Consider the following 144,179-nt stretch of genomic DNA (forward strand, 5'->3'; position numbering starts at 1 on the left):
CAAACTTGCTTGAGAACATCAAGCATTGCCTAAATTTAGGTAAATTCCTTCGTTAAGGCTTCGAAAACAGTATTTTTACTATTTATAGTAATATTTACTTTTCCTTAATAACTTTTAATTTAAAAGTCAGAATAAGGACCCGTCTGTTTTGGGACGTCTCTTAATGACTGTATTTTCAATTTTCGAATTTATTTCAATTTTCTATTTTTGGCAAAAATCACTATTTTGCAACCTAATTACATAATTAGTGCGAATTAGGGTTTCTAGGCATTTTCCTAGCCGCCCTATGTTTTTTTTTTCATTATTTAAACATATTGTAGCCTCCAAGGCAATTTAGTTTTCAAATTTATAAAAATACAGACTTTGTCTATTTCTCTCTAGTAGGTTCTAGAATCCTATCACCGTGTGGATTTAAGGGACTCCTCATGGATTCGAAGTTTTCATTCAGAAGCTAATATGTTTAGTTTCTTTTTTCATTCAAAAAGAAACATGTTTGTTTTTTTATAGCATCCATGATATCACTAAAGGCCATGTGGAGAGAGAAGCAGCAGAGTATATTAGTGGAAATTTCATTGATGTGAGATTTTATATTTATTTAATTACATATTAGTGGAAGATTAATACTAGAGCCACAAACAATTTTACAAAATTCATTACAATTCTTATTTAAAAATAAAATAAAATCGACTATCTCCTTTCCTTTGTTCACCTCACCCTCTCATCTCTTTATGCATATATATCTAGTGACTTACTTGTTTGAAAAATTGTTTATAACTAGCATTACTTTTATTGAAAACTTCATTGAATATGTTTGTTTGTTTGTTTATTTTATTTTATTTTATTGTATTGATGAGTGAATATGTTTGTTAAGAAGCCAAAGTTTGGTAACTTTAGTCACAAATTATCATAAAAAGCTCTTGTCCCTTTTAAATATACCCATTTCGTCTTTTAGATTAAATAATTACAAAATAAAAATATATTTGTTATTATTTAAATTTTTAATGATGTACTATATTTGTACTATATTATTTAAAATTTTAATGATCTAAAATATACTGACTCTTAAATTAAAGAAATAAAATGTTATTGATAAAAATGGAGGGCAACCTTACAATGTGATTTCGAATTCTATTACCAGGAAGATACTAACAATGTTTACTGATACAATTAAAATTTGAAATATAATACTTGTGGACAAAGAAACTTGCACTATACGTCTCGACCAGTTCATAAAAATTAGAGGCATGCATGCATGAAATCTTTGCAACTGAAGTTTCTGTCCACGCGGGGATAAGCTATTTTGCACCAATTAGCACCTTAACCTTGCCACCATCTTCACAACTTGCACGTACGGCATTATGTCGGGCATGTATGTTTTTTCCGCAAAGTATTGACTCTGTGTTGCAAATTTCAACTCTTCTTCATGCCAATCCCTCCCTATATACAATATCTCCGGAAATTGATTTCAAATTTCATGGCACCTACGTACAGCGCTGTTTCAAAGCAATTTCCATGATGATTCAGTGAAGATGTTTCTCTGTATCCCTGAAATGTCCACACCCTTCTTGCACGGGCCGCGTTTCCTTTTTCTATTCCCTTATTTAACCAGGTAATTAGCCCCAGGCATAGTCATATATCTCAAACTCTCTCTACTGTACAGAAGAAAAGATGGCGCTTCTAACTATTGTTCTTCTCAAAGTCACAGTGGTGATAGTTCTTTTCTTTATGTGCATGCCTGCACATGAAGCTAGGACAATTTCCCATGGACAAAACCAAAACATGATGAAATATTATAAGGACAAGTTGATTGGAGCAGTACAGCAAGGTGAAGAAGACCTTCCATATGTGTCCAATCCAACTTCAATGATGAGCCAAAAGGCCTTACTTGTTACTGATCACACTATTGATATCTCTCCTTCGCTTCGCCGAATGCTGAAAATGGGTCCTGTCCCTCCATCTGGGCCAAATCCACCCACCCATATTCCTCCTAAAACAAGTCACAATGCTCCTCCTTTTCCAGGCTCAATGGAGAAGAGTTCTCCGTCTTCCTCTATGCCCAAGGAGAGTACCTCTATCCCTTAGGTTGAAGCAAATGACTCAAATTAAAAGTATGGGGGTTACCAAAGCTTATGCTGCATTGTTTATTGGGCTGTGTGCACATACACATGTATCTACACATTATGTACAACTGGTTTTTCCTTTGTTTACTTATTTATTTTTTAATTTGGTTATTCCTTTAGGTGTTTCTGTGTATGTAATGTACCTCTCATCTTATATTACATTCTTAATCATTTTTAATATGTTTATTCCTTTCAAGACATATTTGATTCTCGCAGGACTCACAGGGCTCCACGCGCGCAATATCTCTACTAACGAGGAAATTACTTGTTTATCAAATATATATATATATATATATATATAGCTAAATAAAAAGAGAAATTACGTGATTAATTATTCAAGATAATTCTTCCAACTTCCAATGTCCAACATATGTGGCGGTGAAAAAGAGAAAAACAAAAAGCATAGAAGAAAAAGATTACTTTAGTACTTCAATGTATTATATTCAACATGACTTAATGTTAGTCTGGTGTCCCATTCAATATTTTAAATTATTAGATCGAAGCTTTGCTCTTACAAATCCTTTAAAACAAATAAAAATAATGCAAAGAGTTCAACTGGTGGTCATATGGTAATAGTATCATATTTGTGATATTTTTGTTTGTGGTTCAAACTTCACTTTTCTCTTTTCAACTATTCACCTATAAAAAATTATGATGATTAATAATCTTTTTTTTTTTTTTTTCTGTTTTTGAGAAGAGATAATTCACAATCATAGTCCAACTATCTTTTTGTTGAAATTTATTAGTTTTAAATTCAATCTGTCCATACTCCATACTAGAAAAAATTGTTTTCCACGTTTCCACCGGCGTCATAGTGACTTGCATATTGTTATAAACAATTATTAGGTTTTGTTTGTAGAAGTTAATTGATCTTGGCTCAAAAAAATTGGACTTTGGTTGGTAATATATGATTCAAAGAACGATACCGTTTTCTTCTCTTTATTTATTTATTTTTTCAAGAAAATAAAAAAAAGTTTTAGTTCTTGAAAAATTTTCCAATGGTCTTCTTTCATGCCTTGTTATGCTTAAAAAATTATTGAAGTAGTAATCTTAATTATTATAGTCTCAAGATTCAGCTATGGCAGAGTTCGATGTTGAAGTGTATAGCAGCCACGAACTTGTGCAATTATTATGTTTGTTATGACTGTGGGCATGCATTGACGAGGCTAGTCCTTTAACTAATTATTTTTTAATTAAAACTTAAAAGAGAAAGAAGAGACTAAAATAAAATTGTATATAAAGTTCGTTCTCTTTATATATAAAATATGGGGGTTACCAAAGCTTAACATGTGTCATGTTGTATGGTTTTGCCGCCTAGTAAGGTTATTTTTTAACATATAAAAAGTGGACAACAAAGTGGGGTATCCATGTAATAGTGTTATAAATAATAATGCCAATACCAATCCCAATGCCACTAACAATAACAATAACAATAAAAATTCCGACAACAGCAACTTTGATTAAAATAAACTTGTTTCTATTTTTTGTAATATAATTTTTCTTCTTGATAGGCCAAAAACGTATTGACCTTCTGTGATGAATTAAGTTGACTAATTAGCCAAATTATTAATTAATTAAATTAACATACAAATTGCGTGGTAGCACAAACAAATCACCAATTAAACTAAGTATGCAACGGAAAATAAATGACACGGTGATTTGTTTACGAATGGGGAAAACCTACACGGCAAAAACCCCACCGGGTGAATTTAAGGTCACTACTCCCGAAATTTCACTATTATTACAACAAGCGGTTACAAGTAAAAGAATCTCAAGTACCTTACCAACCTACAGTTGAACTCCTATCCCAATACCCAATTGGACTTGTTCTGTAGTGACAATTTCTCCTTTCAATGCACGGCTCCTAAGTACTTGACTAACCAATTGCGCGAATCCTAATACTCGACTTACTCCTTTACACGAATTCTAGTACATAACTAACTCCACAGCAACCCTTTGATTGTTGTAGTTGATTTGCAGTAGCTTCACATAGAAACACCAATAAAATCTTCAATGTTGGTGCAAGAGACTTTGCTTGGTCACAAAACCCAAAGGCGTACAAGAAACGTAGCAAGAACTCTTTCTTCTGTAGAAGGAGGCTAGAGTTTCAAAAAGAAAATCTTACAAAGCTCTCTGGGGTTAAGTTTTTCTTTTTCCACCTCCTTTAAATAGGGGCTTAATGGGCTCTCCTATTCCAAATAAGTTTACACAAACCTTGAGCTTTCCTGATCCAATAAGAATTATACAAACCCATTAACAAATAGCCTTTTAGAGTAAAAACGTTGTTGGCTATATTCTGAAACCCATAAACTCAATCGATCTAGACATCTGTCGAGCTTTAATAAATCTCGACAGATCGAGCTTCTATCGAGGAGGTATCGAAACCTGCAGTTTGCACTTTTCTTGAGCAGTTCTTGAGTAACCTTCATGTCTTTAATTTAACCACTTATAATGATCATCTTGAACCTACTTAGATTTACCCAAATACAAGTAAAGTGCGTTTTGTCAAAAGATATGTCAATTACATAAAAATATGTCTCTAACACTTCTTAAAGAGCCCATTCATACTAAAACTTGGTGAGAATAAGCATAATATGTTCTCGTGTTGATTGCACGTTTTCCCCTGAATTATTATTCATTTCGCATCAATCTCCTTCCTGGAATTTAAATAGAGCAATATCCCCCCTTAATTAATAGGTAATTGGCATATGCCCCAAAACTAATAAATTCTAAACATTTTAAGAGAAAATTATTTTTATTTTAAATTTTCAAATTGGTCTCATACTTAAAAGTATCTCATTACCCATGCACAACCAACAGATGCATAGATTTTCCATAGTCTCCTCAAACAACAACCACATACTCATTGACGAATCTACCTTCTAATTATGGTTGTCTGTCAGTTATCAATGAGTTAAAGTTGGCATAATTTTACTAGATTTGTTGAGTAGGTAATTGAATCGGTTAATTTAGAAATTCACTAAGTATGCTGAAGTATTAAACTATACATCACTAGCCTCTTTGCACATGCGTTGCACGTGCTTAGGGGCTTTATTTTTTTTTTAACAGAAAAATTTTCATATATACTAATTTATGGTGGTTGTATTTTTCAATCACCAAAATTTTCAGGGGAGTGATGAGATTTATGGGTTTGTCATATTATGTAAAAATTGTTGCTTAAGAGAACATGAATAGTACATGTATTGATATATCCAACAATAATTACGGTCCTTCTTAATAAAGCTAATTTTTAACAACAACCATAGAAATTGAATTGGATAATTTAAAAATTCACTAAGTATACAGGAGGTGTAAACCATATTCCATCATACTTTCCATCACTCTTTCATATTTTTTGTTCATCTTCATCGATAGCCTTATCTTCTCTTTATGTCATTTCTTCACAAAATAAATGGCCCATAGGTGACTGATGTTGTCGAGTTTTAGTTTGTACACCCTAGATTGGCAAGAAGAAAATTTTCATTTTTTATTTTATTTCATTTCATTTGTTAATTTTAACATGTAAGAGTAATATTAGTGGATTATTTGTGGATTATTTTTCTTTATTGTATTGGTGGGTGATATTCATACCAATTACCGTAACAAAAACAACATATAAAATAACAACAGTTTTAGTAAACATATATATATATATATATATATATGTTTTTTATATTTTCTTGTTTAAACAAAACATTCTAATTGAACTTAGTGAAAATAAAAATAAAAATTGACAAAAATACAAATTACTCCCTTTTAGTTTGGTAAATTTTCATTAATTTGGTAATTTAATTTTCATTTTTGTCACTTTGGTCATATAAGCTTGCACTTACGTACTACTGTTGTTACTCCTTTATCCATAACTCTGTTATTATTAAAAAAATATTTTTTCAATACTAAAAAAAACTAAAAAGAAATTGATTAAATTACATATTTGGTACTTAATGTTTCAAATATGTTAGTTTAGTTCTTAACATTTTGCTATTGTGTAAAAAAATATACAGACGTTGCTAATAGTGATATTAAACTCTTTTTTTCAATTGAGAGCTCCACCATATCAATAACCATGTGTTCTTAATTTATATAAATAAATAAATAACAGGAAAAGACTTGGCTACATAGCTATATGCACTTGGGCCTCCACAGTTTTTTCTGGCATATGCAGGCCTATGTATATCCTTCCTAGGTTTTTGAATTTACAAGTCTCATTTTCTCTACATGCACATAAATTTATGAAGTGTAAATCTCTTGGCCGTAGGATTAGCTACCATCTTGTTCAAGGTATAAACCATAATTGTATTATAATTAATTAGGCATTCTAAATTATAAAAGAAAATTAAAAAAGACTTTTGCATGCACTCTATATTGGACACAGACCAGGCACCTGAAAAAAAAAAAAAAAAAAACAACTTATAATAAGCATTCTGAATTATAATTTATTCCTTTAGGGAAAGGTCCAAATTGCATTGCATTCGGGCATCTAAGTCTTCTGCATTTTGGGCCTTTGAATTAACACAACGTACAAAGATAAATTATTTTTTCTTCAAAATAGCTTAGAATAATACACAATTTGTTTCCTACCATTCGGCTGATTAGTTTTTGATCTGGTCACACACCAAGGTAAAAATATAAAATAAATAAATAAATAAAGGGAAAGAAAGGGTTTACTAGTCATTGATAGACCATATTATTAGGTTTGTTTTTGTAAAAGTTAATTGATATTTGATTAAGAAAATGGACCTTTCATGGTGATATATGGTTCACAAAAAGATACCAATTTATTCATCAAAATCTTCTAAAAAAAATGAATTTATTCATCAAAAGAAAAAAAAATGAATAAAATGATCAATACAGTTTTATATTTGTGGTAAAGTAGTACTAGAGCCCCAAACAATTTTACAAACTTTTTACAAAATTTTATTACAATTATTATTAAAAAATAAAATCTCTTCTTAAAAAATAAAATAAATCAACTATCTCCCTTCCTTCCTAACCTTCACCTCACCCTCTCATTTCTTTATGCATCTCTAGTGACTTGCTTGTTTGTAAAATATGCATCTCTAGTGACTAAAGTTTAGTAACTTTAGTCACAAATTATCATAAAAAGCTCTTGTCCCTTTTAAATATACCCATTTCGTCTTTTAGATTAAATAATTACAAATTAAAAATATATTTGTACTATATTATTTAAATTTTTAATGATCTAAAATATACTGACTCTTAAATTAAAGAAATAAAATGTTATTGATAATAAAGGAGAGCAGCCTTATCATGTAATTTCGAATTCTATTACCAGGAAGATACTAACAATGTTCACTGATACGTTTAAAATTTGAAATATAATACTTGTGGACAAAGAAACTTGCACAATACGTCTCGGCCAGTTCATAAAAATTAGAGGCATGAATACATGAAATCTTTGCAACTGAAGTTTCTGTCCACGCGGGGATAAGCTATTTTGCACCAGTTAGCACCTTAACCTTGCCACCATCTTCACAACTTGCACGTACTGCATTATGTCAGTATGTATGTTTTTCCCGCAAAGTATTGACTCTGTGTTGCAAATTTCAACTCTTCTTCATGCCAATCCCTCCCTATATACAATATCTCCGGAAATTGATTTCAAATTTCATGGCACCTACGCACAGCGCTGTTTCAAAACAATTTCCATGATGATTCAGTGAAGATGTTTCTCTGTATCCCTGAAATGTCCACACCCTTCTTGCACGGGTCGCGTTTCCTTTTTCTATTCCCTTATTTAACCATGTAATTAGCCCCAGGCATAGTCATATATCTCAAACTCTCTCTACTGTACAGAAGAAAAGATGGCGCTTCTAACTATTGTTCTTCTCAAAGTCACAGTGGTGCTAGTTCTTTTCGTTATGTGCATGCCTGCACATGAAGCTAGGACAATTTCCCATGGACAAAACCAAAACATAATGAAAAATTATAAGGACAAGTTGATTGGAGCAGTACAGCAAGGTGAAGAAGCCCCTCCATATGTGTCCAATTCAACATCAATGATGAGCCAAAAGGCCTTATTTGTTACTGATCACACTATTGATGTCTCTCCTTCGCTTCGCCGAATGCTGCAAAGGGGTCCTGTCCGTCCATCTGGGCCAAATCCACCCACCCATATTCCTCCTAAAACAAGTCACAATGCTCCTCATTTTCCAGGCTCAATGGAGAAGAGTTCTCCGTCTTCCTCTATGCCCAAGGAGAGTACCTCCATCCCTTAGGTTGAAGCAAATGACTCAAATTAAAAGTACGGGGGTTACCAAAGCTTATGCTGCATTGTTTATTGGGCTGTGTGCACACACACATGTATCTACACATTATGTACAACTGGTTTTTCCTTTGTATACTTATTTATTTTTTAATTTGGTTATTCCTTTAGGTGTTTCTGTGTATATAATGTAACTCTCATCTTATATTACATTCTTAATCATTTTTAATGTGTTTAATCCTTTCAAGACATTTGATTCTCACAGGGCTCCACGCGCGCAATATCTCTACTAACGAGGAAGTTACTTGTTTATCAAATATATATAAATATACATATATATATATATATATATATTAAATAACTAAATAAAAAAGAGAAATTACATGATTAATTATTCAAGATAATTTTTCCAACTTCCAATGTCCAACATATGTGGGGGTGAAAAAGAGAAAAACAAAAAGGATAGAAGAAGAAGATTACTTTAGACATTTTTGCAGTTTTAATATAAAGGGGTTTTGGGTTGAGTCCTCAATGTATTATATTCAACATGAATAAATGTTAGCCTGGTGTCCCATCCTATATTTTGAATTATTAGATGGAAGCTTTGCTCTTACAAATCCTTCAAAACAAATTAAAATAATGCAAAGAGTTCAACTGATGGTCATATGGTAATGGTATTATTTGTGATATTTATGCATGTGGTTCAAACTTCACTTTTCTCTTTTCAACTATTCAACTATTCACCTATAAAAAATTAAGATGATTAATAATCATTTTTTTTCTTTTTTTGAGAACAGATAATTCACAATCTTAGTCCAGCTATCTTTTTGTTGAAATTTATAAGTTTTAAATTCAATCTGTCCATACTCCATACTAGAAAAAATTGTTTTAATTTCCACGGTTCCACCGGCGTCATAGTGACTTGCATATTCTTATAGAAAATTATTAGGTTTTGTTTGTAGAAGTTAATTGATCTTGGCTCAAAAAAATTGGACTTTGGTTGGTAATATATGATTCAAAGAACGATACCGTTTTCTTCTCTTTATATATATTTTTTAAAAGAAATATAAAAGAGTATTAGTTCTTGAAAAAATTTCCACTGGTCTTCTTTCATGCCTTGTTATGCTCAAAAATTATTGAAGTAGTAATCTTAATTATTAAAGTCTCGAGATTCAGCTATGGCAGAGTTCGATGTTGGAAGTGTATAGCAGCCACGAACTTGTGCAATTATTATGTTTGTTATGACTGTGGGCATTGACGAGGCTAGTCCTTTAACTAATTATTTTTTAATTAAAACTAAAAAGAGAAAGAAGAGACTAAAATAAAATTGTATGTAAAGTTCGTTCTCTTTATATATAAAATTGAGACCTTGTATTTATACAATATCATTTATACAATTTTAAAATTTCTTTTTATCAAGACCTTTTAGTACACAGAAAAGTTCCTTTTTCTGTGTAGATTCTGTAGAAAATAGAAAGAACTTTATATACAATTATATACTAATAAGGTCTCAACTCTCAAGACATTTACTATACAGTTATGTAGTATGACCTAGTAATTTAAAGAAAATGGAAAGGTATACTAAATAAAGAAGACACCATCAATTGGCCTATATATTAGAATGCATTATTTGACCCTAAAAGAAAACACTATCATCAATATGATTAACTGATTGAAACTTATCCTTTTTTTGGTAATCAAATGAATAATTTAATCATATTATAATACATTATTTGACAAGAATGTTGGCCACTAACAAAAGTGTGTTTTTTAGACGTAGAAAGTTAGAAATTTCCATTAAAGAGGTAATGAGGAATATACATTCGACCTTATTGGACCAGACTTTCTCCGAAAGGAAGAGAATCAAATACAATCCAACCCTAGCACCACGTTGCATACATGCAAGTTTTGCCATAACCCTACGTGCACTGACCATAAGGAGGAGAAACTCCAACTGATCATCAACATAAATATATAACCAACTGATTTCCTCTCAACTTTGTAAGCTGGGGCTGCACCAAAATTCACAAGATCATGTTTAGATGGATCAGTGTCGCTTGGGTCTGGTTGGTTCACATGCTTGCTCCAAGTCGCTTGTGCGTGAATGGCAAGCAAACGATTCCCTCTAGTTTTTTTTTTTTTTTGATATATATACACCAATAGTTGGAAGTCGGAATTTTAATTTTGAATATCAATCTTTATTGGAAACACAAAAAATTGTCAATCAATTAAATTATAAGGTTTTGGGCGACTCCCATCATCTTTATATGCCACTATATATGTTAGTTAAATGATACAACTCCTTAATTAAGTAATTTAGCAAATCCTCAACCATTTTTGTTATATTTTTTTTGTTAATTTATAAAGAACATCCGAAAAATTAAGATTTTCAAAGAATGGGTCTCAGTATGGCTTTCGTAATATTATGACCATCCATGGTCCTCCATCTATCAGCTTGTCTTCGACACATTAAGTTGCAAAAGACCTATAAAGTCACGCATGGACTCAAATTTTATATCTAAGTTCCAAAAATAAATAATTATAAAGTTCTTTTCTGTTTTTGTCTTTATTTTGGTTTAATTTTTATAAACTACTTTTTTTTTTAATTGGCACAGATTTTTCTTTAGTTTCTTTGTCCGTATGTGGAGTTGTGGACCAAAGAAATTGTTCTTTAGATTGCAATATTTAATGTTTATGTTATTGAACCTACTCCATGTGCTAATTTGAAAGGTAGGTATATACGGGATATACCTGTTGGAAAGCAATACTGATTTAACCCTTGTCTCCAACTTTTGATTTCTTATATCCTCATAAATTTTAATGTGAACTAGTCAGTCAATCCCTTTATTTCAGTTAGTGCCCAGAATCTAGCTGCGCGTGCTATGTCATGGTGCCTCTAATTTGGAGTGCGCTGGAATAACCATGTTGGACAACTGTGGTAAAACGTTTTCAAAGTGCGCCCATTTATTTGAAATTTTAAAGGGCCCAAGCGTTTTAATCTGAAAGAGTTCTCTTTTCTTTTCTTTTTTTTTTTTAATCTCAACATTCTTATCCATTGCCTGTAACTTTTACTTGAATCATAAACATCACTTCTCCCCCTTTTTTACTATCTACTCATTTAAAAAAAAAAAAAAAATGTTAGATTTGTTTCTTTTAAATTTTTATTTTTGAACTGGCCAGGGCCAAGGCTTAAACCCAATATCTCAATTTCCACTTTATTTTTAGAATAATACTAGAGATACAAACTATTTTACAAATTTTTTTACAAATATTATTGGTAAATGAAAAAGTAATATTAATGGTGGATCTAGATAAAAATCAATAAGAGATTGACCACATCAACATATTGTAAAAATATTGTAAAATAGTTTGTGATTGTATCATTACTCTTATTTTTATAACGAGAACATACTATTTAAGGTGAATCTCATTTTCACGCCCAAAAAATACTTTACATCTACTTTTACTTTTAATGAAAGGAAATTTTGTTTCCAAATACTTTTTTTGGTACAATGTTTCCAAGTACTAATTAACACTAGCAAAGTAGAAATTTTCATAATTTCTGTACTTTTTTAGTACCCTCAGCACCTTAAATAGATCGGATTGTAAATGACTTCTATATATATATGTATCTTCAAAACTCACTGAAAATGTAGAAGAACTGTAGATATAGCAATCAAATTGAAAATGTCATTTTTATCAAAACGTTAAAGGTTCTCTCGATTCTTAGCATAGAAAATGGTTGTCCTAGAAATTTATATTGAACCAAACACAACCAATAGATGAGAAGTTACATTGTTTTTGTGCTTGTTTGTTTTGCAATGATTACTTTGTATAATGTGCATAGCACTTTTGACTAACTCCAATCCATTTCCGAGAATAATGGATAAAATTCAAACGAATATGACATGTCATCAAGACCATCCTTCTTATTTGTTTCGTAGAACTTTCTGTTTTTTCTTTTTTTGGATGAAGTTGTTTTGTAGCACTTATGTGTGTTGTAATGGAAAGGTTTAATATAGTTATCTAGAAACTAACGTGACAATGTATGTATTTGATGGACTTAAACTATCTAATAAATGAATATTTAAAATTGATAATTGATAATAAGGCTGGGTTAAAGTTACACCTGGTGTAACTTTAAGTAATGTTACACCACTCAATAACTTGTTATAAAATTCATATTTTGAAAATCCCACCGTTGAATGATATCAATTTTCATGTCACTTGGATATTATTTACCATTTGATCCACAAAATTATCTTTTATTCATTATTTAAAACTACAAAAACTTAAATTTAAAAAATTGATTGATGACATGGCTATTAATTTTTTATTACCTTAAAATTTTATAAGCATAGAGGATATACAAAAATAATGTAATTAATCTAATGGTAGATTTGTCAAAATTTGCATTTAATTAAAAAATATTAAGTGATGTAATATTGCTTAGAATTACATCAGGTGTAACTTGAACCCAATTCTTGATAATATATCAATTTATAAGTTTTATGTATCCCTAACTAGTATTACTCGTGCTGCAATATGACATGTGATCATAAGTCGTGTTACAATCGATCCCAAGTTCAACAGTTCGAAGATTGGTACCAATAGAGGAGAGGAATTATGACGTCTTAAGGAGCATGCAAATATGCTTAGATCATGGTTTGGTATTGGAGACAGTGATGGTGGATCCTCAGATTTTCTAGGTTTTTAGGGCTGGCTCCACCTCTTATAAGCGTGAAATTTATAACTACTCAAAAGTGAGTATATCTCTGAAAATTTAGTCTCCTTCCAGAAGCTGCTCTCGAAATTCATACATGCATGCTTCTCATTATAAATAACCAACTATATAACCATATGCTAAGCATATTCTTCATCAAAAGTTTCTGAACCATCTTTGCTTTTGGAAAAAAAAAATGTTTCACGCAGCCTTAGTGGTGCTTTTCCTATTGATGAGCATGCCTGCTGCATTTGAGGCTAGGAGAATCCTCCATGGAAAAGAACAAAATCTAACGACCAAAAACCAGTTGTTGTTAGGCTCATTATTGCATATGCAAGGTCAAGTCCCGAAAATCTCAGTGTCCAATCCTTCAAACGCTAACAAAGATGTTTATGTGGTTCCATCTGGGCCCAATCCAGGCACCTATATTCCAAGCTCAACTAAGCCTCCACATCCCTATATGCTGCATGAGGCTTATTATGTCCCTCCACCCATTCCAGGCACACATATCCCAAATTCAACGACAAGTAACATCACCGTAGGCACACCATGGAAGAGTCCTCTCATGTCTCCCTCTAAGTCCAACGGGGGTACCTCCTCCATCCCCTAGACCCGATGAACATTTGTGTGTACACCTCTTCTTTATCTATATACATATATGCGTACTAGTAGATGTTATATATAAGAAGGGAAATTGTTGTTGTACAGACGGAAACACAACCGTACACACAACAAGAAAAATCTTCTTTCCAAAAAACTATTTCAGCTATAATTGTGAAATAATAAAATCCTGTTTTCAAAACATGATTTTAACTGTGTACACCATAAACATTGTGGGCAACTAACACTATTCATATAAGAATTTTGTTAAGTTGCTCGATTAATATGTTGTATGGACTATATATGTAAATGTTTGATGATTTGAATTAGAGTTTATCTTGGATTCTCAGATGATAGTATGTGCTTAATTTGGAAATTTATGTGTACGCAGAATGGTTAGTCATAGAAATGATCAGTTTTAATGAAAGAAACTCCCAAAGCTCACCTAAGAACCTAAGAAAAAAATTCACATAAAGATAAATAAAAATTTATGTGTATGCAATATGGTTAGTTATTTCTTATGACTAAACAATTATCATAGTTATGAGGTCCACATATTCTTATGACTGAAGTTAAGGACAAAGTTTGGCTTCAAAGCAGCTTGGTGCAATCTTTTTCAACATATTACATAGTGATTTATCTAACTATCAATATGTATTATTTAAGCAAGTCAAATGTGTTAGAAAAACACAACTCTAAAGTAATTTAAAACCAAACTTTTTCCTAAAGATAATATGGATATCTATTGCCTAAGAACATTTGCATTTATTATTGCATATGCTATATGTAAGAGAATTTTAGCATTAATCCATCAAACAAGCCCAGTATACGGACTTGCAAACACCAACTATTGCAAAAAAAAATTTACAATAGTGCTACAGTGCACGATAGCTCAATTCTTAAAAAAAACTAATATTTTATTCACTTTATCAATTCCTCTCTCTCTTTCACCGGTTTTTGGGTTTTTTGTTTTTATTTGAGTTTTGAGATATATTATTTTATTATGTAGAAATATTTTTTTAATGTGTTGTATTGTAAAATAAAAGTTTGGATGCCGAGAGTATTGTAAAATTGCATGGTATAATTGATGAAGTAGGTTTTTGGGATGGTAAAATAGGATGTGATAGAATTTTGGAATTTGAATGCTCTAAGAGAGCGATGTTGAATTTCTTAGAACATAAAATGCATGAAAAGCTCAACAAAGGGAATAATGCTAAGTTAAGCTTCAGCTAATCATAGCCCGTATGATTAAGCTGTATGATTTTATATAACCAACAACTGTATTCTAAAATAAGTATCTATTATGAATTCAAAAGTGATATCATGCTATATACTAAAAGTTAGAGCATTAAAAATTGTAGTTGTGCTAAATGGATATTGTACTCAATTACCGCATGTACGATTTTAATATTAATTTTACTATTTAATTATTAACTTTTACTATTAACTTTTTTTTATTTATTAATCTTTGCTTTTTTAATAAAGTAACTCTTTTATTCTCATCATTTTCAAGAACCGTTATCTCTCTATTAGACATAACTTCCATTAAAGACTATAATTTTCCAAAGAAAATAACACATTTTTTGTATTTAACTATACTAGCTTGTAATCCCATATATGTACATAGATGTATTTAAAAATAGACCTAAGAATTTCTAAAATACTCAAAGGTTCTTAATACACTTTTTAGATAGTGCTCCAACACATCCACCCTTTATCTTCAGTCATAGAAGAGAATCTATTATTATTTATCAATTTTAATTACCACTAGTTTAGTAAGACTTCTATTTTCATGAAGACATCATTTGAGATACCAAACACTCAAAAGCTAATAGCTATTAGGAGAAACTACTATTAAGAATTTTTTTTTTTTAAGTGGAGCTAAATTTGGTGTATTATATATTAGAAACAACAATTGTGAGTAAGAAGTTAGTTTCTTGCTAAATAAATTCATAAATATATTATATTATTTTAAGTTTTATACAATAGCTTTAAAAATTATTTGTCAAAATAGTGAAAATACCTAGGGACCAAATGATCTTGTATTCAATGGCCAAAGTAGTAGCAAGTCAAAATTTTGATCTGACCTATTGCGACTTACCTAGGAGGTTACACAATCCAAATTCTTATGCCGCCATCTTACCTCATGAAATATACATAAATAAATAAAGACAAAAAGATTATAAATATGTAAAATTTTAAAAGAACAAATCCCAAAACAATGGTTGATTGTGTGTGTTATTATTGTAGTCATCTTGGCTTTTGCAATTGGCATCAAAATTAAGAAAATTAAAAAGCAATGTTGGTTGCATAATGATGTTGAAAGATGTGTGACATTTTCTCTTTAGCCAACCAAATCTGACTCATCTAAGCACAATTTACTTGCATTGATCAAGATTTACATTTGAATATGTTCTCTACGTTGGCTATTTTGTAAGTGGGTTATTGTAACCTCCTTGATAAGTAAAGATAGAAACTTATTTAAGGATCTTTGGTTGTTGCAAGAGTGCATGTTGTTGCAGTATGTACAGGTTTCATGTGAAAATCCATAAGAATAAGTCTAATGCTATCAAGGATTTTGAGAAAATTTCATAGTAGAGAGCTGGAGTTAATAGTGTTGCTACCGAGAGAGTAAATTTCTCTTTTGCTTGATAGTGCTACTATCTACCTGTGTGTATTATATTTAAAGATTTCCTTCCTCTGTGGGACAGGCTTTTCATTTGACCTTTGTTTAGAAATCAACCTAATTGTTCTCAAATCTTTTTTTTATCCTTTATTGGTCATATCGTTAGAACGTAGTTTGAGATAATAAGATATACATACGATATATCACACCACATCAACGCCCAAATAGTGTTCAAAGATATCAACACAGAAGAAAATTAGTTTCTTATGATCACTAAAAAGGTAGTTCTATGCTTCTTCCAGCACTCATTTTGTATCTTTACACGTAAGATGGCATCCTGTTTCGAAACTGCAACTTTTTAAAAGCTCGGATTTTATAGGTACTGCTTTTTTTCAAATAGTTAATTTAAAATTTTAAAAAAAAAAACTGAATAAAGAAAAAAAAAAACTACACCAAATAGGCACATAATATGATTTATTGTAAAATTTATCATGTAAGAAACATTTGATAAGAAATGATATAAAATTAGTGTTCAAATATCATTTCTAACTGTTAGGATCTTAGTTTGTTAGCATATTTTGCGCCAAATTTTATGTTTTTAATTTCATTGTATCATGTACAATTGTGGGTTACTTTGTAATGGGTTGAAGTCAAGAGCTACAAGTTGGAGCTGTAGTATGCAAAAACTTGTATAAGTGAAATTAAGAGTGTCAGGCAAATTGTCAAGCAAGTTCTTCATTTGAAAATTTATTGAGACAACAATTTTTCCTCTCTCTTTCTTATTAGTTTGCTCAAGTAAAATTGTCAAAACTTGAGAGAATTTTATTATTGGAGCAGTTCCAAAATCTTTAAGAGGCTTTGGAGTGGCCAAAAGGAGACTTGGTCATGAGATTGACAACTTAATTCACAAATTTTAATAACTAATATGAAGAAAATATTCAAGAAATCAAGTATTGATAAGAGCCTGAAGGGTCTTGTAAATGATTTATACTGTAACTATTCTTATTTAATGAATATTGTTTAATACCATAGGCCTTAACAAATTGTTTGCCATGTTTTTAGGGTTTTATTTCTGTAAACTCTTCCTGTGTTCTTGTGGGTATGATTGTTGTTTGGAATTTGTTGTTTTGATTATGTGTCTTCTCCTTTTTTTTATAAACGTTTTGATTATGTATCATACATATATATGTTAATTGGCTAAATTTTTATATTTTTTATAACGTGTTAATTGGCTAATTATATTAACAATTGACCTTAATTTAATAATTAGTTTAAAATTGACATAAGCCGTAAATCAGGTGTAAGAATATTTGTGATACCGCAGAGATAGTGGCATCTTTTTTGAAGAATATAGAAATCGGCATAAAAAAGCACTAAGAAACCAATCCATATCTTTGCACCTAGTTTCGGAAAAGACACGGAAGTGAGCCACATATATTCCCTTTATTATTATTATTTTTTTTAATAAAATAATAGGCTGAGGCACACGCATTTCTAGAAGCAGCACAAACTGCCAAATTAGTCGTTAAAATTAAAATATTAACCTCTTTATGGAAAATTTGACAAATCTGATGCCTAAAAGTTAGAAAATATTTTATTATATCCTTCATAATACTCTAAATAGGGCCAGTTAATCTGATACAAAAATTAGATGGTACGGGGTGACGCTTTAACTAATTGCCTATTGAGTATTTATTTGATAATAGTTTAATTAGTTGAAATTAAAAAATTTTACTGAAAATATTATAAATAAAGATAAAAGATAGCTGAAATAGTATAATAAAATCTATAAAAAATACCAAGAATTATAATAAATATGAAATTTATGAATAGTAATAAAAATAAACTGAATGATAAGAAAAATTGGTTTTTTAAATAACGTCAAATGCAAACTTAAGTATTAGCAAAAAAATATTAATTAACTATACTATAAGTATAGGATGATTCATGGCATGAAGGTCAAACATTAATTCTATGCCACACTGCTTGTTATTTTTGGCCTCAAGTAAAAAAGAGCGATGGAGAAACTTGGGAGGTTAAAGGATAAGCGTTCTCTCTCTCTCTCTCTCTCTCTCTCTCTCTCTCTCTCTTTTAATATTAATTTTTGCTTACTAATCAATACTATAGTGAATTAGTGATATGACTTATGATTATCTTCCAGTCACTGACCGTCAAATGAAACATCTATCTTCTGTCAAAGAAGAAAAATGGAAACATCCAATTGTTGACGCTCAAATGCAAAAAGGATATAAAAAATGCTATTTATTGTTGCCCAGTCCCCTTATTATAAATTGTCATACACGTGACTCATGGAATTGTTTTTTTTTTTTTACAATTTTAATTGAAATTATGTTTTAACTGTGTCTCGTACACGCATTTCAACTCTTCTAAAAAAGAAAAGAATGCTAAAGTAAAAGTAGTACCGGAAGGTCTTAAACCTAATATATATGTATTTCAATTTGCACTTTATTTTTTGAGGGAGGATATTATGTGTATGGTTATTGGCCCATTGTTGGGAAGCCCGCGAGCCATAAGTTGGATAAAAGTCCTTTATTAAAGCCAGTTCATGATACTTGGTTGAGATAATTATGAGCTGTTTCATTCTCGGGTATGAAATAACATGGGACCCATTTCGAGGTACCTTGGTAATGCTGGGAGAGGTCGCTACTGAGCAGTATCCAGAGGTTATTGCAAGTTCCCAAACTGAGGCACCAATTTCCAAAGTGGAGCCCCTCCTTGTCAAAAATAATCCTGAAGGACCCCACCTATGTGGAAAATTGTGGAAAGTGATCATTACTAATCCACTCAGAAAGCCTATAAATAGGGGGAAAACGAAGGAGAAGTGATTAGATAGTAGAGGAAAAGAAATGAGAGAATTACAACCAAAGAGTGGAGAAACCAAGAACAATCTTACTCGGGAGGACCAATTAATTGCACATTAGGTACGAGCTTTCGCTTTTGGATTGTAGGATTTCCATATACCCACTGTAGTAAATAGATTGTGAGCCTAGTTAGATAGTGAGCCTATTAGCCGAGTTGTGCCTCCACATTATGCTATTTAAGGTGAAGCCCTTATATAGGCTTATACCCTCCATTTTAAAAGTTAATAGGAAAAAAAATCCATTAAATCTACTATATATATTTATTTATTTATTTAAGATGGTGAATTTATAGTTTTTTACTTCAAACCAAAACAGAATTTTGTTTCCAACTATTTACTTGCAAGGAATTTCGATTACTGCACTTCTATTTCAATACCCTCAGTACCATAAGTAGATCAGATTGTGACAATAACTGGTGCCGAGTGGAACTATACAGATAAACTATATGTTGAAAAAAGTACATGATTAATAATTAGTGATGAATACAAATCTATTTTTTATCCCACTTTTTGTATTTTACCAGGATTAGCTTAATATTATCTAGAAAAAAAAAAATCACAATTCTTTGGAACTTATTGACTTATTGTTATTCACTCAATACTTATCCTAATTTATCCATACTTAATTTTTATTTAGATTTAGCTTTTTTCTCTTTTTATACTTGTGTGTACAGAAGAAAAAAAAAAGTTTTTAGGTAGTTTGTTTTGGCTTCCCCAACAAGCAGTATTGTACAAAAGCAAAATAATTTTTTATTAAATTTACATAAGAGACGTAATTATTAAATTTACATCTCAAAAGATGCAAAAAATAAATGTTTAATTATCAATAATATTAAAAATTAAAAATATGTATATTGTGTAATTGATAATTAAATATAAAATAGACCCTTATACAATTGTCGCTTTAGGCCCAAAACATATTCAACGAACCTTGTGCTATGCTCAAGGACATAGAAAAAAAAAAATTAAGAAGCGCCTTGTCAAGATGGTTTGTTATTATCTTTTATTGCTTATTGGACACGGCGAAATGTGAAGTCTACAGAGGTGGCTAAATAGATGTATAATTCTTATCATCTTCCTTGTAGCCGCGTAGTTCCTTTATGGTGTAAATCTCTAGCAGACTAGCACAATATCGACCAGTAGATTACGTGATTAAAAATTAGAAATATCGACTCCAACATATGAAAAAGAAGATTTAAATACAAAAAGAAATGTGGGAAAGGAAGGTGAGGACTATGTCTTTTGGATTTTTGGCCATTTTAATAAATAGGTAGAAAGATAAGTATTTTTTTTCCTTCAAAACAGAATAAAATAATGCATAATCATAGTCCTATGACTCCTATCCGGTTGAAATATATTAGTCTTTGATCTGGTCACACTTAAAAAAAATAGAGAAGGGTTTCGATCCACTAGCGTCATAGACAGACCATATTAGTATATAGGATATGTTTGTAGAAGTTAATTGATCTTATTGATTAGAAAAAACAAATGGATCTTGCATGGTAATATATAGTACAAATAATTATACCGTTTTATTCATCCAAGAAAGGAAAAACAAATATGATCGATACAATGTTATAGTTCTTGAAAAAGGTTCCATTAATTTTCTTTCATTCCTTGTTATCTTCAAAAAAAAAAAAAAATTAATGAGGTAGTAATCTTGTGGTTTCGAGGGCACCGATTATTTATGCTACACTTCAATGTTGGCACTGCATAAGTGAATACAAAATGTGACAAGGTGATAGGTGCAGCATAAAGTGAGTGGGAAAGATGATTTTATCCCTGTAGGAGCCATATGAAACTTGAGGAGAGACTGTTAGGAACCTAGAGGTTCCTAACAGGAATGTATATGAATTGTAGAGGTATTGAAAGGCATTATAAGGAAATTGACTTAATTTGAGGTAATCATCCTCCATAGAGAAATAGAGATTAAGAGAAACAGAGAGAAATGCACTAATGCACTAAGAAGTTGGTTTATTCTTCAATTGATATCTCATATTGGATTACAATCATGTATTTATAGGAGACTAACTCTAATATCATTAGCCCACATGGCCTTATTCTATTGTAACTATTATTCTCCATATGCATTAATAATTCCAACATGTGTTAAATGTGATTAACATTGGTTCTATTATTTTCCATGTGTATTAATAATTTCAACATGTACTAAATGTGTTTAACATGCTTGGAATTGTAACTAACTAATTAACTAACTAACTAAATCTCAATACAACAATGCTTATAGCATTCCTAACAGAGACACTGATGATGAACATATTAGTGAAGACTTCATTGAAGTTAGAGTTTATTATTATTTAATTAGTTCTATCTTCTTTCATTTATTCTTTTAGTCTTATTTTTCGTTTAGTACTGTGCCAAGTCGGAGCTACTTATTGTCTCTTGAAATAATGATGAACAAATCCTTAAAATAAAGCACTTGTTTCAAGAGTCGTTGTCAAAATTTCTTTTTTGATGGTATTTGTTTTAAAGGTCATTTAGACATTTGAAATAATATTTTTTCTTAAGTTTTATATACCTTTTTCAAGCGTTTTGCCTTTGAGAAAAAACCCACTTTTTTGTTGTATATATGTATATGAACATACTTAAATGAATAATAAAACTAATTTAACAATTAATTCGGAAGCTAGATATTAGTAGCAACTATAATACAAATAACCTGAATTAAGCCTAAAACATTAAGTTCAAGAATTTGTGAAGCAGACAGCGTTTTGATACAGAATAAAACTTTAGCCGCAAACTATCATTAAATGATATCTTCATTTTAAATGTATATATTTTTGTAATTTACTTCAGATTAAATATTACAAGTTTAAAGTGTATTTATGTTATGAGAAATTATTGGTTTACATCATATTATTAGTGTAAATTTTACATTATAAACTAAACAAATGCATACAATATTAATATTGTACACATATGTTTAGTCTATAATATAAATCTTACAGTACTAATATAATATAAATTGAAAATTTTCTTATGTTATATGATATAAAATTTTAAATAATATAGTACCATTTAAAATCTAAGAAAATAAAATTTTAATTTTAAAGTAGAGAGCACCCTTACCACGTACCATCCAAATCTATTAGTAGGAAGATACTAACAACGTTCAAGTATGCTTGAAAGAAACTTACTCTACACGTCCCGGGCAAGCACCTCAGAAAATTGCAGGTAAGCATCATCGATCACAATTCTTGTGTAATTGAGGTTTCGAAATTAATATGCTTCTTATTATTTCAAAGAAAGAAATAAAGAAGCACCTTGGCAAGAACACTAATGGTGTCTTATTATCTTTTACTTCTTATTAGACACGGTGAATGGCAAAGTCCACAGATGTGGCTAGATGTATATTAATCTCATCATCTTCGCTGTAACTGTGTAGTTCCCTCTCTCATTGATGTAAATCTCCCCAAACAATATGTACGAAGTATCAAGTAGATTACGTGATTAAAATTTAGAAATAATGCTTCCAACTTCTGTGGGCATCTATATCTTTTAAATTTTAAATTTGCATTTTGGTCTTTCTAAACTTAGTCCCAGCTATTATTTGGTTGAAATATATTAGTTTTTGATCTGGCCACACACTACTGAAAAAAATAATAAGAAGAAAGAAAGGGTTTACTAGCGTCATAGATAGGCAATATTAGTAGATATTTTTTGTAAAAGCTAATTGACTTTTTATTTTTATTTTTTTAACAAGGCCTTTCATGGTAATATGCAGTTCAAATAATGATACCATTTTATTTATCAATAAAGGAAAAATAAAATGATCGATACCAGTACTATATATAGTCCTTGAAAAAGTTTCCATTAATTTTCTTTCATACCTTGTTATCTTCAAAAAATGATGCAAGTAGTAATCTTATGGTATCAACGTTACATATGTGGCACAAATTGATTTATGCCTGGGACACTACAGAAATAACATGAAATTGTGGGAAGAGAAGCTGCTGTGTATATTACTGGAAATTTTATTGAAGAGTTTTTGTTTATGAAAGTACATGCATATTGAATATTCTGTTATTTCATCTTTTTAAAATATATATATATATATATATATATATGTAACTTTTTTTTTAATATTTTTGCGCCAATGCTTCTTGATTTATTGAAATAATGATGAACAAAGCCTTATCAAGTTAAAATTAGAAGCTCCCACGGATTAATTGTACATGCTCAATATATATGGACATGTTTAAATGATTTTTTTTTTTTTTTCAGAAGATGCTTAAATGAATGATAATCTGAATTTAGGAGTCTAGACCTTTTTCTTTATATCCATTAAATTGAACCATTTGCGACATAAGAAGCCAAATTTTTGGTAACTTTAGTCATAAATTATCACTTAAGAAAAAACTTTATTCTAAATATATCCATTTTATGATTTAGATTAAGAAATTATAATTATTTGTGTTATATTATTTAAAATTTTAAATAATATAATATACTATATTTATACTTTTAAATTAAAGAAATAAAATATTAATGGTAAAATGGAGATCGAGCAACCTTACCATGTAAGTTAATATTACTAGGAAGATACAAACAATGTTCACCTGTATTGAAGATTCATAATTTAATACTTGTCCACAAAGAAACTAGCTTGAACTATACGTTCGACCCACCTCATAAAAAATAAAATAAAATCCAGGCATGCTAGATCATCTTTTTGCAACTAAAATTTCCATCCACTTGGGTTAAGCACAATTGCATTTTTGCTTTGCACCTTGCAAACTTTGACTCTGTTGCAATTTGATACTCTCGTTCTATATACAGCCACTCACACCTTCGGAGTTGTTTCAAAATAACTTCCATGATGATGCTGGAAACGAAGTTTCTCAGTAATCTCTCAAACCTTTCCCTGTTGCATGGTCCGCGTTTTCGTTTCTCCCCTTTCCTCCCTTAATATTATATATATGCATCAATTAACAGCATGACATCTATCTCAAACTCTCTCTACTTAACAGAAAATTATAAGACGTCTAAATATGCTGATCAAAGTCACAGTGGTGCTGGTTCTTTTTTTCATGTGCATGCCTTCAATGGAGGCTAGGACAAAAATAATCCGGCAAGGTGAAGCTCCTCCAAATGTGCCAAAAAAATATTCCGGCAACAACCAGTGGCGATTTCACTTCATCAATATTGTTCACCAAAGAGGCCTTATTTGTCACTAATCCCCCACCCAAGGATGCCTCTACTTTGCTACGCCGGAAGCTCAGGGATTCTCCCGCTTCATCTTCAGCTAATCCGCCCACCTATATCCCTCCTTCAAAGAATCATCATGCTTCTCCTTCGCAAGGCTCAAAGCAGAAAAGTACTCCGTCGTCTTCCTCTATGACTATGCCCAAGGGGAGCACTTCCATCCCTTAATTTAAAGCAAAGGACTCAAATTAAAGGTGGGGGATTAGCAAAGCTTAAGGGACTTATTTATTTATTATTTTATTTTATTTTATTTTTTTCTAGATAGGTGTTCAAAGCTCTTCAAGTATGTAATTATTATTTCATGTGAATGTAACCCCATCCTTGCTTATACTACATTCTTAATCATTTGTTATTATGTTAAAAAAACTAATTTTCTCAACAATAGTTCTGCCCTTTAAATACTCAACTAGTGTATAGCATAAGCATATATACCATGTAATTAAAAACAATCACAATTACAGATATATATATATATATATATATATATAAAAGTTTAAACTATACTTAGGGTAAGAGTTATACATTTTCAAAGTCATAGACGAGTTTTACTCTTTCTCTCTATCTCTCTCTTTCTTTATTTTTTTTATTTTAGTTTTTTTTTAATATACACATGAGTTCACTCTTTTTTTTCTTTTTGGTTTTTGATGGTTTAATTATATTAAACTTTTTTCTCTTTTGCACGGTATTAACTCACATTGAACCAAAAAAAAAAACTGAGATATATAGGACACGTGGTGCAAAATTAGATAACAATTGAGTTCAATTTATAATCTAAATAAATTTTCTCTAAGTTTTGGCTTTCATTATATGTGTGTGTGTGTGTGTGTGTGGCGTACCCAAGATAGGGTTGTTGGACTTAACCTCTATTTGGGCTCACAATTTATTTATTGTATGGGCTTTTGAATTTCCTATAACGGGTGGTCCTATGTTCGGCAGCCCTAATACCCTTGTTCCATATGCTCTCGAAATTGCTCTCCCTATTTTTCCAGGTTTATCACCCTTTTTGTCTCTCTTTTCTCTCCCCAATTGCCAATCCCGTTCTCATATTCCCATCTCTTATTTATAGCCTTAGGTTAGTGGAAGGGTTATGATTGTTCTCATGGTGAGTGGGAGGAGAGGTCCAATACTATTATCTTTAAGTGAGTGCTTACTTGGGAATGAGAGGTGGTGAGAGTGGCATTGAAACTAGTTCCACCATTGGATGAACTGCCCGGCAGCGATACTCCCTAGGTTTCACCAAGTGTACCGAGAATCATCCCATTGGAAAATTGCATTCCCCGAACAAGCGGGATCTTATCTTCGCGGTTGATATTACAACTAGTTTCATAGCATTTTCCAGCTGAGTTAGTGCTGAGGATCATCCGGACCATGTCTGTGTGCTCGATAGAGTATGTGTTCACGCATGATACTTTAGGACTCAAGGCCCAACGAGTTTTGGGCCTTGTACACGTGGCATTATTATGATGGGTTTCACGTGTATTGGGCTTTCAGAGGAATAACATCCCGTACAATATATATGCACCCGTGTATATGCAAGGGGATACACACTAGCATATAATTAAAGCTAATGTGTGTGTGTGTTTAATAATCTAATTGAATCTAGAATTTTCTGTTTTTGCACCCAATATTTCTCTTGCCACAAAAATTAAAACATTAGATGGAACACATGGCATAAAATTAAACTCTAATTAAAATTTAATTTACAATCTAATTGAATTTAGACTCTTTAATTTTTGCACCTAATAATTCACTTAATACAAAATTTTAAAAAAATTAGATGAAACATGTGGCACAAAATTAGACTCCAATTTAAAATTTAATTGAATTTTCTCTCATCTTTGACTATATATATATATATATATAGGTAAAATTTCCCGTCATCAAATAAGAAATCTAGGGTTTGTACCCTGCTTACACACACACACAAAAAAAAAAAAAAAAAAAAAAAAAAAAAAAAAAAAAAAAACTAATATCTTGACTTGACAATAAAGAGTAATTATCATGAAATGAATATTACGAGTTAAAATTTGATCATATTTATATTATAAATAAATAAAGAAATAAAACTACTAATCTTCAAAACAACTGCATATTACTTCAATGCTCATCTGTGCGACTTATAGCTTTAGTATTCATATTACTGTGGAATACGATTTGTCATTGCTGTTCTGCTTCTTTTAATCCATTTTTATTTTTTATTTTTTATTTTTAAATTTCATAAGAAGAAACCTTGTAAAGCATATAAAAAAAGTAGAAAGTTGAAATGGAAGTACCAAGAATTAATTGTGGTTCAGTAGACAAGAGCAAATCTATTCTATGAGCACCCCGTAAGACTAAGAAGGTTAACAACAAAAAGTCTCAACCGAAGAAGCCGCATCTCTGTCATCAATGTTTAGTTTCAGGGCATACCCGTTCAAATTGCTACAAGTGGTTAGCCACTCAACAAAACAATAGTATAATCTCATCTGAAAACCAGAATTAGTTTCCATCCTCTTTTGCTCTTCTTGGAGATCTTCTAAAGGTCCTCATGTTCCTGTCAAACTTGAACAGTTTTAATTCTTCCACCTCACCTGTTCAAGGGTTCATACAAAGGAAAGGTTCTTCCTCCAAAACTAAAGTTTAGAAGGAAAAAGGCTCTAAGTGATTAAATTAGTGTAAATAGAAAATTTAACTAAAATAATCTAATTAAATATAAATATCTATATTTCAAATTACTATTTTCATATCATAACTTTTACAGATGAATAAGAAATATCAAATTCTAAGCAAATTTAATTATAGTATCTATTTATTTATTTATATATTGATTAGTTAAACTTGTAATAATAATAATAATGTTAGAGCAATAAAAATATCACAATATTTTATACAAATTTTGTCATAATTTACCGTATAAAGAGATGTGAGTGGTAGAGATACAATCTCATAATTTTTTTTTTTTATTCACACTTTACTATGTGTCAAATTATATCAAAAAATTGTGTAAGATATTATGACACTACTTTACTCTTAAAAATATATAAAATATTTAGTGCATCCATCAAATGAATGTTACATCACGTTGGGCAGCTGAAAAAAATATCTAAATCTAATGGCTGAAATTTGTTAGCTTTTATTAAAAAAAATTTGAACCTTTCATCATTTCCAAGCTAGCCACGTGAGGGACAAGGAGTCAGGGGCTTAGGAATTGACAATGAGTAAAGAAGACTAAAAAGTAACAAAAACTCTAAAGAAAGAAAGAGAAACACAGTTCAGCCAAAAGAGGAACTTACAGAGCATATTCAACGGAAAAAGAAAGAGAAGAAGAAAAGAAAGAGAAGAAGAAAAGAAAGAAGAAGAAGAAGTAGCAGCAGAAGACGAAGGCATGATCGGCGACTGTGTTGGCAGAAGACGAAGTTACGTGTTACTGTAATTTGTGTGTGTGTGTTTTTTTTTTCTTTTTGCATTTGATATGATGTAGTTTGTGTTTACTGTTTATTTGCTGAGTAAGTGTGGCGTTTGTTTTCAATTTATTTTGGCGCTGACCCTACTTCGTTGTGTTCTTTTTTTTTTTTTGAGAAACTGTTCTTGTTCTTGTTCTTCTTCTTCTTCTTTTTCTTCTTCTTTGGTTCTTCAGGTCAGTGTATTGGCCAAAATTCACCGGCAAGCTGAAACAAAAAAAAACCGTCCGAACCTCAAAAACCAATCACGATTCTCAGAGCCGTACGGTCCGACCACGGTTTGCACGGATTCCTGCTTTTTTCTCTAGAACGGTTCTTGAAGCTAAAAAAACTGCAAAACTCATAGGATCGAGGTTTTTCCGGTCGGACCGTACGGCCCGGTCCGGGTTTCAAAACCTTGATTGGTATTTGTGTACTTTGAATGGCCTATAAAACTAAGTTTTCTAAATTTTGTATCATATGTAACTTAGATGAGCATCTCAATGCACAATTAAGCAAGTAAACTTTGTGGCTTGTGTTTGTGATGAGTACGATTAAGTAATCTCTTATACTTAACACTTATGTCACTCTTTTTAATGAAAATGACTAGAAAATCTTAAGAGAAAAACATAAATAACCATCTCACCACTAAAGCCTGTCAATCATGAATAACATCCGTGTGCTTCAACGTAGAAAAATTGTTATGTTTTTGGGTTTTTATAATTGGATATTTCTTTTTTCTCTCTTATATGCCCATGCATGATATGCTCAAACTTAAAAAAAAAAAATATGCAAAGAAAAATCACAAACAAAAAAAAATTCAAAATTCTTTTAAATATGATTGCAAGCATGTTTCTAGGAGATGTAAGAATTATATGATGTACCTCAAAGGTGATAGTCTCCATCAAGTAGTTATGATTGCGTGTGAGTTAAATTGATTTTCTCATATCTCAAATTGTCATAACATGAGAAATTTATGCACTTTTGCGATGTCTTCATACACAACACGCAAATCCTTTACTACTTTTGATACATGTGCATATACAATGTGATTTGGCCATCACAAGGGATATATGTGTTAATATATACTCACTAAATTGTCTTGACTTATTTTTTAAATATAAAATTGGTTAGACTTGTTTAGTGTGTTTTGGATCTATGAATGTTTTGAATTTTTTTTCATGTTGAGAGATGTTTTTGAAAGCTTAACATGTTGATTGAATCTTTGGTTGAGTAGCTTGCTTGTTTGCATTCATCTCTATGTGTTTTTTCTCTCTTTGAAAAACTACTTTTTATCAAGCTCGAGCTTCTCAATAGATCCTCGACAACTTCTTATCTATCGAGCCTCCTGAACTTCTTTTCTCGACAAATCTTATCACATATTCGATCCATTGAGCTATCTGGAATTTGTCTCGATAGCTTCTCAACAGATTCACGTTCCATCAAGAAAGTCTGGCCAATAGCTTCTCTATAACTTTTTGATCCATCGAGATGATTTTGCCGTCGACAATACCTCGACAGATTCATATTTGTCGAGATTTAGTACTCGACAGATTCTTAATCCATCCAGCTGCGTTTTGTTTAAATACTTGAAGCGTGAAATTAGATGTCACTTTTTCATATCTCTCTTAACAGTTTTTCTTTTTTCTCCATCCAAACACCCTCTTCTCACTCAAACCTCCTACCCATGTGATTTTCGGTCTAATCTGTCTCAAATCACTTAGTATGTTTCTCTAATCTCTCTTTTCTTATGCATTTCACGCATTAAACCTAGGTTTTTAGGGTTTTGCGAAATTTTTGGGGTTTTTGAAAACTTTTGAGATTCTTGTGTAACTTTTGGGTTGGGTGCTGCTTATTTGATGCTATATGATCATGCATTGCATTCCATTTGCATTTTTACAATATGTCACGCATTTTGATGTGTGCTTGAATGTTGAAAATTGTGTGCTTTTAGATTTGGATTGGGTTGAACCCATGATGCAGTTTCTTTTAGCATGTCATATGTTCATGCATTTTTCATGTATACATTCCCTCTCTTTTCTCTTCTTGGTACTCTATTGTGATTGTGTTTATCTGTTTCTCTCTCTCTCTCTCTCTTGGATAGACTGCGCATGGCTCCTAAACGCAAATTTACTCCGTCTCGGAACCCTCTTCGTTCCGAGACATCTTCTTCTAATCCTACCCCCACTCATGTTTAGTTTCATGATGAGAAGGTCCATAAGGACTTCTTGGAGAACTTTTCTATCATTCATCTGGAGCGCCACGTGATTTTATTGGACTTTTCCAATACTGCTCTACCCACTGTCATTCACAGTTAGGAATGGGAATCTCTCTTTAAGATACCAGTGAGTTTTCTTATCGTGATCATATAGGAGTTTTACTCTAATATGCATGATATCGATACCTCTGTGCCTCAATTTGCTACGCATATCAGAGGTACACATATCATAGTCACTCTGGATCTTGTATCATAGATACTACACATTCTGCGGGTAGTGCATCCTGACTACCCCACTTATCAGCGTCTGAGGACTGTGTCTAAAGACGAGTTCATATCTCACTTCTATGAGATACCCGCCATATGGGGTGGTTGTCAAAACACCCCATGCTCTGACTTTGCAAAAGGTCCACAGTTCCTAAACATGGTGATGACATTTGTTCTTTATCCATTGTCTCACTATAACTCTATTACAGAGCCTCGTGCTCGGTTTTTGCTATCCCTCCTTAAGGATCTCTCTATAGACTTTCATTCTCACTTCATTCTTTCTCTCATCGATGTCTATAAAGATACGACGACCCACTATAAGCTCATTTTTCCTTTAGTTATCACGCGGATTCTTCTCCATCTTTCTATCCCTTTTCTTGATTCTCCCTTCTATCCTATCGTGGGAGCCATTAGCATGGCGTCTGTTCAACGGAGCGAGGCCCAGCTTCGATCGAAGCGGCCACAAACCGAGACAATAGATCCTCCAACTTCCTCCAGCTTCCACCACTCCATCCATCTCCACTCCTTTTTCTTCTGCGAGTGGTGTGACTCTTAAGGCCATCATGGCATAGTTTGAGTCCATGGATGCTTGCCTTGATATTCTCAATTCTAAGTTGTGTCAGGTGAACACCCGTATTGACTGTATCACTCGATGGTAGGCTCAGATGGGTGGCTTTGTCGCATCTCCCTCTCCTTCACCCAAGGTTTCGGCGAATGAGGATACTAATGATGGTACTGGTGATGATGATGAGGATGAGGATGACTTGGGTGATGATAAGTTGGTACTGGTGATGATAAGACGACCTCTCAGTGATGACTTACCCTTTGTCATTCGTGACAAAAAAGGGGAGTAGTTTTGGGATGAGAGTAGTCATGTATTTAGGGAGAGAGTTAGCATAGATTTTTTTTTTTTTTGTTAAGGGGAGTGTTTTCATTTTTTTGAGGGATGTAGTGAGGCTTTTATGTGCTTTTCTTTTCTTTATCTTTAGTTACATTATTCTCTTGTATACGGGTCTTGTGACCTTTTAGTTACATACATTATACTTATCTTTTGATATAAATATGATGTATGTTTATTCACCTATCTCTCCATGTGTTGTTTCTTTTTTCTTTTTATACACATATTTCTTTATGTATGAAATCTTTTATTTTTGTTTCACACTAAGATATCTTGATGAGTTTTGTTTAAAGTGTTTCAAAAAGACATGTCGTCAAAATCTATCATGCCATAAACTCTCTTATTGCAAAGTTTTTCAAGAGTTTTTGTTAGGATTAGATTTTATTGTATTCGACAAGTGATTATGAGTTTAGTAATTTATGACTTCTCTCATACTTCATTTATTTGTTGTGGTTTTGTCATGGATTGCCAAGGGGAAAATTGTTAGGACATATGTGGATCTTGTTAGATCATATGTTATGTAAATTGGTTAATCCTTTGACAAAACGCACTTTACTTGTAATTGGGTAGATTTAAGATGAATTTAGTACTTCAAGGAACAAGAGTTCAAGTTAAATATTGAAGCCATGCAAATTTATTCAAGAATCAAGTGAAGAAGTGTTGTTCATTAAAACTCGATAAATATCTCGACAGATAGATATCTATCGAGATTTAATGACGAATCTCGACAACTGCTCAACAAAAATAATATCTATCGAGAATTACAAAATTCAAATTTCCATATCTATTTTCACGTATATCCAAGTGTATTTTTGTAGGGTTTCTTTTCTCACAACTCTAGACATATATAAGGATTATTTTAAAGGCCGTCACATAAGGAATCAGAGCATCCCTTCATGCATTGTGTGACCGGAGACAAAAGTTGACATAGTTCATCATATTCTTTGAAGAAGCTATCTCGTCTTTGCACCAAGAGTTTTGTAATAAGGAGCTTCTTGATCTTCATCATTTGAATGTGTTGAAGAATTTTACAGCCAACATCTTTTTCAAGTTAGTGTGTTAAACACATACTTGGATCAATTGGTTAGTTACGTACTAGGAGTCGTGCATTAAAATGTGAGATTGTCACTACATTACAAGTCCAATTGAGTATTGGGGTAAGAATTCAACTGTAGGTTGGTATAAGGTACTAAGATTCCTTTACTTGTAACCACTTGTTTTGATAATAGTAGATTCTTGGAAGTGGTGACCTTAAATTCACCCAGTGGGATTTTTCCTTGGTGATTTTCCCCATTTGTAAACAAATCATCTGTGTCAAACTCATTTTCCACTGCATTTACTTTAGTTGGTGATTTATTTGTGCTACCACGCTTATTGCATGTAACTGAATCTAATTAATTAACTTAGCTAATTAATTGATTAATTTACCAAAATGGTCAATATATTCTTGGCCTATCAAAGTGAATTATAAATATTTAAATTAGTAATTATTATTTAAATTGTGGACTATGGAGCAATTTATCCTTATCTTTTTTCTTTTTTTTTGGTACGGTACTTTACTTTCAAGAAATCAAGTACTAGGTAATTTTTTTATCATTTTTTTCTTTTGTAAATTATATATTATTAAGTAGATTATAAATATTTAATATAGTAATTATTATTTAGAGTGTGGAATGTGGAGTGATTTATCTTTTTTTTTTTCTTTTTCTTTTTGTATGGTTCTTTATTTTCAAGAAATAAAGTACTGGTAATTTTTTTTTCATTTCTTATTCTTTTCTAAATTTTATATTATTAAGTGGATTATAAATATTTAAGATAGTAATTAGTATTTAGATTGTGGATTGTGAAGTGATATATCTTTTTTTTCTTTTTCTTTTTGTATAGGACTTTACTTTTAAGAAATTAAGTACTGGGTAATTTTTTTTTCACTATTTTTTCTTTTGTAAATTTTATATTATTAAGTGGATTATAAATATTTAAGATAATAATTAGTATTTAGATTGTGGATTGTAGAGTGATTTATATTTATCTTTTTTTTTTTGTATGGTACTTTAATTTTAAGCAATCAAATATTGCGTAAATTTTTTTTTTTACTTTTTTTTTTTTGTAAATTTTATATTGTTAAGTGGAAAATAGAGATTAGTATTTAGAGTGTGCAATGTAGCGTGATTTATTTTTATAATTTATTTTTTCTTTTTCTTTTTGTATGGTACTTTAGTTTCTAGAAATCAAGTACTGGGTAAATTTTTTTTCACTTTTTTTTTGTAAATTTTATATTATTAAGTTGATTATAAATATTTAAGATAGTAATTATTATTTAGATTGTGGTCTGTGGAGTAATTTAAATTTATTTGTTTCATTTTTTTGTATGGTACTTTAATTTCAAGAAATCAAATATGGGGGTTTTTTTTTTTCATTTTTTTGTAAATTTTATACTATTAAGTTAATTATAAATAGTTAAGATATCAAATTGTATTTAGAGTGTAGACTGCAGAGTGATTTATCTTTTCTTTTTCTTTTTCGTTTTGTATGTTACTTTACTTTCAAGAAATTAAGTACTGGATAATTTTTTTTCACTCTTTTTTCTTTTTAAAATTTTATATTATTAAGTGGATTATAAATATTTAAGATAGTAATTAGTATTTAGATTGTGGATTGCGGAGTGATTGATCTTTATTTTTTTTTTATAGTACTTTACTTTCAAGAAATCACGTACTAGGTTAATTTTTTTTCCACTTTTTTTCTTTTGTAAATTTTATATTATTAAGTGGATTATAAATATTTAAGATTGTAATTATTATTTAGATTGTGGACTATGGAGTGATTTATCTTTGTCTTTTTTTATTTTTTTTTTGTATATGGTACTTTAATTTCAAGAAATCAAGTACTGAGAAAAAAATTTTCACTTTTTTTTTTCTTTTGTAAATTTTATATTATTAGGTTATAAATATTTAAGATAGTAATTAGTATTTAGAGTATTTGTAGTAGGTATCTTATTAAAATTAAATAAACGGACCAAATTAAAATAGGTGAAATCTATAACTAAGATTTAAGTGGATATCGTACCCCCAAAAAATATGGGGTATCGTAGAAGGACCCCTTAAAAAAATTACGTCATTAATAATTAGTGATCGAATAAAAATATTGTATCCCACTTTTTGTATTCTACCATGCCAGCTTAATATAACAATATAGGCGACTGCCTCAAGCTATGGCCGAAGGCCCCAAGATGGAAGCAGATCCCCCTCTATAAAGGACTTTCTACTTAGCTAAAAAATAATAGATCTGTCCCAAAATTTTTAATCAATAAAAATAAGTTTTTTTTTTTTAATTTTTAAAAATAGTATATATTATCTAGGGAAACAAAAAAAATTCACACTTATTTGGGACTTATTGACTTATTGTTATCCACTCAATGCTTATCCTAATTTATCCGTATACCTAATGTTATTTAGATTTTGCTTTTCACTCTTTTTATACTTATGTGTACAGGAAAAAAAAAAGTTTTTAATTAGTTAGTGTGGGGGGTAAAAAGATCCTGATGGGAATGTGGGCCTTTTGGGCCGTGTTAAGGAAGGCCGACCTGCTCCTGGGTTTAGAATTTGTTAGTACTATGGGTCGGCCCATACGCCGAGGATCCGAGGATCCAGCCAAGGGTGAACTTACCCTCGGATGAACACCGAAGAACTCGGGATTTCATAGTAAAGATTACGGGATGACACGGTTAAGGCCAATGGTTAAGAGGGGTGAACCCTAGAATGCCCCAGAAGCACCGGTGTTGAAGAAATGTCAAAGATAAAGGCTGCTACCTCCACATTAAAGACCCTGCACCTACCACCCTGGCCGTATTTATGGGGAAGTGACACCTGAACAGTGGAAGAGAAACTTCTGGTTACTATTCAAAGGCACTGAGAAAAGAAATATCTAGGCTAAGGGGGAGGTGAGGCAACACGTGGACAAAGTATTCAAAAGAGTAGTATTTAAAGAGCAATCTAAGACAGAAAAAGGGGACGGACTTTTTGTAACCTAAAAAGAAAAAGAAACAAAGAGAAAGATATAATATAAGAACAACTCTCGGTTTACATCCGAGGAGGCTGATTTACGATATTCCTTGTTGTTTCCAATTACTTGCAATCTTTAGTTTGTCATTAAATCCTCACACGCTTCTAACCTGGGTTTCAAGCCCACACTCTACAAATTCATATTGTTTAAGGCTCATTGGGCCTGAGCCCATAACTGTTCTTGGGACCAGGTGCAATTGTGCACTTACAGTTAGTTTTGTCTTCCCCAACATGTATTGTACAAAAGCAAAATCATTTTTTTATTTAGTCAACTAGTTTTTTATTTTCTCAAAAAAAAAAAAAAAAAAAACTAGTTTTCTAAGTTTCTATCTTTTACACATTGTGTTACTTGTTTTCTAATATTTACAGCAAAACCAAATATGCTGGGCTGGATGAGATTTCAGTAAAATGTAAAAAAATCTCTTTTCATTTATCACATAAGAAACGTAATTATTAAATTTACATCTCAAAAGATGCAAAAAATAAATGTTTAATTATTAATAATATTAAAAATTAAAATATATATTATATAATTAATAATTAAGTATAAAAAAGACCCTTATATAATTGTCGCTTTAGCCTCAAAGTATATTGAGCGAACCTTGTGCTATACTTAAGGACAAAGAAAAATAAAATTAAGAAGCACCTTGGCAAGATTATTACTAATGGTTTGTTTATTATCTTTTATTGCTTATTGGACACTGCGAATGTGAAGTCTACAGAGATGGCTAAATAGATATATAATTCTTATCATCTTCCTTGCAGCCGTGTAGCTCCTTTATGGTGTAAATCTCCAGCACAAAATTGACCAGTGATTAAAATTAATAATATTGACTCCAACATATGAAAAAGAAAATTTAAATACAAAAAGAAAGGTAGGAATGGTAAAAGGAGAGGAAGGAGAGGACTGCATTGCATCTGGGCATTTATGTCTTTTGCATTTTGGCCATTTTAATAAAAAGGTAGAAAGATAAGTATCTTTTTCCTTCAAAACAGATAAAATAATGCATAATCATATTCCTATGACTCCTATCCGGTTGAAATAAATTAGTCTTTGATCTGGTCACACTTAAATAAAATAAATAAATAAATAAATAAATAAATGTTTTCATTAGTGTCATAGATAGTCCATATTAATATATAGGATATGTTTGTAGAAGTTAATTTGTTTTTTTTTTTTGAGAGAGTTTTAGAATTTAACTGATCTTTGATTTAAAAAATGGTGTAGCTTACGTCCAGTGCTCCAGTTCATTGGATGCATTGCAATTGTGACACGTGTCCAAAAAAAATGAACACGTGTCACAATCGGAGTGGCTCTAGGGCATTGAAACATTGGACATAAGCTGCGCCCTTTAAAAAAAACCAAATGGATCTTGCACGGTAATATATAGTACAAATAATCATAACGTTTTATTCATCCAATAAAGGAAAAACAAATATGATCTATACAGTGTTATAGTTCTTGGAAAAGGTTCCATTAATTTTCTTTCATTCCTTGTTATCTTCAAAAAAAAAATTAAAAATTAAGAATTCGTAATCTTGTGGTATCAAGGACACAGATTATTTATGCTACACTTCAATGTTGGCACTGCATGATTGGTGAATACAAATTCCTTGTCACATTTTGGTTGGTGATAGGTGCAGCATAAAGCGAGTGGGATAGAAGATTTTTAGCCATGTGAAACTTGAGGAGAGACACTGATGATGAGTATATTAGTGAAAACTTCATTGAAGTTTAAGAGTTTATTATCATTTAATTAGTTTTATCTTCTTTCATTTTATTCTTTTACTCTTATTTTTTATTTAGTACTGTGCCAAATTGGAGCTACTTATTTTCTCTTCAAATAATGATGAACAAATCCATAAAATAAAGCACTTGTTTCAAGAGTCATTCTCAAATTTCTTTTTCGATGGTATTTGTTTTAAAGGTCATCTAGATCTTTGAAATAATATTTTTTCTTAAGTTTTTCATACTTTTTTCAAGTGTTTTGCCCTTGAAAAAAAACCAACTTTTTTGTTGTATATATGTATATGAGCATACTTAAATGAATAATAAAACTAATTTAACAGTTAATTCGGAAGATAGATATTAGTAGCAACTATAGTACAAATAACCTGAATTAAGCCTAAACCATTGAGTTAAAGAATTTGTGAAGCAGACAGCGTTTTGATACAAAATAAAACTTTAGCCGCAAACTATCATTAAATGATATCTTCATTTTAAATGTATGTATTTTTGTAATTTACTTCAGATTAAATATTACAAGTTTAAAAATGTATTTCTGTTATGAGTAATTATTGGTTTACATCATATTATTAGTGTAAATTTTACATTATAAACTAAACAAATGTGTACAATATTGTAGACATATGTTTAGTCTATAATATAAATCTTACAGTACTAATATAATGTAAATTGAGAACTTTTCTTATGTTATATGATATAAAATTTTAAATAATATAGTACCATTTAAAATCTAAGAAAATAAAATTTTAATTTTAAAGTAGAGAGCACCCTTACCACGTACCATCCAAATCTATTAGTAGGAAGATACTAACAACGTTCAAGTATGCTTGAAATTTGAAATTTTAGACTTGTCGACAAAGAAACTTACTCTACACGTCCCGGGCAAGCACCTCAGAAAATTGCAGGTAAGCATCATCGATCACAATTCTTGTGTAATTGAGGTTTCGAAATTAATATGCTTCTTATAATTTCAAAGAAAGAAATAAAGAAGCACCTTGGCAAGAACACTAATGGTGTCTTATTATCTTTTACTTCTTATTAGACACGGTGAATGGCTCCACAGATGTGGCTAGATGTATATTAATCTTATCATCTTCGTTGTAACCGTGTAGTTCCCTCTCTCATTGATGTAAATCTCCCAAAACAATATGTACGAAGTATCAAGTAGATTACGTGATTAAAATTTAGAAATAATGCTTCCAACTTCTGTGGGCATCTATATCTTTTAAATTTTAAATTTGCATTTTGGCCTTTCTAATGTTAGTCCTAGCTATTATTTGGTTGAAATATATTAGTTTTTGATCTGGCCACATACTACTGAAAAAATAAGTGTTGGTGCAATTACAATGATAATGGAGATAACACAAAAAAGAAACTGAATAATACTTCTGAATTTTATTAATTTAAAAAAAAAAAATTACACAACACTATTTGCGTCCACTTGGATTGTTTCAGAATGGGTCTATTTATAGGCTCAATGGGCCTCACGAAATTACTACCCTTCCTTCACCTCCCTCTTGCACACGTATGGCCCAATATTTGAGACAATTCATGTTAGCCCATTAATCATCACAATTAAAAAGAGCAAAATAGTCTCTCTTCTTTTCAATGTGGGATTAAACATTTTCACTAACTCCTCATCTTCCACATTCACTCTTACATCTTTACATTTATATTATAACATTTATTCACTTTAATTATTTAATATTAAAATGCTCCAACAATAAGATAATAAGGGAGGAAGGGTTTACTAGCGTCATAGATAAGCAATATTAGTAGATATTTTTTGTAAAAGCTCATTGACTTTTTATTTTTATTTTTTTAACAGGGCCTTTCATGGTAATATGTAGTTCAAATAATGATACCATTTTATTCATCAATAAAGGAAAATTAAAATGATCGATACTAGTACTATATATAGTCTTTGAAAAAGTTTCCATTAATTTTCTTTCATAACTTGTTATCTTCAAAAAATTATGCAAGTAGTAATCTTATGGTATCAACGTTACATATGTGGCACAAATTGATTTATGCGTGGGACACTGTAGAAATAACATGAAATTGTGGGAAGAGAAGCTGCTGTGTATATTACTGGAAATTTTATTGAAGGAAGAGTTTATGTTTTTTAAAGTACGTGCATATTGAATATTCTGTTATTTCATTCTTTTAAAATATATATGCAACTTTTTTTTTTTAATAATTTCGCGCCAATGCTTCTTGATTTATTGAAATAATGATGAACAAAGCCTTATCAAGTTAAAATTAGAAGCTCCCACGGATTGTACATGCTCAATATATATGGACATGCTTAAATGATTATTATTTTTTTTGGAAGATGCTTAAATGAATGATAACCTGAATTTAAGAGTCTAGACCTTTTTCTTTATATCCATTAAATTGAATCATTTGCGAAGTAAGAAGCCAAATTTTTGGTAACTTAGATTTAGTCATAAATTATCACTTTAAAAAAAACTTTATTCTAAATATATCCATTTTATGATTTAGATTTAAAAAATTATAATTATTTGTGTTATATTATTTAAAATTTTAAAAATTTTAAATAATATAATATACTGTATTTATACTTTTAAATTAAAGAAATAAAATATTAATGGTAAAATGGAGATCGAGCAACCTTACCATGTAAGTTAATTCTATTACTAGGAAGATACAAACAATGTTCACCTGCATGCATTGAAGATTCATAATTTAATACTTGTCCACAAAGAAACTAGCTTGAACTATACGTTTGACCCACCTCATAAAAATAAAATAAAATCCAGGCATGCTAGATCATCTTTTTGCAACTAAAATTTCCATCCACTTGGGTTAAGCACAATTGCATTTTTGCTTTGCACCTTGCAAACTTTGACTCTGTTGCACTTTGATACTCTCGTTCTATATATAGCCACTCACACCATATACACATCCCTGGGAATTTGATTTCAAGTTGCCTATGACACCTTCAGAGTTGTTTCGGAATAACTTCCATGCATGGTGATTCTGGAAACGAAGTTTCTCAGTAATCTCTCAAACCTCCCTCTATTAACAGCATGACATCTATCTCAAACTCTCTCTACTTAACAAAGAAAATTATAAGACGTCTAAATATGCTGCTCAAAGTCACAGTGGTGCTGGTGCTTTTTTTCATGTGCATGCCTTCAATGGACGCTAGGACAAAAATATTCCGGCAAGGTGAAGCTCCTCCAAATGTGCCCAATAATATTCCGGCAACAACCAGTGGCGATATCACTTCATCAATATTGTTCACCAAAGAGGCCTTATTTGTCACTAATCCCCCACCCAAGGATGCCTCTACTTTGCTACGCCGGAAGCTCAGGGATTCTCCCGCTTCATCTTCAGGTAATCCGCCCACCTATATCCCTCCTTCAAAGAATCATCATGCTTCTCCTTCGCAAGGCTCAAAGCAGAAAAGTACTCCGTCGTCTTCCTCTATGACTATGCCCAAGGGGAGCACTTCCATCCCTTAATTTAAAGCAAAGGACTCAAATTAAAGGTGGGGGATTAGCAAAGCTTAAGGGACTTCTTTATTTATTATTTTATTTTATTTTTTTCTAAATAGGTGTTCAAAGCCCTTCAAGTATGTAATTATTCTTTCATGTGAATGTAACCCCATCCTAGCTTATACTACATTCTTAATCATTTGTTATTATGTTAAAAAAAATAAAAAAAACTAATTTTCTCAACAATAGTTCTTCCCTTTAAATACTCAACTAGTATATAACCCGTGCATATATATAGTACAATTAAAAACAATCACAATTATATATATATATATATATATGTATATATATGTGTATGTATGTATGTATGTATATATATATATATGTGTGTGTGTATATATGTGTGTGTGTGTGTGTGTGTGTAGAGAGGTTCAAATTATACTTAGGGTAAGAGTTATACATTTTCAAAGTCATAGATGAGTTTTACTCTCTCTCTCTCTCTCTTTCTCTCTCTTTTATTATTATTTTTTTAGTTTTTTTTTTTAATATACATATGAGTTTACTCTTTTTTTCTTTTGGGTTTTTGATGATTTAATTATATTATGTTTTTTGTCTTTTGCACAGTATTAACTCACCTAGACCAAAATTTTTAAAAAGAAACTTATATATATATAGGACACATGGTGCAAAATTAGATAACAATTGAAATCCAATTTATAATCTAATTATATTTTCTCTCAGTTTTGGCTTTCATTATATACTTGTGTGTAACCCCATGCATATATATATATATATATGCACGGGGTTACACACTAGCATATAATTAAAGCTAATATGTGTGTGTGTGTGTGTGTGTGTGTGTGTTATAATCTGATTGGATCTAGAATTTTAGATTTTTGCACATAATATTTCTCTTGCCACAACAATTAATAAATTAGATGGTACATATAATGCAAAATTGAACTTTAATAAAATTGAATTTAGAATCTAATTGAATTTAGACTCTTTGATTTTTGCACCTAATAATTCATTTGACACAAAAATTTTAAAATTAGATGAGACACGTGATACAAAACTAGACTTCAATTTAGAATTTAATTGAATTTTCTCTCATCTTTTATATATATATATATATATATATATATATATATATATATATATATAGAGAGAGAGAGAGAGAGAGAGAGAGAGAGAGAGTTTTGTTATTTTATGTTTAGGTATTTATTTTCTTGTTTTTATGTGCTTTTAATTAATGTTAATTATCAAGTCAAATTAGAGTTCTGTAAGCTTTTCTAACTGCCCTAAATTTTTCTAGCCACCTTAAATTTTACGTCCTTCATTTTCCTTTAACTATTTAAATGGATTGTAACCTCCAAATGCAATAGAAATTATTATTAATGAAAATTCAAACTTTGTTTATTGTTTCTCTTTGGTGGATTCTACATCTATCACCTTGTAGATTCAAAAGACTCCTTATGGATTCAAGGTTTACTACTAGAAACTAAGGGCATGTTTGATAAACCGTCTTCCTTTAAGTAGCCAGTCGTAATCCGCAACTTAAGATAATTCTATGTGATACTAGAATTACTCTTGCTAATATACTATAAATGTTCTGTAATTTGTAAAAGTTAATTAAAATTTTTATTAAAAAAATTGATCTTTCATGGTAATATTAGGAGTGGCAATTCGTGTTCGCGTGTCGGGTTCGTGTCGTGTCAACTCATACATATTCGACTATATGGGTCAACACTAACCCGACATGTTTATTAAACGGGTCAAGATTCCTCAACCCTAACACAACTCATTTATTAAACGGGTCAGTCGTGTCGACCTATTTATCTGATTTTATCAAAATGAAGAAAAACATTTATGGAAAAACAAGCAAATAAATATTTTAAATATAAAATTTAGAACTAATGAGTAATTATATCACAAATAATCATTCAAAATTAAAGTATATCTCAATATCATAAATAATCAATCACAATACGTCAAAGAAAATAAACTACAACAACTAATAAGTTTATATACCTATAGTTTGAATGGTATATTGGTAAAATTTCATTTAATTAAACGGGTTAGACGGGTCAAACGGATTAGACGGGTCAAACGGGTTCCATAAGTTGAACCCTAACCCAACCCATTTATCAAACAGGTTCGTCGTGTCAACCCGAATATGACACGAACCCATTAAGCCTCAACCCATAACCTGCTAATTTCGTGTCGTGTCGTGTCGGGTTCGCGGGTCGTGTCCAATCTTGCCACCCTTAGGTAATATAGGGTTCAAATAATGATATCGTTTTATTCATTGAAAAGAGGAAAATTTAAATGATAGATACAATATTATAGAACTTGAAAATGTTTCCATATTAATTTTCATTCATACCTTGTTATCTTGAAAAAGAAAATGATGAAAATAGTAATCTTGTGGTTCCAATATTCTTATATATATGTCACAAATTCATTTATGAGTGGAACACTAGAAATAACTTGAACTTACGGGGAGAGAAGCTGCTGAGTATATTAGTGGAGATTTCACGGAAATGCGTGTTTATATTTATTTAAGTATATATTGAGTATTCTTTTATTTCATTCTTTTAATATGTCTTATTTTGTTTTTAGTTTTCTGTCAAATAGGGGTTTCTTGATGGATGTCCTGAAATAATATGAACAAATCCTTAATTATCAAGTTAGAACAACTATGTTACTAATTATGCAGATACTTTAATTTGAGAAATATATTTTGTTTGCTGTTTGACTGTAGACTTTGATTTAGCTCCCATGGATCGTACATGAAAGGCAAACCTGCTGGTCCAGCATGGCCACCTTTGTCCAAGATCAATATATATGAACATGCTTAAATGACTAATAACTTGAATTTAGGAGTCTATACCATTTTTTTGGTAACTTTAAATATATCCATTTTATGATTTTGATTAAATAATTATAGTTAAAAATATATGTGTTATATTATTCAAAATTTTAAATAATGTAATATACTATATTTACACTTTTAAATTAAAGAAATAAGTTTTTAATGGTAAAATGGAGAGCAACTTAATTACCATGTAATTTCCAAATCTATTATTAGGAAGACACCTTATTTCGAATGCATACATTTTTGCGCATGTGTACCCCTAATGATGACTTGATTGAATGTTGTGCATAACTCTCTGATCTCTCTATCTCATTTGATGCATGTTTATTTTATTTTTAACTCTATTTTTTTTATATAGTTTTAATTGTCAATCTTTATTTGAAGTGAATTTGAAGCAACAATTTTTAATCCATGCATGCTTGTCAATTTTCACCCCGTTTCCCACAAAATCCTCAAATTTTAAAAGTTATATCCAAAAACATCCAGTTTTGTCTCTCAAACTCCTCCTGTTAATTTAACTTAAAACAATTGCATTTTATTTCGAATATATTGGCAAACCCAGTTATAGTGGTCAAAAAGAAAATGACAAAACAAAACAGAATGGTGAGATGTACATGTGTGTACAGTGGACAGACACCTCTAGCACTAAGCAGGCCCAACGTGCCCTCATCTACACCATTTTGTTATGGTTATCATTCCATTGTTCTAGTGGGTACAGTGGGCTGAATGCAAACAAAAACAAATAGTGAGGTGGATTTTGAATTTGGAAACAAAGAGGGGAGACGATATAAGGACTGGAGATAGTCTAAAGGGGGGAAGGGGGGGATAAGAAAAAAGAAGAGGAAGAAAAGAAAAAATAGAGAGAGTGGAGGGAAAACATGGAAACTCCACTCCTGTTTGATTTCACAACTAAGATACATCTGTCATTTTTCATTTACTAAAATCATTTTCACTACATCTCTTTACATCTAATTTTCCAAAGCGTTCAAAAATAAAAACATTGAGAGAGAGATTGAAACATCTTAGGAGGAAATCCAGTCTAAAGGGGGGAGAAATCTTGGCCCACTAAAAAGTCCAATATCCAAGTTCCTGCTGTTAGCCAAGCCCGCACTGTATGCAGCTGGTTCAATATCTCTCTATCAACCATTGCTGGTGGAACATCACATGGTGGGGGGACCATCCTTAGGAGAACGTTGTTGTCACCATCATACATCTCTGTGGAGTCATCACCAAACTCGTCCAAGGAAGTGCTGGGTATATTTTTGACCTTACCATTCTTATCTTTACGAGTCTTTGTTGTTTGAAGTTCTTAGACACCCCATAACGCCTATCCAAAAGGATAGTACATCGTTTTGAACTTAATCTTAAATTTCACCATTTAAAATATTTAGCATTTGGTTTCAAAAAGAATGATATGCATTTACATGTAAAATGAAACTATGGTGCCCAAATCCAAGATTCTCGATAATCTTTGGGTCAGACTCTCAATTTACTTGTTTGGATGGATATGTAATTTCCTACAACGGAAAAGCCTCCAAGAGCCAACCCAACAACCCAAGGGGTGGTTCTTAAGCCCTTTCTATGTTTCTTACCCTCATTTGTGTTTTTTCTGAGAAGGCCTAAGCAATATTGAGCTGAAAAACCTTCTCTCCCTCTTTGGTTGTTCCTCCTTGGTCTCCCATGTCTCTCTCCCAAATGCCCTTACCTCTATTCTTTACCCACTTTCCCTTTTATAATTCTGTCCTAGGGGGGTCCCAATGATGATGTTTAATCCACTTTGTCTTGTGAACCCCACCTCTGTTCAAGATTCCTGATCAAGTGGGACATTTTAAAAATTAGTGATGAATACAAATTTTTTATCCTACTTTTGTGTTCAAGAAGAAGAAGAAGGAGGAGGAGGAGGAGGAAGCACGCCTTGGCAAGAACACTAATGATTTGTTATAATCTTTATTATTGCTTATTGGACACAGTGAATGGGCATGTCCACATAGGTGGCCTGCTAGATGTATAATTCTTATCATCTTCGTTGTAGCCGTGTAGTTCCTATATAGTGTAAATCTCCTTGAACAATATCGACCAGTAGATTACATGATTAAAAATTAGAAATACTGCCTCCAACATATGAAAAGGAAAATTTAAATAAAAAAAGAAAGGTGGGAAAGGTAAAAAGAGAGGAAGGAGAGGGGACTGCATTGCATCTGGGCATCTATGTCTTTTGCATTTTGACTCTTTTAATAAAGACATAAATTTACTTTTGGTCCCTACATTTTGGGATTATTTTTATTTTGGTCCCTACATTTCTATTTCGGTCCTTACTGTTATTCACTTAACGGAAATATCTTATGTGGTAAACGGAGTGCACTATTGACATAGTAAATGCTGATGTGTCCATTAAAATAATATTAAAATAATTTATTTGACTTTTTAAAATGCCATGTCAGCAATTTATTTTTATTTTTTTAAAAACCACATCAGAGAAAATAATTAATGTAAACTTTTGAATTTTAAATTTTTTTAAAGTAATATAAATTAATTAAATTAAAAAAAAATATTCCTTTCATTATTTTTCTTCTTTATTATCTTCTTTCTTCTTCTTCTTTTTCACCAAATATCTTTCTCTCAATTTCTCTGCCTCCCATTCTTTCTTCTTCTTCCTTCTTCTTTCTCCTCCTAGATCATTCTTTGCCTCTTCGTATTTCTTTTCATTTTTTCTTCTTCTTTCTTCTTCTTCTTTCTAACCAAGACTCTAAATTTGAAGATTGAAAGCAAGAACAAGCAAAAGCAAAAAAGCAAACCTAAATTTTGAGGGCAGTGGAGTTTTACCGGCGCAACCATAATCGGTAGTTCCGCTCCAATCTGGTTCGTTCCTGATGCTTTTGTCTATCTCTTTCCTTCAAACTCGACCTCCCAAATTGACTCGCTTATGAGTCGACGGATCGCTCGAGAATAACATATTCCACTCAGTTGACTCGCCCAATTCATAAAGAAAAAAAGTTTAAAAAAAAAAAATCTCTCTCTCTCTCTTTATCTTGAAGAAAAAAAAGGTTACCCTAGAATCGAGGAAAGAGAAGTCTGATTTTCATTTTGATTTTGATGTGGGTCAATTTGATTTTGATGTGGGTTTTCCTTTGTGTTTGGTTTGTGTGTATATATGTGTCAATGCCTTGCAGTTACTTAACCATCCATTGCAGGGATACTCGCACGCGTATGCATGCATATATCTCTCGACGCGAGAATGTGGCAGTGTGTCTTACCTCTGGTGTGTGACTAAAATGTGAGTCAATTTTAAGGAAATTACCAAGGGTAGTGAAGTCACCACCAATCATTGACTATTTTCTAAGGTATGATGGGTCACTTGACTCTATTTGATTTTATTACCGATTCTAGGTTAAGAAAAAAAGACTTTTTTCCTAATATAATGTGGATGGGAAAAAAAATCTTGATTCTTCAGTTCAGAAGTCTAATTACGTGTGGGGAAGATGTTAGGAATCCCACAACGCCTGTTCGAAGATAGTCCTTTGTTTTGGTAAAATCATAATTTAAGGACATTGGCAATTGAAAACAAGCTATTGGCATTAGCTTTCGGGGCTTTGAATGTGTTAGGCTTTGAGGTTTGGTTTTGGAATGGGTGTGGTCTAATAACGCCTTAAAATGTATACTTGTTATATATTTATGTAAACGTTATCTCTTTATTACTATGCTTAATTTGTATAATTAAGTCATGATTTGCATTAGTCCCTATTACTTATTTTTACATAATTTCTTGAATAAGATGTCATTCATTGTGTGTAATTTTCTACTTCAGGATATCATGTAAGAAAGATGAGTTTACAGGAATTTGTGAGAGAATGGAAGCCAAACTAGAATCAAGTGGAGCTAAGGGACCAGGCTTGAATGTCTAAGGAGGTGCAGCTGGAGTGCTTGGATCGTCTACCATGATTGGAAGCTTCAAATAAGGAAAGAAATTAAAGAGGCAAAATTTGAAAAGGAAAAATCTAATCTGAGCACCGATCAGTATTTTGGGCATATCTCTCTCCTAAAAAATCCAATTGACACAAGGCTAAATGAGTTGGAACCGTGACTTAATTATCTACAACTTTCCAGTTTTAAGTTTTTCTAAATTCTCAATTTTTTAAGGCTGAAATTAACTCACACGTTACCGCTGTAAAAGTTTTATTTTCTTAGGACACTTTATGTTAGGGTTTTGAAGGGAGGCTGTGAGAACGAATTTTGGGCAGAGAAAACTTGTATTTTCCTTTCTCTAATGGCAGCCTAAACTCTTGCTAGGGTTAGGGGTTATGTTTCTTCTATACAGTATAAATATTCAATGTGATTCTTTCTAAGATTTTATCAACAACATATTTGATTGCTCAATTAGATTTCTTTTGATGTATTAGTTCTTCTGTGCTTTCAATAAGTTCAATCATGTTTTTCTTATTGTTTAGATGAATTTTTAATAGTTTCAAATAGAAATCAGATTTTAAAGTGAATGGGTTTTTTCTGAAAAACTTTTCTAACCGCATTATTAATCGAGGTTATCATGCGTTATTGAATTGTCTCAGTTCAACCGAATCATAAGTTTTTAATTGTATAAGAACAAGCAATTATGAAATAGATATTTTCTTAGATCACAAAAAATCTCATATCAATATAGGGAAACACCCTGATGCCCTAGTATTTATATTATTGATTTAAATAAGTTTTTATTATTATTCTTGTTAACAGTCACTAAGCAAAATTATTTTTCTTCTTCACTAAAATTATTGTTTAACTATATTGTCTTTGAATTTACCCTGCTCCTTATGGTTCGATCTCGGTATTCTTAGAATTATATTGCTACGATCTCCTGCACTTGGGAGTGAGCAAGCATGGTCCCGATCAATACTTTCCAAGTATGTTTAAAGTCGTTGCTAGATTTCCGCCTTATTTTTGTGGCATAAATTCGGCAATGCTTTGCCTCAAATGCGTCATAGCATGCCAAACACTATTCTTGCCAAGCTTTTGACCCGAGAATGCGGCAATGGGGATGCCCCATTTTCACGGCGAAAATCTGACAGAGTTTCGCATTTTGCTTCTGTGTATACAGTACATACAAACATGCTCACACCGTGGCAAGCCAAATCCCTCCAAAGTGTTAGAACATGTTGATACGTGTCACATACACGGGGAAACCAATGTCACTTAGTGACATGGATCAAGACAATCACACCGTGATGATCATGCACACAGTATAACATGAATAAGCACCAACAGTAATCGCCTTGAGCACATACCTATACTACAAGGTCAAGAGCCCTTATGACTAGAGAACGACGCTCGCATAGCCACGAGAGTCCATCATACAAAGAGCACAATCACCCATACACGCAGGCAGATATATAGGTACACATGCATCATGCACAATGATATCACACAGAGCGAGAAAGTAAACTAGAAATTGCCAACATTCTAAGGGTATGACCCATTAAGGTATAGGAAATGTAAATCAGACATTGCCATATTTAGGGAACGCGGCCTAAGCAAGAAGCAAGAAAATAAAAGGAGGTACATGGAGGGGGACCCTAATATATGCTCTAGAGAAGAGGCTTAGAGAGAGAGAGAGAGAGAGAGAGAGACAGAGAGAGAAGACCGCTCTGGAGGGGCTAGGCACCCTAATCTACTGATCATTGCCCTTTGTGGGCTTGCATCCTCTTACTTGCATTCTTACCCTTTTTGCTCACACCTAGGAGGTCACACCCTTGCTCCAAGTGTCCTTGCTCCGTGCATGTACATACAATAAACAGCGAAGCAAACCAACAAACAAGCAAATGAACAAGTAGAAGGAAAAACATGCTAAAGAAAAGCTAGGAAAAGGTGCCAAATGGGGGCAAACAAACATGTGAAGCACATGAAAAGGCAAGGAAGCATGTTATCAAACAAAAAGTGGTGTCCTAGGAGGACAAGTGTGGGTCTGGATCGAGTTTCTATAGTTCCATTGGATTGAAAAATAGACGACACACAGACTCATGCATGAACATGTAAACAAGTGTGCCAAGATGCAAATAAGCAAAGAAAGCCAAATGGATGGCGCAAAGAAAGCAAGGCAAGCATATCAACATCGCACGGAGCAGAGAAAGGTGCATATCAAGAACACCAACACCACAGAGGTGTATCTCATAAGTGGTCACATCCAAACAAACCCTAGGAGGAACGAATGTAACCACACAAGCACAAATCCATGAAGGGCAGAAAGCATGGAAAAGCCTAGATCTAGAGGGGCTAACATGGAGATAAAGCATAGAAGCAAGCGAGTAAACATCAACATGCAAAATGAAATGATCCAAACCCTTTAATATAGGCCTAGGTGTGCGGATGTAGGCCTAGACCACAGGATCTAGATTTACACTTCACCAAAAGGGCCAAAAAGCAAGAAAGAGAGATATCAAGGGACAAAAAGGGCTAAAGTAGCACATAGCATAGCAACCAACATAGATCTGAGGACACAAGTATGGCACAGAGCACGTAAACACATAGATCTAACCATAAGGATATAGATCTAAACATTAACATGTAGATCTAAGCATCAACATGGCAAAGAACATATAGGCATCTAGATCTAAGCATAAACATGGAATTTAGACATATCCTAGCCCAAGAAGACTAGGCCAACAACATCAAAGCTGTAAATCATGGCAAAGAGCAAGTAGACATGCTAGGAAAACTATAGAAACATGCTAGGAAGCAAGAACATGCTAGGAAAAGCAATAAAAACATATTATTAAGCAAAAAAGAGTTAGGAAAAGCAATAAAGAGAAAGGGGTGTGGATTGTAGCTAAAAAGCTACATCCACACCCCTAAACCTCAAATTCAAGGTTTGGAATCAAGGAGAGGAAGATTGAGTGCAAGAACACTACCTTGAAGATTGTAGAAAAAAGGTAAGAATTTAAGGTGTTTTGATGTGTTTGGGAGATAAATTAGAGAGAGAGCGAGAGAGAGAGAGAGAGAGAGAGACCAAAAACTGCCAAGATTTTTTTTTTTTTTTCTATTTTTGTAAAATGAGGGATTTAGAGGCTTTTATAGTGAAAAAGTGACCCTTCAGCTGTCGGCTCACCTTGTATGGCCGCTAGCCACCTTGCTGACATCAGCAATTCTAGCATTTTCCCAATTCAAATTCAAACTCATATTCGAAGGCCTTCTCTAAATCGAATTGAGCTAACCTTGGTGTCCCTGGAAAGCTCTGGATGTCTAGTTTTCATAACACTAAAGAAATTAAAAATCCAACAGTCGGATCGAAAGTTATGGCATTAGGAAGCATGCTAACTCGCTTTTTACGATTTTCTAGATATCTCAACCGTTTTAACTTTGATTCAAGCCATGAATAGTCGTTGGAAAGGGAATTTGATAATATTCGTAATGGAGTTGGTCCTAATTTGTTTTGACTGTCGGATCAAAATTTGGGTTTTTGGTGTCCCCAAGAGTCAACCTTAGGTCAAACTTGGTCAAAATTGATATAAATCATTGAGTAGCTCGAGTTTGATGTAGAAACATGTAAAATGCTATTTTGGGATAATTTTGGCATAACTTTGACTTTCGGTCAACTTAAGATTGAATAGGGACATTTTGGTCAATTTGACTTGAAATGACACTTCGAGTACTTCGATACTCGAATGGGTTACGCAACGTCAATCTAGATGTTTCCATGGCCCCATAGAGAAAAGATAATATTTTTAGAATTTTCGCAACCCAGAATGCAAATCGAGGGTGAGCAAAATACGGTGTTTACAATAGGGATTGAGTTTGTTTTGTACAATATTTTTTTATGATTTTTCTGTGTCTGATTTTTGGGTTTGTATGATTTTTTTGGGTTTGTGCTCTTTTGTTTTTTTGATGGGTTTGTATGATTTTCAGGGTTTGTTTGATTTTATAGGTTTGTATGATTTTCTGGGTTAATTTGATGTTCTAGATTTGACGTGGCATTTATTTTAAGAGTAAATAGTTTATGTATGTTATTGTTTTCTTTGTGTTGTGCAACTGTGTATTTGTGGGTGTATAATATAAAAATGTGTAAAATTTCCACCGTTTTGTCTAAAAATGATTAACATCAATCAGTGTATAATTGTGCAAATTTACAAGTTTGCTATAATAACCGTGTAAATTTACATCGATATGTACTATTCATTTTCCATTTAGTTTTTTATTCTTCTTTTACATATTTTGAAAATGATGGAAGAAAGTGAATGATAGTTGTTATATATGAAGAAAAGAAAAAAACAATTAACAATAAAAATTAATATTTTAGTGAAATGTAGTATAAAATAAATAATCTAATGTGACGTCAGTGGTGTTTTAAAAAGTGAATATATATAAAATAAATAAATAAGTAAAAGTAGGTTCTTATTTTAAAATATACATAAATTTTTGTACAAGCTAATGCAAATGCTCTAAAAGAAAAGTAAAACTAATTCTGTAACAGGAACTTTTGTTTTTATAGAGAATTTCAATCTATGGCGTCCGCTCTTGATGATAGCTTTTTATCATCAGACCAGAACACCAATCAGTTTTTGGTGTAGGCGGAGATTGAATCTCAGATTTCTTTTACAACCATCAGAGACTTTACCATGATTTGAAAATTTAAAGTAATGTGAGCACTATCACGTAAGTGATTGTAGCTATTTTTAAGATTTTGATTTTGTGAATCGGGTAGGATCTTAAACCCAATATGTACCTCAATTTGCACTTTATTTGATAACGGAGGATATTATGCTATTTGAGGTGAAGCACTTACCCTCCATTTTAAATGTTAATAGGAAAAATAATCCTTTAAATTTTTTATATATTTATGTTTTTTGAATTTGGATGGTGAATTAAACAGTTTTTTACTTAAAACGAAAATCAATTTTGTTTCCAAATATTAACTTGTAAAGTAGAAAATTTGATTTTCTGCACTTCTATTTTCAATACCCTCAATACCTTAAGTAGATAAGATTGGCGACTATAATTGGTGTGTTGTGGAACTATAGATAGTGAAAACGAATTGAAAATGTTTTCATTAAAGAAAAAAAAATTAATTCTAAATCAATATAGAGTTATCTTCCTCTAACTTATCACAGGGTAACTAAAAAGACTATTCATATGTAGGTTTATAATATATGTTCACTCCTCCGTGATGTTAGCATCAGAATTACTCGACACCCATAAATAGTACATAGTAATAACCCCACACAGTATCTCTACTAAATAAGAAATTATGTGATTGATAATTTATGATAAATATAAATCTCTTGTCTCATTTTTCATGTTCTACTTTAGGATGAAGAAAATAAAAACTAAGAAACAACGTGGCAAGAAAACTAATGGTTTGTTATTATCCTCTATTGCTTATTGGACATGCCGTGCACTTCCTTTATGGTGTAAATCTACCCACACAATATCGACCAAGTATAAAGAAAATAATAGCCTATTTCCTTCTAAACAGATTAAAATTAATGCGCAATCTTAGTCCTATCATTTGGTTGAAATACATTAGGTTTTGATCTGGCCACAAACTACCAAAAAAAGAAAGAAAGAAAGGATTTATTAGCGCAAAAATTTCAATTCCACATAAAATTCCATAAATTTTACTATAACTATCCACGTGGTAGACTGTAAGTAGTGAAAAAAGAAAAAAATGGTTGATTTATGTGAAAGTGATAAGCATTTAGTCATAATCCATCACATAAGTTGTAAAGTTTTATGTGAAATTAGAATTATTCTTCCTAGCGTCATAGATATAATATATTTTTTTGTAAAAGTTAATTGATTTTTTATTTAAAAATTTGACATTTCATGGTAATATATGGCTCAAATAATGATACTATTTTATTGATCAAAAAAGGAAGATTTAATTGATCGAAACAGTATATTAAATTCCTTGAAAAAGTTTCCATTAATTTTCATTCATACCTTGTTCTCTTCATAAAAATGATAAAATTAGTAATCTTACGGTACCAATATTGTTATATGTGTCAAATTCATCTATGAGTGGAACACTAGAAATATATAACTTGTACATATAGGGAGAGAAGCTGCTGATTATATTAGTGGACATTTCATGGAAGTAAGAGTTTATATTTATTTTAGTATATATTGAATATTCTTTTATTTCATTCTATTAATATATGTCTCATTTTGCTTTTAGTTTTCTATCAATTAAAAAGACTGAGTTACTAATTATGCAGATACTTTAATATGAGCAATAATTATGTTTGCTATTTGACTGTAGACTTTGATTTAGCTCCCATGGATCGTACATGCAAAGCAAAGTTGCTGTTCCAGCATGGCCACCTTTGTACAACAATATATATGAACATGCTTAAATAACAAATAACCTGAATTTAGGAGTCTATACCAATTTTTTGGTAACTTTACCCACAAATTATCATTAAAAAAATATAATTTTTAAATATATATATATATATCCATTTTATGATTTAGATTAAATAATTATAGATTAAAAATATTTAAAATTTTAAATAATGTAATATTCTATATTTGTAGTTTTAAATTAAAGAAATAAACTTTTAATGTTAAAATGGAGAGCAACCTTACTTACCATGTAATTTCAAATTCTATTACTAGGAAGGTCCTAGCTTGAAATTTAAGTACTTATGGACAAAGAAATTAGCTTGAACTATACGTTCCCGCTACCTCATAAAAAATAAAAAATAAAAAATAAAAAATAAAAATAAAAATACAGGCAAGTAAAGATCATCTTTGCAACTGAAATTTCCGTCCACTTGGGTTAAGCATTGCACCTATAACTTTGCCATTACCTTAATTGGCACCTTGTATTGTATTATGTTACTATGTTTCCGCCACAAACTTTGACTGTGTTGCAACTTGACACTCTTGTTCTATAGCCAGAAACTCACACCATATATACATCCCTCATCCCTGGGAATTTGATTTCAATTTGCATATGACACCTTCAGAGTTTGTTTCAAAATAATTTCCATGATGATTCTTGAGAGTTGAAATGAAGTTTCTCATGTGTATCTCTCAAACCTCCACTGTTAAGAATAGGAATCAAGAAATGAAGTTTGGTAGCTGGATTCGAGGTCAGCTAGGCCTCCCAGAAATTAGGTAAAGAACAGAGAAGGGAAACAGAGAACAAGACATAGAAACAATGGCAATTTTATTATATTCCTCCTTTACAACCAACTCCTCTTTTATACATTGACCCAACCCACATCCTCTAAACCCGTGTCTGTTACTTCCCAACTAAGCCCAACCAACTAAGCCCAACTTCCTAACTAACTTCTAACTAACTGACTTAGCCCAGCCCCTTATTTCCTTAACGTGTACATAACCATCCAATCCACTATACAATATCAATACTAAACTACCAATACAATTGTATTACTACTATATTGTATTACCAATATACCCCACCCAATATATCCCTAACAATACCCTTCCCTTAAAGCACCTTGCCCACAAGGTGAGGGAATTGTTGGTGAAGTAGATATAAGTCTTCCCAAGTAGCATCATCAGTACTTTCCCCTTGCCACTGCACCAAGACCTGAGTGAGAGTTTTGTTCCTCAAATTCAAGGTTTTAGACTGCAAAACAGCCACTGGTTCAGGACTGAAACTACCCTCTACATCCACAGAAGGTAAGGATGGAACCGCGGCCACATGCCTACCTAGCTTCTCCTTAAGGCACGAGACATGGAATGTAGGATGGATTTTTGAATTCGTGGAAGATCCAGCCTATATGCTACCTTGCCCACCTTATGCAAAATTTGAAAGGGGCCATAATATCTAGGTGACAACTTGCCCAAATGCTTCGCTTCATTGACTTCTCGCTTATAAGGCATCAATCCGAGGTATACCCAATCGCCATCGCAAATTCCCTTTCAAATCCGTGTTTATCAGCATTCACCTTCATCCTTTCTTGAGCTGCTACCAAATTCTGCTTCAATAAGTCCATCAGCTGCTTCCTAGTCCTCAATTGTACATCCACACTTTCAACTTTAGTGGTGCCTGGAACATAATCCAATAGCTTGCGGGGAGGATAACCAAACAAGGCTTCAAAGGGAGTCATCTTGGTGGATGTATGAAAATTGGTGTTGAACCAAAATGCAGCCAATGGTAACCAATCCACCCAATGTTGAGGTCGATCACCGCAAATGCTCGCAAATAATGTTCTAGACTCTTGTTGACTACCTCAGCTTGGCCATCAAGATCGAGGGTGATAAGCCGAAGACATAGCCAGCTGCACCCCTTGTAACCTCATCAACTCTTGCCAAAAATGAGAAGTGAAAACAGGGTCCCCGTCACTTACAATTGTAGCTTGCATTCCATGCAATGTAAACACATGTTGTAGGTAGAGGTTAGCTACCTTAGCGCCTGTATAGGGGTGAGACAAGGGAATGAAATGAACAAACTTAGTAAGCCTCGTCCACTACTACTAGAACAACATCTTTGGATCGAGACTTAGGAAGGCATTCAACAAAATCCATGCTTACATCAAGCCAAGGTTTGTCAGGTACAGTAAGGGCCGTAACAAGCCAACATGACAAGTTTCAGCCTTAAGTCTTTGGCATTTGTCACATTCTCTAACATGCCGCTTCACATCGATCTCAAGCCAGGCCAATAGAAGTCTCTCTCGCACCCTGATGTAAGGTCTTGAGGAAGCCCGAATGCCCTCCTAAAGGACTGTCATGGACTTGCCGTAGGACAGCAGAGCCTTCAAAGCTTCACATGACCCAAGGTAAATCTTACCTTTATACAATAACAGCCCGTTCGCACAAAAGATATCCTTTTGGAACCCCCTTCCCCAATTGAAAAGCGTGGAAAATATCTTGGACTTTCTGATCAGAAGCATAGCTGTTCTTAAGATCAGTCAGCCGGGTATGAGAAGGAAAGGAAACCATGCAAAGGATCCCCTCATCAACCTTTGGAACCTCACAGGGAACTTCACAAAGTGATTACCATTATCAAATTCAGGCTTCCTAGACAGTGCATCAGCCACTAAATTGTCTTTGCCCTTCTTGTATTCAACCACAAACACATAACCGAGCAATTTAGCAAACCATTTTTGTTGGGCTGGTGTGCCAATTTTTTGCTCCAACAAATATTTTAAACTCTGTTGATCAGTTTTAACAGTAAAAGGTTTGCACACCAAATAGGCTCTCCACCTCTTAACAGCAATGACCAATGCTAGCAACTCTTTCTCATATGTTGATAAGGCTAAATTCTTACCTTTAAGTGCCTGACTATGGTAAGCAACTGGTCTGTCCTGCTGCATCAGCACTGCACCTATCCCTCTTCCAGGAGCATCACACTCTACCACAAAAGGATGATCAAAGTTTGGTAAAGCCAGCACTAAAGGATTAACCATAGCATCCTTAAGTTGATAAAATGCCAATTCAGCCTCCTTAGACCAACAAAAAGAGTCTTTCTTTAATAGGGCTGTCAAGTGGGGCCAATTTGGCCATACCCCTTGACAAACTTCCTATAATACCCAAAGGAGCCCCAAAAAACCCCTTAGGACTTGACATCCTTAGGAATAGGCCACCGTTGCATTGCAAGAACTTTCCTAGGATCGTGTGAACTCCCTTAGCAGTGATAACATGCCCCACATACTCTACTTCCTTGCATGCAAACATGCACTTTGACCTCTTAGCATATAGCTTGTGAGTAGCTAAATTTTCCAAAACCTTCCTTAGATGGATTATATGATCAGCCAAGGACTTGCTAAAGACTAGTATGTCATCAAAAAATACTAGTACAAATTGCCTAAGGAAAGGTTTGAATACCTTGGTTCATTAATGACTCGAAAGGTTGAGGGAGCATTAGTTAGGCCAAAGGGCATCACCAAAAATTCATAGTGACCCTCATGTGTCCTAAAAGTCGTCTTAGGTATGTCTGCTTCCTTCATCCTATTTTGGTGATAACGAGACCTCAAATCTAACTTGGAGAAAATGGCGCCCCATTCAATTCATCCCAAACTCATCAATGACTAGAATTGGAAATTTGTCCTTGATTGTAATGTTGTTAAGGGCTCTATAATCAATGCACATCCTCCATGAGCCATCACTTTTCTTACCAACAACACAGAGAGGCAAAGGGGCTGCACTGCGTTTCTGATTGAGCCAACAGTACAACAAGTCTCTTACAATCTTCTCAATCTCATTCTTTTGGTAAAAGGGATACCTATATGGCCTTTGGCACACAAGTGTTGAGCTCCTTCTTTGAGCACAATGGCATGTTCATGACCCCTAACAGGAGGTAGTCCTATGGGAGTCTCAAAACATGCTCAAATTCTTGTAATAAGAGTTCCACCTCAAGGAAGCTTCACACCTGCCGCACCCTCGCCTTCGACACTAGCAATTTGTAACAGCAGTCCTTTCCTCACTGCACCTTAAAAAACCTGCTCACAATCCATAATAGAAGATCCTAAGGATGGAGTCAACCCTTTAAGCAAAACATTCTGATTCTCATAGTAGAAACACATTGTCAAAAGTCTAAAATTTCATTGAATCTCCCCTAAAGTGCTTAACCATTGGGTGCCCAACACTGCATCACAACCACCCAATGCTAAAACATGGAATTGAATGGGGAACTTAACTTCTTGAATGTACACTGGCACATTACTACAAAAACCTTGAGTTTTAACCAAGGACCCATTTGCTACCTTCACCTCTAAAACCTTAGAGACATCAACCTTTAATTGAAACTCAGAAACCAAAGAAGCATCTACAAAATTATGGGTACTGCCAGTGTCTATTAGGATTACCAACTCACTTCCATTGACCCTACCTTTTACCCTCATAGTACCAGGTGTAGGAGTTCCTGTGAGTGCATACAAAGTGATCACTACCTCTTCATCCTGACTAACAACCTTAGAAGCAACCTCATTCTCCACATTTCCTTCTAATTCCGTGATTTGTACCCCAGAAGCTAATTCAATTCCCTCTAATAAAAAAAATTTAGCATTCTTACATTTATGACCCAACACCCACTTCTCATCACAATTATAGCAAAGGCCCCTCTTCCTTCTCTCATCCATCTGAGCAGGGGTTAATCTCTTTACAGGTATCTTAGAATTAGATTCTATTACTACATTATCCTTAGGTAAACCCAGAATAGAATTCTTACCTATTTCTTGTTGGAATCTGGTACTCTTCTTGCAACTGAGCACATATTCCTCTTGAATCTTGGCTAATCCGAATGCTTCATTCAAGGTGCGTGGGTTAAGCATCCTCACTGGAAGTCTGATTTCATCTTTCAAGCCACTTAGGAAACAACTAAGCTTGTGCAAAGGAGATAAACCCTTCACCCTATTAGATACGCTTCAAACTCACTTTGCATATTGGCACCGTTGAAGACCGTCTTAATCTTGTTAGCACTTCCATTGGATCATCGTAGGCTGTTGATCCAAACCTCACATGTAGTGCTTGCACTAAGGAATCCCAATTCTCAAACACTCCAGCCTCCTCAGCTTCTTGGAACCACACTAAAGCTTCAATCTCCATATGGAACGAAGCAATGAGCAACTTCTCTACAACTGGAGTCTGGTAATAGCCAAAATATTGGTTGGCTTTGTAGACCCAGCTCGCAGGATCATCCCCTGAAAAGCGTGGAAACTCCAATTTCACGGGTCTGGCAAGTGTTAACGTTGAAGAACCTTGATTCACTAGTACAGATCTCTGAGGTGAATGTAGATGACTCTCTTGAAGGTTCAATTTCTGTAGAATGGCGTTGATATTTTGAATCATGGCGTTGATATTTTGATTCATTTCATTCTTCATGGCGTTGACATTTTGATTCATTTCATTCAAGGTCCTGGTATGGATTCCTTGAATTTTCTGAATTTCTTGGATGTCTTTATTGTGGTGGTCTGAAGTGGTGCGTAAAGAAGCAATAGCTTCATTCACGGTGTTCATGGCGGCGGCTCGAGTCTCGGTCATGGTAGATGCAGGAACGATGCTCTGATACCAAATGTTAAGAATAGGAATCAAGAAATGAAGTTTGGTAGCTGGATTCGAGGTCAGCTAGGCCTCCCAAAAATTAGGTAAAGAACAGAGAAGGGAAACAGAGAACAAGACATAGAAACAATGGCAATTTTATTATATTCCTCCTTTACAACCAACTCCTCTTTTATACATTGACCCAACCCACATCCTCTAAACCCGTGTCTATTACTTCCCAACTAAGCCCAACCAACTAAGCCCAACTTCCTAACTAACTTCTAACTAACTGACTTAGCCCAGCCCCTTATTTCCTTAACGTGTACATAACCATCCAATCCACTATACAATATCAATACTAAACTACCAATACAATTGTATTACTACTATATTGTATTACCAATATACCCCACCCAATATATCCCTAACATCCACATCCTCTTGCACTGTCCGCGTTTTCGTTTCTAGCTCCCCTTATCTCCCTTATTATAAATATGTGATGTTAACACCATAAATGGCATCTATCTCAAAACCTCTCTACTACAGAAAATGGTTAAACGTCAAAATATGGTTCTCAAAGTCACAGTGGTTCTGGCACTTTCTCTCATGTGCATGCCTTCAATGGAGGCTAGGACAATCCCATACGGACAAGACAAGTTGTTTGGAGAAGTAAAGCAAGGTGAAGCTCCTCCACATTTGCCCAATATTTCGGCAGTAACTGGCGATATCCCTTCTCCAATGATCACTCAAAAGGCCTTACTTGTCACTATTGAAGATCACATTGATGCCTCTGCGTTGCTACGCCGACTGCTCTGGGCTCCTCCGGTTACATCTTCACCTAATCCGCCCACCTATATTCCTCCTCCAAAGAATCAGCATGCATCTCCTTCGCTAGGTTCAAAGCAGAAAAGTTCTCAGTCTTCCTCTATGACTATGCCAAAGGGGAGCACTTCCATCCCTTAGTTTAAGCAAAGTTCTCAAATTAAGGGTGCGGGGTTGGCAGGCTTAGGGTTTTCTTTTTTAAATAAATTTTGCCTTTAAATATTTTTATTAATTTTTTTACTATATAATTAAGTACGTAGGTGATCAAAGCTCTTCAATCATCTAATTATTCCTTCACATGTATGTAACCCCCACCCCAACTTAATTATATATACCACATTCCTAATCATTTGTTTGTAAAAATTATTATTTTCTCAATGATAGTTCTTCCCTTTAAATACTCATGACTTTGTAGGCATATTAATACAAAACTAATACTCCGTTTGTTTCAATGTTAAAGTTTCTTGAAAATAAATCAATTTTCACAAAGTATTTATAAAAAAAATCTCATTTCTTATACTTGGTAGAGACCTCAAAAATAAGTTCAAAGCACTTTAAAGAGATGGAGTTTTTTATTGAAAAATGTTAGTAGCAAATAATCTCTTAAAAATAAGTCATGTTTTCAATAGAATTGTTCATTGACTAAAAATAGATTTCTTTTGACCTATTTTTCCTGATATTACTAAATATGGAAAAACATAGAAAACTATTTTCAAATTAAGTTTTTTAATGAAACAAATGGAGCTTAAATACTAATCTACAAAATGATTGCGTATTACTTAAATGCTCATCAACACGTCTCAGCCTTGTATAATTGTGGAATACAACTTGTTTGTTGTTGTTTTGCTTCTTTCAATTCTGGCAGAGTATTACAACCAGCCATTAAACATGAAAGTAAATTAAAATCATATCCAATATGTATATAACTAACCTTAATTAACCTTCTCTCTCTCTCTCTCTCTCTCTCTCTCTCTCTCTCTCTCTATTGTTTATAATTTCATTAGAAGAAGCATTGTAAATCATAAATTGAAGTGGAAATTAAAATGGAGCTCAAGAGGGATTTTGGTTTAGTAGGGTTAACAAATTAAAGGCTGAGAAATTTTGCATGTAGCTTCCGATATTGTTGTATAACTTAGTCTATTGGCGAAACTAAATATTAATTACTACCTTAAATATTTATAATGCACTTGATAATATAAAATTTACTAAAAAATAAAAAGGTCAAATAATAATTTTTTACTCAATACTTGATTTTTGGAAAGTAAAGTATTATACAAAAAGAAAAAGAAAAAAAAAGGATAATGATAAATCACTCCACATTCCACATTCCACAATTTAAATACTAATTACTATCATATATATATATATATATATATATATATATTTATAATCCACTTAATAATATAAAATTTACTAAAGATAAAAAAATATGTGAGAAAAAAAATTTACTCAATACTTGATTCTTGGTAGGTAAAGTATCATATAAAAATAAAATGAAAAAAAAGGATAAAAATTAATCACTCCGCATTCCACATTCTACATTCTAAATACTAATTTCTATCTTATATATTTATAATCCACTTATTAATATAAAATTTACAAAAGAAAAAAAATGAAAAAAAAAATTTACTCAGTACTTAATTTTTTGAAAGTAAAGTACCATACAAAAAAAAAAAAAAAAAGAGAAAGATAAAAGATAAATCATTCCACAGTCCATAATCTAAATATTAATTACAATCTCAAATATTTATAATCCACTTTATAATATAAAATTTACTAAAGAAAAAAAATGTGATTTTTTTTTTTTACTCAATACTTGATTTTTGGAAAGTAAAATACCTTACAAAAAGAAAAAGAAAAAAAAGTTTAAGATAAATCATATTTATAATCCACATTCCACAATCTAAATACTAATTACTATCTTATATATTTATAATCTACTTAATAATATACAATTTACAAATGAAAAAAAAGTTAAAAAAATATTATCTAGTACTTGATTTCTAGAAAGTATAGTACCATACAAAAAAAAAAAATCATATCCAATTTGTATATAACTAACCTTAATTAACCTTCTTTCTTTCTTTCTTTCTCTCTCTTTTCATTGTTTATAATTTCATTAGAAGAAGCTTTGTAAATCATAAATTGAAGTGGAAATTAAAATGGAGCTCAAGAGGGAGTTTGGTTTAGTAGGGTTAACAAATTAAAGGCTAAGAAATTTCGCATGTAGCTTCCGATATTGTTGCATAACTTACTTTATTTATCAATTTAAGTCAATTTCAACGTACATGTAATTGCTTTTATGTTGAATTTAGTTCCATTTGAGTATCCTATAGTTACGGGTAGCTTATTTATCAAATAGGATATAAAATATATAACTTTTAGTATTTTTTATACCAAATATATAACAAAAAGCTAAAATATAACTTATTTTATTAAAAAAAATTTATAAATAAATAATAAAACAGAAACAAAAGGCACAAATAAAAAAAGTTTTGGGGATTTTTAAGTATTGATGATAATCTTCAAGTTTTTGGATTCATGAATTTTTATAATTTTTTTTTCGCATGAGAATTCTTTATGTTTAGTGTCGATAATTTTATTAGTGCATGTGTGCATTCCAACGCATCTATTGATAGTTTTGTTGTGTGCATTTTTTCGAAGGTAGATATCGAATAGGAATCCATGTTTAGCAATTACATAAAGAAAATCTTAATCCAAAAGGTAAACTAAACTCTACATCATACTATGATTAAAACACTATATATATATATATATATTTAATTGTACTAGCTTGTAATCCCAACTATATGTATATATGAATGCATTTAAAAATAAAACAATTTAAAAAATACTCAATATGCTCTTAAAACACTTTTTAGGTAGTGCTCCAACACTCCCTTCTATCTAATCATATAAGAGAATCTATTACTATGTATCTGTAAGGACACAATTCAAATTCCCAAACCACGACTGGGAGGAAATGGGCTTGAAAGGCCTTTCTTCACAATGAATTTGTAGAGGATGGGTTTGTAATCTAGATTTCAAGGATGGCTTAGACAATTACAAAAAGAACGGGCTTTGGGCCCAATGGAACAAAACAAAGAATCGTTTGCAAAGAGTAAGACTAAGAATTCCTCCTCGGACTGTTTCCGAGGATAGTTTATAATAGTATTTCTCAAGTTTGGATACAAATATTGATTATCATACACTTTTTCTTTCTCAAAAAGCCTCCCCCTTTCTTCGTATGCCTTCCCTTCTATTTATACTCCTCTCCTTCTCTTCATCATCTTCCACTTTATGGTTGCAATCCTGATTTTCGGATACTTGTCCCATCCATTCTCCCCTAAAGCCCGCTGGGATTAGGGACCAAGTTCCAAGCTCTATGCTCAGGTCCCATCCTTCCATCTATCCAGTCAGCGTATCAATTACAGAGCTTTTAATGTATGGGCGGTGGTAGCAGCTTTACTTTAGACATTCCACCGCTCTTTCTATTGTCCTACACGTATACTGTGTATCTTCGGCTTAACATTCCGAGGACAAATCTACTCCTTGGACGTTTTGGGACATTTAAATACTCCACGATCATTTTGATGTTTTCGGATTTGGGCTTTTAGCCCAAAAGACTTCGTTGGGCCGTCCTTCATAAATTACTGGGCCCAATACCCCTACAGTATCAATTTTAATTACCTCTAGTTTAGTAAGACTTCAAATTTCATGAAGACATCATTTGAGATGCCAAACACTCAAAAGCTAGAAGCTCTTAGGAGAAACTACTATTAAGATTTTTTTTTTTTTAAAGTGGAGCTATATTTGGTGTATTATATTAGAAATCCCAATTGTGATTTCACACTAAATAAATTGATAAATACTTTTTTTAGTTTAACTTTTACACAATAGTTTTAAAACTACTTAGGGACCAAATGATTTTGTCTTCAATGGCCGGCGATAGTAGCTAGTCAAAATTTTGATCAACTTATTGCGACTTACCTAGGAGGTAACACATTTAATAAATTCTTATGCTGCCATCCTACCTCATAAAAAATACAAAAATAAATATAGACGAAAAAAATTATAGGTATTTAAAAATTTTAAAACTATGAATCCCAAAGCAATGATTGAGAGTGTGTAATTTTTGTGAATAGTTCTAGGACCACAAATTATTCTACAATTTTTTTGCCACAACTCTAACATGGCAGATTGTGAGTGGTTAACTATTACTTACACATAGACCCACCATTTTTTCTTTACTAATCACACCCTGCTCCGTTACAGTTGTGGCAAGAAGTTGTGAAAAATTATGTAGTCCTGGACTTTTCCGATTATTGTAGTCATCTTGGCTTTCCCAAAGCAATAGATTAAAATGCTTTATTGAGCTGTAGTAGCCTCGCTTCATATAACTAGCCATTGTTCAAATTAGTTTGGTTTTGTGTTTTGTTGATCGAGGCTGACGCGTTGGTATTTTAAGAGAAATTAAATTGGTAAGTTTTGGCTAAACAAGCTCTTTGTTGAGCTTATTGCGAATGCTGTACACGGCATGAAGGTCAAACATTCAAGGCCACACCCACACTGCATGTTATCTTTGGCAACTGGGAAAAACGAGTGAAGGAGAAACTTCGGCGGTACAGCAGAAACTTTGTCAGTTTCTATCCAAGGAATAAATGATGTAACATTGTGTTATTGAAATTCTTTAATTTTCATCGTATGTTTAGACTTTAGAGAGTGGGCCCAGTGGGTGATGTGGCGGCTAACTGAAACCGGTAAGTTTTACTAAATTAAATAAGATAGTGATGTGAATTGTTAAACGAATGGTTCTTTTCTAGTCACTGACTTTCAAGTGAAACATCAACCTGCTTTCAAGGGAAAAAGAAAAAAAAAAGTAAAAAAAGAAGAGGAAACTTCCAATCTTTGAGGATTGTTTGATTCATTTGAATGCTAAAGTATCTAAAAAAGTTAGTTATTGTTTCGGCTGAGTTTCCTGTGCACATGTGTGCAACTATCTTGTTAGTTTGGGGCCAGATTTGTCCCCCCCCCCCCCCCCCTAAGGACTGGATTTTCTCCCAAGGTGTTTCAATCTCTCTCTCAATGTTTTTATTTTTGAAGGCTTTGGAAAATTAGATGCAAAGAGATGTAGTGAAAATAATTTTAGTAGATTAAAATGACAGATGTATCTTAGTTGTGAAATCAAACAGAATGGAGTTTCCATGTTTTTCCTCCGCTCTCTCAAGTTTTTCTTTTCTTCCTCTTCTTTTTATCTTGTTCCCCCACCCCCTCCCTCCCTATTAGACTCTCTCTAGTCCTTAGATCGTCTCCCCTCTTTGTTTCCAAATTCAAAATCCACCTCACTATTCGTTTTTGTTTGCATTCACCCCACTGTACCCACTGGAACAATGGAATGACAACCATAACAAAATTATGGAGATGAGGGCGCAGCGGACCTGCTTAGTGCTGAAGGTGTCTATCCACTGTACACACATGTATGTCTCACCATTCTATTTGTTTTGTCATTTTCTTTTTGACCACTATAACTGGGTCTGCCAATATATTTGAAATAAAATGCAATTGTTTTAAGTTAAATTAACAAAAGGATTTTGGGAGACAAAATTGGATGTTTTTGGATATAACTTTTAAAATTTGAGGATTTTGTGGGAAAGGGGGTGAAAATTGACAAGCATGCATAGATTAAAAATTGTTGTTTCAAATTCACATAAAGATTGACAGATAAAACTAAAAAAAAAATAGAGGTAAAAATAAAATAAACATACGTCAAATGAGAGAGAGAGAGATCAGAGAATTATGCACGGCATTCAATCAGTTCATCACTAGGGGATGCATGCGCAAAAATGTATGCATTCGAAATAAGGTGTCTTCCTAGTAGTAGAATTTGAAATTGCATGGTAATTAAGCTGCTCTCCATTTTACCATTAAAAATTTATTTCTTTAATTTAAAAGTTTAAATATAGTATATTAAATTATTTAATCTAAATCATAAAATGGATATATTTAAAGTTACCAAAAAATGGTATAGACTCCTAAATTCATGTTATTAGTCATTTAAGCATGTTCATATATATTGATCTTGGATAAAGGTGGCCATGTTGGACGAGTAAGTTTGCCTTGCATGTACTATCCATGGGAGCAAAATCAAAGTCTACGGTCAAATAGCAAATAAAATATATTTCTCAAATTAAAGTATCCACATAATTAGTAACATAGTTGTTCTAACTTTGTTGGGAAATTTAGACTCCAGTTGATAGAATTAACAAGTTTTAAATCCAATTTGTTAATTAGATTTATTATGCATAAACTTGTTAAAACAAACAAACATCAATATCATGTCAAAATCATATGCAGCGAAAAAATAAATAAGACAAGATATGATAACCTAAAAACACCAATGAAATCAACTAGTTTCACAGTAAAAAACCTAAGGGGAAACCTTCTCGAAAAGTAATTCACTATAGTAAAGAAAAGTTTCAGATCTAGTACAAAACCTTTGTCCCTAGACTCTACAATCCCCGTAGATGAACTCATAACAAAAACCTTCTACCGCTTTAAAACCTCTGAACTCTTCAATATATGAACGCCACCCTTTGATGCATGAATCCCAGTACGTGACTAACCGATTGCACGGATTCCCGTATGTGACTTTAATCACCAACTAGAAATGAAGATGTTGGTTGCAAAATTCTTCACTTCATTAACAATAAAGATCAGAAGCACTTAGTTACAAAACCCTAAGGCCCAAAAGACGCAGTAGCTTCTTTTTGAAAGAATAAGGCTTCGGTCACCTTTTGCATATGTTTTCCTTGTATTCTCTTGTGTGACAGCCTCTAAAATAAGCTTTATATATGTCTAGGGTTGTGAGAAAAGAAACCCTACACAAATACAAAAGCCTGACCCAAAAATTAGATCTGAAAATCTGAATTTTCGTAACCTCGATAGATACCTCGATAGATAGCAGGTGTCGAGCTTCATTAAACCTCGATAGATAGCTATCTGTCGAGCAGGTGTCCAGCAGATGTCTAGTTATCTGTCTAGCTTTAGTAAATACATTTTCTTCACTTGTTTCTTAGTTCAATCTTCATGGTTTTAATACTAAACTTGAACAACATGTTCTTTGAAGTATTAAACACATCTTAGATCTACCCAAATACAAGTAAAGTGCGTTTTGTCAAAGGATTTGCCAACTACATAAAATACGTCATTAACAAACTTGATAATTAAGGATTTGTTCATATTATTTCAGGACATCAATCAAGAAGATCCTATTTGATAGAAAACTAAAAGCAAAATAAGACATATTAAAAGAATGAAATAAAAGAAAATACTCAATATATACTTGAATAAATATAAACACGCACTTCCATGAAATCTCCACTAATATACTCAGCACTTCTCTCCCCATAAGTTCAAGATATTTCTATAGTACTGTTTGTTAGGACATATGTCACTTGTTTAGAACATATGTCATTCTTTTATGTAATTGGCTAATCCTTTGACAAAACGCACTTTACTTGTAATTGGGTAGATTTGGAATGAGTTTTGTGCTTCAAGAAACTGTGTTTCAAGATCAAATGTTGAAGTCATCAAATCTGTCCAAGAAACAAGCTAAGAAGTGCAAGTTCATTAAAACTCGACAGCTAGCATGTGTCGAGGTTTAAAGAGCTGTTACAGACCCGTGACTCGACAGCTTCTTAACAGCATCTCGACACCTCCATCTGTCGAGGTTTAAGAAAAAGAAATTTTAAGTTTTGTTTTGATTCCAATCCGCAGATGTGTCTTTAGGTTTTCTTTTCTTCTAACCCTAAACATATAAAATAATTATTTTAAGGGCCGTTAAAGAGTACACAAGTTGCTCAAGCATTGAGAAATCCTAGTTCAAGCAAATTGTGACTGGAGACAAAATTCTTGCCCTAGTTTATCTCTCTTGTGAAGAAGTTGCTGTGTAATGTGCATTGTAGGGTTTTGTAACCGAGCATCTTCTTGATCTTCATCATGTGGATGAATTGAAGAATTTTGCAGTCAACAATCTTCTCTAGTTGGTGATTGAAATCGCGTATTGGGATCCGCGCAATTGGTTAGTCACGTACTTGGGAGTTGTGCATTGAAAAGAGAAATTGTCATTACAGAATAAGGCCAATTGGGTATAAGGGTAAGGGTTCAACTATAGGTTGGTAAGGTACTTGGGATTCATATACTTGTAACTGCTTGTTGTGATAATATTAGAATTTCGGGAGTGGAGACCTTAAAATTACCCTGTGGGATTTTTGCCGTGTAGGTTTTTTCCATTCGTAAACAAATTACCATGTCATTTATTTTCTGCTGCATACTTAGTTTAATTGGTGATTTGTTTGTACTACCACGCAATTTGCATGTTAATTTAATTAATTAATAACTTGGCTAATTAATCAATTAATCCATCACAAGGGGCCAATATATTTTTGGCCTATCAGTGTTCTACTCATAAATAAATTTGTGACACATATATGAGAATATTGGTACCATAAGATTACTATTTTCATCATTTTTTCAAGATAACAAGGTATGAATGAAAATTAATATGGATACATTTTCAAGGCCTATAATATTGTATCGATCATTTTAATTTTCATCTTTTATATGAATAAAACGGTATCATTATTTGAACCATATATTACCATGAAAAGTCAATTTTTTTAAATAAAAAAATCAATTAACTTTTACAAACAGAACATATATAGTATATTTATGATGCTAGGAATAGTAATTCTAGTATCACATAAAACTATCTTAAGTTGCGAATTACAACTGGCTACTTAGAGGAAGATGGTTTATCAAACATGCCCTTAGTTTCTGGTAATAAATCTTGAATCCATATATAAGGCATATTTTATTTTATTAGGGTTTCTTTTGTCACAACCCTAACCATATATAAGAGATATTTTAAAAGTCATCATACACAAAAACGAAAACCCAGAACTTATACACTTTGTGTGAAGCTACTGTGTTTGTATACCTTAGTGTTTTGTAACCAAGTACTTCCTAATTTTTATTGTTGATAAAATGAAGAATTTGCAGCCAACAACAATCATTCAAGTTACTAGAATTAGTCGTGTACTGGAATTAGTGCGAAGGAGTTAGTCATAGATTGGAAATTTATGTAACAAAAAAAAAAGAATGCTACTACAAGATCAAGTCCAATTAGGTATTGGATTGAAGTTTCAACTTTATGTTAGTATTTTGGGATAGAGCTAGATAGTGGTAAGATTCGTTATACTTGTAACCGCTTGATTATTGATTAATGAATTGTTAGGAGTGGTGACCTTAATTAATCAAGTTGAGTAATTGAATTAATTAACCGAGATCAATCTATCTTAACCCAACACTTTTGTCTCACTTTTGGTGTTCCACTTTAGGACAAAATAAAAATAAAAATTAACAACTCGAAAGAACACTAATGGTTTGTTATTATCCTTTATTGCCTATTGGACACGGCAAATGACAAGTCCAGAGAGGTGGCTAGATGTATAATTCTTATCACCTTCGTTGTAGCCGTGTGGTTCCTTTATGGTTGAGATTGTATTTTCTTTTTAACAATTATCAATCTCAACCATATATAAAAATTGCATCAGGTGCAAGTATTGCACCTGATCTCAATTCCTTCTTATACACGCGTGAACTTTAGAGTGAACTTTAGATAAAAGTTATCATGTCAGTGCTTCCTAACCTTTTTCTCGATGAAACACCCAATATTTAAAGAAAGAAAATTGCAATATTTATTTTATGATCTGTCCCTCCGTAGTGGAAGGGTAACTTATTTAAGACTTTCAATATCTAGAAGGCAGCGAAAAACATCATCTTTATAAATTTCTAACCATTGTCACAAAAGGTTCCGCACTTGTGTTCGGCAACCCATAATTTTGTTTCAGACACCGTAGCATGAGGAAAGAGAAGATTACATAATTAAAAATTAGAAATATTGCTTCCAAATTCCAAGGTCCAAACATATGAAAAAAGACCCCCCAAAAAAAAGAGGGGGGAGGGGGAGAGATAAAATATAAAAAGAGAGGAAGGACAGCATTGCATGCGGGCATCTATGTCTTGCTGCATTTTAGCCCTTTTAATACAAGGTACAAAGATAATAGCCTATTTACTTATAAACAAATTGAAATTAATGCACAATCTTAGTCCTATCATTTGGTTGAAATATATTAGGCTTTGATTTGGCCACAAACTGCCAAAAAAAGAAAGAAAGAAAGGGCTTATTAGCGCAAAAATTTGAACTCCACATAAAATTCCATAAATTTTATTATAACTGTGTGCATGGCAGGCTATAAATAGTGAAAAAAAAGTGGTTGATTTATGTGAAAGTGGTAAGCAGCTAGTTATAATTCACCACATAAGTTGTAAAGTTTTATGTGATATTAGAATTACTCTTTTTAGCATGATAGATATACTATATAAAAGTTGATTGATCTTTTATTAAAAAATTTGACCTTTCATGGTAATATATGGCTCAAATAATGATACTATTTTATTGATCAAAAGAGGAATATTAAAATGATCGATATAGTATATTAAAGTCCTTGAAAAATTTTCCATTAATTTTCATTCATAGCTTGTTATCTTCATCAAAATGATGAAAGTAGTTATCTTATGGTACCAATATTGTTATATGTTTCAAATATATTTATGAGTGGAACACTATAGAAATAACTTGAACATATGGGGAGAGAAGCTGCTGAGTATATATTAGTGGACATATTTCATGGAAGTAAGATTTTAGATTAATTTTAGTGTATATTGAATAATCTTTTATTTCATTCTATTAATATATATCTTATTTTGCCTTTAGTTTTTTGTCAAATAGGAGCTTCTTGATTGATGTCTTGAAATAATATGCACAAATCCTTATCAAGTTAGAACGACTGAGTTACTAACAATGCAGATACTTTAATTAGAACAATAATTATGTTTGCTATTTGACTGTGTAGCGTTTGATTTAGCTCCCATGGATCGTGGCAAGGCAAAGTTGCTGTTCCAGCATGGCCACCTTTGTACAAGCTCAATATATATGAACATGCTTAAATGACAAATAACCTGAATTTAGGAGTTTATACCAATTTTTTGGTAACTTTACCCACAAATTATCATTAAAAAAATATAATTTTTTAATATATCCATTTTATGATTTAAATTAAATAATTATAGATTAAAAATATTTAAAATTTTAAATAATGTAATATACTATATTTGTACTTTTAAATTAAAGAAATAAAATTTTAATGTTCAAATGGAGTGCAACCTTAATTACCATGTAATTTCAAATTCTATTACTAGGAAGGTAATAACTTGAAATTTAAAATTTAAATACTTATCGACAAAGAAACTAGCTTGAACTATACGTTCCCGCTACCTTAAAAAAAATAAAAATAATAAATAAATAAATTAAGGCAAGCAAAGATCATCTTTGCAACTGAAATTTCCGTCCACTTGGGTTAAGCATTGCACCTATAACTTTGCCATTACCTTAATTTCCACCTTGCATTGTATTATGTTAGTATGTTTCCGCCACAAACTTTGACTCTGTGTTGCAACTTGACACTCTTGTTCTATAGCCAGAAACTCACACCATATACACATCCCTCGGAATTTGATTTCAATTTGCATATGACACCTTCAGAGTTTGTTTCAAAATAATTTCCAACATGATTCTTGAGTATTGAGATGCAGTTTCTCATGTGTATCTCTCAAACCTCCACATCCTCTTGCACTGTCCGCGTTTTTGTTTCTAGCTCCCCTTATCTCCCTTATTATAAATATGTGATGTGTTAACACCATATATGGCATCTATCTCAAACCCTCTCTATTACAGAAAATGGTTAAACGTCAAAATATGGTTCTCAAAGTCACAATGGTGCTGGTGCTTTCTCTCATGTGCATGCCTTCAATGGAGGCTAGGACAATCCCATACGGACAAGACAAATTGTTTGGAGAAGTAAAGCAACGTGAAGCTCCTCCACATTTGCCCAATATTCCGGCAGTAACCGGCGATATCCCTTCTCCAATGATCACTCAAAAGGCCTTATATGTCACTATTGATGATCACATTGATGCCTCTCCATTGCTACGCCGACTGCTCAGGGCTCCTCGCGTTTCATCTTCACCTAATCCACCCACCTATATTCCTCCTCCAACGAATCAGCATGCATCTCCTTCGCTAGGTTCAAAGCAGAAAAGAACTCAGTCTTCCTCTATGACTATGCCCAAGGGGACCACTTCCATCCCTTAGTTTAGAGCAAAGTTCTCAAGTTAAGGGTGCGGGGTTGGCAACCTAAGGTTTTTTTTTTTAATAATAATTTTTACCTTTAATTTTTTTTTACTGTATATTTAGGCACGTAGGTGATCAAAGCTTTTCAATCATCTAATTATTCCTTCACATGTATGTACCCCTCACCCCAACTTAATTGTATATACCACATTCCTAATCATTTGTTTGTAAAAATTATTATTTTCTCAATGATGGTTCTTCCCTTTAAATACTCATGACTTTGTAGGTGTATTAATATGAAACTAATACTCCGTTTGTTTGAATGTTAAAGTTTCTTGTAAATAAATCACTTTTCACAAAGCATCTAAAAAAAAAAAAAATCTCATTTCTTGTATTTGGTAGAGACGTTGAAAATAAGTTCAAAACATTTTAATGAGATAGAATTGTTTATTGGAAAAATTTAGTAGCAAATAATCTCTTAAAAATAAGTCATGTTTTCAATAGAATTGTTCGTTGACTAAAAATAGATTTCTTTTGACCTATTTTTTCTAATATTACTAAATATCGAAAAACATAGAAAACTATTTTGAAATTAGGTTTTTTAATGAAACAAATGAAGCTTAAATGCTAATCTACAAAATTATTGCTTATTACTTAATTGCTCATCAACGCGACTCAGCCTTCTATAACTGTGGAATACAACTTGTTCGTTGTTGTTTTGCTTCTTTCAATTCTGGCGGAGTATTGCAACCAGCCATTTAACATGAAAGTTAATTGAAACCATATCCAATATGTATATAACTAACCTTAATTAACCTTCTTTCTTTCTTTCTCTCTTTTTTTATTGTTTATAATTTCATTAGAACTTTCTCAAAAAAAATTTCATTAGATGAAGAATTGTAAATCATAAATTGAAGTGGAAATTAAAATGGAGCTCAAGAGGGATTTTGGTTTAGTAGGGTTAACAAATTAAAGGCTGAGAAAGTTCACATGAAGCTTCCAATATTGTTGTATAACTTAGTTTATTTATCAATTTAAGTAAATTTCAACGTACATGCAATTGCTTTTATGTTGTATTTAGTTTTATTTGAGTATCTTGTAGTTTCCAGTAGCTTATTTATTAAATATGACAAAAAAATATAACATTTAGTATCTTTTATGCTAAATATATAACAAAAAGATAAAATATAACTTATTTTATATAAAAAAAAATCATAAATAAATAATAAAACAGAAACAAAAAGCAAAAAAAAAAAAAAAGTTTTGTGGATTTTTGAGTATTGATGATAATCTTCAAGTTTTTTGGATTCATGAATTTCTATAATATTTTTTTTTTTCGCATGAGAACTCTTTATGTTTAGTGTTGACAATTTTATTAGTGCATGTGTGCATTCCAGAGCATCTATTGATAGTTTTGTTGTGTGCATTTTTTCAAAGGTTGATATCGAATAGGAATCCATGTTTAGGAATTACGTAAAGAAAATCTTCATCCAAAAGGTAAACTAAACTCAGCATCATACTGTGATTAAAATAGTATATGTATTTAATTGTACTAGCTTGTAGCCCCAACTATATGTATGGATGCATTTAAAAATAAAACAATTTCAAAAATAATCAAAATGCTCTTAAAACACTTTTTAGGTAGTGCTCCAACACACCCTTTTATCTAATCATATAAGAGAATCTACAACTATGTATCAATTTTAATAACCTCTAGTTTAGTAAGACTTCTAATTTCATGAAGACATCATTTGAGATGCCAAACACTCAATTTATTAATATATATTTTTTAACTGGAGCTATATTTGGTGTATTATGTTAGAAATACCAATTGTGATTTCACACTAAATAAATTGATAAATACTTTTTTAGTTTAACTTTTACATAATATTTTTAAAAATACTCAAGGACCAAATGATTTTTTTTTCAATGGCCGGCAATAGTAGCTAGTCAAAATTTTGATCATCAACTTATTGTGACTTACCTAGGAGGTAACACATTTAATAAATTCTTATGCTGCCATCCTACCTCATAAAACATACAAAAATAAATATAGACAAAAAAAATTGTAGATATTTAAAAATTTTCAAACTACGAATCCCAAAGCAATGATTGAGGGTGTGTGTTATTATTGTGAGTAGTTCAGGACCCCAAATTATTTCACAACTTTTTCGCTACAACTCTAACATGGCAGATTGTGAATAGTTAACTATTACTTACACATGGATCAATTATTTTTTCTTTACTAATCACACCCTGTTCCATTATAGTTGGTAAGAAATTATGAAAAATTATGTAATCCTAGAATTTTCCAATTATTGTAGTCATCTTGGCTTTCCAAAAGCAATGGTTGGTGACACACCAACTACATACCATCGAATCAACGATACACCCACTACCAAATCGACCCATACCCTGCACTTAATCAACCCAATAGACCCAAGACAGCTTGACTACTCCATACACATCGCCAAATCGACCAATAACCCATGCTTCGAAGGCCAATGACTACAGCCATATCAAGCTTGAGAGAGAGAGGGCCTATGTTCTAGCGTGAAGAAAAAAAAAAAAAAAAAGATTAAAATGATTTATTGAGCTATAGTAGCCTAGCTTCATATAACTAGCCATTATTCAAATTAGTTTGGTTTTGTGTTTTGTTGAGGCTGATGCTTTGGTATTTTAAGAGAAATTAAATTGGTAAGTTCTGGCTCAACAAGCTCTTTTTGAGCTTATTGCGAATGCTGACATGCTGTATACGGCATGAAGGTCAAACATTCTAGGCGACACCTAGACTGCGTGTTATCTTTGGCAACTTGAGAAAAACGAGTGAAGGAGAAACTTGGGCGATAAAGGCATAAGCATTGCTCATTTTTTTAAATTTATTTTTGCGTACTAATCATGTTAAAGCTTTGTCAGTTTCTATCCAAGGAATAAATGATGTAACACCTTGTTATTGAAATTCTTTCATTTGTATCGTATGTTTAGAGAGTGGGGCCAGTGGGTGATGCGGCGGCTAACTGAAGCTGGTAACTTTTACTGAATTAAATAAGATAGTGATGTGAATTGTTAAACTAATGGTTCTTTTCCGGTTACTGACTTTCAAGTGAAACATCAACCTGCTTTCAAAGAAAAAAAAAATGTTAAATATTGTTTCGGTTGAGTTTCATGTGCAGTTGTGCACGTGTGCAACTATATATTTGTGGGTGTATAATATAAAAATGTGTAAAATTTTTACCGTTTTGTCTAAAAATAATTAACATCAGTCAGTGTATAATTATGAAAATTTACAAGTTTACTATAGTAACCGTGTAAATTTACATTGATATACACTATTCATTTTCCATTTAGTTTTTTTTTTTTTTTTTTTTTAATGTATTCATATGTAGATCTATAATATATGTTCACTCCTCCGTGATGTTAGCATCAGAATTACTCGGCACCCATAAATTGTACGTAGTAATAACCACACAAAATCTCTACTAAATAAGAAATTACGTGATTGATAATTTATGATAAATATAAATTTTTTGTCTCACTTTTCGTGTTCTATTTTAGGATAAAGAAAATAAAAATTAAGAAACAACTTGGCAAGAAAACTAATGGTTTGTTATTATCCTGTATTGCTTATTGGACATGCTGAATGGGCAAGTCCATAGAGGTGGCTAGATGTATTATTCTTATCACCTTCGTTGTAGCCGTGCACTGCCATTATGGTGTAAATCTACCCACACAATATCGATCAAGTATCAAGAAGATAATAGCCTATTTCCTTCTAAACAGATTAAAATTAATGCACAATCTTAGTCCTATCATTTGGTTGAAATACATTAGGTTTTGATCTGGCCACAAACTACTAAAATAAAATGAATGAAAGAAAGGATTTATTAGCACAAAAATTTCAGTACCACATAAAATTCCATAAATTTTACTATAAGTATTTGTGTGGCAGACTATAAATAGTGATGAAAAAACATTTAATTTATGTGAAAGTGATAAGCAGCTAGTCATAATCCATCACATAAGTTGTAAAGTTTTATGTGATATTAGAATTTTTCTTCCCAGCGTCATAGATATACTATATTTTTTTTTGTAAAAGTTAATTAATTTTTTATTAAAAAAATTGACATTTCATGGAAATATATGGCTCAAATAATGATACTGTTTTATTGATCAAAAGAGGAAGATTTAATTGATCGACACAGTATATTAAATTCCTTGAAAAAGTTTCCATTAATTTTCATTCATACCTTGTTATCTTCATAAAAATGATAAAATTAGTAATCTTACGGTACCAATATTGCTATATGTGTCAAATTCATTTATGAGTGGAACACGATAGAAATAACTTGAACATATAGGGAGAGAAGCTGCTGAGTATATTAGTGGACATTTCATGGAAGTAAGAGCTTATATTTATTTTATTATATATTGTATATTCTTTTATTTCATTCCATTAATATATGTCTTATTTTGCTTTTAGTTTTCTATCAATTAGAAAGACTGAGTTAGTAATTTTGCTGATACTTTAATTTGAGCAATAATTATGTTTGCTATTTGACTGTAGACTTTGATTTAGCTCCCATGGATCCTACATGCAAGGCAAAGTTGCTGTTCCATCATGGCCACCTTTGTACAAGCTCAATATATATGAACATGCTTAAATGACAAATAACCTGAATTTAGGAGTCTATACCAATTTTTTAGTAACTTTACCCACAAATTATCATTAAATTTTTTTTAAAAAAAATATATCCATTTTATAATTTAGATTAAATAATTATAGATTAAAAATATTTAAAATTCAAAAAAAAATATACTATATTTGTACTTTTAACTTAAAGAAATAAAATTTTAATGTTAAAATGGAGAGCAACCTTAATTACCATGTAATTTCAAATTCTATGACTAGGAAGATCTTGAAAATTGAAATTTAATACTTGTCGACAAAGAAACTAGCTTGAACTATACGTTACCGCTACCTCATAAAAAACAAAAACAAAAAAATTACGGGCATGCAAGATTATCTTTGCAATTGAAATTTCCGTCCGCTTGGGTTAAGCACTTTTGCATTGCACCTATATCTTTGCCATTAGGCCCATTACCTTGGCACCTTGCACAAATTTTGACTGTGTGTTGCAAGTTGACACTCTTGTTCTATACCCAACCATCCACGCCATATACACATCCCTGGGAATGTGAGTTCAAATTGCATATATATGGCACCTTCACTTCAGAGTTGTTTCAGAGTAACTTCTATGATGATTCTATTGAGACGAAGTTTCTCAGTATCTCTCAAACCTCCACACCCTCTTGCACGCTCTGAGTTTCGGCTCTCTAACCTCTTTTCTCCCTTGTATATATATTTAACACCGTACACGTGATGTTAGCACCAGACATTTATCATAGATTCTCTCTACTTACGTACAGAAAATGGTTAAAGGTCTAAGTATGATTCTCAAAGCCACAGCATTTCTGGTAATTTTTCTCATTTGTATGCCTTCAATGGAGGCTGCTAGGACAATCCCACTTGGACAAGAAAAGCAAGGTGAGGCTCCTCCAAATGTGCCCAAAATTCTGGCAACAACTGGCGATATCCCTTCTCCAATGAACGCCCAAATGGCCTCATCTGTCGACACTGATGATCACAGTGATGCCTCTCCTTTTCAACGCCAACTGCTCAGGGCTCCTACCGTTTCATCGACACCTAATCCGCCCGGCTATATTCCTCCTTCAAAGAATATTCAGCATGCACCTCCTTCGCAAGCTTTAAAGCAGAACAGTACTCAGTCTTCCTCTATGACTATGCCCAAGGGGAGCACTTCCACCCCTTAGTTTAAAGCAAAGTATTCAAATTAAAAGTGGGGGATTAGCAAAGCTTGGGACTTTTTTATTAATTAATTTATTTTATCTTTGTAAATAAGTGTTCAAAGGTCTTCAAGTATGTAATAATTTCTTCAAGTGAATGTAACCGCATCCTAGCTTATACTACATTCTTAATCATTTGTTAGGTTAAAAAAACTAATTTTTCCAACAATAGAATTGCCCTTTAAATACTTAATTAGTGTATAGTTCATATATATGCATGATACAATTAAAAATAGTTATACATATTTTATAGAGAGTAAGAGTTATACATTTTTTAAGTCATAAATGAGCTTTACTCTCTCTCTCTCTCTCTCTCTCTCTCTCTCTTATTTTCTTATTGTAGTTTTTTTTTTATATACACATGAATTTACCCTTTTTTTCTTGTTTATTGGGTTTTTGATGATTTAATTATATTAGATTCTTCATCTTTTGTATAATATTAACTCACCTAGAACAAAAACCTTAAAAAAGAAAATAAAAACTAACATAAGACACTTGACGCAAAATTAGACAACAATAATTAAAATCCAATTTAGAATCTAGTTGCATTTACTCCCAGTTTTGGTTTTAATTATATACATAAATTGGTAAAATTTCTTGTCATCAAATAAGAAATTTAGGGTTTAAACCTTGCTTATAAAAAAAAAAACCAATTAATATCTTAAACTGACGATAAAAAACAATTATTATGAAACAAATATTATAAATTAAAATTTTATCATATTTATATATAATAAATAAATTAAACTACCAATTTTCAAAACGACTGCATATTACTTCAGCATTCATATTGCCGTGGAATACGATTTCTCGTTGCTGTTCAGCTTTTTTCAATTAATCTAATTTTGTTTTTTATTTTTGAATTTCATAAGAAGAAACTTTGTAAACCATATAAAGAAGTAGAAAGTTGAAATGGAGGTTCAGAGGGATTGTGGTTCAGCTGGGATTAATAAAGGCTAAGAAATTTCGGATGCAGCTTCCAATCGATTGTGGTATATGTTACTTTATTTATTAATTTAAGCGAATTTCAATGTATATGCATGTAATTTCTTTTCGGTTGATATTTTATGTTTAAATTGAATTTATTATTGATATAATCCTTACGCTCTTTGGATTCAAGGATTTTGTAATGATTCTCAAAAAAACAAAAAATTCTTTTCGATATTACTGTTATTTTGTTTTCACTTGGGAAAACTTTAGGTTTAGCGCTGAGAACTTATTAGTGCATGTGTGCATTCGAAAGTATCTAGTTTTAGTTTAGTTGTGTGCATTCAATTTTTTATTTTTTTTAATCTTAGATAGAAATATAAAAAATTATGCTTAAGTAAATTAGGTTAAAGGAAAGACACACATGCACTTAAATGAGACCAAAGTAAAATTTTATCTCAAATAGAAATAACAATTTGTATATAAAAATTATTTTAAAAAAAACACTACTAACTTTTCTTATTATTGCTAATATTTAATATGATACTTCTTTTAATAGTGAAATATGATACTTCTTTCATATTTGTATACTCAACGTTATCTCCGTTCATTCTAAGGTCTTCAGGAAGGACATGGGGTTGATTATCCTATTTTTGATTAGCCCTTTGGTGGCTTAATGAAATTATTTACCTCAAAAACAAATATATGGACCTTGAGCTAGACTTCTTGCTATTATATACAGTAGGCCCTCAATATTTTTATATATTTTTTTAATAAATAATATAATCCATTTCAACCTCAGTATTTTATATTTTAAATGTTGATAACTTCTAATATCATCGATATTTATATATCTATGATATATAATTAAAAATATGGAGAGATAGAATTGAGAGAGGAAAAAAAGGCTTGTTAGTTTATAATAACATTGAAAATTTAAAATTCTATATACTACAAAAAACGCGGGCTTTAGTTGCGTTTTAAGGTCTATAGCTGCGTTTTTGAAACGTGGCTAAAGCATGGCAAACCCATGGAGGAACGGATGTAACCACACAAGCACAAACCCATGGAGGGCACAAAGCATGGCAAAGCCTAAACCTAGAGAGATTAACATGAAGATAAATCATAGAAGCAAGCAAGCAAACATCGACATGCAAAACAAAATTATCCAAGCCCTTTAAAACAGGCCTAGGTGTGCGGATGTAGGCCTAGACCACAGGATCTAGATCTAAACTTCACCGAAAGGGCCAAAAAGCAAGAAAGAAAGATATCAAGGGACAATAAGGGCTAAAGTAGCACATGACATAACAACGAACATAGATCTGAGCACACAAGCAAGGCACGGAGCACGTGAACAATAGATCTAAGCATAAGGATATAGATCTAAACATTAACATGTAGATCTAAGCATAAACATGGCAAAGAACATATAGGCATCTAGATCTAAGTATAAACATGGCAAGGAACCTAAAAACATGTGGATCTAAGCACAAACATGAAATTTAGACATACCCTAGCCCAAGAAGACTAGGCCAACAACATCAAAGCGGTAAATCATGGCAAAAAGCAAGTAGATATGCTAGGAAAACTATAGAAACATTCTAGGAAGCAAGAACATGCTAGGAAAAACAATAAAAACATATTATAAAGCAAAAAAGAGTTAGGAAAAGCAATAAAGAGAAAGGGGTATGGATTGTAGCTAAAAACCTACATCCACACTCCTAAACCACAAATCCAAGGTTTGGAACCAAGGAGAGGAAGATTGAGTGCAAGAACACTACCTTGAAGATTGTAGAAAAAAGGTAAGAAATTAAGGTGTTTTGATGTGTTTGGGAGAGAAATTAGAGAGAGAGAGAGATAGAGAGAATCGGCACAAAAATTGCCTAGAAATTTTTTTTTTTTTGGGGTGTAAAATGAGGGATCCAGAGGATTTTATAGCAAAAAAGTGACCTTTCAGCTGCCAGCTCACCTTGTATGGCCGCCGGCCACCTTGCTGACATCAGCAATTCTGGCATTTTCCCAGTTCAAATTCAAACTCATATTCGAAGGCCTTTTCAAAATTAGATTGAGCCAACCTTGGTGTCCTGGAAAGCTTTGGATGTCTAGTTTTCATAATACTAAAGAAATTAAAAATCTAATGGTCGGATCAAAAGTTATGGCATTGGGAACCATGCTAACTCACTTTTTATGGTTTTCTAGATATCTCAACTGTTTTAACTTCGATTCAAGCCATGAATAGTCATTGGAAAGGGAATTTGATAATCTTCGTAATGGAGTTTTTGTTTGTCAGATCAAAATTTGGGTTTTCTAGTGTTCCCAAGAGTCAACTTCAAGTCAAACTTGGTCAAAGTTGACGTAAATCATCAAGTAGCTGGAGTTTGATGTAAAAATATGAAAAATATTGTTTTGGGATGATTTGGACCCAATTTGACTTTCAGTTAATCCAAGATTGACCAGGGGCATTTTGGTCAGTTTGATCTGAAATGACACTTCGAGTGCTCCGATACCTGAACAGGTTGCACAACGTCAATCTAGATATTTCCATGGCCCCATAAAGAAAAGATAATACTTTAGAATTTTCGTAACCCAGAACGCAAATTGAGGGCGAGCAAAATACGGTATTTACAATATGGATTGAGTTTGTTTTGTACAATATTTTTTTATGATTTTTCTGTGTCTGATTTTTGGGTTTGTATGATTTTTTTGGGTTTGTGCTCTTGTGTTTTGTTGATGGGTTAGTATGATTTTCTAGGTATGTTTGATTATATGGGTTTGTATAATTTTCTAGGTTAATTTGATTTTCTGGATCTGACGTGGCATATATTTTGAGAGTAAATAGTTTATGTATGTTATTGTGTTCTTTGTGTTTGTGATCTTGTGTCAATGTTTAAATTTAAGTTTGTGTTTTTTATTTTTGATTCAGGGTTTTTGCTATTATGTTCTTGTGTTGATGTTTAAATCTGTGGTTGTGTTCTTGTGTGTTCTTGTTCAAAAGGAATTAGATTTGAATTTATGTATTTTATTGTTTTTAATTTTGTTTTTATTGTTTTTTTATTTTGTTAAAATTGATTAATAATATATATTTTTTTTTATATTTAGAAGTTGACATGAAATTTTTTTAAATGCCAACTAATTTTTTTTATTGGCCACATCAACGTTTAATGTGGCAAAGAAACTTACTATGTAGGAAGATACTAACAACGTTCAAGCGTACCTAAAATTTGAAATTTTAGACTTGTTGACAAAGAAACTTAATTACTCTACACGTCCCGGGCACCTCAGAAAATTTCAAGCAAGCATCGTCACAATTCTTGTGTAATCGAGGTTTCTACGCTTCTTATAGTCCCAGCTGCAAGTTGAATCTAATTTCGAATTCTATTACTAGGAAGATACTAATAATGTTCACCTACATTTGGAATTTGAAATTTAATACTTGTCCACAAAGAAGCTAGCTTGAACTAGCTTGGTATTTGTGTTCGTATGTTTTCGCAACAAACTTTGACTCTGTGTTGCAACTTGACACTCTTGTTCTATAGCCACTCACACCATATACGCATCCATGGGATTTTGATTTCAAATTGCATATGACACCTTCAGAGTTTGTTACAAAATAATTTCCATGATGATTCTTGAGAGTTGAGATGCAGTTTCTCATGTGTATCTCTCAAACCTCCACATCCTCTTGCACTGTCCGCGTTTTCGTTTCTAGCTCCCCTTATCTCCCTTTTATATATATATATATATATATATATATATATATATATATATGATGCTAACACCATATATGGCATCTATCTCAAACCCTCTCTATTACAGAAAATGGTTAAACGTCAAAATATGGTTCTCAAAGTCACAATGGTGCTGGTGCTTTCTCTCATCTTCATGCCTTCAATGGAAGCTAGGACAATCCCATATGGAAGAGACAAGTTGTTTGGAGCAGTAAAGCAAGGTGAAGCTCCTCCACATTTGCCCAATATTCCGGCAGTAACTGGAGATATCCCTTCTCCAATGATCACTCAAAAGGCCTTATCTGTCACTATTGATGATCACATCGATTCCTCTCCGTTGCTACGCCGACTGCTCAGGGCTCCTCCCGTTTCATCTTCAGCTAATCCGCCCACCTATATTCCTCCTCCAAAGAATCAGCATGCATCTCCTTCGCTAGGTTCAAAGCAGAAAAGTACTCAGTCTTCCTCTATGACTATGCCGAAGGGGAGCACTTCCATCCCTTAGTTTAGAGCAAAGTTCTCAAATTAAGGGTGCGAGGTTGGCAAGTTTAGGTTTTTTTTTTTTTTTTTTGATAATTTTTCCCTTTAATTTTTTATTATTATTATTTTTACTTTATAATTTGGTACGTAGGTGATCAAAGCTCTTAGATCATCTAATTATTCCTTCACATGTATGTAACCCCCACCCCAACTTAATTGTGTATAACACTTTCCTAATCATCTGTTTGTACAAATTATTATTTTCTTAATGATAGTTCTTCCATTTAAATACTCATGACTTTGTAGGTGTATTAATACGAAACTAATACTCCGTTTGTTTCAATGTTAAAGTTTCTTAAAAAAAAATCACTTTTCACAAAAAATTTTTTAAAAAAATCTCATTTTTGTATTTGGTAGAGACCTTGAAAATAAGTTCAAAACATTTTAATGAGATAGAGTTGTTTATTGAAAAATTTTAGTAGCAAATAATCTCTTAAAAATAAGTCATGTTTTCAATAGAATTGTTCGTTGACTAAAAGTAGATTTCTTTTGGCCTTTTTTTTTTTTTTTTCTTCCTGATATTACTAAATATCGAAAAACATAGAAAACTATTTTCAAATTAAGTTTTTTAATGAAACAAATGAAGCTTAAATACTAATCTACAAAATGATTGCGTATTACTTAATTGCTCATCAACGCGAAAAACATAGAAAACTATTTTCAAATTAAGTTTTTTAATGAAACAAATGAAGCTTAAATACTAATCTACAAAATGATTGCGTATTACTTAATTGCTCATCAACGCGACTCAGCCTTGTATAACTGTGGAATTCAACTTGTTCGTTGTTGTTTTGCTTCTTTCAATTCTGGCAGAGTATTGCAACCAGCCATTTAACATGAAAGTTAATTGAAACCATATCCAATATGTATATAACTAACCTTAATTAACCTTCTTTCTTTCTCTCTCTCTCTCTCTCTCTCTCTCTCTCTCTCTCTTTATTGTTTATAATTTCATTAGAACTTTCTCAAAAAAAAAAAAAATCATTAGATGAAGCATTGTAAATCATAAATTGAAGTGGAAATTAAAATGGAGCTCAAGAGGGATTTTGGTTTAGTAGGGTTATCAAATTAAAGGCTGAGAAATTTCGCATGTAGCTTCCGATATTGTTGTACAACTTAGTTTATTTATCAATTTAAGTAAATTTCAATGTACATGCAATTGCTTTTATGTTGTATTTAGTTCCATTTGAGTATTCTGTAGTTTCGAGTAGCATATTTATTAAATATGACATAAAGTATATAACTTTTAGTATCTTTTATGCTAAATATATAACAAAAAGCTACAATATAACTTATTTTATAAAAAAAAATTATAAATAAATAATAAAACAGAAACAAAAAGAAAAAAAAAAAAGTTTTGTGGATTTTGAGTATTGATGATAATCTTCAAGTTTTTGGATTCATGAATTTCTATAATAGTTTTTTTTTCGCATGAGAATTCTTTATGTTTAGTGTTGACAATTTTATTAGTGCATGTGTGCATTCCAAAGCATCTATTGATAGTTTTATTGTGTGCATTTGTCGAAGTAGATATGGAATAGGAATCCTCGTTTAGCAATTATGTAAAGAAAATCTTAATCCAAAAGGTAAACTAAACTCTACATCATACTGTGATTAAAATACTATATGTATTTAATTGTACTAGCTTGTAATCTCAACTATATGTATAGATGCATTTAAAAATAAAAAAATTTCAAAAATACTCAAAAAGCTCTTAAAACACTTTTTAGTTAGTGCTCCAACACACCCTTTTATCTAATCATATAAGAGAATCTACTACTATTTATCAATTTTAATAACCTCTAGTTTAGTAAGACTTCTAATTTCATGAAGACATCATTTGAGATGCCATACACTCAAAAGCTAGAAGCTCTTAGGAGAAACTACTATTAATATTTTTTTTTAACTGTTGCTATATTTGGTGTATTATATTAGAAATACCAATTGTGATTTCACACTAAATAAATTGATAAATACTTTTTTAGTTTAACTTTTACACAATAGTTCTAAAAATACTTAAGGACCGAATGACTTTTTCTTCAATGGCCGGCAATAGTAGCTAGTCAAACTTTTTATCAACTACTTATTGCGACTTACCTAGGAGGTAACACATTTAATAAATTCTTATGCTGCCATCCTACCTTATAAAACATACAAAAATAAATATAGACAAAAACAATTGTAGATATTTAAATATTTTAAAACTACAAATTCCAAAGCAATGATTGATGGTGTGTGTTATTATTGTGAGTAGTTCTAGGACCTCAAATTATTCCACAACTTTTTGATACAATTCTAACATGGCTAATTGTGAGTGGTTAACTATTACTTACGCATGGATCCATCATTTTTTCTTTACTAATCACACCCTGCTCCATTACAATTGTAGCAAGAAATTGTGAAAAATTATGCAGTCCTAGACTTTTCCAATTATTGTAGTCATCTTGACTTTCCGAAAGTAATGGTTGGTGACATACCAACTACGTGCCATCGAATCAACGACACACCAACTACCAAATCGACCCATACCCAGCACTTAATCAACCCAATAGACCCAGGACAGCTTGACTACTCCATACACACCGCCAAATCGACCAATAACCCATGCTTAGAAGGCCAATGACTACGGCCATATCAAGCTTGAGAGAGAGGGGGCCTATGTTCTAGTGTGAAGAAAGAAAGGGAATAAAAAAAATAAGATTTATTGAGCTATAGTAGTCTTGCTTCATATAACTAGCCATTGTTCAAATTAGTTTGGTTTTGTGTTTTGTTGAGGCTGATGCGTTAGTATTTTAAGAGAAATTAAATTGGTAAGTTTTGGCTAAACAAGCTCTTTGTTGAGCTTATTACGAATGCTGTACACGGCATGAAGGTCAAACATTTTAGGCCACACCCACACTGCGTGTTATCTTTGGCAACTTGGGAAAAACGAGTGAAGGAGAAACTTGGGCGGTAAAAGCATTAGCATTGCTCCTTTTTTAAAATTTTTTTTGCGTACTAATCATGTTAAAGCTTTGTCAGTTTCTATCCAAGGAATAAATGATGTAACATTGTGTTATTGAAATTCTTTAATTTTCATCGTATGTTTAGACTTTAGAGAGTGGGACCAGTGGGTGATGTGGCGGCTAACTGAAACCGGTAAGTTTTACTGAATTAAATAAGATAGTGATGTGAATTGTTAAACTAATGGTCCTTTTCTGGTCATTAACTTTCAAGTGAAACATCAACCTGCTTTCAAAGAAAGAGGAAACATCCAATCTTTGAGGTTTGAATGCTAAAGTATCTAAAAATGTTAATTATTGTTTCGGCTAAGTGTCATGTGCACATGTGTGCAACTATATATTTGTGGGTGTATAATATAAAAATGTGTAAAATTTTTACCGTTTTGTTTAAAAATAATTAACATTAGTCAGTGTATAATTGTGCAAATTTACAAGTTTGCTGTAATAACCACGTACATTTACATTGACATGCACTATTCATTTTCCATTTAGTTTTTTATTCCGTTTTTACATATTTTGAAGATGAAAGAAGAAAGTGAATGATAGTTGTTATCTACGAAGAGAAAAAAACAATTAACAATAAAAATTAATATTTTAATGAAATGCAGTGTAAAATAGATAATCTGATGTGAGATCAGAGATATTTTAAAAAGTAAATATATCAAATAAATAAATAAGTAAAAGTAGGTTCTTATTTTGAAATATACATAAATTTTTACACAAGCTAATGCTAATGCAAAAGCTCTAAAGGAAAAGTAAAACTAATTCTGTAATAGGAACTTGGGGGAGAAAAAAGGAATGAATAAGAGGCTAATCAATGATCTATAAATCTAAAATATTGTGCGCACTATCACGTAAGTGATTGTAGCTACTTTTAAGATTTTGATTTTGTGAATCGGGTAGGGTCTTAAACTCAATATGTACCTCAATCTGCACTTTATTTGATAACGGAGAATGTTATGCTATTTGAGGTGAAGCACTTACCCTTCATTTTAAATGTTAATAGGAAAAATAATCCTTTAAATCTTCTATATATTTATGTTTTCTGAATTATGATTGTGAATTAAATAGTTTTTTACTTAAAACGAAAATTAATTTTGTTTCCAAATTTTTACTTGCAAAGTAGAAAATTTGATTTTCCGCACTTCTATTTTCAATACCTTCAATACCTTCAGTAGATCAGATTGGCCACTATAATTGGTATGTTGTGGAACTATAGATAGAGGAAACGAATTGAAAATGTTTTCATTAAAGAAAGAAAATTAATTCTAAACCAGTTTGGAGTTATCTTTCTCTAACTTGTCACAGGGTAACTAAAAAGACTATTTATATGTAGATTTATAATATATGCTCACTCCTCCGTGATGTTAGCATCAGAATTACTCAGCACCCATAAATAGTACGTAGTAATAACCCCACACAGTATCTCCACTAAATAAGAAATTGTGTGATTGATAATTTATGATAAATATAAATATTTTGTCTCACTTTTGGTGTTCTAATTTAGGACGAAGAAAATAAAAATTAAGAAACAACTAGGCAAGAAAACTAATGGTTTGTTATTATCCTATTTTGCTTATTGGACACGCAGAATGGGCAAGTCCATAGAGGTGGCTAGATGTATAATTCTTATCACCTTCGTTGTAGCTGTGCACTTCCTTTATGGTGTAAATCTACCCACAAAATATCGACCAAGTATCAAGAAGATTACATGATTAAAAATTAGAAATATTGCTTCCAAATTCCGAGGTCCAAACATATGAAAAAAAAAACCCCCCCAAAAAGGGGTTTTTGGAAGGGGGGGGGGGGGTGGTGGACATAAAAAGAGAGGAAGGAGAGGTTGGACAGCATTGCATGCGGGCATCTATGTCTGGCTGCATTTTGGCCCTTTTAATTCAAGGTACAAAAATAATAGCCTATTTCCTTTTGAACAGATTAAAATTAATGCACAATCTTAGTCCTATCATTTGGTTGAAATATATGAGGTTTGATCTAGCCACAAACTACTAAAAAAAAAATTAAAGAAAGAATGGATTTATTAGCACAAAATTTTCAATAGCACATAAAATTCCATAAATTTTACTATAACTAGCTGTCCATGTGGCATACTATAAGTAGTGAAGAAAAAACAGTTGATTTATGTGAAAGTGATAAGCGACTAGTCATAATCCATCACATAAGTTGTAAAGTTTTATGTGATATTAGAATTATTCTTCCTAGCGTCATAGATATACTATATTTTTTTTGTAAAAGTTAATCGATTTTTTATTAAAAAATTTGACATTTCATGGTAATTTATGGCTCAAATAATGATACTCTTTTATTGATCAAAAGAGGAAGATTTAATTGATCGATACAGTATATTAAAGTCCTCGAAAAAGTTTCCATTAATTTTCATTTATACCTTGGTATCTTCATAAAAATGATAAAATTTGTAATCTTACGGTACCAATATTGTTATATGTGACAAATTCATTTATGAGTGGAACACTATAGAAATAACTTGAACATATAGGGAGAGAATCTGCTGAGTATATTAGTGGACATTTCGTGGAAGTAAGAGTTTATATTTATTTTAGTATATATTGAATATTCTTTTAATTCATTCTATTAGAGCATTCTCATCAGATGTTTAAAAAAAATGCATTTTTTGACATACCAAACACATATTTTATCATTTTGCCACATCATTTTACAATATCACATTTATCAAATGTTTTACCTCTCAATTCTATACATTAAGATAATATTTACAACCAATTACAATAATATATTATCTCTTCCTATCGTCAACAACAACAACACCAGCAACAACGGCACAACCAACACCACTGCCGCAACAATACCGACAACCACCACTGGCACAAACCCACAACCACCAACACCATCTTATTAAAATAAAAAAAAATTAAAAAAACCACAACAACCCAATGGCACAAACACCATAACCACCCAATATTCACCCTCACAACCACCAAATTGTCGCCACAACCACAGTACCACGGCCACAACTAACCCACAAGCCACCACATTTACAAACCTCAAAACCCATCCCAAATGAAACAAACCCACAGCTTAGGCGACGAGATCGGCTTCAGGCGGGAGACATCGGTGACGAGATTGGCTTCAGGCAGCTTCAGGCGAGATCGGTTTTAGCGGCTTAAGGTGGCTTTAGGCGAGAGAGAAGATGAGTGGCTTGAGGTGGCTTTAGGCGAGAGGGAGCTGTGGAGGACGAGTATGGTGAGATCAGTAGGTGGCAGCTCCAGGCGAGATCGGCGGGTGGCGGCTCCAGGCAAGCGTGTATTGATTCTTCTGCGGAGTAAAGTGAGGACGAGAGAGGAAGAGAGTGAGAGAAAAAAATGAAAGTGAGAAAGAAATAGGGAGTAACAGGAGAGATGGAGACCAGAGAGGAGAGAGAGCTATTGCAGACGGAGAGAGAATGCGTTGGGAGGAGAGAAGAAAATAAAATAAGGAAAAGAAGCAAATAAAATTATAACACACTAGTCCGTACCGTCTCAAAGATGAGACGGTATTGCAACTGTGAGTTATAATTTTTGGGATTTGAGATACCTAATAAGAACTGATTTTTGGTGTTTGATATGTCAAATGTGTTATCTTATAGCATTTAACACATTTACAATACCTGCTACAAATGCTCTTAATATATGTCGTATAAGAAAGACTGAGTTACTAATTATGCATATACTTTAATTTGAACAATAATTATGTTTGCTACTTGATTCTAGACTTCAATTTAGCTCCCATGGATCATACAATTAGACATGGCAAAACAAGCGGGTCAGGTCGGGTCAATCAGGTCACAGGGGTCAAAATGGTCATTTTAAGCAGGTTAAAAATGGGTTCGGGTCAATTGGGTTGCAGGTCAAGTCAGTTGACCTGTATTTTTCACATGAATTTTATTTTTTATTTTTATAAAGAAAACAACATGTATTTGCCATTTGGAAAGTTATGCAACAAATTACTTAATATAAATATTTTGAATTCACCACTTACATCAAGAATGTACTCAGTTAAATTTATTAATATTTATTCAATAATTTTAAAATTATACAGATCCTAACATTAATTGCTATCTAAAACAAAATAGCACAAAGATAAGTAAAAAAAATACACAAGTTTTATTTCTACACAATATCAACATTCTAAAATATAAAACAAAATTACAAATGACTTATTGGATAACTCATTTGATAAATAAATTTAATTTTATAATCTATTATCAATTGTGGTTGGCACTCTATTTCAATTTGAGATATACATTAAAGTTTGATTGCTTACATATTTATACATGGTCTCTTTTATGAATACCATATCATTGTTAAGCAACACACATTCTAGGAAATATCATAATTTATTTTAAAAAACCATTTATTTTGGACATAAATTGTTAAAAAATAGGTCTAAGTATTCATAATTTATGCTAATTTGATACTTTGGCTTCACTATTTTCACACTTGTGAATGTTTCTCACACATGTCTATATTTTTAAATCTATGTTTTTAATTCTACTGTAATCAGATTATCTTGGCATGTACTTTGCTATTTGATATCTAAAAATCTTTACTCATTACAAAATACTCAACCATTTATTTTTCAATTAATTTGCATGCAGTTATGTAAATGTATCAATTGTTTCCTTAAAGCTCACAATAAACAATTAAACTAATATTGTCTTAATTTTACTTTTTTTTTTACCCAAAATAAAAAGTTTTACAAAGATGGTTCGGGTCGGGTTAACCTACAAAAAACATGAGTTAGGTCATGGGTCAACCCGTTTTTGCTTCAGGTCAAAAAAATTGGGTTTGGATTAGGTATTTTTTGGGTCGGGTCAGAAAATTCTGACCTGTTTTACCATGTCTATGTACACACAAGGCAAAGTTGTTGTTCCAGCATGACCACCTTTGTACAAGCTCAATATATATGAACATGCTTAAATGACAAATAACTTGAATTTAGGAGTCTATACCAATTTTTTAGTAACTTTACCCACAAATTATCATTAAAAAATATATTTTTTTTAAATATACCCATTTCATAATTTAGCTTAAATAATTATAGATAAAAAAATTTTTAAATTTTTAAAAAATGTAATATACAATATTTGTACTTTTAAATTAAAGAAATAAAATTTTAATGTTAAAATGGAGAGCAACCTTAATTACCATGTAATTTCAAATTCTATTACTAGGAAGATGCTAACTTGAAAATTGAAATTTAATACTTGTTGACAAAGAAACTAGCTTGAACTATACGTTACCGCTACCTCATAAAAAAACAAAAACAAAAAATTTACAGGCATGCAAGATTATCTTTGCAATTGAAATTTCCGTCCGCTTGGGTTAATTACTTACGCATTGCACCTATATCTTTACCATTAGGCCCATTCACTACAAAAAACGGGGTCTAAAGCCGCGTTTCAAAAACGCGGCTATAGACCCCAAAAACGCGGCTATAGCCTATAGCCGCGTTTTCTAGAGCCGCGTTTGTAAACGCGGCCTAAGCGGCGCAGCAACAGCCCCTGTGGGTCTATAGCCGCGTTTTTACAACCGCGGCTAAAGATTGGACCTAAAGCCGCGTTGTTTAACCACGGCTATAGTCTGAGACCTATAGCCGCGTTTTTGAAAACGCGGCTATAGGTTTTTTTAAAAACAAAAAAAAAATTAAAATTTCTGGGTGTTTTTTTTCTCCAAGAAATTCAAAATTCAAACCAAAAATAAAATTCAAAATTAAACGGAAACCCAGAAAATTCAAAATCAAATACAAACCCAAAAATTTCAAAATCAAACACAACATACTCACAATATAAACACACCCAAAAAATTCAAAATCAAACACAACATACTAACAACACAACCACAATTTGCTCCAAAATATAAGAACACAAACCCATGAATCTCCTCTCCTTCAACAAAGCCAACCCAAATCTAACACTAAAACCATTCAAGTACAAGCTCATAAACACAAACCCATTTAAATATAAACACAATATCAGGGACACAATAGCACAAATTCAAAATTTTTAGCATTTTCTCCATTTTCTTACTAACTAAACATAAAATAACAAAAAAAAAAACTAGATCTATAGAAAAATTAGTGACTGAGATGAAGAAAAAAAAGAAGAAGTAGCTGGAAACAAAGAAAAAAAAAAAAGAGTTGTGTTGGAGTGAACAAGGAAAAAAAAATGCCGTGACTTGCAAAAGAAAGGAACAAAAAAAAAGAAAAAGAAAAAAGATGTAGGAACTTCAAAGAAACAAAGAAAAAAAAAAAAAAGAAGAGCTACGTTGGAAAAATGAAGGAAAAAAAAAAAAAAAAAAAAAAAAACCTGAAGACTTAGTGAAGAAGGAAAGAAAAAAAAAAAAAAAGGAAAGAGAGAACCTGAAGCTTAAGAGCGAAGAATGAAGAAAGAAACAAAAAAAAAAAAAAGAGAAGAACTTATATTGAAAGTGTGGGGGTAGGTGAGGCTGTAGGTGGGAAAGGGGGGCACGTGGGAAGGCACGTGGGAAGTTTTTTTTTTTTTTTTTTTTTTGTTTTTTGTGAGCCACGTTTCTGAAAACACAGCCAGAGGGGGACCTATAGCCGCGTTTTTGGAAAACGCGGCTATAGGCCCCCCTCTGTTGCAAACTGCGTCTTTATTTTAAGAAAATTTATTCGGCTGAGGGGGGACCTATAGCCGCGTTTTTAAAAACGCGGCTATAGGTCCCCCTATGGCTGCTTTTTTAAGCGCAGCTCCAAGCCTCTCCTTTAAAAAAAAAATTCATTCAGTTGGGCCAGAGGGGGACCTATAGCCGCGTTTTTAAAAACGCGGCTATAGGTCCCCCTCTGGCTGCGTTTTCAAACGCAGCTCCAGGCCTCACTTTAAAAAAAAATTTATTCGGCTGGAGCTGCGTTTTCAAACGCAGCTAGAGGGGGACCTATAGCCGCGTTTTTCGAAAACGCGGCTATAGATTATGTCTATAGCTGCGTTTCTTAAAAACGCGGCTATAGATCAGCTATAGCTGCTTTTTTTTATAAACGCGGCCAAAAAACGCGGCTATAGCTCGCGTTTTTTGTAGTGATTACCTTGGCACCTTGCACAAATTTTGACTCTGCGTTGCAAGTTGACACTCTTGTTCTATAGCCAACCACTCACACCATACACACATCCCTGGGAATTTGAGTTCAAATTGCATATATATGGCACCTTCACTTCAGAGTTGTTTCAGAGTAACTTCCATGAAGATTCTATTGAGACGAAGTTTCTCAGTATCTCTCAAACCTCCACACCCTCTTGCACGCTCTGAGTTTCGGTTCTCTAACCTCTTTTCTCCCTTGTATATATATTTAACACCGTACACATGATGTTTGCACCAGACATCTATCACAAAGTCTCTCTACTTACGTACAGAAAATGGTTAAACGTCTAAATATGATCCTCAAAGCCACAGCGGTTCTGGGGCTTTTTCTCATTTGCATGCCTTCAATGGAGGCTGCTAGGACAATCCCACATGGACAAGAAAAGCAAGGTGAGGCTCCTCTAAATGTGCCCAATGTTCCGGCAACAACCGGCGATATCCTTTCTCCTATAAACACCCAAATGGCCTCATCTGTCAACACTGATGATCACAGTGATGCCTCTCCTTTTCTACGCCGACTGCTCAGGGCTTCTCCCGTTTCATCGAAACCTAATCCGCCCACCTATATTCCTCCTTCAAAGAAACAGCAAACACCTCCTTCCTCTATGACTATGCCCAAGGGGAGCACTTACACCCCATAGTTTAAAGCAAAGTATTCAAATTAAAAGTGGGGGATTAGCAAAGCTTATGGGACTTTTTTATTTATTAATTTATTTTATTTTTGTAAATAAGTGTTCAAAGCTCTTCAAGTATGTAATTATTTCTTCATGTGAATGTAACCGCATCCGAGCTTATTCTACATTCTTAATCATTCGTCATGTTAAAAAAACTAATTTTTTTCAACAATAGATCTGCCCTTTAAAGACTGAACTAGTGTATAGTTTGTGTATATGCACAGTATAATTAAAAACAATTACACACACACACACACACACACACACATATATATATATATATATATATATAAGTTCAAATTATACATAGGATAAGAGATACATATTTTTTCATGGATGAGTTTTACCCTCTCTTTGTCTCTCTTTGTCTCTTTCTTATTTTCTTATTTTAGTTTTTTTTTTTTATATACACGTGAATTTAGCTTTTTTTTTTATGTTTATTGGGTTATTGATGGTTAATTATAATAGATTCTTCATCTTTTGCATAATATTAACTCACCCAGAACAAAATTAAAAAAAAAAAAAACTTATATAAAACATGTGACGCAAAATTAGACAGTAATTAAAATCCAATTTAGAATCTAGTTGAATTTCCTTTTAGTTTTAACTTTAATTATATATATATATAAATTAGTAAAACTAAAGTCTCTCATTGTCAAATAAGAAATTTAAGGTTTGAATCCTGCTTACAAAATAAAAAAAAATTAATATTTTGATTTGATGATAAAGAGAAATTATCATAAAATGAATATTATAAGTTGAAATTTTATCATATTTATATATGATAAATAAATAAAACTACTAATCTTCAACTGCATATTACTTCAACTTTTATATTACCGTGGAATACGATTTCTCGTTGCTGTTCTGCTGCTTTCAATCCAATTTTGTTTTTTTGTTTTTAAATTTGATAAGAAGAAACTTTGTAAAGCACTTAAAGAAGTAGAAAGTTGAAATGGAGGTCCAGAGGGATTGTGGTTCAGCTGGGAATAATAAAGGCTAAGAAATTTCGGATGCAGCTTCCAATCGATTTTTGTATATGTTACTTTATTTATTAATTTAAGCGAATTTCAATGTATATGCATGTAACTTCTTTTCGGTTGATATTTTATGTTTAATTTGAATTTATTATTGATAGAATCCTTACGCTCTTTGGATTAATGGATTTTTTTAATGATTCTCAAAAAAACAAAAAATACTTTTCGATATTACTTTTATTTTGTTTTCACTTGGGAAAACTTTAGGTTTAGCGCTGGGAAGTTATTAGTGCATGTGTGCATTCGAAAATATCTAGTTTTAGTTTAGTTGTGTGCATTCAATTTTTTTATATTTTAATCTTAGATAGAAATATAAAAAATTATGCTCAAGTAAATTAGGTTAAAGGAAAGACACACATACACTTAAATTAGACCAAAGTAAAATTTTATCTCAAATAGAAATAACAATTTGTATATAAAAATTATTTTTAAAAAAAAACACTACTAACTTTTCTTATTATTGCTAATATTTAATATGATACTTCTTTTAATAGTGAAATATGATACTTCTTTCATATTTGTATACTCAACGTTATCTCCGTTCATTCTAAGGTCTTCAGGAAGGACATGGGGTTGATTATCCTATTTTTGATTAGCCCTTTGGTGGCTTTAATGAAATTATTTACCTTAACAACAAATATATGGACCTTGAGCTAGACTTCTAGCTATTATATACAGTAGCCCCTCAATATTTTCATATTTTTTTAATAAATAATATAATCCATTTCAACCTCAGTATTTTATATTTTAAATGTTGATAACTTCTAATATCATCGATATTTATATATCTATGATATATAATTAAAAATATGGAGAGATAGAATTGAGAGAGGAAAAAAAGGCTTGTTAGTTTATAATAACATTGAAAATTTAAAATTTAAAATTCTATATACTACAAAAAACGCGGGCTTTAGTTGCGTTTTAAGGTCTATAGCTGCGTTTTTGAAACGTGGCTAAAGCATGGCAAACCCATGGAGGAACGGATGTAACCACACAAGCACAAACCCATGGAGGGCACAAAGCATGGCAAAGCCTAAACCTAGAGAGATTAACATGAAGATAAATCATAGAAGCAAGCAAGCAAACTTCGACATGCAAAACAAAATGATCCAAGCCTTTAATACAGGCCTAGGTGTGCGGATGTAGGCCTAGACCACATGATCTAGATCTACACTTCACCAAAAGGGCCAAAAAGCAAGAAAGAAAGATATCAAGGGACAATAAGGGCTAAAGTAGCACATGACATAACAACAAACATAGATCTGAGCACACAAGCAAGGCGCAGAGCATGTGAACAAATAGATCTAAGCATAAGGATATAGATCTAAACATTAACATGTAGATCTAAGCATAAACATGGTAAAGAACATATAGGCATCTAGATCTAAGTATAAACATGGCAAGGAACCTAAAAACATGTGGATCTAAGCACAAACATGAAATTTAGACATACCCTAGCCCAAGAAGACTAGGCCAACAACATCAAAGCGGTAAATCATGGCAAAAAGCAAGTAGATATGCTAGGAAAACTATAGAAACATTCTAGGAAGCAAGAACATGCTAGGAAAAGCAATAAAAACTTATTATTAAGCAAAAAAGAGTTAGGAAAAGCTATAAAGAGAAAGGGATGTGGATTGTAGCTAAAAACCTACATCCACACTCCTAAACCACAAATCCAAGGTTTGGAACCAAGGAGAGGAAGATTGAGTGCAAGAACACTACCTTGAAGATTGTAGAAAAAAGGTAAGAAATTAAGGTGTTTTGATGTGTTTGGGAGAGAAATTAGAGAGAGATAGAGAGAATCGGCACAAAAATTGCCTAGAATTTTTTTTTGGTGTAAAATGAGGGATCCAGAGGATTTTATAGCAAAAAAGTGACCCTTCGGCTGCCGGCTCACCTTGTATGGCCGCCGGCCACCTTGCTGACATCAGCAATTTTGGCATTTTCCTAGTTCAAACTCAAACTCATATTCGAATGCCTTCTCGAAATTAGATTGAGCTAACCTTGGTGTCCCTAGAAAGTTTTAGATGTCTAGTTTTCATAACACTAAAGAAATTAAAAATCTAACGGTCGGATCAAAAGTTATGGCATCGGGAACCATGCTAACTCGCTTTTTACGGTTTTTTAGATATCTCAACTGTTTTAAGTTCGATTCAAGCCATGAATAGCCATTGGAAAGGGAATTTGATAATCTTCGTAATAGAGTTTTTGATTGTCAAATCAAAATTTGGGTTTTCTAGTATCCCCAAGAGTCAACCTCAAGTCAAACTTGATCAAAGTTGACGTAAATCATCAAGTAGCTCGAGTTTGATGTAAAAATATGAAAAATATTTTTTTGGGATGATTTGGACCCAACTTTGACTTTCAGTCAATCTAAGATTGACCAAGGGCATTGTGGTCAATTTGACCTGAAATGACACTTCGAGTGCTCTGATACCCGAATAGGTTGCGTAACGTCAATCTAGATGTTTCCATGGCCCCATAAAGAAAAGGTAATATTTTTAGAATTTTCGTAGCCCAGAACGCAAATCGAGGGCGAGCAAAATACGGTATTTACAATATGGATTGAGTTTGTTTTGTACAATATTTTTTTATGATTTTTCTGTGTCTGATTTTTGGGTTTGTATGATTTTTTTGAGTTTGTGCTCTTGTGTTTTGTTGATGGGTTTGTATGATTTTCTAGGTATGTTTGATTTTATGGGTTTGTATGATTTTCTGGGTTAATTTGATTTTCTGGATCTGACGTGGCATTTATTTTGAGAGTAAATAGTTTATGTATGTTATTGTGTTCTTTGTGTTTGTGATCTTGTGATAATGTTTAAATTTAAGTTTGTGTTTTTTATTTTTGATTCAGGGTTTTTGCTCTTATGTTCTTGTGTTGATGTTTAAATCTGTAGTTATGGTCTTGTGTGTTCTTATTCAAAAGGAATTAGGTTTGAATTTATGTATTTTATTGTTTTTAATTTTTTTTTATTGTTTTTTTATTTTGTTAAAATTGATTAATAATATATTTTTTTATATTTAGAAGTTGACATGAAATTTTTTTAAATGCCAACTAATTTTTTTTATTGGCCACGTCAGCATTTAATATGGCAAAGAAACTTACTATGTAGGAAGATACTAACAACGTTCAAGCGTACCTAAAATTTGAAATTTTAGACTTGTTGACAAAGAAACTTAATTACTCTGGACGTCCCGGGCACCTCAGATAATTTCATGCAAGCATCGTCACAATTCTTGTGTAATCGAGGTTTCTACGCTTCCTATAGTCCCAGCTGCAAGTTGAATCTAATTTCGAATTCTATTACTAGGAAGATACTAACAATGTTCACCTACATTTGGAATTTGAAATTTAATACTTGTCCACAAAGAAGCTAGCTTGAACTAGCTTGGTATTTATGTTCGTATGTTTTTGCAAGAAACTTTGACTCTGTGTTGCAACTTGACACTCTTGTTCTATAGCCACTCACACCATATACGCATCCATGGGATTTTGATTTCAAATTGCATATGACACCTTCAGAATTTGTTACAAAATCATTTCCATGATGATTCTTGAGAGTTGAGATGCAGTTTCTCATGTGTATCTCTCAAACCTCCACATCCTCTTGCACTGTCCGCGTTTTCGTTTCTAGCTCCCCTTATCTCCCTTATTATATATATATATATATATATATATATATATATATATATATATATATATATATATATATATATGATGCTAACACCATATAGGGCATCTATCTCAAACCCTCTCTACTACAGAAAATGGTTAAACGTCAAAAAATGGTTCTCAAAGTCACAATGGTGCTGGTGCTTTCTCTCATCTTCATGCCTTCAATGGAAGCTAGGACAATCCCATATGGAAGAGACAAGTTGTTTGGAGCAGTAAAGCAAGGTGAAGCTCCTCCACATTTGCCCAATATTCCGGCAGTAACTGGAGATATCCCTTCTCCAATGATCACTCAAAAGGCCTTATCTGTCACTATTGATGATCACATCGATTCCTCTCCGTTGCTACGCCGACTGCTCAGGGCTCCTCCCGTTTCATCTTCAGCTAATCCGCCCACCTATATTCCTCCTCCAAAGAATCAGCATGCATCTCCTTCGCTAGGTTCAAAGCAGAAAAGCACTCAGTCTTCCTCTATGACTATGCCCAAGGGGAGCACTTCCATCCCTTAGTTTAGAGCAAAGTTCTCAAATTAAGCGTGCAAGGTTGGCAAGTTTAGGTTTTTTTTTTTTTTTGATAATTTTTCCCTTTAATTTTTTATTATTATTATTTTTACTTTATAATTTGCTACGTAGGTGATCAAAGCTCTTAGATCATCTAATTATTCCTTCACATGTATGTAACCCCTACCCCAACTTAATTGTGTATAACACATTCCTAATCATCTGTTTGTACAAATTATTATTTTCTTAATGATAGTTCTTCCCTTTAAATACTCATGACTTTGTAGGTGTATTAGTATGAAACTAATGCTCCGTTTGTTTCAATGTTAAAGTTTCTTGAAAATAAATCACTTTTCACAAAGAATTAAAAAAAAAAAACCTCATTTTTGTATTTAGTAGAGACCTTGAAAATAAGTTCAAAATATTTTAATGAGATAGAGTTGTTTATTGAAAAATTTTAGTAACAAATAATCTCTTAAAAATAAGTCATGTTTTCAATAGAATTGTTCGTTGACTAAAAATGGATTTCTTTTGACCTTTTTTTTTTCTTCTGACCTTTTTTTTTCTTCCTGATAATACTAAATATCGAAAAACATAGAAAACTATTTTCAAATTAAGTTTTTTAATGAAGCTTAAATACTAATCTACAAAATGATTGCGTGTTACTTAATTGCTCATCAACGCGACTCAGCCTTGTATAACTGTGGAATTCAACTTGTTCGTTGTTTTGCTTCTTTCAATTCTGGCAGAGTATTGCAACCAGCCATTTAACATGAAAGTTAATTGAAACCATATCCAATATGTATATAACTAACCTTAATTAACCTTCTTTCTCTCTCTCTCTCTCTCTTTATTGTTTATAATTTCATTAGAACTTTCTCAAAAAAAAAAAAAAAATCATTAGATGAAGCATTGTAAATCATAAATTGAAGTGGAAATTAAAATGGAGCTCAAGAGGGATTTTGGTTTAGTAGGGTTATCAAATTAAAGGCTGAGAAATTTCGCATGTAGCTCCCAATATTATTGTATAACTTAGTTTATTTATCAATTTAAGCAAATTTCAATGTACATGCAATTGCTTTTATGTTGTATTTAGTTCCATTTGAGTATTCTGTAGTTTCCAGTAGCATATTTATTAAATATGACATAAAATATATAACTTTTAGTATCTTTTATGCTAAATATATAACAAAAAGCTAATATATAAATTTTTTTTTTTTAAAAATTATAAATAAATAATAAAACAGAAACAAAAAGCAAAAAAAAAAAAAAGTTTTGTGGATTTTTGAGTATTGATGATAATCTTCAAGTTTTTGGATTCATGAATTTCTATAATAGTTTTTTTTCGCATGAGAATTCTTTATGCTTAGTGTTGGCAATTTTATTAGTGCATGTGTGCATTCCAAAGCATCTATTGATAGTTTTGTTGTGTGCATTTTTCAAAGGTAGATATCGAAGAGGAATCCTCGTTTAGCAATTATGTAAAGAAAATCTTAATCCAAAAGGTAAACTAAACTCTACACCATACTGTGATTAAAATACTATATGTATTTAATTGTACTAGCTTGTAAGCCCAACTATATGTATGAATGCATTTAAAAATAAAACAATTTCAAAAATACTCTAAAAGCTCTTAAAACACTTTTTAGTTAGTGCTCCAACACACCCTTTTATCTAATCATATAAGAGAATCTACTACTATTTATCAATTTTAATAACCTCTAGTTTAGTAAGACTTCTAATTTCATGAAGACATCATTTAAGATGCCATACACTCAAAAGCTAGAAGCTCTTAGGAGAAACTACTATTAATATATTTTTTTTAACTGTTGCTATATTTGGTGTATTATATTAGAAATACCAATTGTGATTTCACACTAAATAAATTGATAAATACTTTTTTAGTTTAACTTTTACACAATAGTTCTAAAAATACTTAGGGACCGAATGATTTTTTCTTCAATGGCCGGCAATAGTAGCTAGTCAAACTTTTTATCAACAACTTATTGCAACTTACCTAGGAGGCAACATATTTAATAAATTCTTATGCTGCCATCCTACCTCATAAAACATACAAAAATAAATATAGACAAAAGCAATTGTAGATATTTAAAAATTTTAAAACTACAAATTCCAAAGCAATGATTGATGGTGTGTGTTATTATTGTGAGTAGTTCTAGGATCTCAAATTATTGCACAACTTTTTTGCTACAACTTTAACATGGCAGATTATGAATGGTTAACTATTACTTACACATAGACCCACCATTTTTTCTTTACTAATCACACTCTGCACCATTACAGTTGTGGCAAGAAATTGTGAAAAATTATGCAGTCCTAGACTTTTCCAATTATTGTAGTCATCTTGACTTTCCGAAAGCAATGGTTGGTGACATACCAACTACGTACCATCGAATCAACGACACACCCACTACCAAATCGACCCATACCCAGCACTTAATCAACCCAATAGACCCAGGACAGCTTGACTACTCCATACACACCGCCAAATCGACCAATAACCCATGCTTAGAAGGCCAATGACTACGGTTATATCAAGCTTGAGAGAGAGGGGGCCTATGTTCTAGCGTGAAGAAAGAAAGGGAATAAAAAAAAAAGATTAAAATGATTTATTGAGCTATGGTAGCCTTGCTTCATATAACTAGCCGTTGTTCAAATTAGTTTGGTTTTGTGTTTTGTTGAGGCTGATGCGTTAGTATTTTAAGAGAAATTAAATTGGTAAGTTTTGGCTAAACAAGCTCTTTGTTGAGCTTATTGCGAATGCTGTACACGGCATGAAGGTCAAACATTCTAGGCCACACCCACACTGCGTGTTATCTTTGGCAACTTGGGAAAAACGAGTGAAGGAGAAACTTGGGCGGTAAAAGCATTAGCATTGCTCATTTTTTTAAATTTATTTTTGCGTACTAATCATGTTAAAGCTTTGTCAGTTTCTATCCAAGAAATAAATGATGTAACACTATTGAAATTCTTTAATTTTCATTGTATGTTTAGACTTTAGAGAGTGGGACTAGTGGGTGATGTGGCAGCTAACTGAAACCGGTAAGTTTTACTGAATTAAATAAGATAGTGATGTGAATTGTTAAACTAATGGTTCTTTTCTGGTCACTAACTTTCAAGTGAAACATCCAATCTTTGAGGTTTGAATGCTAAAGTATCTAAAAATGTTAATTATTGTTTCGGCTGAGTTTCATGTGCACATGTGTGCAACTATATATTTGTGGCTATATAATATAAAAATGTGTTATATTATAAAAATGTTTTCATTAAAGAAAAAAGAAAATTCTAAATCAGTTTAGAGTTATCTTTCTCTAACTTGTCACAAGGTAACTAAAAAGACTATTCATATGTAGATCTATAATATATGCTCACTCCTCCGTGATGTTAGCATTAGAATTACTTGGCACCCATAAATAGTACGTAGTAATAACCCCACACAGTATCTCCACTAAATAAGAAATTACGTGATTGATAATTTATGATAAATATAAATATTTTGTCTCACTTTTCGTGTTCTAATTTAGGACGAAAAAAATAAAAATTAAGAACTAGGCAAGAAAACTAATGGTTTGTTATTACCCTGTATTGCTTATTGGACACACAAAATGGGCAAGTCCATAGAGGTGGCTAGATGTATAATTCTTATCACCTTCGTTGTAGCCGTGCACTTCCTTTATGGTGTAAATCTACCCACAAAATATCGACCAAGTATCAAGAAGATTACATGATTAAAAATTAGAAATATTGCTTCCAAATTCCGAGGTCCAAACATATGAAATCCCCCCCAAAAAGGGGTTTTTGGAAGGGGGGGGGGGGGGGTGGACATAAAAAGAGAGGAAGGAGAGGTTGGACAGCATTGCATGCGGGCATCTATGTCTGGCTGCATTTTGGCCCTTTTAATTCAAGGTACAAAAATAATAGCCTATTTCCTTTTGAACAGATTAAAATTAATGCACAATCTTAGTCCTATCATTTGGTTGAAATATATGAGGTTTGATCTAGCCACAAACTACTAAAAAAAATGAAAGAAAGAAAGAATGGATTTATTAGCGCAAAAATTTCTGTAGCACATAAAATTCTACAAATTTTACTATAACTAGCAGTCTGTGTGGCATACTATAAGTAGTGAAAGAAAAAACAGTTGATTTATGTGAAAGTGATAAGCGACTAATCATAATCCATCACATAAGTTGTAAAGTTTTATATGATATTAGAATTATTCTTCCTAGCGTCATAGATATACTATATTTTTTTTTGTAAAAGTTAATCGATTTTTTATTAAAAAATTTGACATTTCATGGTAATTTATGGCTCAAATAATGATACTCTTTTATTGATCAAAAGAGGAAGATTTAATTGATCGATACAGTATATTAAAGTCCTTGAAAAAGTTTCCATTAATTTTCATTTATACCTTGTTATCTTCATAAAAATGGTAAAATTTGTAATCTTACGGTACCAATATTGTTATATGTGACAAATTCATTTATGAGTGGAACACTATAGAAATAACTTGAAAATATAGGGAGTGAATCTACTGAGTATATTAGTTGACATTTCATGGAAGTAAGAGTTTATATTTATTTTAGTATATATTGAATATTCTTTTATTTCATTCTATTAGAGCATTCTCATCAGATGTTTAAAAAAAAAAAAAAATACATTTTTTGACACACCAAACACCTACTTTATCATTTTACCATATCATTTTACAATATCCTATTTATCAGATGTTTTATCTCCCAATTCTATACATTAAAATAATATTTACAACCAATTAAAATAATATATTATCTCCTCCCATCATTAACAGCAACAACACCAGCAACAACGGCACAACCAACACCACTGCCGCAACAACACTGACAACCACCACCGGCACAAACCCACATTCACCAACACCACCTTATTAAAAAAAAAAAAAAAAAACCACAACAACCCAACGGCACAAATACCACAATCACCCAATAATCACCCTCACAACCACCAAATTGTCGCCACAACCACAGTACCACGGCCACAACTAACCCACAAGCCACCACATTTACAAACCTCAAAACCCATCACAAATCAAACAAACCCACAGTTCAGGCGGCGAGATCGGTGAGATCGGCTTCAAGTGGGAGACGTTGGCGACGAGATTGGCTTCAGGCAGCTTCAAGCAAGATCGGTTTTAGCGGCTTAAAGTGGCTTTAGGTGAGAGAGAAGACGAGTGGCTTGAGGTGGCTTTAGGCTAAAGAGAGCTGTGGAGGACGACTATGGCGAGATCAGCAGGCGGCGGCTCCAGTCGAGATCGGCGGGTGGCGGCTCCAGGCGAGCGTGTACTAATTCTTTTGCGGAGTAGAGTGAGGACGAGAGAGGAAGAGAGTGAGAGAAAAAAAAAATGAAAGTGAGAAAGAAATAGTGAGCAACGGGAGAGATGGAGGCCAGAGAGGAGAGAGAGCTATTGCAGACGGAGAGAGAATGCGTTGGGAGGAGAGAAGCAAATAAAATAAGGAAAAGAAGCAAATAAAATAAGCAAATAAAATTATAACACACTAGTCTGTACCGTCTCAAAGATGAGACGGTACTATAGCTGTGAGTTATAATTTTTGGGATTTGAGATACCTGATGAGAACTGATTTTTGGTGTTTGATGTGTCAAATGTGTTATATTATAGCATTTAACATATTTACAATACCTGCTACGAATGCTCTTAATATATGTTGTATTAGAAAGACTGAGTTACTAATTATGCATATACTTTAATTTGAGTAATAATTATGTTTACTATTTGACTGTAGACTTCGATTTAGCTCCCATGGATCATACATGTAGACATGGTAAAACGGGCGGGTCAGGTCAGGTCAATCGGGTTACGAGGGTCAAAACGGTCATTTTAAGTAGGTTAAAAATGGGTTCGGGTCAATTGGGTTGCAGGTTGAGTCGGTTGACCTGTATTTTTCACATGAATTTTATTTTTTATTTTTTATTTTTTTAAAGAAAACAACATGTATTTTCCATTTGGAAAGTTATGCAACAAATTATTTGATGTAAATATTTTGAATTCACCACTTATATCAAGAATGTACTCAGTTAAATTTATTAATATTTATTTAAAATTATACAAATCCTAACATTAATTGCTATCTAAAACAAAATAACACAAAGATAAGTAAAAAAAAATACACAAGTTTTATTTCTACACAATATCAACATTCTAAAATATAAAACAAAATTACAAATGACTTATTGGATAACTCATTTGATAAAGAAATTTAATTTTATAATCTATTATCAATTGTGGTTGACACTCTATTTCAATTTGAGATATACATTAAAGTTTGATTGCTTACTTATTTATACATGGTCTCTTTTATGAATATCATATCATTGTTAAACAACACACATTCTAGGAAATATCATAATTTATTTTAAAAAACTATTTATTTTGAACATAAATTGTTAAAAAATAAGTCTAAGTATTCATAATTTATGCTAATTTGATACTTTGGCTTTACTATTTTCACACTTGTGAATGTTTCTCACATATGTCTATAATTTTAAATTTATGTTTTTAACTCTACTGTAACCAGATTATCTTGGCATGTACTTTGCTATTTGATATCTAAAAATCTTTAGTCATTACAGAATACTCAACCAGTTATTTTTCAATTAATTTGTATGCAGTTATGTAAATGTATCAATTGTTTCCTTAAAGCTCATAATAAACAATTAAACTAATATTGTCTTAATTTTACTTTTTTTTTATCCCAAAAAAAAAGTTTCACAAAGATGGTTCGGGTCGGGTTAACCCACAAAAAACATAAGTCAGGTCATGGGTCAACTCGTTTTTGCTTCAGGTCAAAAAAATTGGGTTTGGATTAGGTATTTTTTGGGTCGGGTCAAAAAATTATGACTTGTTTTGCCATGTCTACGTACATGCAAGGCAAAGTTGTTCTTCCAGCATGACCACCTTTGTACAAGCTCAATATATATGAACATGCTTAAATGACAAATAACTTGAATTTAGGAGTCTATACCAATTTTTTAGTAACTTTACCCACAAATTATCATTAAAAAATATATATTTTTAAATATACCCATTTCATAATTTAGATTAAATAATTATAGATTTAAAATTTTTAAAATATTTTTAAAATGTAATATACTATATTTGTACTTTTAAATTAAAGAAATAAAATTTTAATGTTAAAATGGAGAGCAACCTTAATTACCATGTAATTTCAAATTCTATTACTAGGAAGATGCTAACTTGAAAATTGAAATTTAATACTTGTCGACAAAGAAACTAGCTTGAACTATACGTTACCGCTACCTCATAAAAAAACAAAAACAAAAAATTTACAGGCATGCAAGATTATCTTTGCAATTGAAATTTCCGTCCGCTTGGGTTAAGCACTTACGCATTGCACCTATATCTTTACCATTAGGCCCATTACCTTGACTCTGCGTTGCAAGTTGACACTCTTGTTCTATAGCCAACCACTCACACCATATACACATCCCTGGGAATTTGAGTTCAAATTGCATATATATGGCACCTTCACTTCAGAGTTGTTTCAGAGTAACTTCCATGAAGATTCTATTGAGACGAAGTTTCTCAGTATCTCTCGAACCTCCACACCCTCTTGCACGCTCTGAGTTTCGGTTCTCTAACCTCTTTTCTCCCTTGTATATATATTTAACACCGTACACATGATGTTAGCACCAGACATTTATCATAGATTCTCTCTACTTACGTACAGAAAATGGTTAAACGTCTAAATATGATCCTCAAAGCCACAGCGGTTCTGGGGCTTTTTCTCATTTGCATGCCTTTAATGGAGGCTGCTAGGACATATAACCGCATTGTGATATTTAAGTGGTACCTATAACCGCATTGTGATATTCCATAAATCTAGAATTGCTCTTCTTGATTCTAGATTTATGGAATATCACAATGCGGTTATAGGTACTGTCCAAACCACACTCAATGCGGGAACAATTTTTATTACCCTTTTTCCCAATTTCAACATGTCCCTCAAAGACCCTCACCTTTGTGATGCTCTTAAAGTCCAAGTCCAGATTACAGGAGCTTCTCAAGTGCATGATACTTTTGCAGCTACACTTCACTATCAGCTTGCCTACAGACTCCAAAACCATGCTTTTGACATAGCTATACCAGAGATAGCCCAGTCCAATGATGCTATTTTGATTCAGGTTGATCCAGGCATGACGCCTATGTGCACATTTGTTCCAAGACAGTTGAACAAAGACCAGATGAAAAAGCTCTTTCCAGAGTCATGGATTACAAAGTATGAGACTCTCCACCAGGCATCTCAGCCACTTCAGTCTAACACTCCTTTCTTCGTCAGAAATCAAAATGGTGATGTTGAAGTTAGGTTCTTGCCACCAGCAGCAGAAAAAGAAGAAGTGACAGTCTTTCCAACAGCTATGATCCAACCAGTTTCATATGAAGGTCTTGATGGTCTTCAGATTAAAGCCTTTAGAGAAGATGGAAAACCTGTCTATGAAGGAAAATCATCCACTAGACACATATGGTGGGATGTTTGTGATTGTGAAGAATGCAGAGAAGAAGAAGTATTTGAAGAAGATCAAAAAAGAAGAAAGAAAAAGTCTTCACAGCAGCTTCTTAAAGAAAGATATGAAGCAGGAGACCCAGAAGTTGACCTCCTTGGAGAACCTTCAGGAAAGTTTGACTACTATGTCCTTTATCCCAGATCTAGAAAACAAAAACCTCCATCCCTTTCCCCATGCAAAGAAAGTCATTATCCAAACCAACAAAACCAGAAACCACCTTTGATCCCATATTACCAGAAAGTCCTTCCCCAAATACAAAAATGTCAACCCAAACCTCCCAGTCAAACCCACACACAAAAGCCCTTATCTTGTTATATGTTTGACCATGCATCACCCTCCTATTCACAAAATTTTCCTCCTTTAGAAAGCTTTGACCACCCACAAGTCAATGTAAAACATGTTTGGAAGATAAAAAACCCTGTTGGAACCAATCCAGACGGAAGTAAAAAATAGGTCTCATCAGCTGAAGCAGCTCTCAATTGGCAGGCAGAAAATGTTGTAGCAATAATCAAGTCCTTTCGAAGATCCTTGACAATCAACAAAAGTTGACAGAAGCAGTAAGTCATACCTTCTCATCCTCAAATTCTCTCATTGAAGATTTGAAGAAGAAAATACAGTCAGTTGAACAAGAATTGGAAACAATTGCCTCCACAGTAAAAGATTTGTCTGTCTCCTTTCCACTCATCGGGCAAAAAGAAAAAGAAAAAAAGCAGTTGTTGATGCAACTCCAGTCTTTGGAGAACTCACAAAAGGCAGCTACCCAAGCACTTCCAATGCCAGTCTACATGCCATACCAACCTCGCCAATCATTGTATAAAGATCTGTCCATATCTATACCCTCACCATTTTCCCCAGTTTCCCCATACCAAAACCTCCAACCACTAAACATGACACATCCAGCCCAAAATCCTTTCAAACCATGTGGAATTTTTTCCAGCACAACAAACCCAATACCACCACCTCAACTAGAATCTCAACCCAGACTAGAACCTCAAACCAAACCACAAAAGGAACCTCCTCCCATCAAAAAAGACAAAGAACCCTTATATCAACCACCAGATCCAACTATTGGTGCTTCCTCTAGACCCCTAGATATGAACATGTTGGCCATAAATTCTGATACTCCAAACCCGATATCATCATTCCTCAGAACTCTAACTCTTCAAGAATCAACAGAACCCTTTGTTCTTCCGGTCATTGATGACACAGATTTAGACTTATTTGGCCTTGATTTAGACTTATTTGGCCTTGATCTAGATGAAGTCTTCATGACTGAGCCAAAAGTAGAAGAAGAAGATGATTTCCTTCGCCCTAAACAACCTCCACCTCCACCACCAATATTTCCTACACCACCTGTCATCCCTGATCACCATACAAGATTAACCTACTCATCAACCACAGATTCAAAGCACTTGTTCACCCTTGATAACAGTCCTCCTTCAGAATGGCATGATGAGATTTTCAACATGTATTCATGGTGTACAGCAGAACTTCAAGCCCAAAACAATACAGTTGCCCAGATTATTGCCAAATTTGTAACACGACTTACAGGCAAACTGAGACAATGGTGGATTAACCTTGGAGAATACAGGCAAAGACAAGCAGCCCAGAGTAACACACTCGAGGATTTTTTCACGATCCTCCATAATGAATTTCTTGGTTCATTAGCCCATTACACTGAAGTAGCCAGAGATGAATTCTTACTGATGAAATGCTGTTCTTTTAAAAGAAAAGATTTGGAGAAACACTTTGACAGAATGTCAAGCAGATATTATGCCTTTAATGGCATGGATGATGTGAATTCCAAGCACACTTTCTTGAATTCTTTCCCAGAATCACTTGGTGATGAAACTCTTCATATGATGAATCTTCAAAAAATCACCCTACAGCAAGCCTCTCTTGGAGAAATCTATCAGCATGTCCTCATTGCTTTGGAAAAACTTTGCAATCAAAGAAAGTTTCTTTCAGAGATTGACAAGATTCACAGCAAGCTTAAAGACAATTGCAAAAGGAAAGATTTGCAGGTCAAGTATTATGATAAAACTTGTTCTTGTCCAACAAAGAGAAGAGATCATTACAAGAAGTACTCTTGGAAGAAGAAGCATTCTCATCCAAAGAAGAAATTTTTCAGAAAAAAGAAATGGAAGTTTCTCAGAAGAAAGCAGTTCAAAGGCAAAACTTCAAAAGTTTGTTTTATATGTAGAAAGCCCGGTCATTTTGCAAAAAATTGTCCAAAGAAAGCAAAAGCAGCAAAGCTTTTGGAGCAAGCTCAGATTCATGCAGATGATACTCCATTTTCAGATGTTGAATCACTCTTTTCCCTTGATGATGATTATTCTCCCCAAGCCTTGGTAGTCATGGCTTATTCAACCTCAGAAGATGAATTAGATTCAAGCATTACAGATGATTTAGACCCAGAAATCCAAACCATATACACATCTCAGCCTCTTATAGCCCCAATAATTGGCCCCACACCAATAGCCCAAGTCCACATCCTCCTTGATACATATTCCAGACCCATCCCAGTAACAGCTTTGTTTGATACAGAGCAAAGAAGAACAATCCTTCACCCTAAAATTTTACCAGAAGATTTTTGGTTACCCCATCATCAGATGTTCAAAGCAACCAATGGAGAAACATTCCTGATCACCCAGAAAAGCAAACCCATTCACATTAGAATATTCTCAACCCTTACCATTAAACACCAAGTTCTTGGATCCCCCCTCACAGGCAGAGACCTCCTCATAGGATTTGACCTCCTTCACCAAATACCCAACCTTAGATGGTCCTCAAAAGGCCTCTTGCATAAACAACACCTTCTCACATGGACCCAGGTACCACATTTGTTCTCAATAAACCCTTTTGACTCCTTGAAAGCCCAGATTATCAATGAATGTTGTGCAGCCACCCACTCAGAATTCCTCCTCAGAAACCCAAATCCTCTGTGGAAAAACCCAGCCTTTTTCATAACCCTTCCTTTCAAAAAGAATGAAGATGTTAACCCTACAAAAGCTAGTCATAGAGGTATGAACCCAGAACACTTGTCCCTAGCCAAGCAAGAGTTAGCTACCCTTCTTTCAGAAAACCTCATTAAACCCACAACTTCTCCATGGGCATGTGAAGCCTTCTATGTTAATAAGCATGCAGAACAAGTTCGAGGAAAGCTCAGATTGGTAATCAATTACCAAGATCTTAATCATTTCCTTGCTGATGACAAGTTTCCACTGCCAAACAAAAGTGCTCTTTTCCAGCATCTTTCCAATGCCAAAGTATTTTCGAAGTTTAATCTCAAAGTAGGATTTTGGCAATTAGGAATCCATCCAGAAGAAAGATACAAGACAACATTTTGCATTCCAGACCATCACTATCAATGGACGGTAATGCCTTTCGGCCTCAAAAATGCTCCATCCCAGTTCCAAAAAGCAATGGTAACTCTGTTTCAACCACTGTTGTCAAATGCATTGATCTATGTAGATGATATCCTCATACTCTCAAAAGATGCAGATTCCCATGAAAAATTGCTTACTGAATTCTACAATTTAGTAAAAGCTCAGGGGATAATACTTTCAGAAAAGAAGATGGTCATAGGAGTATCCTTTATTGATTTCTTGGGAGTAAACATTTCAGATGGAAAGTACACTCTGCAGCCTCACATAGCGGTCTCTCTCAGTGAATTTCCAGATACACTCACCAGCACCAAACAGATCCAACAGTTTCTTGGAATTGTTAACTACATGTCAGATTTCATTCCAAAAATTTCCAGACACAGAGATTGTTTGTCCAAGTTGTTGAAACAAATCTCCTCCAGCATGGAATTCAGTTCATACAGAAGCAGTCCAACAATTGAAGAAATTGGCAGAAAAGCTTCCTCCTTTGCAGATTCTAGGAACGGGAAAAAGAATTCTACAAACAGATGCAAGTGATGAGTATTGGGCAGCAGCTCTCTTTGAAGAAATTGATGGAAAAAGAAACATTTGCGGATACAAAAGTGGTGCATTCAAGCCTTCAGAACTCCATTATCATTCCACTTTCAAAGAAAATCTGGCAGTTAAACATGGTATTGAAAAGTTCCAGTTTCACCTCCTTGGTCACAATTTTCTTGTAGAAATGGATATGTCTTCCTTCCCAAAAATGCTCCAGTTCAAAAGAAAAATGCTTCCCCATCCCCAGTTACTCAGATGGTCAAATTGGTTTTCACAATGGTTCTTCCAAGTCAAGCACATCAAAGGTACAGATAACCTTATCACTGATTACCTTTCCAGAAAGCCTCCAGTCCTCCATACCACAATAATTCCTCCACCCTTGTGTGTATATCCAATAATAGATCCATCCTCATCCTCAGGCCCTTCTTCATCCTCTTCATCCTCTGATGATATCATGAATATGATAGAAACCCTTCCCCCAGACATAAAAGGCCAAGTAAAAACCCTGACCCTCCAAGCTAGATCCAAAAGAATCATTCAAGTCCTCCTTGATTACCTTAAACAACACGAAAGCCATTTTCTTGCCATTTTCCCATATATTGAACAACCATGGAAAACCCCATTTGCATTTTGGATAACATATTGGAATGTGGCACATTACCTTTACATGTGGTACTTACTCAATGAGTACTACTTGTGCATTCATTTTGAGCCACGATTCTACTCATACACTTTTCCTCATGAAAATCATTATTTTAACAAATTTTGGCATGAAATTTTGAAAAATGATGCTCATAATGGTCAATGGTTCAAGTATCACAAAACAGATCACCCCCGGTTTGGTCACAAGATCAATTCAGCATGTCTAGTAGCTAAGCTGAACTCCAAGAATAATGTTCAAGCAGAAGGAATTGTCCACCCTCCAGATGTCCATTGGGTAACAAATGCCGACAGTACTATTTACAGACACACAGATGTATCATGGATATCCTGTCACTATTCACTCTCAATGGCAGAATCTCTCAACCAGGGAATCCTTCCAGAAATTGTACCAGTCGACCCAGACATTTGCAGACAGCAATGGCCTTATCAACATCATTGGAAAATGCCCAGTCCTTTCGACTTTGATGATCCTTATTACCATAACCATGATCCAGATGCGGACATTGATGAAGAATGGTTTCAAGGAAGAGATGATTAAAGTAAGATATGTACAAAGTTATATGCAAAAAAAAAAAAAAAATTGTGGGACCCACTTTGGACCCACTCTTGTCTTGGCCTCCCCTCCTACCTTGCCGTCACAATCCTTTCAAGCTTCCAAGGATAATTACTCGTCCTTTCCTCCAGTTCCATGATTCATGTTGTCAGACGATAATTTTGCAGAAGCCAACTAGCATTGATTCCTCCACTAGCCTTCGACAACTGTAAAGCAAGAAATCAGAATTCACACTTTGTTACTGTAAATTATTTCGTCCTCTTGTAATATGTTTGCCTATAAATAGGCCATTTGTATCATTAGTTTACCAGAGAGTGAAAGAAAGAGTTAAAAAGAGAGAGTGAAAGAAAGAGTTAAAAAGAGAGAGTGAATGAGAGTTTTAAGAAGCAGAATGAGAGTTTGCCAGTTTGTGTAATATTTTCCAGTCTATATCTTCCAGTCTTGTAAAAAACTTGTTCAATCTAATAATATCCCTCAGTTTGTTGTATCTTGTATTATGTTCTATTCCATATTTTGTTGTTATTTTCTATAGTATTTTAGCAATATACGCAATTAATAAGCTTCCATGATCTTCTTACACTCCTATTATCCAGTCATCGTGTTTGTCTTGTAGTTTCCTTTCGTCTTCTAGTCTTTTACATTGGTTTCGTCCCTTTCTCCTACGCCTTCGTCCATTTCTCCCTATAATTGGTATCAGAGCCATGCAACTCATCATCCACACACATGCCATGCAAAACTGCTATGCCATACAAAACTGCTAAAGCCTTGCAACCAGTTTCACTCTCCTTTGATTAGTACACTTGAATTATTGTCCTGATTAGTATGCTCTGTGATTAACAGTTGCCACTTATTGTGGATCCTCTGTGATAATCACATCAGAAAACGGGATTTGATAATCAAGTAGAAAACTAAGGAGTTGTACTAAAAGTATCAAAGAATTATTTTTCCTGAGTCATCTAGTGGACGTGAGCCTAGGAGTGGTGTTTTAGTCCTGTCAAGATCTTAGGAAAATTGTTCTTCATTTTAGAAACAGTCATGGCCAGTTCCAGTTCATCATCCTCAGCAGTCACATCTTCAGCAGTCACTGATACCATTACCACTTCTTGTGATCTTTCCCTCAGAAAATCTACTGCAAATAGATTAGAATATTTATATGAAATATCCCATATCCCTAAAGATAGTAAAATACCTATTACAGATTTTCCCATTGTAAATCCCTATACTGTGGTTGATAAACCTCAAAAAACTTTCAAAAAATCCATAAAAAAATTATTAGGTCCTTCTCAACCCTCTAGTGTCAAAGAATATGTCCAAGCCTCAAAATTTGACCAGTTTAATATTCCAGCCAGTGAGAAAGAAAATTTCATCACTCTTGCCCTACCCAGAGAGTTTGTCATCCCATGGCAAAGACAAGGTTATACTCGCCTCCATTTTGGTGCAGTAAGACTCGCACTCACCTTTCATGGCAGAAAAGGACTCCCTATAGCTTCTAGAATTGCTCTTCTTGATTCTAGATTTATGGAATATCACAATGTGGTTATAGGTACTGTCCAAACCACACTCAATGCGAGAACAGTTTTTATTACCCTTTTTCCCAATTTCAACATGTCCCTCAGAGACCCTTACCTTTGTGATGCTCTTAAGGTCCAAGTTCAGATTACAGGAGCCTCCCAAGTACCTGATACTTTTACAGCCACACTTCACTATCAGCTTGCCTACAGACTCCAAAACCATGCTTTTGACATAGCTATACCAGAGATAGCCCAGTCCAATGATGCTCTTTTGATTCAAGTTGATCCAAGCATGACACCTATGTGCACATTTGTTCCAAGACAGTTGAACAAAGACCAGATGAAAAAGCTCTTTCCAGAGTCATGGATTACAAAGTATGAGACTCTCCACCAGGCATCTCAGCCAATTCAGTCTAACACTCCTTTCTTCGTCAGAAATCAGAATGGTGATGTTGAAGTTAGGTTCTTGCCACCAGCAACAGAAAAAGAAGATGTGACAGTCTTTCCAACAGCCATGATCCAACCAGTTTCGTATGAAAGTCTTGATGGTCTTCAGATCAAAGCCTTTAGAGAAGATGGAAAACCTGTCTATGAAGGAAAATCACCCACAGGCCATATATGGTGGGATGTTTGTGATTGTGAAGAATGCAGAGAAGAAGAAGTATTTGAAGAAGATAAGAAAAGAAGAAAGAAGAAGTCTTCCCAGCAGCTTCTTAAAGAAAGATATGAAGCAGGAGACCCAGAAGTTGACCTCCTTGGAGAACCTTCAGGAAAGTTTGACTACTATGTCCTTTATCCCAGATCCAGAAAACAAAAACTTCCATCCCTTTCCCCATGCAAAGAAAGTCATTATCCAAACTAACAAAACCAGAAACCACCTTTGATCCCATATTACCAGAAAGTCCTTCCCCAAATACAAAAATGTCAACCCAAACCTCCCAGTCAAACCCACACACAAAAGCCCTTACCTTGTTATATGTTTGACCATGCATCACCCTCCTATTCACAAAATTTTCCTCCTTTAGAAAGCTTTGACCACCCACAAGTCAATGTAAAACATGTTTGGAAGATAAAAAACCCTGTTGGAACCAATCCAGACGGAAGTAAAAAATAGGTCTCATCAGCTGAAGCAGCTCTCAATTGGCAGGCAGAAAATGCTGTAGCACAGAATCAAGTCCTTTCGAAGATCCTTGACAATCAACAAAAGTTGACAGAAGCAGTAAGTCATACCTTCTCATCCTCAAATTCAGTCATTGAAGATTTGAAGAAGAAAATACAGTCAGTTGAACAAGAATTGGAAACAATTGCCTCCACAGTAAAAGATTTGTCTGTCTCCTTTCCACTCATCGGCCAAAAGGAAAAAGAAAAAAAGCAGTTGTTGATGCAACTCTAGTCTTTGGAGAACTCACAAAAGGCAGCTACCCAAGCACTTCCAATGCAAGTCTACATGCCATACCAACCTCGCCAATCATTGAATAAAGATCTGTCCATACTTGTACCCTCACCATTTTCCCCAGTTTCCCCATACCAAAACCTCCAACTACTAAACATGACACATCCAGCCCAAAATCCTTTCAAACCATGTGGAATTTTTTCCAGCACAACAAACCCAATACCACCACCTCAACTAGAATCTCAACCCAGACCAGAACCTCAAACCAAACCACAAAAGGAACCTCCTCCCATCAAAAAAGACAAAGAACCCTTATATCAACCACCAGATCCAACTATTGGTGCTTCCTCTAGACCCCCAGATATGAACATGTTGGCCATAAATTCTGATACTCCAAACCCGATATCATCATTCCTCAGAACTCTAACTCTTCAAGAATCAACAGAACCCTTTGTTCTTCCGGTCATTGATGACACAGATTTAGACTTATCTGGCCTTGATCTAGATGAAGTCTTCATGACTGAGCCAAAAGTAGAAGAAGAAGATGATGTCCTTCGCCCTAAACAACCTCCACCTCCACCACCAATATTTCCTACACCACCTGTCATCCCTGATCACCATACAAGATTAACCTACTCATCAACCACAGATTCAAAGCACTTGTTCACCCTTGATAACAGTCCTCCTTCAAAATGGCATGATGAGATTTTCAACATGTATTCATGATTAGAAGAAGCATTGTAAATCATAAATTGAAGTGGAAATTAAAATGGAGGTGAAGAGGGATTTTGGTTTAGTAGAATTAACAAATTAAAGGCTGAGAAATTTTGCATGTAGCTTCCAATATTGTTGTATAACTTAGTTTATTTATCAATTTAAGTAAATTTCAATGTACATGCAATTGCTTTTATAGTTTCCGGTAGCTTATTTGTTAAATATGATATAAACTATATAACTTTTAGTATCTTTTATGCTAAATATATAACAAAAGGCTAAAATATAACTTATTTTATAAAAAATAAATAAATAATAAAACAGAAACAAAAAGACAAAAAAAAGTTTTGGGGATTTTTGAGTATTGATGATAATCTTCATGTGTTTTTGGATTCGTGAATTTTTATAATTTTTTTTTTCGCATGCAAATTCTTTTTGTTTAGTGTTGACAATTTTATTAGTGCATGCGTGCATCAAAGCATCTATTGATAGTTTTGTTGTGTGCATTTTTTCGAAGGTAGATATCAAATAGGAATCCACGTTTAGCAATTACGTAAAGAAAATCCTAATCCAAAAGGTAAACTAAATTCTACATCATACTGTGATTAAAACACTATATGTATTTAATTGTACTAGCTTATAATCCCAACTATATGTATGGATGCATTTAAAAATAAAACAATTTCAAAAATACACAAAATGCTCTTAAAACACTTTTTAGGTAGTGCTCCAACACACCCTTTTATCTAATCATATAAGAGAATCTATTACTATGTATCAATTTCAATTGCCTCTACTTTAGTAAGACTTCTAATTTCATGAAGACATCACCTGAGGTGCCAAAGACTCAAAAGCTAGAAGCTCTTAGGAGAAACTACTATTAAGATTTTTTTTTATAAAAAAACTGGAGCTATATTTGGTGTATACCAGTGATGATTTCATACTAAATAAATTGATAGATACTTTTTTAGTTTAACTTTTACACAATAGTTTTTAAAATACTTAGGGACCAAATGATTTTGTCTTCAATGGCCGGCGATAGTAGCTGGTCAAAATTTTGATCAACAACTTATTGCGTACTAAACTACTAATTATGTTAAAGCCTTGTCAGTTTCTCTCCAAGGAATAAATGATGTAACATTGTGTTATTGATGGGGTGTTTGGTAGATTAGTTCTAACACATTTCCACACGTTTTAAACAACATTACACATATTTTCATACACTTTTTCACCCACACATATATCAAAAACACCCAAACAACATAACTCAAACTCCTCTCTTAAACACCTCCTAAAATTCTTTAATTTTCATCATATGTTTAGACTTTAGAGAGTGGGACCAGTGGGTGATGTGGCGGCTAACTGAAACCGGTAAATTTTACTGAATTAAATAAGATAGTGATGTGAATTCATAAACTAATGGTTCTTTTCCGGTCACTAACTTTCAAATGAAACATCAACCTAATTTCAGAGAGAGAGAGAGAGAGAGAGAGAGAGAGAGAGAGAGAGAGAGAGAGAGAGAGAGAGAGAGAGAGAGAGAGAGGAGGAGGAGGAAACATCCAATATTTGAGGTTTGAATCGTTTGAATGCTAAAGTGACTAAAAATGTTAATTATTGTTTCGGCTGAGTTTCATTTGCACATGTGTGCAACTATATATTTGTGGGTGTATAATATAAAAATGTGTAAAATTTTCACTGTTTTGTCTAAAAATAATTAACATCAGTCAGTGTATAATTGTGCAAATTTACAAATTTGCTATAATAACCGTGTAAATTTATATTGACATGCACTATTCATTTTCCATTTAGTTTTTTATTTTTTTTTTTTTATGTATTCTAAGGATGAAGGAAGAAAGTGAATGATAGTTGTTATATATGAAGAAAAAAAAAACAATTAACAATAAAAATTAATAGTTTAATGAAATATAGTGTAAAATAGATAATCTAATGTGAAGTCAGAGGTGTTTTAAAAAGTGAATATATAAAATAAATAAATAAGTAAAAGTAGGTTCTTATTTTAAAATATACATAAATTTTTGCACAAGCTAATGCAAATGCTCTAAAAGAAATGTAAAACTAATTATGTAACAGGAACTTGGGGAAAAAAAAGGAATGAATGAGAGGCCAATCAATGATCTGTAAATCTAAAATAATGTGAGCCCTATCCCGTAAGTGGTTGTAATTATTTTTAAGATTTTGATTTTGTGAATCGAGTATGGTTTTAAACCCAATATGTACCTCAATCTGCACTTTATTTGATAACGGAGGATATTATGCTATTTGAGGTGAAGCACTTACCCTCCATTTTAAATGTTAATAGGAAAAATAATCCTTTAAATCTTCTATATATTTATTTTTTTTGAATTAGGATGGTGAATTAAATAGCTTTTTTACTTAAAAAGAAAATCAATTTTGTTTCCAAATATTAATTGCAAAGTAGAAAATTTGATTTTCGGCACTTCTATTTTCAATACCCTCAACACCTTAAGTAGATCAGATTGGCGACTATAATTGGTGTGTTGTGGAACTATAGATAGAGAAAACGAATTGAAAATGTTTTCATTAAAGAAAAAAAATTAATTCTAAATCAATTTAAAGTTATCTTTCTCCAACCTATCACGGGGTAACTAAAAAGTCCATTCACATGTAGATCTATAATATATGTTCACTCCTCCGTGATGTTAGCATCAGAATTACTCAGCACCCATAAATAGTACGTAGTAATATCCCCACATGGTCTCTCTACTAAATAAGAAATTACGTAATTGATAATTTATGATAAATATAATTTTTTTGTCTCACTTTTCGTGTTCTACTTTAGGAAGAATAAAGTAAAAAATAAGAAACAACTTGGCAAGAAAACTAATGGTTTGTTATTATCCTGTATTGCTTATTGGACACGCCGAATGGGCAAGTCCATAGAGGTGTCTAGATGTATAATTCTTATCACCTTCGTTGTAGCCGTGCACTTCCATTATGGTGTAAATCTACCCACACAATATCGACCAAGTATCAAGAAGATAATAGCCTATTTCCTTCTAAACAGATTAAAATTAATGTGCAATCTTAGTCCTATCATTTGGTTCAAATACACTAGCTTTTGATCTGGCCACAAACTACTAAAAAAAAATGAAAGAATAGAGAAAGGATTTATTAGCACAAAAATTTCAATACCACATAAAATTCCATAAATTTTACTATAACTGTTCGTGTGGCAGACTATAAGTAGTGAAGAAAAAATGGTTAATTTATGTGAAAGTGATATCCATTACATAAGTTGTAAAGTTTTATGTGATATTAGAATTATTCTTCCTAGCCTCGTAGATATACTATATATTTTTTTTGTAAAAGTTAATTGATTTTTTAGTAAAAAATTTGACATTTCATGGTAATATATGGCTCAAATAATGATACTATTTTATTGATCAAAAGAGGAAGATTTAATTGATTGATACAGTATATTAAAGTCCTTGAAAAAGTTTCCATTAATTTTCATTCATACCTTGTTATCTTCATAAAAATGATAAAGTTAGTAATCTTAGTGGAACACTATAGAAATAACTTGAACATATAGGGCGCGAAGCTGCTGAGTTTATTAGTGGACATATCATGGAAGTAAGTGTTTATATTTATTTTAGTATATATTGAATTTTCTTTTATTTCATTCTATTAATATATATCTTATTTTGCTTTTAGTTTTCTATCAATTAGAAAGACTGAGTTACTAATTATGCAGACACTTTAATTTGAGCAATAATTATGTTTGCTATTTGACTGTAGACTTTGATTTAGCTCCCATGGATCGTACATGCAAAGCAAAGTTGCTGTTCCAGCATGGCCACCTTTGTACAACAATATATATGAACATGCTTAAATAACAAATAACCTGAATTTAGGAGTCTATACCAATTTTTTGGTAACTTTACCCACAAATTATCATTAAAAATATAATTTTTAAATATATATATATATATATATATATATATCCATTTTATGATTTAGATTAAATAATTATAGATTAAAAATATTTAAATTTTTAAATAATGTAATATACTATATATGTAGTTTTAAATTAAAGAAATAAACTTTTAATGTTAAAATGGAGAGCAGCCTTAATTACCAAGTAATTTCAAATTCTATTACTAGGAAGGTAATAACTTGAAATTTAAGTACTTATCGACAAAGAAATTAGCTTGAACTATACGTTCCCGCTACCTCATAAAAAATAAAAAAAAAAATACAGGCAAGCAAAGATCATATTTGCAACTGAAATTTCCGTCCACTTGGGCTAAGCATTGCACCTATAACTTTGCCATTACCTTAATTGCCACCTTGCATTGTATTATGTTACTATGTTTCCGCCACAAACTTTGACTGTGTTGCAACTTGACACTCTTGTTCTATAGCCAGAAACTCACACCATATATACATCCCTCATCCCTGGGAATTTGATTTCAATTTGCATATGACACCTTCAGAGTTTGTTTCAAAATAATTTCCAACATGATTCTTGAGTATTGAGATGAAGTTTCTCATGTGTATCTCTCAATCCTCCACATCCTCTTGCACTGTCCGCGTTTTCGTTTCTAGCTCCCCTTATCTCCCTTATTATAAATATGTGATGTTAACACCATCTATGGCATCTATCTCAAACCCTCTCTACTACAGAAAATGGTTAAACGTCAAAATATGGTTCCCAAAGTCACAGTGTTTCTGGTGCTTTCTCTCTTGTGCATGCCTTCAATGGAGGCTAGGACAATCCCATACGGACAAGACAAGTTGTTTCGAGAAGTAAAGCAAGGTGAAGCTCCTCCACATTTGCCCAATATTCCGGCAGTAACTGGCGATATTTCTTCTCCAATGATCACTCAAAAGGCCTTATTTGTCACTATCGATGATCACATTGGTGCCTCTCCGTTGCAACGCCGACTGCTCAGGGCTCCTCCCGTTTCATCTACAGCTGATCCGCCCACCTATGTTCCTCCTTCAAATAATCAGCATGCATCTCCTTCGCTAGGTTCAAAGCAGAAAAGTACTCAGTCTTCCTCTATGACTATGCCGAAGGGGACCACTTCCATCCCTTAGTTTGAGCAAAGTTCTCAAATTAAGTGCGCGGGGTTCGCAAGCTTAGGGTTTTTTTTTTTTTTTTTGTAGTAATTTTTCCCTTTAATTTTTTTAATTATTTTTTTTACTGTATAATTAGGTAGGTAGGTGATCAAAGCTCTTCGATCATCTAATTATTCTTTCACATGTATGTAACCCCCACCCCAACTTAGTTATATATACCACATTCCTAATCATTTGTTTGTAAAAATTAATATTTTCTCAATGATAGTTCTTCCCTTTAAATACTCTTGACTTTGTCGGCGTATTAATACGAAACTAATACTCTGTTTGTTTCAATGTTAAAGCTTCTTGAAAATAAATCACTTTTCGCAAAGCATTTATAAAAAAATATCTCATTTCTTATACTTGGTAGAGACCTCAAAAATATGTTCAAAACACTTTAATTAGATAGATTTTTTTATTGAAAAATGTTAGTAGCAAATAATCTCTTAAAAATAAGTCATGTTTTCAATAGAATTGTTCATTGACTAAAAATAGATTTCTTTTGACCTATTTTTTCTGATATTACTAAATACGGAAAAACATAGAAAAATATTTTCAAATTAAGTTTTTTAATGAAACAAATGGAGCTTAAATACTAATCTACAAAATGATTGCGTATTACTTAAATGCTCATCAACACGACTCAGCCTTGTATAATTGTGGAATACAACTTGTTTGTTGTTGTTTTGCTTCTTTCAATTCTGGCAGAGTATTACAACCAGCCATTAAACATGAAAGTTAATTAAAATCATATCCAATATGTATATAACTAACCTTAATTAACCTTCTCTTCTCTCTCTCTCTCTCTATCTCTTTATTGTTTATAATTTCATTAGAAGAAGCATTGTAAATCATAAATTGAAGTGGAAATTAAAATGGAGCTCAAAAGGGATTTTGGTTTAGTAGGGTTAACAAATTAAAGGCTGAGAAATTTCGAATGTAGCTTCCGATATTGTTGTATAACTTAGTTTATTGGCGAAACTACACTATTGGTCCCTAAAGTTTACTCTGTGTGGGTAATTGGTTCCTCAAGTTTGAAGCGAGAACAATTAGTCCCTTAAGTTTTAAAACAGAGTTGTATTGGTCCTTTTACTAACTACTGTTAAATGTATTACTTATGTGGCTAACGAAACAATGACTTGGAATTTTTTTAATGATGTGACATGTTTTTAATTAAAACAATTACAAACTAAATTTACATGTGGGAAAAAATATTCACGGTTAAATTAAAAATATTACTTTCTATATGTTGCAAGAACTTAGAACCCACAACAAGAGAGAAGGTGAGAGAGGGAAGAAGCTAAACCCAGCCCCTGCCTGAAATCCCATGCCCTTGTCGCTATTGGCAATAGCCCAAGCCGTAGCTGCCACCAGCGACAGCACAGCCGTACCCATGTTGATTGTAGCCCATGAATCTCTTGTTTGTGGAAACTCTAGTATGATCATGGTAACGGCGAAAACTTTACCATCAATAGAACTAAATTTTCTTTTTTTTCCATATTTTCTTAGCGACCAAATCGAACATAAAGGCAAGTCCAAAAAACAAATCTGATAATGAATATACAAAAACCCATTACCTTTTAGGCCAGAGAGTACCCAAGACGATTAGCAAGCAAGCTAGCTCCAACCCAACAGAGAAAACATAGCAAAGTAGCCAAAGACCTAGCTTTTTTATCAAAAGCCACATAGAAGAGGCCATAGATGAAAGCCAACAAGAACCCAAAATTCAAAGCCGGTAACCCAGATGGGAAAAGCCCAATCTGAAAGGAAGGAGTGTAGAGAGCTGGGGTGAAGTACAAAGAGACAAGGGAAGTGAAGAAGATTGGCCAAACAAAAAGCATGTGTTTCACAATATTGATTGGGTTGCTATGGTATGCCCCATAGAAAGCAAAGTGCCTCTCAAGATCAAACAATCTGGTTCTACCCATGATATCTTATGTTTTTCTTTTCTCGGAAAAGAGGTTGGTTTTGGTTTTGGTTTTGATGAGAAATGAATATGGGGGAAAATATTTTCTGGGAAAGTTCGTGAGAAAAGAAAGATGGGCTACGATCTTTAATTTATTCGTGAATATTTTTTCCCATAAATTTAGTTTGTAATTTTTTTAATTAAAAACATGTCATATCATTAAAAAAAATTGCCAAGTCATTGTTCCGTTAGTCATATAAGTAACACCGTTAACAGCAGTTAGTAAAAGGACTAATACAACTCAGTTTTAAAACTTAAGAGACTAATTGTGCTCGCTTCAAACTTGAGGGACCAATTGCGCACATAGGATAAATTTCAAGGACCAATAGTTTAGTTTCGCCTAGTTTATTTATCAATTTAAATAAATTTCAATGTACATGCAATTGCTTTTATGTTGAATTTAGTTCCATCTCAGTATCCTATAGTTTCCGGTAGCTTATTTATTAAATATGATATAAAATATATAACTTTTAGTATCTTTTATGCTAAATATATAACAAAAAAAAATATAAATAAAAAATAAAACAAAAACAAAAAGCAAAAAAAAAAAAAAAATTTGGGGATTTTTGAGTATTGATGATCATCTTCAAGTTTTTTGGATTCATGAATTTTTATAATATTTTTTTTTCGCATGAGAATTCTTTATGTTTAGTGTTGACAATTTTATTAGTGCATGTGTGCATTCCAAAGCATCTATTGATAGTTTTGTTCTGTGCATTTTTCGAAGGTAGATATCGAATAGGAATCCACGTTTAGCAATTATGTAAAGAAAATCTTAACCCAAAAGGTAAAATAAACTCTAAATCATACTGTGATTAAAACACTATATGTATTTAATTGTACTAGCTTGTAATCCCAACTATATGTATGGATGCATTTAAAAATAAAACAATTTCAAAAATACTCAAAATGCTCTTAAAACACTTTTTAGGTAGTTCTCCAACACACCCTTTTATATAATCATATAAGAGAATCTATCACTATGTATCAATTTTAATTACCTCTAGTTTAGTAAGACTTCTAATTTCATGAAGACATCATTTGAGATGCCAAACACTCAAAAGCTAGAAGCTCTTAGGAGAAACTACTATTAATTTTTTTTTTTTTTTAACTGGAGCTATATTTGGTGTATTATATTAGAAATACCAATTGTGATTTCACACTAAATAAATTGATAAATACTTTTTTAGTTTAACTTTTATGCAATAGTTTTAAAAATACTTAGGGACCAAATGATTTTGTCTTCAATGGTCGGCGATAGTAGCTAGTCAAAATTTTGATCAACAACTTATTACGACTTACCTAGGAGGTAACACATTTAATAAATTCTTATACCACCATCCTACCTCACAAAACATACAAAAATAAATTTAGACAAAAAAATTGTTGATATCTAAAAAATTTTGAACAACGGATCCCAAAGCAATAATTGAGAGTGTGTGTTATTATTGTGAGTAGTTTTAAGACTATAAATTATTTCACAATTTTTTTGCCACAACTTTAACATAGCAGATTGTGAGTGATTAAATATTATTTACACATGGACCCACCATTTTTTCTTCACGAATCACACTCTGTCCCGTTTGTGGCAAGAAATTGTAAAAAATTATGTGGCCCTAGACTTTTCTTATTATTGTAGTCATCTTGGCTTTCCGAAAGCAATGGTTGGTGACACACCAACTATATACCCAGCACTTACTCAACCCAATAGACCCAGGACAGCTTGACGTACTACTCCATACACACTGCCAAATCAACCAATAACCCATGCTTAGAAGGCCAATGACTACTGCCATATCAAGCTTTAGAGAGAGAGGGCCTATGTTCTAGCATGAAGAAAGAAAGGGATTATATATAAAAAAGAAAAAAAGAAAGATTAAAATGATTTATTGAGCTATAGTAGCCTCGCTTCATATAACTAGCCATTGTTCAAATTAGTTTGGTTTTGTGTTTTGTTGATCGAGGCTAATGTGTTGGTACTTTAAGAGAAATTAAATTGGTAAGTTTTGGCTAAACAAGCTCTTTGTTGAGCATACTGCATGTTATCTTTGGCAACTTGGGAAAAACGAGTGAATGAGAAACTTGGGTGATAAAAGCATAAGCATTGCTCATTTTTTTAAAATTTATTTTTGCGTACTAGTCATGTTAAAGCTTTGTCAGTTTCTATCCAAGGAATAAATGATGTAACACTATGTTATTGAAATTCTTTCATTTTCATTGTATGTTTAGAGAGTGGGACCAGTGGGTGATGCGGCGGCTAACTGAAGCTGGTAACTTTTACTGAATTAAATAAGGTTCCTGTTAACGGATGCTACACAGCACCTGTTAATCTGGTATAAAATACAATAACATAATCATTTTTTATGGATATTAAGAAAAAGCCGTTGTACGGGTCTGATCGGCAAGTTAGAGGCCCAAGGTTGTGATAACACGTATGAGAGGCTCTCACCGATCACGTTTAAAGACATTTATGGGGTGACTGGCAAGCACAAAGACGCGCCCCTTCCGGCAAATACGCCATCCAAGCAAGTTGAGCTTGGAATGCACGATATTACTTAGGGGATGCCCTGCCGAGCGTAGAGTCTAGTGGCGAAGTAGGTTCTGAGGCCACCGCCGATTCTGAGGCTACCGCCACCTTCTCCCACCCATCACCAAATATCCATTTAAATGAGATGGTATTGGACCTCCACTCCGTTGCCTGGGTAGTGTCCCTGCCGAGCGTCAGGTTCAGTGGTGGAACTAGTTCCAATGCCACTGCCTGCCACTCATAATTGAGACTCCATTTAGGAGACACGATATTGGACCTCTCCTTCCACTCACCAGGAGAATGATTGTGACCATCCCACTAACTTTGGTTATAAATAGGCAGGGAAGCTCCAGTGAAAGGGGTTGGACAATTGGAAGAGGGGAGATTGGAGTAAAAGATCATCCTAGGAGAAGAGGGAGAGCGATTGGGATAACAAGGGAAGCAAGGGGTGCCGTGTATGCCGAGCATAGAATCACCCGTGGTAGGAAATCCAAAAGCCCACCGTACAAATATATTGTGAGCCTAAATACCCCTCAGGCCCAACAGACGTATCCGGGCATGCACAATTGGCGCCGTTTGTGGAAATCTCCTACGTAGTTGTGGTGTTATCTAGGCATGCATGGGAGAATGTCTGGAAGTAGATAAGGGAGCCATGCAAAGAGTGACACTAGAGGGTTGTCACGGGGTTCTACTTGGCAAGAGAGGAGGTAAAAGAGGCAAGAAGACCGAAGAGAAGAGGAGGCAAAGGAATTTGGGCCCGGAGAAGGGTCGTACTAACCCCTCTAGACAATGTCTGATGCCTCGAGCCGCAATTGTCCCTACAGAAGAGATTGAGAGCCTAAGCATAGGGACCAAGAGCTCGAGCGCCTGCGTAGGGCAGTAAGGGATTTGGAATTGCAAGCGCGAGGAAGACGCAGGGGGAGGGACTATGGAGAGCGCAGGGAAAGGTTGACAAGTGTGGGGAATTAACGCATGAAAGGGTTAAATCAATCAGGATCTCATCGACACTGGAACCGTTCATGAGAGTATGCAGACCATGAATTGACTTCTCTAGATGAAGGAAGGCCTCGAAATGCATCAATGGATGCAATGAGCCGAACACTGTGCTAAGCTGCTCGATTTGCATTCTCGAGAAACATTGAGAACGCGCCTATGCCGAGCAGATTCACACGGCCGCCGTTCAATTCTTACACTAAAATGACTAACCCTGTGGAACAGGTAAGCCACTATATACAAATAATGTCTTTATATGCCCATAATGATGCACTGATGTGCAAGGTTTTTCCCTTGAACCTTGACCTTACTACTCTAAGGTGGTTCAACGGGTTGAAGAAAGGTTCGGTTCATAGTTTCTCAGAGTTGATCCAGGAGTTTAGGGTGCGGTTCATGATGTGGATGCATTATTATCAATGAAAATGGGGGCTAGGGAAACCCTTTACAACTATGCTAATAGATACCAGGAGTTGTACAACGAGATTGGTGGCAACAACAAAAAGATTGCAACAAGCACCTTCCGGATGGGGTTGCCTGAAGAGTCCGAGCTGAGGAAATCATTGAACCTAAGGCCCCTCGAGGATATGAGGCAGTTGATGAGGTGGATTAAGGAGTACAAGTGCTTAGAAGACGATCGGCTACAGACCAAGGGGAAAGTCCCGAACATTAATTACCCGCGGAATGCTGGCTTTAACCCTAGACACAGGAAGGATTTGAGAATTCAAGAGCCTGGTATAACAATTGGGGGAGTCAATGCGGTGTTCAAGGAGCCCGTGCTTAGGATCGTTGAGAAGATAAAAAATGAGCCATATTTCAAGCTATCGAACAAGATGGCGGGCGACCCATCAAGAAGAAACTAGAATTTGTATTACACCTACCACAGTGATAAAGGGCACACCACCGAGCAGTGCAGAGTATTGAGGGATCACCTGGGGCAGTTGGTAAAGGCAGGACATTTGAAGGAATTTCTAATGGAGACTGGGCAGGAGGGTCGGTAGCCTCGAAACCCCCTCCCACCCCCTATGGGAATAATAGAGGTCATCCATGTAGTACTGAGGGGCATTCGAACACCCACTACGAAGGGGGTATTGGTTGTGGTATCGGCAGAAGGTTATGCAGGCAAGCAAACCCCGGGGAAAAGGCCTAGGTACACCAAACAACCCATAACGTTTAACGACGACGACCTGGAAGGCACCATTCAACCGCACCATGATGCTTTGCTAGTCATGGCCCGCGTGAGGAATTTCCTAGTAAAGAGAGTAATGATAGACCAGAGGGGTGGCGCAGATGTAATGTACCTGGACCTATACAGGGGGCTCGACTGAAATAGAAAGATTTTTCCAAGTTTGATATGTCGTTGATGGAGTTCAATGGGCATCTGGTGACACTAGAGGGACAGATTTCATTACCGGTCAGTATGGGGGATAAAGAGGTAATTGTGAAATTCATAATGGTTGCTTCTTTCTCACCATATATGGCAATCCTTGGAAGGCCGTGGATTCATGACATGGGAGTTGCGCCGTCCACATTGCACGTCAAAGTCAAGTTTCGAACCAAAGGTGGGATCGTAGTGATACAGGGTGATCAGCAGGTAGCAAGACAATGCGTGGTGGCTGTAGCCTACGAACAAACCAAGTCAGAGGAGTCAACCGAGAAGGCTCCCCTATAGCAATTACAACAGCCCTAAGTGGACGGGACCGACGTTACTGAAGACTTGGTGAAAGTGAAAATCCTGCTGGGAGGCAAAAGGAGTTTCCTGATAAGGGCAGGCCTTAACAACGGGGATAAGGTGGAGTTGCTGCTTCTTCTTGTATGAAACGTGAATATGTTCACTTGGAGCCCATATGAGGTGTCCGGGGTTGACCCCGAGTTTATAGTTCACAAGTTAAATGTTGACCCTTTATGCCCTCCTAAGAAGCAAAGATCTATGAGGTCCATAAAGGAGCATGCAGAGGCTGTCAGGCAGGAGGTTGGGAAGCTCAAAAAGGCGGGGGCCATAAAGGAAACTTTCTTTCTGAAATGGCTCGCAAACACGGTGGTCGTGAAGAAAAAGTTTGACAAGTGAAGGGTTTGTGTCGATTTCACTGACCTAAACCGAGCTTGCCCAAAAGATCTGTTCACAATGCCAAAGATTGATCAACTAGTGGACACCATGTGCAAGCACCCGAGGATGAGCTTCCTCGATGCTTTTGAGGGTTACCACCAGATTGCCTTAGCCGCGGAGGACCAGGAAAAAACGACATTCATAACACCCGATGCTAACTATCACTGCACCATGATGCCATTTGGATTGAAGAACGCGAGAGCCACTTATCAATGAATGATGACGAGGATGTTTCGGGATAAAATTAGACATATGATTGAGGTATACATTGACGACATGGTGATAAAAAGCAAGCATGAAGGGCAGTACATTGATAACCTTAAAGAGGTGTTCAAGATACTTTGAAGATACTAGCTGCGCCTCGACGCCGATAAGTGTGCTTTCAGAGTAGGGTCTGAAAATTTTTTGGGTTATTTGATTACTAAACGGGGGATCGAGGTTAACCCCGATCAGATCGAAGTCGTGATGTATCTTCAATCGCTGAGCGATCCGAAGGAAGTACAGAAACTGACCGGTATGTTGGTTGTTCTCAACCGATTCATTTCCAAGTTTGCTGATCGGTGCCTACCATGTTATCAACTGTTGAAGTGGTGGAAGGGGTTCCAATGGAACGAGGAGTACGGCAGAGCCTTCCAAGATCTTAAGGAATACCTTGGGCGGGCACCGACGTTGGCGGCCCCGGAACCAGGAGAAGACCTGTATATATACCTCTAGGTGTCTAAACACACAGCCAGCGCCATACTATTGAAGGATAGTGGTGTGCAACTCCTAGTTTACTACATCAGCAAGACATTGGTTGACGCCGAAACTAGGTATTTACCACTAGAGAAATTGGTCCTGATACTCGTACATTCCACTCAAAAACTGCCCCATTACTTTTAGAATCACACTATGCATGTCTTTACCAGGTATCCACTGTAGTCATTATTGAGAAGATCTGACTTTACAGGAAGGATAGCTAAGTGGGGGACTCGGCTAGGCTCTTTTGACATCAGATAAAAGCCAAAGAACTCGGTTAAAGGGTAAGTACTTGCAGATTTTATCGCTGAGTTCTCGCTATGGATTACGGGTGTAGTCTGCCTCGCGGAGGTCGGGCCATGGAAAGTATTTGTGGATGATGCATCCAACGCAGCAGGAGCGGTGGCTAGAATCTTGATTATCACCCCGAAAAGGCTAAGGCTAGAACACTCGTTTAGGTTAGGCTTCACGACTTTTAATAATAAGGTCGAATGTGAGTCCCTGCTCGCCGGGCTGAAGGTTGTCATGGATTTAGAGGCCAAAGAAGTAGAAATTTACTTAGATTCTCTCCTAGTAGTCAATCAGGTGCTAGGGAGTTTCGAGGTCAAAGATGCCATAATGATTGAATATTTGCGATTGGTAAAGCAGACCGTAGGTAAGTTTTCAAACATCAAGATTGAACGAATATCCTGGGGACAAAATCAGCACGCTAATTCCTTAGCAACACTCGCATCGTTTATGGCCAACATAGTACCCTAATTGATCAGGGTGGAGTTAGTACCAGAGCCAAGTATTATCGCCAGGATGCCGATCACGCAGGTCACCACAACCAAGAGCTGCTGGATGGATCCTATCATTGAGTTTCTTACCGAGGGCCGAGCCCCGGGGGATGAGAAAGAAGCAGCCACAGTATGACGAGCCGCTTCTCAATACTGGCTGTCTGCCGATAGAAAGTTGTATCGGAGATCATTCGATGGGCCGTACTTGCAGTGTCTTCGTCCCAGTCAGACCGAAGAGCTTTTGTTTGAGCTGCACGAGGGTGTATGTGGCAGCCACGTGGAAGGACAGTCATTGGCTCATCGAGCAATGACTCAAGGGTTTTAGTAGCCACGAATGAGGAAAGATGCGACCGAGCATGCCCAGAGGTGTGAGCAGTGTTGAGCACACGCACTGATGATCTACCAACCAGCCGGGAACTTAAACCCAGTCAACAGCCCGTGGCCGTTCGTCCGTTGGGGGCTAGACATAATCGGGCCATTCTCTCGAGCACCGGGCAATCGGAGGTTTGTGCTAGTGGCCGTAGACTACTTCATGAAGTGGATAGAAGCAAAGGCCCTGACGAACATCCAAGATGTTGATAACAAGAGGTTCGTATAGAGGAACATTGTAACAAGATTCAACGTGCTGGAGACACTTGTCATGGACAATGGTCTACAATTCAACAATAGGGTTTTCTGAGAGTTCTGCAACAGCCTTGATATCTAGAATCGATACTCCACCTCAGCATATCCACAGAGTAAAGGCTAGGCAGAAGCAACCAATAAGGCCATCGTGAGCGGATTAAAGAAGAGGTTAGAGGGCACCAAAGGAAGGTGGGCCAAAGAGTTGCCAAGTGTCCTATAGGCATACCGAACAACGGCCAGGAGGTTCACAGGGGAAACACCATTTTCTCTGACCTACGGGGAAGAAGCTATCATCCCCGCTGAAGTTAACCTGTGCAGCGCCCGAGTCGCGGAATTCAATCTAAACGAGAATGAGAAGCTGATGGAAAATTAGTTGAACTTGCTAGAGGAGCACCAAGAAGTGACCACAATTTGACTAGCAGAGTATCAGTAAAAGCTCGCCTAGAGATACAATAGGAGTGTAAGGAAATAAGAGTTTGCAGTTGGGGATCTGGTACTTCGCAAGGTCATGGGGAACACATGAGACGTCAATGCGGGGAAACTAGCTCCATCTTAAGAAAGACCCTACCGAGTAACCGCTATTGCCGGAGCAGGGGTGTACTACTTAGAAGACTTAGAGGAAAAACTCCTTCGCCGGCCATGGAATGTTCATAACTTGAAGAAATTTTATCACTGACCGGCTCCTTTCCAAATGTGTAAACTTGATACAATTTCGCGCTATCACCTATATAATATGACGGAGTTTACTCATGCAGGTGCGTATTACCCCATTACTTTTGAAGTTGTCATTGCAGGATAGTAGATATAGATAATCGCGAATGTGTAGACATCACATACGCACTAAGGACAGGATCCTATCCTCGGTTTGATCCCTATCACCGAATAGGTGGAAACCTTAAATTACACTAAGGACAGAAACCTATCCTCGGTTCGATCCCTATCACCGAATAGGTGGAAACCTTAAATTACATTAAGGACAGAAGCCTATCCTTAGTTCGATCCCTATCACCGAACAGGTGAAAACCTTAAATAACACGCTAAGGATAAAAGCCTATCCTTGGTTTAATCCTTGTCACCGAGCAGATGGAAACTTTAAATAACGCTAAGGACAGAAACCTATCCTTGGTTCGATCCTTATCACCAAACGAGCGGAAACCCTAAGACATCAATTCTCACTAGAAATATGCATCAATGTCCCGGTCCCCAGTACTGAAAAAGTAAGGTATGATGAGCAGGCTGACCCTGATCTCGTGAAATTGGCAGTCATCAAATAAGTGACAGTAAATAGCACAACTTCTATCTGAACAACATTAATTAAGGACCAAAGGTAAAGAAATTTTTCCGCCGCCACAGTCTGGCAACGTGGGCTCATCAAACCAACAAAAAGAAAGAAATTGTTTCGCCGTAACAGCCCGGCGATGTGAGCTCGTCAAACCAAAAGAAAAGAAACAGAAAAATTAAACTGTCAAACGGCTGGGTTAGAAGGATGCTGCGAGGGGGGAGGTTGCCCGGACTCATCTTTGCCTGACGTAACTACTTGGGGGGCCTAACATGGGTCTGTCTCAGTCGCTATAAGGATGTCGTTTGTGAACTCTACGTCAGCAGCTTCCATATGAGCATCAATTTCCCGCGCAAGATCCCCCATGCTCGGAGTATCTTCCTTGTCTGTGGTGTCTACTTGACTCTAAACGGGCAGAGGGGTCGGATAAGGGATTTAAGCTGGATTCCACAATGGGGAGTCCTCGGGCACCCCCATCGCCTTCAAGGCAGCAAACCATCCCTCCCCGAATCTATGGCACTGGGACTGGTGAACGATTAGTTCCACAAATTTTTCAACCTCTGAGAAACTCGCGTTATACCACTTGCCCTTGCAAGCTTCTAATGATTCCTTCAAGTTTACAAATTGATCAATGTTGGAAAGGTTCAGGCTGTCTTCCTACGCTAACCTAGTTTTCTCAGCTAGTTTTATCTCCAAAAAGGACAGCTTGCCCTCGGTATTTCGCCGGGCCTTCTTAGCATTAATGGCTTTCCTCTCAGATGCCACGGCTGACTCTTCCTTCTCTGTGGCAGTGGCCTCGACAACGGCCTTCAGCACCTTCTCCCGCTCAATGGCCTCAGTCGCATCCTTCAGCCTCTCATCCATAACGCCGGTCAACTATGCGGCTTGGAAACAAAACGGCAATGAAATGAGGAAAAAAGAAGAGAAACTAACTATTACAACGTAGACAACAAAAGGGACAAGAGATTACAACAATGGTGTGCCACTGTAGCTGCCTAACAAGCGTCTTGTTGTCACCATCCGAGAAATAGTGGACATCCTCGAGCAATAAGAGGCCCTACACCAAGCTTTGGGCCATTCGCCCCCCTTCACCCTTGTCCCATAGCCGAACGCTTGCAGTAGTCAGCAAAGGCTTATCGAACAATCGAAAGGCGGGCTGTTAGCTGACCTTGAGTTGAAAGGAAGAGGCCGCAGCAATGCTGACCTGAGCCACCGGTAGAGTAACGACTAGCGTCTCCTAGATTCTAGACCCACCCTTTGTGCGGGGGCAAGGCCTTAGTTAGGGCGTAACCTGGGACGGGAGCATTCTTATTGACGGCTCACTTCCTTTTTCTTGTTTCGTTGATTGGAAGAGTCGGGATAGCCCCTTGGGGAGCTCGAGGTTGAGCCGTGGAACTGGCACTAGGTATGAACTGAGAGAGCGTCATCCCTCTATACTTCACCATCCTTTCCGTATGGCAGGATTTAACGCCCGATCTACCGGTTGGATTAGCGTCTCCTTTCCCCGCTGTAGAGGTAGCGTTCTCGAGCTAGTCGATGGCTTCGTGTCCTCTCCGGCTTTGGGATACTCGCTCGGCAGACCCGTCCCTTACTGGAGCAGTGTCATCGGCGGTGGTATAGTGGGGCTTCGAGGTGTCGCGCTTCACCAGTAGTAAGCGTGGGTGAAAGAAATTTGCTGTATCGAATGTCTATGTACAATAGGAGCAGGCTGTCTACAAAAAGTACCTGACTGAAATTTTGCTAGGTGGTGTATACAGGGTGAACTCTGAGAATCGGGTGAAATGCTCGAAGTTGCCCATCCTCGTGCACGAAAATCTCTAACTTAAGGACAAAATTGAGATCTCGGGTGTGTATCACTCAAGAATCCGACAGGAACCTTTTTGATTCTGAAACAAATCTGATGGTAAATCAATAAGTTAAACTCACAAAAAAAATGCAAAATTGAAAAGGGAAAGACTCGAGGTACCGACCAACTGCACGCAGCGAGAATGGGCAAAGCAGCTCGCTGGCGAGCCAGTTGCCGCATACTCGAACACATTCTCTAGCTGAGTTTCTGTTGGAGTCAGGAAGACAAGAGATAAGCTGAACTCGCGTATCTCTAGTCTTTAAATAGTAGTCAGTGGCAAAATTACTACACAGTTTGTACATGAAATTTATGTCATGGTGGTTCAATTACAGTTCGAACATTTGGTTCAGCCGGCTGACACAACTAACAACTCTATAAAAATTAGGGGGGAACTAGTCGGGGCAAAGCCTATAGAATCCTAGAGTGCCTATAATAAGGGGGTCTATAGGAAATCTAAACCCACCCTTAAGGATGGATATCAATGGAAAGAAGGCGGCGCTTGGGTTGGCCGCCCTCTCAAGCTCGATGCTGCCTTTATGGCAGTACGCAATGTTGACATCCCCTGGACACCAAAGGTCTCTCTAAAACTAGCCAAGGCAACCCTAGGGGTGAGGAGGTGAGAAAATCCCATTTCTAAAGTATGAAAAAGAAAAGAATCGGAAATGTTATAGGAGCAGAGAAAACTTACGTTAGGCTATAGGGAGTGAAGAACTGAGGAGGGGTTTTTTCTGCATAAAAGAGTGATGTTTGGCAGGAGATAAATAAGGTGTTTGAGGAGTGTGGAAAAAGAAAATAAGTGCCCAAAATGGGCAATTTATAGGACTATGGTGCATTTAATGAGGCGAGGAGAGAGAAAAAAACCCCCTGAAATTCCTCTTGGGTAACCCCCCACAAGTGTGGGCACGATTTACGAACAGTTAGATGGTTCGTGAACCGTCGGACGGTTTACCTACCACTCAATCTTAATTACTGATGTGACAACTTGGCACAACACCGTTTTTTAGGAATCTACTCTAATGAGTGCCCTTGCTATGTATAAGGAGAGTACATTAGACAAAAGCCACCATGATCGGGACAGGCTCCTTGATTCATCACCTGAAGCGGCACATGAATCAAGAGGGGGCTATCGTACAGGTGTCTCTCTCCAAGCCCACTTAGAGGCCTAGGGTTGTGATAACATGTATGAGAGGCTCTCACTAATCACGTTTAAAGACATTTTCGGGGTAACCGGTCGGCACAAAAACGCGCCCCCTCCGGCAAATATGCCATCCGAGCAAGTTGAGCTTAGAATGCGCGACATCACTTAGGGGATGCCTTACTGAGCGTAGAGTCTAATAGCAAAGTGGATTATGAGGCCACAACCACCTTCGCCCACCCATCACCAAATATCCACTTAAATAATATGGCATTGGACCTTCACTCTGTTGCCTAGGGAATGCTCATATCGAGTGTCAAGTTCGGGAATAGATCTAGTTCTAATACTACTACTTGCCACTCATAATTGAGACTCCACTTAGGAGACACGATATTGAACCTCTCCTTCCACCCATTAAGAGAATGATCATGACCATCCCACTAACTTTGGCTATAAATAGGTAGGAAAGCTCCAGTGAAGAGGGTTAGACAATTGGAAGATGGGAGATTGGAGTAAGAGATCATCCTGGGAGAAGAGGGAGAGCGATTGGGATAACAAGGGAAACAGAGGGTGTTGTGTATGCTGAGTATAACATCACCTGTGATAGAGAATCTAAAAGTCCACTATACAAATATATTATGAGCCTAAATACCCCTCAGGCCCAATAGACGTATCCGGGCACACACAGCTGCCTATATTTAGGCCTGACACGCATCATTAATGTGATGTTCTTTTTCTTGATTTCCTAGTTAAAGTAGGGCTAATTTAGTAAAATCAAGCAGACTTAACGGGAGCTGTCCAGCACCTGTTAACAAAAGCCATTAAATAAGATAGTGATGTGAATTGTTAAACTAATGGTTCTTTTCCGGTCACTGACTTTCAAGTGAAACATCAACCTGCTTTCAAAGGAAAAAAAAAATAAAAATAAGAGGAAACATCCAATCTTTGAGGTTTGAATCGTTTGAATGCTAAAGTACCTAAAAATGTTAATTATTGTTTTGGCTGAGTTTCATGTGCACGTGTGCAACTATATATTTGTGGGTGTGTAATATAAAAATGTATAAAATTTTTACCATTTTGCTTAAAAATGATTAACATCAGTCAGTATATAATTATGCAAATTTACAAGTTTGCTATAGTAACCGTGTAAATTTACATTAACATATACTATTCATTTTCTATTTAGTTTTTTATTTATTTTTTATTTTTTATGTATTCACATGTAGATCTATAATATATGCTCACTCCTCCGTGGTGTTAGCATTAGAATTACTCGGCACCCATAAATTGTACGTAGTAATAACCCCACACAAAATCTCTACTAAATAAGAAATTATGTGATCGATATTTTATGATAAATATAAATCTTTTGTCTCACTTTTCGTGTTCTATTTTAGGATGAAGAAAATAAAAATTAAGAAACAACTTGGCAAGAAAACTAATGGTTTGTTATTATCCTGCATTGCTTATTGGACACGCCGAATGGGCAAGTCCATAGAGGTGGCTAGATGTATAATTCTTATCACCTTCGTTGTAGCCGTGCACTTCCATTATGGTGTAAGTCTACCCACACAATATCGACCAAGTATCAAGAAGATAATAGCCTATTTCCTTCTAAACAGATTAAAATTAATGCACAATCTTAGTCCTATCGTTTGGTTGAAATACATTAGGTTTTGATCTGGCCACAAACTACAAAAAAAAAAAATGAAATAAAGAGAGGATTTATTAGCACAAAAATTTCAGTACCATATAAAATTTCATAAATTTTACTATAACTGTCTATGTGGTAGACTATAAGTAATGAAGAAAAAAAAGTTGATTTATATGAAAGTGATAAGCAACTAGTCATAATCTATCACATAAGTTGTAAAGTTTTATGTGATATTAGAATTTTTCTTCCAAGCATCATAGATATACTATTTTTTTTTTTTTTTGTATAAGTTAATTGATTTTTTATTAAAAACTTTGACATTTCATGGTAATATATGGCTCAAATAATGATACTATTTTATTGATCAAAAGATTAAGATTTAATTGATCGACACAGTATATTAAAGTCCTTGAAAAAGTTTCCATTAATTTTCATTCATACCTTGTTATCTTCATAAAAATGATAAAATTAGTAATCTTACGGTACCAATATTGCTATATGTGTCAAATTCATTTATGAGTGGAACACGATAGAAATAACTTGAACATATAGGGAGAGAAGCTGCTGAGTATATTAGTGGACATTTCATGGAAGTAAGAGCTTATATTTATTTTATTATATATTGAATATTCTTTTATTTCATTCTATTAATATATGTCTTATTTTGCTTTTAGTTTTCTATCAGTTAGAAAGACTGAGTTAGTAATTATGCTGATACTTTAATTTGAGCAATAATTATGTTTGCTATTTGACTGTAGACTTTGACCTAGCTCCCATGGATCCTACATGCAAGGCAAAGTTGCTGTTCCAGCATGGCTACCTTTGTACAAGCTCAATATATATTAACATGCTTAAATGACAAATAACCTGAATTTAGGAGTCTATACCAATTTTTTAGTAACTTTATCCACAAATTACCATTAAAAAAAATTTTTTTTAAATATATCTATTTTATAATTTAGATTAAATAATTATAGATTAAAAATATACTATATTTGTACTTTTAAATTAAAGAAATAAAATTTTAATGTTAAAATGGAGAGCAACCTTAATTACTATGTAATTTCAAATTCTATTACTAGGAAGATGCTACTTGAAATTGAAATTTAATAATTGTGGACAAAGAAACTAGCTTGAACTATACGTTACCGCTACCTCATAAAAAACAAAAAAAAAAAAAATACAGGCATGCAAGATTATCTTTGCAACTGCAATTTCCGTCAGCTTGGGTTAAGTACTTTTGCATTGCACCTATATCTTTGCCATTAGGCCCATTACCTTGGCACCTCGCACAAATTTTGACTCTGCGTTGCAAGTTGACACTCTTGTTCTATAGCCAACCATCCACGCCATATACACATCCCTGGAAATTTGAGTTCAAATTGCATATATATGGCACCTTCACTTCAGAGTTGTTTCAGAGTAACTTCTATGATGATTCTATTGAGACGAAGTTTCTCAGTATCTCTCAAACCTCCACACCATCTTGCACGGTCCGCATGTCAGTTCTCTTAACCCCTCTCTCCCTTATATATACATTTAACACACATGATGTTATCAGTACCAGACATCTATCACAAACTCTCTCTACGTACAGAAAATGGTTAAACGTCTGAATATGATTCTGAAAGCCACAGCGATTCTGGGGCTTTTTCTCATTTGCATGCCTTCAATAGAGGCTGCTAGGACAATCCCATATGGACAAGAAAAGCAAGGTGAGGCTCCTCGAAATGTGCCCAATATTCCGGCAACAACCGGCGATATCCCTTCTCCGATGAACACCCAAATGGCCTCATCTGTCGATACTGATGATCACAGTGATGCCTCTCCTTTTCTACGCAGACTGCTCAGGGCTCCTACCATTTCATCGACACCTAATCCGCCCGGCTATATTCCTCCTTCAAAGAATATTCAGCATGCACCTCCTTCGCAAGCTTCAAAGCAGAACAGTAATCAGTCTTCCTCTATGACTATGCCAAAGGGGAGCACTTCCACCCCTTAGTTTAAAGCAAAGTATTCAAATTCAAAGTAGGGGATTAGCCAAGCGTATGGGACTTATTTATTTATTAATTTATTTTATTTTTGTAAATAAGTGTTCAAAGCTATTTAAGTATGGAATTATTTCTTCATGTGAATGTAACCGCATCCAAGCTTATACTACATTCTTAATCATTTGTCAAGTTAAAATAACTAATTTTTTCAACAATAGATCTGCCCTTTAAATACTTAATTAGTGTATAGTTCGTACATATGTACGGTACAATTAAAAATATTTACACACATATATGAGTTCAAATTATACATAGAGTAAGAGTTATACATTTTTTAAGTTATAAATGAGTTTTACTCTCTCTCTCTCTCTCTTATTGTAGTTTTTTTTATATACACATGAATTTACTTTTTTTTTTTGTTTATTGGGTTTTTGATGGTTTAATTATATTAGATTTTTCATCTTTTGCATAATATTAACTCACCTAGAACAAAAACTTAAAAAAAAAAAAAAAAAAAAAAAACTTACATAGGATACATGACGTAAAATTAGACAACAATAATTAAAATCTAATTTAGAATCTACTTAAATTTTCTCTCAGTTTTGGCTTTAATTATATATATATATATATATATATATATATATATATATATATATATATATATATATATATATATTGGTAAAGTCTCTTATCGTTAAATAAGAAGTTTAGGATTTAAATTCTGTTTACCAAAAAAAAAAAAACAAATTAATATTTTGACCTGACGATAAAAAGCAATTATCATAAAATGAATATTGTAAATTGAAATTTAATCATATTTATATATAACAAATAAATAAAACTACTAATCTTCAAAATGACTTGCATATTATTTCAGCATTCATATTACCGTGGAATACGATTTCTCGTTGCTGTTCTGCTTTTTTCAATCCAATTTTGTTTCTTATTTTTCAATTTCATAAGAAGAAACTTTGTAAAGCATATAAAGAAGTAGAAAGTTGAAATGGAGGTCCAGAGGGATTGTGGTTCAGCTGGGAATAATAAAGGCTAAGCTTCCAATCGATTGTTGTATATGTTACTTTATTAATTTAAGCGAATTTCAATGTATATGCATGTAATTTCTTTTCGGTTGATATTTTATGTTTAAATTGAATTTATTATTGATATAATCCTTACGCTCTTTGGATTCAAGGATTTTGTAATGATTCTAAAAAAAAAAAAAAAAAAATTCTTTTCGATATTACCTTTATTTTGTTTTCACTTAGGAAAACTTTAGGTTTAGCGCTGAGAACTTATTAGTGCATGTGTGCATTCGAAAGTATCTAGTTTTAGTTTAGTTTTGTGCATTCAATTTTTTTATTTTTTTATTTTTATCTTAGATAGAAAAAAAAAATTATGCTTAAGTAAATTAGGTTAAAGGAAAGACACACATACACTTAAATTAGATTAAAGTAAAATTTTATCTCAAATAGAAATAACAATTTGTATATAAAAAATAAAAATAAAAAGAAGAAAAAAACACTACTAACTTTTCTTATTATTGCTAATATTTAATATAACACTTCTTTCATATTTGTATACTCAACGTTATCTCCGTTCATTTTAAGGTCTTCAGGAAGGAAATGGGGTTGATTATCCTATTTTTTATTAGCCCTTTGGTGGCGTTAAAGAAATTATTTACCTTAAAAACAAATATGTGGACCATGAGCTAGACTTCTAGCTATTACATACCGTAGGCCCTCAATATTTTTATATTATTGTTAATAAATAATATAATCTATTTCAACCTCAATATTTTATATTTTAAATGTTGATAACTTCTAATATCATCGATATTCATATATCTATGATATATAATTAAAAATACGGAGAGATAGAATTGAGAGAGGAAAAAAAGGCTTGTTATTTTTATAATTTAAAATTGAAAATTCTATAGATACTTTTATAACAATGGGTGGGCATAATACATGCGCTAGTAACCATATTTGCCCACCTTAATTTTTTGTTTTTTGTTAATTACTAGGACTAAATGATATTAATAAAATAGCTAATTAAGAAGGTTATCTTATTTTGTAGCGATTTTTATATTTCAATCCTGGAATTTAAATTTGAATCTAGAGCACTCATTTGTCCGTCCATACCTATGGTATTTTTCATTAAATTCTCTGCACCTGCAATTGTGTGAACCATAAACCATTGGAATAAATTTATTATTTGCTAGATATATTGAAATAGACGCTACAGCGTGAAGTCTTTTCCTATATTATATTAAATTGGATTGTACATAGAGAAGTATTTACTACCAAGCCTTTTGAATAGGGACGTGAGCCTGAAATTGAACAGTGGTCCCCTTGGTCTTTACTTATTTAGCCCACAGACCACAAAAGTAGATCTGAAAGCCCACTTCCCAAACTCATCAGCACCATATTTATCCCAGCCCGGCCCAAGTATATGGATATGAACAATCTTTGATTATTGCAAACACCAAGAAGTTTGGGGCCTTGGGCTAGTCTCTGGGCATGATTAGCTAGATCTTCTACATTACACGTCTTCAATCTTATTTTTTTTTATACGTACACATCTTCAATAAGAAGTTGCTGAATTACTTCTAGTCCTTTGCTTTAACATTTTATAAAACTTCTTTTTGATTTCTATCACGCTAGAACAACTGAGTTACTTGTGCAGATACTTTAATTCGAACAATTATATATAGACTTTCATTAAGCTCCCATGGATCGTACTCTTACATGCATGGCACAGTTTCTGGTCTAACTTGGCCACCTTTGTTTGAGCTTATAATATATATATATGAGAAAATCTTATTTTACGTTTTAATGGATATGAACATGCTTAAATGTATGTAAAAAACTAATTTAGTACAGGATAAACTGAATTTTGGAGTCTAGACTTTTTTTTTTAAGCCAAAGTAATGGTAACTTTAGCCACAAATTATTGTGAAAAATTTATCCACTTTAATTTACCATGTAGATTAAATAATTATAAATTAAAAATATATTTATATTATATTACTTAAAATTTTAAATAATGTGATACTATTTACTGTCTTAAATTTAAGAAAATAAAATTTTAATAGTAAAATGGAGAGAGAGCTAACCATGTAATTTTGAAATCTATTACTAGGATTTAGGATGATAACAACAGTAACTTGCTCTATACGTCGGGGGCACCTCACAATAAAAGCTAAGTTTGGATAAGGAGTCTGCGTCTGACGTTCACGTTTGAGATTTTTTTTTTTTTTTTTTTTCCTTCTTGCGCACATGTTCCAATAGAGACAGCATGTACTGTTCACCACTGTGCGTGAACAGTAACCACACAGTGGTGCACTGTTCATGTACTTTTCAGGTTTTTTAAAATTAAAAATGAGACCCACAATACTATTCACACATTTAAAAATTATTTTGCTACAGTGTTTTCAGTTTTCAGTTTTCAGCTTTCAGCTGTATCCAAACAGACCCAAATTCAGTGATGCATTTTTTGCACCTTGCATAGCATAGTGTTACACAAATACAGTCTCAAAAGAGTCAAAACATAAAAATCATGCATACAACATATATATATATATATATATATATATATAGAGAATTTTTTATGAACAATTTAAGAAGTTTAAAAAAAAAAGAAAAAGAAAGACAGAGACAACATGTATATAGAATTTTGTCAAAACATCTTGTTGTATGCAAGATGTTTGTGTTTTTTGAGACTCACTGTATTTTTGTATGATCTGATTCTTGATCAAGAGATGGTGATCCTTCTTCGTTGGCAGCATCACGGATCACAGATATATCAAATTTCGATGTCAATGAAAGAAACACCCGTGCACACACTGTGGTCTAGATAAAAATATTTATCATTTGTAAGTTTTATAAAAAGTTGGGAAATGTCCTATGAGTTATTATTCTAGGACCACACTTTTTTCTATAAATATCCTAGGTAGCAAATTATGATTAATTATCTACCGCTTTTACATAAACCCATCACTTGTTCTTTATCATTCATATGGTCAACCACATTGAATAATTTTGATTGGCTGTGCATTGATTCTGATTTTTTTTTATATCAATATTGGAAGTTTTAATACCAATTTTGTTGAGATAGTGGAGCTTATACAAAAAAGAAACAGAAAATAGCAAACACACAATCGCACAAAGATTTACATGATTCAGCCTTAAGTTTACATTAAAGAGAAAAGTTCACTAATAAAAGAGCGAGATTACAATAGTAGCATAAAAGCACTCTCACAAAACCGAACCCTAAATATACTAGAGATCTCTCACTAGAAATAGTTAACTATAGAAACCTGAAAACTTCTTTAAGAACAAAGTCATTGCTTTAGAACTCTAAACAACAATAAAGAATAAAGAAACCTATTCTATAAAAAAAAAGTTGCAGCACTCTCCTTTCTTTCTCTTTTTCTTTATTTTTTAATCCATAATATCTCCATCCCTTCATTATTTTCCCCCTATATTTTAACTCTTTCATATAATTTAGTGCTAAACTCTAAATTTTTGCTATAATAGTTTGATTTGTAGGTGTAAAAATGGCATATTCAAATAATAGGGTATAAGCAACCAACAAAAAAATGTGACTATCAATTTCATATTCCATCCAAAA

The 144,179-nt window shown here is 33.5% G+C and overlaps 1 protein-coding gene across 1 annotated transcript; it reads right to left on the reverse strand.

Annotated features, from left to right (window-relative positions):
- Positions 1–123,491: 123,491 nt before the first annotated feature.
- LOC142609277 (2-hydroxy-palmitic acid dioxygenase mpo1-like) lies at positions 123,492–123,839 on the reverse strand. The gene has a single exon (XM_075780855.1). The coding sequence runs from the start codon at positions 123,837–123,839 to the stop codon at positions 123,492–123,494; it is 348 nt and encodes a 115-aa protein (XP_075636970.1).
- Positions 123,840–144,179: the final 20,340 nt, after the last annotated feature.

This window comes from Castanea sativa, chromosome 9 (genome assembly GCF_040712315.1).
Source record: "Castanea sativa cultivar Marrone di Chiusa Pesio chromosome 9, ASM4071231v1".
NCBI classification, from domain to species: Eukaryota; Viridiplantae; Streptophyta; class Magnoliopsida; order Fagales; family Fagaceae; genus Castanea; species Castanea sativa.

Coding starts and splice junctions, on each gene's coding strand:
- LOC142609277 (XM_075780855.1), bottom strand. CDS start 123,839: ATGGGTAGAACCAGATTGTTTGATCTTGAGAGGCACTTTGCTTTCTAT.